At 34.1% G+C, this 110,887-nt stretch overlaps 12 protein-coding genes and 1 long non-coding RNA gene across 19 annotated transcripts; 7 read left to right on the forward strand and 6 right to left on the reverse strand.

The window, feature by feature from the left end:
* Positions 1-15,959: 15,959 nt before the first annotated feature.
* On the forward strand, positions 15,960-17,406 carry LOC122290220 (probable F-box protein At4g22030). The gene has a single exon (XM_043097808.1). It carries the CDS (start codon positions 16,016-16,018, stop codon positions 17,288-17,290), a length of 1,275 nt encoding a protein of 424 aa, XP_042953742.1. The 5' UTR covers positions 15,960-16,015; the 3' UTR covers positions 17,291-17,406.
* A 3,367-nt stretch (positions 17,407-20,773) lies between these two features.
* LOC122290010 (mitogen-activated protein kinase kinase kinase 18) lies at positions 20,774-22,915 on the reverse strand. The gene has a single exon (XM_043097516.1). The coding sequence runs from the start codon at positions 22,712-22,714 to the stop codon at positions 21,302-21,304; it is 1,413 nt and encodes a 470-aa protein (XP_042953450.1). The 5' UTR covers positions 22,715-22,915; the 3' UTR covers positions 20,774-21,301.
* Positions 22,916-25,339: 2,424 nt separating this feature from the next.
* On the reverse strand, positions 25,340-30,336 carry LOC122289207 (splicing factor, suppressor of white-apricot homolog). The gene is made up of 4 exons (XM_043096186.1): positions 29,919-30,336; positions 28,567-28,724; positions 27,298-28,086; positions 25,340-26,857 (listed from the first exon to the last, which is right to left on the reverse strand). Exons 1-4 carry the CDS (start codon positions 30,175-30,177, stop codon positions 25,430-25,432), a joined length of 2,634 nt encoding a protein of 877 aa, XP_042952120.1. The 5' UTR covers positions 30,178-30,336; the 3' UTR covers positions 25,340-25,429.
* Positions 30,337-33,329: 2,993 nt separating this feature from the next.
* Positions 33,330-34,110, forward strand: LOC122289118 (stigma-specific STIG1-like protein 1). The gene has a single exon (XM_043096061.1). The coding sequence runs from the start codon at positions 33,401-33,403 to the stop codon at positions 33,878-33,880; it is 480 nt and encodes a 159-aa protein (XP_042951995.1). The 5' UTR covers positions 33,330-33,400; the 3' UTR covers positions 33,881-34,110.
* Positions 34,111-35,189: 1,079 nt separating this feature from the next.
* LOC122290260 (lignin-forming anionic peroxidase-like) lies at positions 35,190-36,866 on the reverse strand. The gene is made up of 4 exons (XM_043097879.1): positions 36,539-36,866; positions 36,252-36,443; positions 35,858-36,023; positions 35,190-35,756 (listed from the first exon to the last, which is right to left on the reverse strand). Exons 1-4 carry the CDS (start codon positions 36,755-36,757, stop codon positions 35,362-35,364), a joined length of 972 nt encoding a protein of 323 aa, XP_042953813.1. The 5' UTR covers positions 36,758-36,866; the 3' UTR covers positions 35,190-35,361.
* Positions 36,867-55,708: 18,842 nt separating this feature from the next.
* LOC122289462 (CCR4-NOT transcription complex subunit 9-like) lies at positions 55,709-63,840 on the forward strand. 3 transcript variants are annotated; one of them, XM_043096461.1, is made up of 9 exons: positions 55,709-56,019; positions 59,001-59,069; positions 60,210-60,299; positions 60,661-60,703; positions 61,230-61,336; positions 62,287-62,382; positions 62,779-62,969; positions 63,101-63,170; positions 63,557-63,840. In XM_043096461.1, the coding sequence occupies exons 1-9, from the start codon at positions 55,840-55,842 to the stop codon at positions 63,665-63,667; spliced, it is 957 nt and encodes a 318-aa protein (XP_042952395.1). In that variant the 5' UTR covers positions 55,709-55,839; the 3' UTR covers positions 63,668-63,840. The 3 variants fall into 3 exon arrangements, with proteins under 3 accessions (XP_042952395.1, XP_042952394.1, XP_042952393.1); XM_043096460.1 differs by having other exon boundaries at positions 55,715-56,019; positions 58,998-59,069; XM_043096459.1 differs by lacking the exon at positions 59,001-59,069 and adding an exon at positions 58,883-58,954 and having other exon boundaries at positions 55,721-56,019.
* Positions 63,841-64,505: 665 nt separating this feature from the next.
* Positions 64,506-69,377, forward strand: LOC122289461 (ribonuclease 3-like protein 2). Of its 4 annotated transcripts, none has more exons than XM_043096455.1 (4): positions 64,506-64,970; positions 65,682-65,834; positions 65,966-66,342; positions 66,626-66,940. In XM_043096455.1, the coding sequence occupies exons 1-4, from the start codon at positions 64,659-64,661 to the stop codon at positions 66,732-66,734; spliced, it is 951 nt and encodes a 316-aa protein (XP_042952389.1). In that variant the 5' UTR covers positions 64,506-64,658; the 3' UTR covers positions 66,735-66,940. The 4 variants fall into 4 exon arrangements, with proteins under 4 accessions (XP_042952389.1, XP_042952391.1, XP_042952390.1 ...); XM_043096457.1 differs by lacking the exon at positions 66,626-66,940 and adding an exon at positions 67,913-67,963 and having other exon boundaries at positions 64,507-64,970; XM_043096456.1 differs by lacking the exon at positions 66,626-66,940 and adding an exon at positions 67,910-67,957 and having other exon boundaries at positions 64,507-64,970.
* A 43-nt stretch (positions 69,378-69,420) lies between these two features.
* LOC122289463 (uncharacterized membrane protein YuiD-like) lies at positions 69,421-72,218 on the reverse strand. 2 transcript variants are annotated; one of them, XM_043096463.1, is made up of 5 exons: positions 71,783-72,216; positions 71,368-71,524; positions 70,829-70,879; positions 70,489-70,581; positions 69,421-69,831 (listed from the first exon to the last, which is right to left on the reverse strand). In XM_043096463.1, exons 1-5 carry the CDS (start codon positions 71,995-71,997, stop codon positions 69,772-69,774), a joined length of 576 nt encoding a protein of 191 aa, XP_042952397.1. In that variant the 5' UTR covers positions 71,998-72,216; the 3' UTR covers positions 69,421-69,771. The 2 variants fall into 2 exon arrangements, with proteins under 2 accessions (XP_042952397.1, XP_042952396.1); XM_043096462.1 differs by having other exon boundaries at positions 69,421-70,581; positions 71,783-72,218.
* Positions 72,219-83,292: 11,074 nt separating this feature from the next.
* Positions 83,293-86,310, forward strand: LOC122289824 (GDP-L-galactose phosphorylase 1). The gene is made up of 7 exons (XM_043097142.1): positions 83,293-83,987; positions 84,180-84,301; positions 84,430-84,489; positions 84,615-84,857; positions 84,954-85,139; positions 85,300-85,548; positions 85,679-86,310. The coding sequence occupies exons 1-7, from the start codon at positions 83,867-83,869 to the stop codon at positions 86,036-86,038; spliced, it is 1,341 nt and encodes a 446-aa protein (XP_042953076.1). The 5' UTR covers positions 83,293-83,866; the 3' UTR covers positions 86,039-86,310.
* A 5,002-nt stretch (positions 86,311-91,312) lies between these two features.
* Positions 91,313-92,883, forward strand: LOC122289554. Its single transcript, XM_043096675.1, has 2 exons — positions 91,313-91,461; positions 92,362-92,883. The coding sequence occupies exon 2, from the start codon at positions 92,373-92,375 to the stop codon at positions 92,580-92,582; it is 210 nt and encodes a 69-aa protein (XP_042952609.1). The 5' UTR covers positions 91,313-91,461; positions 92,362-92,372; the 3' UTR covers positions 92,583-92,883.
* A 381-nt stretch (positions 92,884-93,264) lies between these two features.
* Positions 93,265-97,097, reverse strand: LOC122289552 (adenylyltransferase and sulfurtransferase MOCS3). The gene is made up of 7 exons (XM_043096673.1): positions 96,422-97,097; positions 96,156-96,234; positions 95,883-95,921; positions 95,544-95,652; positions 95,018-95,136; positions 94,150-94,266; positions 93,265-93,887 (listed from the first exon to the last, which is right to left on the reverse strand). Exons 1-7 carry the CDS (start codon positions 96,970-96,972, stop codon positions 93,495-93,497), a joined length of 1,407 nt encoding a protein of 468 aa, XP_042952607.1. The 5' UTR covers positions 96,973-97,097; the 3' UTR covers positions 93,265-93,494.
* Positions 97,098-98,008: 911 nt separating this feature from the next.
* On the reverse strand, positions 98,009-101,416 carry LOC122289553 (small ubiquitin-related modifier 1-like). Its single transcript, XM_043096674.1, has 3 exons — positions 101,159-101,416; positions 98,368-98,517; positions 98,009-98,240 (listed from the first exon to the last, which is right to left on the reverse strand). Exons 1-3 carry the CDS (start codon positions 101,237-101,239, stop codon positions 98,175-98,177), a joined length of 297 nt encoding a protein of 98 aa, XP_042952608.1. The 5' UTR covers positions 101,240-101,416; the 3' UTR covers positions 98,009-98,174.
* A 2,159-nt stretch (positions 101,417-103,575) lies between these two features.
* On the forward strand, positions 103,576-105,761 carry LOC122289108. The gene is made up of 2 exons (XR_006236114.1): positions 103,576-104,185; positions 105,435-105,761. It is a non-coding gene; the product is annotated as an uncharacterized LOC122289108 (long non-coding RNA).
* The last annotated feature ends 5,126 nt before the right edge of the window (positions 105,762-110,887 follow it).

The following is a 110,887-nucleotide window of genomic DNA, read 5'->3' on the forward strand; positions in this document are numbered from 1 at the left end:
TCCAAGTCTTGATCAAAGTTTATTGAGTGTTGGTCAAATGATACAAAATGGATACTCTTTACTATTTGAGAAAGAAGCACGTACCATTTGTGATCTAAAACATCATAAGCAGGTTGTGGCAGAAATTAAAATGGGAAATTGTATGAATTTTCCCATACAATGGCAATATCAAAAAGCTTTGGTTGCTAAGCTTGATGATACAACTCTTTGGCATCGAATGTTTGGTCACTATAACCCTAATGCCTCGAGAGTTTTGAATCAAAAAAATATGATCAGTAATTTGCCTCTACTGGATTCTAATATGTCTGTATGTGAGGGTTGCATGTTAGGGAAGCAACATAGACAACCTTTTCCTAAAGGTGAAGCATGGAGAGCTAAAAAGGTATTGGAACTCGTTCACACTGATGTGTGTGGTCCAATGAGAATTCCTTCTCATAATCAAAATAGGTACTTTATACTGTTTATTGATGATTTCTCAAGAATGACATGGGTTTACTTCTTTAAAGAAAAGTATGAAGTTTTTGGTATCTTTAAGAAGTCCAAACTTTTGGTTGAAAACCAAAGTGACAGCAAGATAAAGACATTGAGAAGTGATAGAGGAACAAAATTCAACTCAAAGAAGTTTGATGAGTTTTGTGAAGAAGAAGGGCTTGAACATTAGCTTACAATTGCCTATACTCCTCAGCAAAAGGAAGTTTCAGAAAGAAAGAATAGGATTGTGATGGAAATGGCAAGATCCATGATGCTTGAGAAGGGACTTCCAAAAAGATTTTGGGCAGAGGCTGTCAACACATCAGACTATTTGCTCAATAGATGTCCAACAAAAGCTGTGCCAAATCAAACTCCAATAGAAGCTTGGAGTGGTCAAAAACCTACTGCAAGTCACTTAAAGATTTTTGGGTGTATGTGTTATATACATGTACCACCACATAAGAGGCATAAGCTAGAAGAGAAATCTGAAAAATGAGTCTTTCTAGATTACAGTTCTCAGTCCAAGGGATATAGAATCTATAATTTGGATTCAAAGCAACTTGTAACTAGTCGAGATGTTGAATTTAATGAAGATGCAAGCTGGAATTGGGATGAAGAAAAGATAAATATTAAATCTATTTCTATACCATAAGTGTTCGAAACAATGTCATTGAATTCTGAAGATCAGAATGGAAGAAGAGAAGCAATAGAAGATGAAGAAAATGTCAATCCAATGGTATCACCAAGAGCTGAACCAATATCTCCTTCAACTGCAATGTCCTCACCTGAATCCCCATCAAGAAGGTTAAGACCTTTGGCTGAAATTTATGAATCATGCAACTTTGTTTCAGTTGAGCCTCGAAGTTTTGATGAAGCTATGAAAGACAAAGTATGGATTGATGTAATGGAGGAAGGGATTAGAATGATTGAAAAGAATAAAACATGGGAGTTGGTAAACTGTCCTGACAAAAAAGACATTATTGGGGTTAAGTGGATCTACAAAATGAAGCTTAACTCTGATGGTTCTTTAAAAAAATGCAAGGCAAGACTTGTGGCTAAAGGCTATTCACAGCAGCCTGGTATTGACTATAATGAGACCTTTGCACCAGTTGCAAGGTTGGACACCATTCGAACCATTTGTGCACTTGCAGCTCAAAACAGTTGGAAGATTTTTTAACTTGATGTCAAATCAGCCTTCTTGAATGGAGTTTTAGAAGAAGAAATATATGTTGATAAGCCAGAGGGCTTCATAAAAGAAGAAGGCAAAGTGCTTCGATTAAAGAAAGCTCTATATGGGTTTAAACAAGTTCCAAGGGCTTGGTATAGCAGAATTGACAGTTATTTCAATGAAAAATAATTCAGTAAAAGTAAGAGGGAGCCTACACTCTATGTCAAAGTAAAGAAATGGAGGTATTTTGCTTGTCTCTCTATATGTTGATGATTTAATTTTTACTAGAAACAATATAGAGATGAGGAAGAATTCAAAAGAGATATGATGAGTACTTTTGAGATGAGTGATTTGGGACTTATGCACTATTTTCTTGGAATGAAAGTTTATAAAAAAGGTTGAATTTTTATTTCACAGAAAAAGTATTATGAAGATATGTTGAAAAAGTTTCAAATGTTTGGATGCAAACCTGTGGCTACACCTCTTATTGCTAATGAGAAACTCAAAAAGGAAGATGGAGCAAAGAAGGTTAATGCATGCACTTATAGAAGTCTAATTGGTAGTTTGTTGTATCTAACTGCTACTCGACTAGATTTGATGTTTGTTTCTAGTTTGTTGTCCAGGTTTATGCAAAGTCCAAGTCAAATTCATCTTGGAGCAGCTAAGAGGGTTATCAGATATGTGCAAGGAACCATGGACTTTGGAATTTGGTACAAGCCATGCTCACAGCCTAAGTTAACAGGTTTTACAGATAGTGATTGGGCAGGATCACTTGATAACATGAGAAGTACCCCATGCTTTTGTTTCAAATTGGGAACAGGAGTTTTTTCATGGGGTTCAAAGAAGCAACCAACAGTTGCTCAATCAATAGCTGAAGCTGAGTATGTGGCTGATGCAGGGGCTGTTAGTCAAGCTATTTGGCTAAGGAAAATTATGGAAGACATGGGTGAGAAACAACCAGGACCAATTGATGTATTTTGTGACAACAAGTCAACCATAAATATGATTAAGAATCCTGTTTATCATAGTAGAACAAAACACATTTCAATCAAGTATTATTTTTTGAGGGAAGCTGAAGCAAATGGTGAAGTTAATCTGAAATAATGTACCAGTGAAGAACAGATGGCTGATATATTTACTAAAGCACTTCCCAGAGTCAAGTTTCAATTTCTTCGAATGATGCTTGGTGTTTCTGAAAAATACATCGAGGAGGAGTATTAAAGTTGATGTAATTTCCATTATTACTGCTATGCATGTTTTGTTTAGTGCTTTACTATATTTAGCTTGTTATATTTAATTAACATGTATTGGGACTCATATTGCCATTTAATGCTTTATGTGTATTTGTGTGATTAAATAGTATGTAACCAAGAAGTATAATGTACAAGGAATTCACAGAATCAATCTTATAGATTAGAGGATTGAATTTTTCCTTCATTTTTTCTATTTTTTTGCTCTTCATCTTTATTTTAACTCCAACAACCCCGGTCCCCCAAACTCACCTTTCGAATGTTTCCATTAATCAACAGTCAACAGTCAACGCACATGAGGTGTGGACTGTAGAAATGAAAGAAAAGGAAAGATATGGACTGTGGAGACTCAAAAGCAAGCGCGTTACTACGGGAAATCGTTGTTGCAATGCATGCGATTTGTCGTTTGGTTCGCTCGCGAGAGGTACGTACGTAGAAGTTACTTCAGTCGCTCTCGAGTACTAATGCTTTTTTTGTTCACTACCGTAGATCAGCTACCTTTCAAAATAGATTCATTTCTACAGTATCGTAGTAGAGGCATGAATTAAGGTAATTATCTACGGCCAACTTTTATTAATCTACCAATTATATCAAGTGAAAAAATACACTCAAATGCAAAAAATAAAAATAAAAAAAATGTCAAAATTATATTATTTTTGCACCCAAATTTTGATATGATCGCTCTTGGGGCGAAGACAAATATTTGGAGCTAAGCAATCTGCCGATCGAAGCTGTGAAATTAGAAACTAAAGAATTTTAATCATGATTTGATATTTTTCAATTTTTTGAGTATTTATTTATTTAGATCGGAGAAGCAATATATAATAAATCATTATATATATATATATATATATATTTATAAAACGTGAATGGTATTCAGGTTTGGGGCCTCTGATATAAAATTTTTATCTGATCTCATCCCATCTTATTCACAAACATAATTCAAATACAATATTTTCAAATTAATCATTATAATTTTTTCAAACTTTAAAATAAAAAATAAAAAATAATTCTAACATTTTCAAGCCCCCAAACAAAAATAGTATTAGAAAACTATATTATTACAATATTTTAACTTTATAGTATTTTTTATTCAATTTTTTCTCATTCCTTTTTCAAAATTTAAAAAATACTCAATTCAAACTATCTCATCACTATTATTTACAAATTATCTTACTACTATTTACAAAATTTTCATTTCATCTCACTCCACAAACCTAACCAAACAATCCCTAGGGATTGTTTTCCTGCACGTAGTACATAACTCTAATTCCCAAACTGTGTTGAGTAATATTGGTTTAAACTTATGACTGATATACAGCTTAAAATACCTATAAATATTTGGATATAGCAGCTGCATATACTGCAGAATATTCAACTACAGTATATACATTATTAGCATAATTGTAATGCTAATAATGGTCATATAGGGGGCAGTTGTATGGAAATTTTGCAACTTAATAATATTGGACAACCATTCATGAAAAAATATAGGTAGATGATACACAAAAACAATCTGTGTATAATGGGGAGAATATATAAATGATGCAGGCTTTCATAATGTATATGGGAAACAAGAATATTTGTTTATGTAGATTCTGACACATGTCATGAAATATGCATGCAGTATATATAATACCTATTGACAGTAGAAAGCCTATCTATTTCATTCTCAGGAAACAACAGAAATCCAGCATTTTTGGAGCAACAGGCCTTTGAGCTCATGTAGACTTGATGACAAATTGAAACGCAGATCAGATTAATGCTTTCTAATCTGTGTATATGTCCTTCATCCCATCCTTCAAAGAGTAATTAAATTGCCAGTAGATATAATTCCCTCATGTACTTGGAATATCAGTTGTAATGAAAACTGTAGGTTTCATCGAATTGAATTCTTAATGTGATGAATACACATTAAGGTTTCAGGTTGACGTCACATTTGGTACTGTAATTCAGTTGGGAGATTGCATGCGTTCTTTTGTGTCTCTATGGATGTTTGCATTTCTTGTATATCTTGGGAATGTGCTTAGATATAGTATATTGACAGGTTATTATGGAATTCAATGATAAGTGTATCATTTGTATGTGTTTCTTTGCAAGAAATTGACAAATACTTGGATTCTGAATGGGGTAACAGGAGCATTGTGAATGGGGTTTTCATAATAAGTGATGGTTATTATGAACTGTAAAATTTATATATTCAATATGGCAAACAGGTTATTCCCATATTCCCATTTCGTCTAGAAAAGTAGGTTATTAAATACTCGGTTTTGCCACTACTTTCAAGGGATGGCAAAAAAGGATCTGTACTATGTTTTTCCCACTAGGAAAATTGATGTGAAAAGATTTATTTGTACAACAGACCAGATGGATAATAAACAATAGCCACGAGTTTTTACTGGGGTGGAAATGCCTTGGTTCCCAGAAGAAACCTTTTCCCACCACCACAGTGTATGGATGTAGCATTTTCCCGACTACTTGGTTAAATGGAATGGACTTATTTCCAATAAATCGAAGTCGCGGGCAATAATATTTTGCCAAAACAAAATAGAATGGGTATTAATATATTGCCACCAGAAATAGTTGTCTAAAACAAATATTTGTCATTACAGCATCCAATGGGGAAAAATTATTTGCCATATTATATCCCACGTTGGTATACATAGCACATACCCTTTTCCGACTACTCGAGCTGACACTAAACATCTATTACCAATCAAACCATGTGGTGGAAAAAGGTGGAATTTCACAAGCACAACCCGAGTTGTGCCATAATAGGCACCACGAAATTGGTCGGAATTATGTAATTGTAACCAGAAGATATAATCACATATACCTTTTTGCCACCATATTTTCCATGAACAGTCTCGTGGGAAACATACTTATCCCGACCTAGTATAAGTGTGGCAAAATAATTTAACATACCACAGTTAAAGAAATCCAAATAGCGTTTGCCACCACACCATACTAATTTTCCCACGAACTCATTTCGTGGTAAATATTAATCTATTTCCACGAAATTTTTTATCCGTGACAAAATAATATTCCCCACTTATTATATGCCACCAACCTCCCACGAATGTAATTTAGTGGCATAAATGTTATTGCGACTTAATGGTAGCCTTTTCCGACAACTCTCAACCATGGCAAAAAGCTGCTTTTCTTGTAGTGCCTTGATGATCATATGAAGAAGCTTACATATATACCTACAGAGTAATTTACATGTACAGTCATTTTTCAACTTTTTATACAAAATCTTGTTTTAAAATGAGAGTATTTATATAAAATGATGTTATTTTTATAAATTATTTTATAAAAATACCCTTCATTTAAAATATAATACTTGTACAAAAAAAAAAAAAACTGTATATGTATCATTTTTCATACATATAATACATTGCAGTCAGCTTACGTACGTACTTCACATGGAGAATTGTTTGAACTTAAAATGGCTCTTCGGCTTGGGAGGAGCTTGTCAGAGTTCAGAGACCTCGCAAGTAGCTCTACTGCTTCATCTAATTTGTCTAGTACTACTTCACAGGACGAAGAAGAATTTGCAAGCAAACTCTTCTGAGTTTTGATGTCTAATTAATTATTAGTCTTTATTTTTTGAGTAATAGTCGTGTAGTACTTAATTTGTCGCATACATGATTTTCAAAGGAAAGTAGTAGATCATCGAGAAAGTCTACCGCGATTATTCGTATCGAAATATTTTATTTTAGTAGTTGCATTTATTTTATTTTTTTAATATTGTATTTATTTTTTATATTTTTTTAAATACACAAAAAAAATACTTTTATAAAAAAAATAAAAAAATTTGCTTAATTAATTTAACACATATATTCAAAAGTGCAACTATCATTTTTCTTTGTTTTATCTGTATTGACCGGCTTTAGATGTGAAGACCTTAAAATAGGCACTAATATATTCATGTTCGTCCAAGTCAATAATTATAATTTGAAGGGATCAAGTCAATATTATGAAAAGGAGACTTCATACTAGCTCAATGACACAATACGTAGACATGCACCGTGTGTAAACAAATATATATACATATAGCCGGTAGAGCTATTAATTAAATACAACTACTTGATTTGTGTATGTGGAAGATCAATGCTTTTGTGATAGGGAAGAAATGCTATTAATTTAACAAAACAGATCACTTTTCTGTAATCATAAATTTTAAGAATTTCTTATTTATTTATTGCATATTATATATATATATAAATCAATAAACTTATTCAAAATGACATATATGTAACTACGCGTCTCCTCTTATTAATAATTAATCAATAGACGAGGATTGGAGATAACTCCTCCTTCAAATTTTTTAGCTTTTTCACGGAACATTGGATTACTTGATATGTAGATAGCGGCTTGATTATCACAGCATGCCCTCATGGGGCCAGACATAATGAAGCTCATACAAGCTGAAGATGAACCCGATGAAGTGCGCCTTAAGTGTAACATCAGGGAAATTTCTTGGTTATTTGGTGAAGAGACAAGGAATGAATGTAGTACAGCTTTGCACACATCATCTTTGATGATTCCCCTTCAAAAGTGGGCGTTATCGGATCGGGCAATCCTATATGTAAAAGGGAAGGAAGCTTGATAGGACACAAAGTGATTAATACGGCGACAAGTACAATATCTCTTTTCTTTCCTCAAGGCAAGGCAATAGGTAAAGAAAAATGATAGGGTGTCAAGTCTCTTATTATTTGTTTTCTACTCTTTTTGTATTTAATTTTTTTTTAAATTTTTTATTTTACTTGATGATTAATAAAGTGAATATTTTTAATAAAATTATATTTTTTTAAATTTTTTTCTTAATAAATAAAGATGTTATAAAAATACTTAAAAATAATAATAAGAAAATAAAAAACTTTAAATCATTTACAATGGTAAATGGGTAATGAATAAATGATATTTACAGTCATAATTATGCAAGCGTCGTGTATTCTTTTTGAAAAAAATGAATTAATACGAAATTTACATGAAAAATAAAACTAATTTTTTAATCGTAAACTCTTATTTTTATCAAAATGATTACATGAGATTTATATATTTTATAACTGTATATAACATTACTCATTAATAATAATCCTAGTAAATAGAGAGGAGAAACAACATGTGAAGGAATAGAGGAAATACCTGAATCCAAAGAGCCTTTGATGGATTGTTGATTTGACAAATTGTACCTTCTTTCTCTGCTTCACATACCTCTTATCGTTAAACAATCAAATAAATATAAAATTAAATTAAATGAACGGAGTTGATCAAGTTGAGACGGAATACTCCGAGTTTCAATAAAATTAGACTTTTATATATTTATGAGTTATATTATATATATAATTATTTTTACGTATTTTATTAATATAATTAATTAAAATATTTATTTTATATTAAAAAAATTGACGTAATCAATTATATTAATAAAATGTATAAAAAAATATATAAAAATAATTACAGATATATTTTTCAATAATTATATAAAGAGAAAACCTGCATGAATAGATAGAATTTTTATAAGCGAGGATAATCAATAAAATTATAGTATTGATTTCTTTAAAAATAAAAAAAGAATAGATATAATTTCATGAGTTTGTTGAAGAGATGTATCTATCTGCTCAAAATTTCTACTTCAAACTCATGAGTTGAATAGTGAGATGAGACGAACTAGTTTTAGATGAAAGTTGAAAGTCAAATAAAATATTATTAGAATATTTCTTTAAATATTATTATTATTTTAGAATTTAAAAAAATTAAATTGAAATTTAAAAAGTTGAATTATTTATTATATTTTGTATAGAAATTTGTAAATATTATAATGATGAGATGAGATTGATTGAGATGGTTTTGTTATCTAAACTTAGCCAAGTCGTATTTGCATGGATCAAGAAGGTCATGATCACAATAAGACATTAATTATTGAGTAATGATATGTGTAGTTATGAGTGTGCAAGTGTTACTAGGCCTGCACAATAGTCTGACCCGCCCATATTTTGGTCTGACCCGATCCGAACCGCAGAGGAAGTCCAACAAATGCGGATCGACTCAACCCAAAATTTACGGGTCGGGTCGAACCCCTTCTTCACTCTGCTTTCGATACCTTCATTTGCAGAGTTCCAAAACCCAATCTCTTGTGTCTGTTCCCACAGCCACATCCTCTTTTTCCACCAAAATCCCTTACCCACTTTGTATTATGTGTGACGCCCCCAAATTCTGTTTGGAATCGGACGGACATTTGAAGTGTCGAGACATGCAACACAAGGTTACCTGCCCCCGTTCATGACATATAAGATGCAATATTCCTAACATGCATCTAACAATATGCAATATTAGCAGCGGATAAATTTTTTCTTTAGCAATACTATGCACTAAATTAAAAATATCCTAAATACTTAAAACATACTTCATACATAAAAACCTATTGAACAACTAAGATCATAACACTAGTCCAAAATAGTTATGATCCAAAAGTACTGGAGATGCAACTCCATCGTACAAGTAGTAATTTAACTACTATATTAACATTAACGACGCACCGTCGTTCAGTCAACTGTGTCTAGTTGATCAGCTTCTGATTCTCCTTCAGGTCCTGTAACAAGATCTACCATTCGGGGAGAATGGTAGTTGGGACTACCAAAGTGAGATTTGATTACAAATCTCAGTAAGTTAACAAAAAACTTCCACACAAACTAATGATGCATGCATGACAGTAAAAGCATAAATGCATAATCAAATTCATAAGTAATTAAAACATAACTTGGCGTACAACGTAGCATAATTTACATAACTTAAATTGAAACATGAACTGAACTTGACTTGACATGAACTTGATCTGAAACCTGACTTAATATGAAAAATACATACTCCACAGTTGTTGTGGCCCCATGTATTCTACGTGTAAATACATACTCCACAGTTGTTGTGGCCTCATGTATTCTACACAAACTTGACTTAACATGAAAAATACATACTCCACAGTTGTTGTGGCCCCATGTATTCTACGTGTAAATACATACTCCACAGTTGTTGTGGCCCCATGTATTCTACACAAACTTGACTTAACATGAAAAATACATACTCCACAGTTGTTGTGGCCCCATGTATTCTACACAAACTTGACTTAACATGAAAAATACATACTCCACAGTTGTTGTGGCCCCATGTATTCTACGTGTAAATACATATTCCACAGTTGTTGTGGCCCCATGTATTCTACGGAAACTTATTCTTTAACTGCTTAAATACATACTCCACAGTTGTTGTGGCTCCATGTATTCTACGTGTCACAATTGCTGTGTCTCATGTAGTGTATGCGTCACAATTGCTGTGACCCCATATATAAGTAATCAAGATGAAACGTGACTGGAATACGAAATGACTGAAGCCCTGACGTAATATAACGTGACTTGAATATAACTTGAAATACATGACCAACTTGAGATAGAAATATTTCGTAACATTGCATAACATATAATAGACAATATATTTAACATGACATACTTGCAACAGTGAATATTACATGACTTGACATACATGTAATAGATGGCATACTTAGCATGACGTACTTGTAAGGTACAGTAATACATGACAGAATATATTATGTAACAGATAAAAATTGACGACAGAATAAATTCTGTATAATAGACAATTACGTGATAACTTGGCATGGCATGACATATATGATAACACACATACATACACTGTAGTTCCTTTACTTAGCACACATACACAGTATACTGCTAGTAAGTTAAAAACTAACTTACCTCGATCTCCGCGTTTCTTATAAAATTTCAAGTGCGACCACGAGGAACTGTAATTAGTGATTCTAAAAGTTAGAACTAAATCACTAATAATTTGAAATATGAAAAATACTAACTTAAAGAGTAAAATTTTCATTTTACTCTCTACATGTGGGAAAATGACCGTTTTACCCATAACTTAAGGATTTTGCATATTAATTCCAAAAGTTTCCAAAATTTACATTCCTCATGTAAATTTTGTCCTAAACTTAAATATCAACTCAGAAAAATTTAAAACAAAACACAACTATAAAGAACACACTATGGCCGAAACATCCATAGGTCATTTTCCTTGATTTTTGTTGCAATTCCTTCCAACTTCAAAACTCATGCTTAAACCAAAATTTTGCAACAAACATCTTCCAATCCTAAGTTCAAAACCATACTTAAAACATCCATTTAGAAAAAGCTAATAATTAACACCAAACTTTTTGTAAAAAAATCCAAACACTTGAATCACAAGTTTTGACCTTAAATCAAAACATCTCCAAGAATTTCAAAAATCAAATCTTACTTCTAACATATTCATAATATCATCCTAACATCAACCATGCTTTAAATCATCAAACTAAAGTCACCAAAATCACAAAATAACATTTGGAGTTTTTGGTTTTACACTTAGTCCAAAAACAGAAACTTTTTCCTCAATTAGTTTTGATAAATCTCTTGATCTATGACTTATAAATATATGATCTTCAAACCAAACCATCACATGGTTTAAAAAGATGTCCTAAAACATATATAAGCTTCTAATTCAAGATCACATGGTTAGAAATTAACCAAAACATAAATTTAGCCAAGAATATCTACACTTTGGCTTATTTGAATATCTCTTTACATAAAATTTCATATCTTTGAAACTAACATCAAATATCTTCAAAATAATAATATAACATGTATATAAGATACTTAGGATCCTCCAATAAAATTATTAAAGTCATTAGAATAGGTTTAGACCACCAAAGAGTTCAACTTTCTCAAAACAGAAACTGTTTTTCTTCTTCCAGTTTCTAAGTTTCTAAATCTAAGAAAATCTTTCATCAAAACCTATAATCATGCAAAAATCCTCAACCAATAGTCACATATACATGTTAATAATACTCCATAAAAATTTCGGATCAATATCTATCCATTAGCTTGGTCAAAAACTCCATACTATAAGATATTCTCTAGTTTATCTCCCAGAATGACCTTTCTATAGTTTATATAATATTTGACTGACCAAATGATCTTAAAATAGGGCAAATAAGATATCCATGTAAACTAGACTAAAAAAGGAACAACTTATATGAAGGAGACTTTATGATAAAACACTTACAAAAGTTTCGAAATGGGCATACAAAAGAACTCCTAAAAGCTGTCCAAGAAAAAGTGTTTGATATTCTTTCAATAAAAAGTGTAAATGAAGATAATTTCGTGGGGAGAGGTGGCTGGGGATACTTATGGATGAGATATGGAAGAGATGAGGCTGGAGTTGAGAGTTGAGTGTAGTTTTCTCCTACCCAAAATATCTATAAAAGATTATCTCATAATATTCTATCCAATAGTATCTACAAAAAATCAACTTAAGATATTTTTATCTAATAATATCTATAAAAATCAACTCAAAATATTTTTACTCAATAATATTCATGAAAATTACCTCAAGATATTTCTTTTTATCCAATAATATCTATAGTTTTGAACAGACGTTTTATCCGAAAATATGAAAAAATGTTATTGCGCCATAAGACTTTAAATAACCCTCCGAGTCTAATGGCACAAACCATAATACATTTTGACACTTCTAACTATCTCCAATAATCAAAAACACACTTCTGATACCATAGTAAATAATAACACTAACTATGTAGTTAGACAAAAACCTATACGATTAATGGATTCGTGAAAACTTATGGGGTTTTCACGAGGTTCCTAAAGTTAATAGAAATTTCACAATTGAATTTCTAGCGGGCTGTTACATTATGGCTTGGTGGTGATAACACTGATAGGAATCGCAGCTCTGCTTCTAGCCATATACAAAATCCTCATCATCAGATGGTGCACGCACAGCTGCAACCAGAGACAATTGCAAGACTGAGCCAACTAGCGGAGATCTCTACAACTGAGATCTGAGAAAACCCAATCAGGTACTTGCTGTGCAGAATTCTCCAAAACCCTAAGAATACCCAATCGAAATCATAGCTTCTCCATCTAAAAAATTCAAGCCTTGAACATTCAGAAATACACAAGAGTGGAATTCAAAAGAAAACTCAAATACACGTATAAAATAAGGAAAAAGGAAAAAAAAAATCTTGATCTTGCAGTGAGATTTACGGTGTCTGAGGTGCATTTGTCTGCCCCCGAAATCTCTCTACTCGGCCTGCGAATTGCCGCTGCAATTTTCAAAGACGATATTCAAATCAAAGTAAGAGAAGCCGAAGTGAAAAATCAAAGATTTTTCAGATTTTGAGTCGGGTTCAAATTTCGTCCGACATTAGTCAGATTGGAGGGTTGTTGAAACCGCTGTGTACCCAACCCGATTTTAACGGGTTTGACCCAACCGGGTTGTGTGGCCCAGTGGGTATTTTGCACAGGCCTAAGTGCTACATAATTATTTTAAAAAAATAAATAAATACGAGACATATATAAAAAGAAAATTAAAATTTTAATAATAAATTTTATTTTTTCTAAAATAATTATACAATATTTATATATTTTACAATAACTGTAATTAATATCATTTTTAATTATATTGGTTTTCATATGGAACCAAAGCTCAACATGCATCATGGCTGAGAAGTGAGAACACAAGCGGGGCCACCAGCCATAGTAGTGGCTGATCAGGACCACCAAACTCATCTTTCCAATGTTTGCATTAAGGAAAGTGATAAACTTACTTTTTATTAAGAACTTGTATACAACGTCAACAGTCAACAGTCAACGCACCGTACATGGGGGTGTGGGCCGCAAAAATTAAAGAAAAGGAAAGATATGGACTGTGGAGACTCAAAAGCAAGCGCGTTAAGGCTACGGGAAATTGTTGTTGGCAACTTGGCATGGCATGCGATTTGTCGTTTGGTCCGCTCGCGAGAGGTACGTACGTAGACGTTACTTCAGTCGCTCTTACAAATGCTCTTTTTGTACACTACCGTGCGTACGTACTACTAGATCAGCTACCTTTCAAAATCGATCAATTTCTACAGTATCGTAATAGACACATGAATTAAGGTAATTATCTACGACCAACTTTTATTAATTTACCAATTATATCAAGTGAAAAAATACACTCAAATGCAAAAAATAAAAAAATGTCAAAATTATATTATTTTTGCATCCAAATTTTGATATGATCTTGCGGCGAAGACAAATATTTGGAGCTAAGCAATCTGCCGATCGAAGCTGTGAAATTAGAAAATAAAGAATTTTAATCCTGATTTGATATTTTTCAATTTTTTTAATATTTTGTTTTATTTATTTAGATCGGAGAAGCAATATATAATAAATCATTATATATATATATATAACGTGAATGGTATTCAAGTTTGGGGTCTCTCACACAAAATTTTTATCTGATCTGAACCCATCTTATTTCCAAATATAATTCAAATATAAAATTTTTAAACTAATCATTACAACTTTTTCAAACTTTAAAATAAAAAATAATTCTAACATTTTCAAACCTCCAAACAAATTAAATAGTATTATAAAACTATATCATTACAATATTTTAAGTTTATAGTATTTTTATTCAATTTTTTCTCATTCATTTTCCAAAATTAAAAAAAATACTCAATTCAAACTTTCTCATCATTATTATTCACAAATTATCTTATTACTATTTATAAATTCTCATTTAATCTCACTCTACAAACCTACCCAAACAATCCCTTTATGATCATATGAAGAATCTTACATATATACATACAGAGTAATGATACATGTACAGTCTTTTTTACAACTTTTTATACAAAATCTTGTTTTAAAATGAAAGTATTTATATAAAGTGATGTATAAAAATATCATTCATTTCAAATATAGTACTTGTACAAAAAAAAAAATATTGTATATGCATCATTTTTCATACATATAATACATGCAATCAGCTTAAGTACGACGTGAGAGAATCATTCATACGTACAAATTTCATTGTCAACGCCACCGGCCGTTGAAATTTACAGTTTGTAATGTAGTATTCCACTGTCTTGCATGTTAATAAAATAAAATTCCTTTATAAAATAGTAACGTGAAGAAGACCTCAGATCAAGCGGTAAACCCTAAGAACATGTTCAAGCCCACGACAAGTACAAGATTAATTAATGGAGTATTCTCACTATAACTCACGATAAATTAAATCTCGATCGATTCAATTCTCGATATAATTAATTGCATGCATGTTTGGAGAACTCTGTTTTATCTCTAAAACCCTCGTTACGTATACCACGCATGACTAATATTGGTATATAGGACAATGTTATTTGTGAAATTATTCTTATTCTAAAAGTTAATAGAAAAATATAGATTTAATATTTATTTCTATTATATTTTTAATACTCTTTGATACAATAAGTAAGTCCAATATGTGAAATATTTAATTACATCAAGTAGAGTGTAGAGCCAAGCTGATTCGAACTCAGAATATCTGTTTTAATACTATGTGAAATTACCATATAAAATTACCATTTATCTTAAAAATTTAAAGTGTTAAAAAAATATAGATTTAATTAATATTTATATTACATTCTTAACATTGTTGTTAGGTTAGCTACAAATTTTAAATAGACAAATTTCGTATAAATTTTTTTATATTTTTTTACGGAAGAATGCTATGCAAAAATTATTTATTAGGAATCGTAACAATAGAATATTCAAACCTAAGTTACGTATAAATAATAAGATACAGTTTGAATAATGAGTTGAAATGAAAGTTAAATAAAATATTATTAGAATATTATATTTTAATATTATTATTTTTTTAAGATATGAAAAATATGAATTATTTATTATATTTTATTTAAAAATTTCATAAAATTATATTGATTAAATGAAAGTAAAGGGTTTTATATACAAATGGGCCTAAAAACGACACTTTACAAGTCAAAAGTAAGAATAATGTTTGTTAAAATAGAGACAGGTCGGAGGATTGATCCAACGTACCTATGGTATTATTAACCCTCTGTAGACGTCAAAGAAGACCCGGTACCGGCCACTTCATTTCAGATTTCCTTCTCTCTCCTATATATATCTTAATTAGAGTTCACCCATTTCACTGCAAGGCTTGTTAATCCTAACCAGGCAATCAGGAGTCTAAGTTTCTGTACATATAATAGCAAGTGTTCATGGCTTTTACTCGTCTTCAAGCTGCTTCTTTTTGTTCTTCTTCTTCTTCATCTTCCTTCAGAAAAATCAAACCCACTCTAAATGCTTCAAAACTCCAGTCATCTGGTCATCTTTCTTTTCCTAGGGTCATTTTTGATGAGTTGAATCGACGAAATGGGCTGCAAACCTTTAAGCCAACTTCGACTCATACAGAAATGAACCCTAATATTGGAAGCAATATAAGAAATTGCGAAGCAATTTCCAGCTCAAAGGCAATGCAAGAGCTCTACACGATCATGGGAATTGTAGCAGATAGAGCAGAAATGCACAAGAATATAGGAGCTCAGAGAGATAACTGGAACCGTCTTCTGCTAAATTCTGTCAACGGAATGACACTCACGGGAGCGACAATGGCTGGACTCGCCGCTGTCAGGGGAGTTGGAGCACCGATTTTGGCTCTAAAGCTCTCTGCCAGCGTTCTCTTTCTCGCAGCCACTGGTATTCTGCTGGTGATGAATAAAATCCAGCCATCCCAGCTTGCAGAAGAACAAAGAAATGCTTCAAGACTATTTAAGCAGCTTCACGAGGAAATCAAAATTACTCTGGCTCTTCAAAACGTCACTGCCGACCATGTAAAGGATGTGACGGAGAAGGTCTTGGCACTGGATAAGGCATACCCACTCCCCTTGCTCGGGGCAATGCTGGATAAATTTCCAGCAAACGTAGAGCCAGCTGTGTGGTGGCCACATGATTTGAAGTACTCTCAGCCAGAAAGTGGCCGGAGGGTAGAGAGAAATGGGTGGAACGAAAATCTAGAAAAAGAAATGCGGGGAGTTCTGGGGGTTTTGAAGAGAAAAGATGAAGCAGAATATGTGAAGCTAAGTAAAGTAGTACTGAAAGTAAATAAAGTTCTTGCAGTGTGTGGCCCTTTATTTACTGGTTTGGCTGCGGTTGGGTCAGTATTGCCATTCTGTGGCTCGTGGGCAGCAGTGTTTGGAGCTATGGCAACCGTAGTTAACAGTATGGAGCATGGGGGACAAGTGGGGATGGTGTTTGAGATGTATAGGGACTCGGCGGGCTTTTTCAGTTTCATGGAAGAGAGCATAGAATCAAATTTGATGGAAAGAGAGGCTGACAAGAGGGTAAATGGAGAATTGTTTGAACTTAAAATGGCTCTTCTGCTTGGGAGGAGCTTGTCAGAGCTCAGAGACCTCGCAAGTAGCTCTACTGCTTCATCTAATTTGTCTAGTACTACTTCACAGGACGAAGAAGAATTTGCAAGCAAACTCTTCTGAGTTTTGATGTCTAATTAATTTTTAGTCTTTATTTTCTGAGTAATAGTCGTGTAGTACTTAATGTGTGTAGCATACATGATGATTTTCAAAGGAAAATAATATATCATCGAGAAAGTCTACCGATTATTTGTATCGAAATATTTTTTTTAGTAGTCGTGTTTATTTATTTTTAATATTTTTTTTATTTTTTTTATTTTTTTAAATACACAAAAAATACTTTTATAAAAACAACAAAAAAAATTGCTTAATTAATTTAACACTATCACGTGTACATTGTACAAAGTGTCGGTACACTTTGTCGATAGCTGTAGCATCGTCCATTTGCAAAACACGAGTAGGCGGATTATGACCTAAAGATTGATCCGGTGATTCACATGTATCAAAGATATATTTTTTCCAAGCTTGTGAACCGCACGCATGCAGTACTCTCTGACCCGGTTTCGAGTACGATCAACGTACGTAATATTAGTCATTGAAAAAAAATACAGTAATTTATCGGTAATCGTCAAACCCATGCATACTGCATGCATGTTTATATTTGTTTATATTTTATGATAAAAAATGCTTATAATATATTTCATAAAAATAAATTCATAAATTTACGTAATTTACAATATTGAATATCTCATTCTCAATCACATATATACAAATTAGGTCCGACATGATGAGTTGGTCGAGACCCGCGCCAAAGGTTTAGAATTATCAAAATTTCCAAGAAAAACAAGAATCAAACAGAAAAGAAAAGATAAAAAAAAACAAACAAATGTTGTTCATGAATTTGCATGAATTGAAAACTAGTAGATTAAAGAGATCAGGGCGTTAATTGCCGACCAATTTCACACCTCATATTTTTTTAAGAATCATGCCAAAGATAGAATAGTACATGAGAAACAAAAATATATATTATACAAAAAAAAAATACTAAAATTATCGTAATAATAAGATGTTGACGCAAATAAAGGGTGACAAAACTATAGAAAATGATGTACATATGAGAAAAAATCTAATTGCAAACATAACTACGCACTAATATATGCATCAATCTAATGTGATTAATCAAAAAATAGATTTTATTGAAAATAATACTAATTTAAATTTTAAATATGAAAAAATGAGTATTAATACGTAAATTAGTATGCGAGTTTTCTTATACGTAGCAAAACTCTACATATAATAACTTTTACAATTTTTTACACAATTCTATTTTAAATGAGAAATATTATTATAAGATAATGTAATTTTATAAAAATATTCTCAATTTAAAACTCAAGTATAAAAAAATTATACGTGTACCCTACCTCCAAAAATATTACTCACCTATTATAACAAAAAAAATATTACTCACCCCACAAAATACCTCAGAGCTGCTTCTACGCCAAAACGAAACGGTGCGTCGCAGCAATCTTTAGCTTAGGGCCGGGCCTTTGATTCAAAAGTCTCCGAACGTACGCCGAATTTTGGGCCTAAGTTTGATCTCACTATAAGTTGGATTAGCTTTCTAAGATGAGCCCATTCTACCTTTATGACGGCACTTGACAAGTAGGGGTGCTACCCGCACCGTATGGTGCGGGGTAGCCCCCTCCCCGCACCCCGCCCCGCACCATGCGGGGGTGGGATTTTCCTCCCCGCCACCCGCCCCCGCATCCCCGGGGCGGGGTACCCCGCCCCGCTAGGCGGGGTGCGGGGCGGATACCCAATCCGCCCTGTCTTATTTTCACTTAAAATATTAACTATATTTTATTATTTTAAAAAATTATTTCTAGATCTAAAAGTGATAAAAAATATATTTTTAGATCTAAATTGTAAATTTAAATTTTGTAAATATGACTATAATTTAAAAATGATGTAATTTTTAAATTTACTAATGCATATTTTGTGTAAGTTGTAGTGTAGTAATTTTTAAACTATATAGTTTTTAAATTTGCTAATGCATAATTTGTGAACAAGTCTAACAAATTATAATATATATATTTATATATACACAATTTATAAAATATAAATATATATTTATATATATAAACATATATTTATGTTTTTGTATATATAAATATTTATGTTTATATATATATAATATATATATAGGTGAGGGCGGGGCGGGGGGAATGCGGGGCGGGGTTGAGCCCTCCCCGCCCCCCGCCCGCGCTAGGCGGACTAGATGCGGGGCGGGGGCCCCCGCCCCGGCCCATGCGGGGCGGTGTACCCCGCCCCGTCGTGCGGGGGCGGGGCGAACGGGGGCGGGGTGCGGGGCCCCGCTGCCCACCCCTGCTTGACAAGTATAATAAAAATCAGAACTTTTTTTAAATGAAATATTTTAATCATAATTTATAAAAATAAACTCATAAATTAATTTATACTTTAAATTATAAAGATAATTTTATTATAAAATAGATTTAATATATCATATCAAATCATATATCAATTTGTATATATTTTTATAAAAAAAATTTTGTACATGTAACAATTTTCTTATAAAATTATAACGTTGATTTTTGTTTTTAAGTATCAAAACAACTGAAATTTCTTCATAAATTGAAGAGTTTGAAACAGCTACAAACTGCTTAGACCCCTTATTCATTATGGAAAAATCTAATTGTAAACGATTTTACGCATTAACATACATACCTATCTAACGTGATTAATCAAAAAGTTAAATTTTAATAAAAATAATGTCAATTTAAATTTTAAATATAAAGATAATAACGTTAATACACAGTTTGTGGGTAATAAAACTCATTCATTATACATGCATGAACATATCTCTAGAGAAAAATGATGTTTTCATTTTCAGTTTTAGTACAGGGTGTTTTAACTTATGCTAGCTTCTTGCTGGATAGGCCAGGGCAAAGTCAACTCACCAACCCAACTTGATAAAGTCAGTCAACCTCGATCGCTTTCTTACCCACCACATATATATACATAGGTCAATGCTATCATGCCCCTCTACTTTTTTTTCAAGTATTTTGTAACATCTTTAAATATTTAAAAAAATACCCCAATTTACTAGTAATATTTTTCTTAATTATTAAAAATAAATAAAGAAATAAATAAAATACACGAGCCTCAAATTAAAGGGCAAAACTATAGGACAAAGTAGCATTTTTCATATATATATATATATATATAACATAATACTGAGCTCCCACTTGCCTCCCCAAAGTCTTTCTGTTCGCACGGGAAGTTTCTTTAATTGAATGGAGAGAAGTTGATTTGTTAATTAAATTGACTTGGTTCAAAGTCTAGCATTTCAGATTAAATTGACTTGGTTCAAAGTCTTATAATGTTCACTCACACACACAGAGTACTCCTCCCTTCTACGCTCGCCATCGCTTCGGTTGCAAGAGACAAATGATCATTAGACTAGGTTCAGAGTTTTACCATTTAAAAAAAAAAAAAACTAAACAATGAAGAGAGAATTTCTTGTTGGGCAGATGAGATCTATGACACTCTACATGTCAAAAGAATAGATTTATATATGTTGGAAAGATGCTTACAATCTACTCTCCATAAAAGCGATCGAGGGAGAAGACAGCTGGTTTTACATTTTTTTATGTATTAACACCATTCATGCATGCGCCCATTTTCTGGTTCATTTGGCCATTCTGAGTCTTTAGAATTAGTTCAATCCGCTATCGTTAATGGTGGGAATGGTCAATGCCTTCACTGTGAATTAGGAAGCCATGAATTGAAAGTGACTTCTTCTTGATTCCAATACATGATCTGGTCTCGCTTAGTACTGATTATGCTACCAGGGGATAGTGGCAGCCGCACTTTGAGAGGTGATCTCCTGCTGCTGCCAACTTTTATATATGTGACTGTGAGGATACTACGAGAAAATAAAAAATAAAAATAAAAAAGGTGAGAAATTTGTGATTGTGGATCTGGTTAAAAAATTACCCACAAAAGACGGATTCGTGAAAGGGTCAGGAACCCAACATTGACCTCTTAAATTTTCTATCTAAAGTCTCTTCTGCACAGATACATAGGCAAATCGCAAAAGCAGAAATTGACCCGCTAGAGGACTCGCTCAAAGTCAGTCCCTCGCGCCACCAGAGGTCCAGAGGAGAGATTGTAGAACAAGTATATTTGCAGAAACAAGATAAGATTACATTGAATGGGTTTAGGATTTAAATGAGATAATAATTGAGTTGGAAGTATACAAATATTCTCATTTTCAGTTTCGGAATTTGGAATTTTCAATACAATATCATCCTTAACACTCTCGCATCCCGGAACAGAGCCTCTCCGAATACTAATAATACTGATAATAGTACTTATACTGTCAAAAAAACATTCTAATTGAGTACCTAGAACTATGACAAATGCTGTTGCAACTGAATCTTCATTTTCCAAGAACATATCCAATTGGCCTGAAAACTTCTCATTTTCCTCTATGCCGTTGCTTCTCACCGTGACCCAATCTTCATCCCAACTCCAGTTGGGCACACATGAAACTGATGGCACTGTCCCTCCAATCAACCCCTTGATCCTTTCAGCTGGAGAATTGGACGAAGTACCTTCATGGGACCGATTCCTTGGACATTCCAATACTTCTGATGAATCCCAAAAACCATGTTCCAATACACTACTCGGAGATACCGCAGTGAACTGCTTAGCTTCCATAGTATGAGGATCGATTTCTGTAAGAAATGGATGCCCAAGAAGCTCCTTGGCTGTCCATCGCTCCCTTGGATCTCTCCTCAAACACTTGGTCAAAAAGTCCTTAGCATTCTCTGAACAAAACCTCGGAAGCTCCGGCACATCATCAGAAAACCCAATCCTGTAGAGAGCTGACACAGGGTCATTCATCTCCGGCCAAGGGGTACTACCAGTAGCCATTTCAATGATCGTGCATCCAAGAGCCCATATGTCAGCCGGAAAACCCTGCTCTTCACCTCGCGCCACTTCTGGGGCCATGAACATTGGTGTACCGCAAATTGGTGAGATGGCAGGATCTCCATTGCCAGCAACGTTTCCGACCAATTTAGCGCAGCCCAAGTCAGCAATTTTGGAAGCGTCTTTGCCTATCAGGATGTTCTGGCTCTTTATATCACAATGTACCAACCCGAATGCATGAAGATATTCCAAGCCTTCCAAAATCTGCGTAGTGTACGCTCTGATCAAAGCCTCGTCTAGCCGGCCGCCTTGGTGCCTTTGAATTGCATCGAAAAGCGTGCCACCAGGTACGTACTCCATGCAAAGATTGTACACAGGCTTGTTACCTTCGTATGAAATATCAAAGCCCTTGTACTTAACTATGTGAGGACAACTTAGCTGAGAGAGAAAACGCTGTTCTCTCTGCAAGAACGTGGAGCGAGAGAGCTCGGTGGACTTTACCGCAAAGACCTCACCCGACTGGACGACAGTAGCCAGCGATACGGTGGCGGTGGAGCCGCACCCTATGATTGGCCCTCTAATCCACTCCATGTAAAGAGAGCACAAATGGATATTAGAGAGAGAGAGAGAGAGAGAGAGAGAGAGAGAGAGAGAGAGGGATGCAGAAATATGGGTTTTGTAAGTGGCGGCCGGTTCGGTGGGGTTTATGCAAATGGGAAGGCTATGGTTCAAATTTATAGTGAATTTTGTCTCTTCGGCTTTGGTATGAACACAAAATTAAAAAATTTTAAAAAAAGAAAAAGAAAAGCTTTCTTGTAGACTTCGGTAGTTGGCCAATGTAAATTATGTAACTGCAACTTTTATTTTTCCAGTTTCTTTATTTCGAAGAGAAGGTTCTGTGAAGGAGAGTGGGAGAGTATACCACGTGGCAAAAGGAGGAGGGAGATGACAGACAGTCTTTGCCGTCTTCGAATAAAGCCATCCCACATGGTTACACGTGAGAATGTGCAAAGATTGCGCTGTTTGGTGGGATATTACCAAGAATATTAATCATATTAAGTGATTTTGCGGCGACGGAAGCCAATGCTAAGTACAACTGGCGGCTTTTCAACTTGGGCAGTAATCCGGATGATGGGCGGAATTTATATTAATAAATTAATTTAATTTGTGAGTGTTTAAAATTTTTATTCTGATATCACGATTATTTATTTTTAAAAAAATATAAATTTTATTATTTAGATTTCCATTTAACAAGCTTCACTTTAACATTCATCTCAGGTATAGTGGGAAGTTTGTTTTTCACTTTCATAACATGTATGTGTTGAAAGGTCGAACCCAGATGGAAATTCCAAGTGAAATGTGTATGCAACCTTCAACTACAAACATAGACTCTACATTATAATCTCCTCGTTATTACCTGATGATAATGTTTAATTTGTGAGTCAAACTCTAAATAAAGTCAATTTTATAATAATGAGAAACCAAGAAAACATGGCACAGAACTTTTCAATGTCCAATTGGTGGAAAATTGGTTTGTAGAATTTAGGGGTAACCGCGTAGGTTGACGGAAGTAATCTATATGAAAGATCCACGAGCTGCCTGTTTTGCCTCTTCATGGAAGTAATTAAAGCAAAAGCTAAGCACAAAGAGTTAAGACCATGAACAGAAGTAAAGGATTCTGAATATGATCATTACAAAGTCTACAGAAAAGTCAGCTTTGCATGCATTAGATCAATGCGCGCACGGCGGTTGCGTCCAAGCGAATACTAAATGTGAAAAGCCAGGCTTTATGCCCTTTCACACTCGCAATAATTATTTTATAAATTTATGTAAAGCACTGCGATATTATAACGCAATCGGGGGGACGCTGTAAAAATTGATGGCTGTTGAGTAACTTCCACCTGATTAATGTCGGCGAACGTGTCAGTTAATTTGGCTGTGCCCGACACCAGCTCTTACAGCTATACGTACCATACTGGACAAAAAGCGAACAGCTGGCCAAGCAGAAAATGTTAAACTGCTCGGCTACGGCGTAGTACTGGCCGGTCTCATAATGCATTCAAGAGGGCAGAGAGGAGGACAACCCTATGATCCTTGGCTTCTCCATCTTCGTCACACTCTCGATGCAAATGTACTGCTCATTCACAATGCACATATACAGACACGCATATCAAACAAAAAACCTCAAGCTGTTATTTATCATCATGAGAAAGATGCTCGAGACTCGGGAGGACAAATGTCTTATTAATACACGACCATCATAAGCCTTTTTGCATTTATATTAGAGTTACATGAGTTTTGAGTTTCACATGGTTTCTATTGTTTATTTATGGTTGCGTGACCTTTCAACTCGTGCAAAACGATTCCTTGGTAGAATCACATTAAATTGCAGGTTTCGACTTGCCCACATTTAACTCTTCGATAAATGTTCATTAATTTACACAACCAATTTAATTACTTTCAAAACTAACTTCCTACGGATTATTATCAGAAACTAATTCTACCATTCAATGTTTTGCCAGTTTCTCGTCCTTGCTGAGCTTTTCATCATTGTGCTCAATATATATACTTTTGTCAGATGCTCTTCAATTTCATCAGCCACGCCACCGACAATTACATTCAAATCTAACTTCCCGGAATTAAAGGAATAAATTCCCCATTCATCATCCCACGACCCCATCTCACCATGCACCCGTGTCGTTGGGCGAGACAGCGTGCGAACTCACTCACACCGGTGTCGACGCGTGGACCTCACAAACCGATAGTAAAATAAGCAAACGCGGCAGAGAAAAGGGAAAGAGAGTTAGATCAGACGGGAGAGACTTAGGAGAATACGAGGTATACTAGCTTATCCCTCTCCTACGGCAGATGTCACCGCAAGAGCACACCCCATTTCAGAAGAAATTCAATGTCGTCCGAAGAATTCGCTTGAAAAATTGGCCAACCATATTTTGGTAGGATGTTAAAGATGAGATTTAAAGGGAAAAAATGAGATGTAGGTGGATCAAATTCAGTTTTCTGACAAGAATCTTAAATCCGCCAGCTAGCTGCCGCTTATCTTATAAAAGCTGGTTTTAATCTTCTTCTACAGCCCATACATTCAATTCGCTATCTCTTGGCTGTCAAAATTCTCTTGCCTTGGCCAAAAATTTAGAGCCTAGGCCAGACCCTTGAAGCAAAGGATTCAAAGTCTGGATCCCAGTTATGGCACAGACATTTACGAATAGTATCGAATTAATACTAACTTCATCAAAACTGTTACAATTACTGGATAAAGAAAAGGAAAAATAAAATGCATGCTGCTAATTACAAGGTCGCCATTAACATGGCTCGGATTTTGGCTCTAAGCTCATCAGGAACTTCTGTGGTTTCCGAGGGCCGAGATGGGGCCCTTTCGTCTTGATATGATTTTGACGCTTCAACAGAAGCTTCCCGGCTCGCACCCTTACCCTGACTGGCTTGTGATTGATCTGATTTTGTAAGGATCTCCCCTTCTTCCAAGTCCACTTCTTCGGGTTGGGATTTTCTATACCTGACAGATCTGCTTCGATGTTCACGCTCATCATCAGAACTAGAGCTATGATGCTTACGCCGATGTCGAGAATGTCTACGCTCATTATCAGAGGAACTAGCATGTTTACGATGATGTTTAGAAGGTCGAAGCTCATCTTCAGAGGGAGCATCGTGCTTATGCTGATAATTAGAGCGCCAATGCTTGTCATCTAAAGAGTCATCATAGTTATGCACATGTCGAGAATCAGTGTCCTCAGAAGAGGAATGTCTCTTCCTGTGCTTATGCCTGTCCCTGTTATGGTGTGAAGACCGTTGAGATCGGTGCTTCTTCCTAGAGTGCTTGTGAGCCCTTTTATATTCCTCTTCTCTTTCTTCTTTTTCCTCCTCTTCTTCTTGTTCATGTCTTTTAGATCTGGAACGGTAACTTCGCTTCAACCGCCGTTCATTATATTCATCAACAGAACTTTTCTTATCAGACTTCTCAGTCTTATCTGAAGTATCAACATCCATTGGAACCGAACTGCCTTCTCTTTCTTTGCCCAAAAGATTTTCAAAGTCAGTACCTGATCCAGAAATTCCAGAAGCAGGTGGTTCTGCTGAGAAGCCACGCAATGCTTCTGTTTTCATGGGTGCAGCTCCAGTCTTTATCATGGCTGCAAACATCTTTGCACGCTTCAATCTCTCGGCCTTCAGCTTTTGCTCTTTTGTCAAGCATGCTTCAGAGGAGTCAGCCTCACTTGCAGCCGCAATAGCAGCTGTCTCTGCAATGGCCTTGGCAACAGGGGCAGAAACATTAGGATCTCCCATTTGACCGGGCTTTGAAATGGAATTTTGATGTTGAGATGATTGGAGACTCCCAAAGCTTGAAGTAAGCCCACCTTCAATGCTAGGGCCTCGACCGCTACCATTTAGTGATGTCCTAGGGAAAAATTCTAAACCAGCATTCTTAATACCCCTTGTAGCAGCCTGAAGAATTGCTGCAGTAGCAGCTGCATCAATTTGTGGCTCAGTGGCTTTGGAAGGCGGATCCTGCCCATCCTTCTTGGACTTTCCAATTACCATCTTAAACTTCTCTTTCTTGTCATAATTATATGGTATATCAAGACTAGCAGATCCTCCAGAGAGAGTATCACCTTCTTTTGAAGAAGCAGTTTTCTTGTCCACCCCATGCCCCACTGAATCATGCTTCTCAGCAACAGAGGCCTTGCCGGGTAGCTTAGACTGAAAACAAAGGACCGAAAAAAGATATTAGTGAGCAAAGAAGATCAGACGAATGTACTTGAGTGTTTCTGACTTGATATCTTTTTATTTTCTTGAATTTCAAATAGTTGACTACAATAGCAATGTTCAAAGAGAACCCCACAGAATATGGTCAGCGCTGATCGTGCCCACAAGTCAATATACTGTGACGAGTGCAATAAAACTCAACAAGATTGGCAACAGTAGCATTACAACAAACCTCAAAACTTACTTACAAACCAAGCTTTGGCGCTAAATAGAGGAAGTAACATATTTATCAACCATCTGTTGTAACACATCATGCTTGAACCGTTCCTTTTCTATGGTGTTGCAAAAGGAAAATCCACAAACTTATACTTCGCAATATAAATCTCATGTTAACAGCCTAAACCCATTACAGCCCAAGGAACAGAGAAACGCACCTCTTTAGCTTTCTTAAGGACTTCTAAATAGTAAGCATGGTATTGATTAGATGGCAGAAGGAACGGAAATCTTCCATGTTTTTTATCCTGTTCAACCAGCACAGCTTCAAATTCTTTACCATTTCTTAGGATGAACTCAACTATCTTGTCAACAACTCTCTTTAAATCAGATAGAGGCTCTATAATAGGAGCCTCAACCTTGGATGTTCTTGGCAAAGACGTCTGTGACTTGTCCCCAGCAATCGAAAGTGCATTCAAGGCATCACCTTCATTTTTATTCCCACTAGTATTTCCAACTGTACTGATGAAACGATTTCGCTTTATGATAGGTGCTTTTTCTTTCATAATAGAAAATGAACTCTTGGCAACCACCTCATCTTTCCCCGCTGCATTTACATGAGGTTCTGCCTGTTCCGACCCATTACAAACATTTGCAGTACCAACACAAACAGCTTCCTCAGATTCAGGAACATCCTCAGTTGTACCATCCTCATCCTCTCCAGACCCGTATACAGAACCAAGAATAGATAAAGCACCACCAGAATGATCGGGCCCAGCACCAGCAATGTTCTTTTCTTCTAGAGATTTGCTACCACTATCAGGCTCGAAAAGTTCTTGGTGATCTACGAGAAACCGAAAGTAGGCATGGAGATGATGATCAGGCATCAAAAACCCAAATGTTGGGTTGTCCCCCTGTTTGACCCTCAAAACAATTTCTGACTGACCACCATGTTTGCTAACAAACACAGCAGTTCTTGCAATAATCTGATGTAACTTCTCTGTTGGTGGCTGGAAAAACAAACAAAACAAATACAAGGCTTCTTTCTCAATATAGTGAATTTTTCAACTGTGTAGTGTACAGAAACATAGAATTATACTAAACAACCCCAATATTAACTCATCAAGTCTCACATATACATAGATAACATAAAGAGCAACAAACAGAAGTCTAGGAAGATATGTCTCATCCAACTTGCTTTCTGTTTGAAGACATGTCTCATCGAACTTGCTGCCAAGCAGTAAAGAGCCCTGCATGGCCCATTTGTCATGACATCAAAAGGAAAAAAAGTTGCCCGGATGGCAACCTTGTGTCACAACTCTGTCCCTGCTCCGAGTATCTGAAACTTAGACATGATAAGCCTTAGCATAACACATGCATCTTAGAGGATTATCATTTGGCCACAGTGGTTAAGATCAAAAAAGTGATTCTATCCAGATTATATTAGGAAAGGCAAAAAGGTGAACAGAACATACAAGGCAGATACTTACTAAGTTTTGAAGTAAGCTCTCTGGTACTTGGAAGGGTGGACGAAAACCAGAATCAGCATCGTTGTTATTTTCCTCTATGGATTCATTACTCTTCCCATAGGAAAAGGCAACAGCACGATAGCCACCAGCATCCACTGGTTTGGGACCCTCTTGCAAATCTGGAAACAGAAGAAAATATATTTAAAATCAAACATTAACACGAAATTTTACCCAAGGGAGTCTCAGAAAATACATCTAGGAGAAAAGGCATTAGCATTGACAAGAAACTAAAGAGAGGAGAGAATATTCTTACTTGTCTCTCTGAGATATGAAACTGTGGCAAATTATACCATCCTGCAAATCGGGAAATTTTTTGCAAAAAGCATAATGTGGGTACAAACAAGACACTAGCCCCCACCACCCAGCACAATTGCAGTAGAAAATAGAGAACACTAAATGAATGCTTCCCCTCTGAAAGATACTCACACTTTGCAGAAACATCCTATTTATCCAAGCACATAATATCAAAGGGGGCACTGGCCAGTAACCCAAAGAATGTGTATTACCTAAAAATTAAGTTCTAAAGCTTGGTGCATGAGTACACCCATGAGGCACCAATAAATAAAACTACTTGGTTGGCCTTGTCCTCTCCGAACTTCAGTATGACAAGTTAACAACATCAAAATGGTCGACAACAACCAAACAATAACTAAACAGGGCACCCCAGATTTTGATTTAAAGCCAAAAAGACGATCTGGTTAACCACGCACCACATAAAGAAACAACGTAATTAGTTCGAATTTGATAAACCGCCACCTCACGTGGACATTCAGATTTTTCTCCTCCGTTAAATCATTAATATAAATTAAAATCATATTTCTGACTATCGACACGAACAAAAACCAAAGAGTTAAAAAATAAAACTTTTGAATCAGTTTGATCAAACGAAGCCTAAAAGAGGTTCTGGACTAAGCTTAACATTATGAATAAAAACGAATACAAATGGTAAATCTAAGCTTACTGTAACATGTATAGACTTGACAGAGCTGAGCCCAAATTCCCCCCTCCCCCCCTTCTAAAAACAAAACAGTGGCGTGAATCACAGTATCCAACAATCCTATTTCCTTCAACTTCTTCCATTCTCTCAATCCCAAAACATTCGAATGGAAATCTTACTTGAACGTGAAATGCAATTTGAAAAGAACAAAAAATAACATTTTCGCAAAATCTTGCTTCTTTCCTGCTGAGCCGATTTTCACAACAAACAGACGGAAAACTTCCAACAATTCAAAAAAAAATGAGGAGAGGAAGTTCCTCTAATTTTAAGCAAGAGTAATTAATCAGAACTTGTGATGATGACGATGATGATATACCTAGTTCTTGTTCATCGTCGCCCGGTGGCGGCAAATCAAGATACCGCTCGTGATCGATCTCCGAGCCGAGGGAGGCATCTTCCGTATATTGGCGGCGGGGCTTACGTGGCGGCGGAGGACTGGGGAGGAGGTGGCGAACGTCATAGCGGTCGATAGACAGTCCATTCCACTCGACAAGCGCATCGCTGGAGTTGGTAAAGGCGGCAGTGGCGTCGTCGTCGAAGAGCAGCGCGTGGCGCCCCACCACCTCAAGATCCATCCGCGCTGGACTTTCCGATTGTATCAGCGATTACGTAGCGGATGCAGAGAGATGGTCAGAAGAAGCCCTACGTTTTCTGTGAATTGGGAAATTCTACGGGGTTGGGTTTCGTTAAAAAAAATGAATTTTAGTATATAAAAATCTGTTAAATGGTAGAGCTGCTTTAAGTTTATGAAACGGATTTACCCTTATTTATGTTGTTGTTAATTTCGCCCAACAGTTAGGCCTGTGCAGAAGACGTGATGGGCTGGGCCCGCCCGATTGATCCGATCCAACTCACCTAATATATTCGGATTGAAATTAGATGCTGGTTGGACATCATCCAACCCACTGTCGGCCTGCAACCCGTTTTTGATAAAACACAATTTAGTAATAAATCGTTAAAAATTCTTATTTACAACAAAAATTATAATTTTTTACTAAAATAAGTTTTTTTATCATCGCAATAATCATTTTTATTACAAATAACTTGTCTTTTATTTCTGATTTCTTTATATATAAATGTTAAGTTTTATATTTGTACCATATTTAGCCTCCAAAGAATTTGGACTCCACCATCATCATCATCAGTTCAAGATTGTAAAATGATGTGTGTCACAATGTTTTTTTAACAACGTACAAAAACATTGCTATGGTCGAAAGGCATGGTGGGTTTGGCTTACAAATATTATGAAAAACAAAGCGAGCACGTATGATCTACCTCTAACAAAAGAGAGAACATATAACTAACGGTAATTCTTAAAGAATGAAGATGAGCAATAACACGGTCATGATCTCGAGATGATCTACCATTTGATGAATAGCATATCCGTACAAGAAAATTGTTTATTAATTTGTTGTTAGTTATTTTTTATTAAAATGATTATTTTTTATCAAAATTAATGAGTTTATTCTTATTATAAATAATCATTTTCGTTGTAAATAACTTATCATAAATATATATTTTTTTGGTAGTGTATAGATTTGCGATGCTTGGGCATTAATAAAGTCACGTGTATTCTTATTCTCTAAGGAAAATAATGGAGAGAATTAAAAAAATATATTACAAGAAAATTGAATTTTTATGATTAATTTATTATAATCAAAACACTATTTGTAATCAATTTAACTGAAAATAATAATTTCACTATAATTAATTGATTGTAAATAAGTAATTTTTTTTTGTAGCAAGGGAAGAAAAATTAAACCTTGATTATGATATCATGTCATGCCTAGGGTATATATATCAAAAGGCCGAGGATATTGAAAGGCGCGAGGAAGAATACATGATACAATCGTGTGGGACATGTTTTCGATGATCTCTAGATCATCTTGAAAATTAAATCATATACATTGAGGCCAGTAATTAATTTAATGAAGATCTCAGATCCCCATATAGTACTGGTCAACATGAGGAAGAGTAGTTGCGTGGCAATTGTGTGGGATTTCTCTAGCTTTCGTGAAAATCAAAGTAACTTTTGAGGTATTCATGATGAGGTCATGATGATTAATGCCTCACATCTACATATTAATTGCTCGTTGGTCTCCAAGATTGAAGATTCATGGCCTCGTAAATAGGGAAATTCTATGCATGAGTCATTATTTATGTCATTATTTATGGCCTCGTAAATAGAGAAATTCTATGCATGAGTCATTATTTATGTCATTATTTATGTTAATTGCACATCATATATTTATAAATTTTTATAAAATATAAGAATATTTTTCATAAAATATAAGGATATTTTTCATAAAATATATAGATATTTTTTATAAAATATGTAGTGTACAATAATAAATAATAGTTACTTTTAATATTTTCTCTGATCAATATTCCTCCCACCCTATACTGAAATTGTACTCCATTAATTTCTTTGTTTTTTTAACAATTTCCCATTAGAGTTTTCCACTATTATTATATACTACTAGAAAAAGATTACATGCAATAAAATAATTATTTTTACTGCAAATTACTGATCACATATAAACATTTTTTTTTTAAATCTAAACAATATTATATAATTTTATTTAGATTTAAAATCGATCAATATAATGCTATTTAGTTAAGCCTTAATGTGTAAACCATACATATTTCTCGAGATCGTACACGCAAATAATTTAGAAGGTGGGCTGCATGAAAAGATTGACCACTCATATATCATAGCTTATATACACACATATAAATTATGAGAAAATATTTACAGTTTTAAAATATGCAAGTCTCGTATAATTTTTTTGAAAAAAATTATTAAATATGAGACCACATAAAAATATTATTTTTATAATGGTGGACCTTACTTTTTATTAAAATAAGTATGCGAGCTTCCGAATCTTAAAATTGTATTTAACATTACTCATAAATTATATATATATACATAAATATAAATATTGGAAATTAATTGGGACTCTTTCATTCTAAGGCCTCGATGTATATAGGCCGAACACGTGTAATTCAATAAACATGATCGAAGTGATCGACCTAAAAAAAACAATAAACGTGTAGTGTAAAAACTTCCAAGCATGCTAGTTTGCTTGCATGATGACTTGGTTAGAATAATAAATAATGTCATGAGATCGATTGAACATAGCAACATATATAGGCGCTACCTTTGAGCTTAAGATTTATTTAACAAATTAGGTACATGTCACGTTTAAGTCAGACCATCGATGTTAGGGGTGTCATGTTTGCTTATAATTTGCAGTTCCTATATATGTACTGGCCAACCTCTTTGCTTCCCCTGACAGCATGCATGCATGATGCATGCTTATATTTCTTCAGGTCGTAAAGCTGAGTTTTCCCATTACATGAGGAGCACCCTGCCATGATCAGCGCCAAAGGTCAACAATATATAGCAAAAGGTCATAATCATCCTTTGACTTTCGCTTATGTAGAGAGTATATTCGAAGGATAGGATAGAACTTTCAATATGGAAAGGGCGGCCCTGTAAATAAAAAAAGTTAGCAGGAGTGCACAGATTATAAATTAAGTTTCGTAAGAACTAAACCCTAAAACTCGAACACTCTTAATTTGCAGCACGTCCCAAAAACTTCCCCCCATGCATCTTTTACCACCTTGTCCGGGTCAACCCCTTCCTTCAGTCCTAATATATAAACTCCAACTCTTCCACCCCATTTGCTACCAACAAGCTAGCTCTCTCTCAAAAGTAACCAAGCCTAGACCACCTTCTCAAGCCCCAACCTAGCTCTCTCTCTCTCTCTCTCTCTCTCTCTCTGAAACAAAGCCATGGGGGCTGTGAAGGTCATCGTGATCATCGCCATAACCATGGCTTTGTCCATTGCTCTGGCCATGAAAAGCATTGGCGAAGTGGAGGAAAAGATGCCTTTTCCACACACTGAGACTTCTTACGATTATCCGAAAGAGCTGCCCATTAAGGAAAAGAAAGTACTGCAGCTGCCTTCAAAAAGGGTGATCAGTCGCTTCCTTGCTGAGAGGAACCGAAATGCAGCCGACCACTGCAACAAGGACGAGGAAATATGTTATGTCAAAGAAGGCACAAACTACACCTGCTGCAACAACAAGTGCGTGGACTTGTCCACTGACAAAGACAACTGCGGTGCATGCAAGAAAAAGTGCAAGTATACCCACGAGTGTTGCAGAGGGGAGTGCGTGGACGTGGCTTACGACAAGAGGCACTGTGGTTCCTGCAATCGCCCTTGCAAAACAGGCGAATATTGCTTTTACGGACTGTGCAATTATGCGTAATTATAATTAGGTACGGTCCAAGTAATATTGGTAATTGTGAGGTTTGTGAATTTTATTCACAATTAAAACATTAATAAAATACCACACATATGTCGGTGGTTCTCAAACAATATTAATTAAATCACGTATAGTCAATATATAATTTTCCAAATTTACAATACTGATCGATCAAGTGTCTTATAAATGATTAATGTACTACTATACATATATACAAAGATACGACGTTTGAAGTTGTAAATGTATCCATGATCATGACTATCGATGGCTTTACACATATTAAAATGTGCAAAGTTATATATATATATATATATATATTTTCAATGTAAGAGATCATAAACATATTTAGGAGTACATCATGTACATGATCGATCTATATTCACTACAAAAAAAGTGAACTTTTGTGATCAAAAAGACTATTTCTTATGAAAACCGTGGAAAATAATCATTTTAGTCATTAAATTTTAGTCACAAAAGTCTACTTCTCTTATAATGATTACAACGAAACGTTACATATATAGCATGCCGTTTTATTAAAGTTATAGTCTTCCTCTATCGAAATAATGGAGCTAGCTATCGTTCTCTGTCGTAATTGCAAATCAATGAATTATGATTTAATTTCAATACAAAAGGCCGGCAATTTATAACATATTGAAATGCAGCTAGTCCAAGCCCTGTGCGAGGCCTGCTTATGAATGGATTATTTGCTTGATAATCAAGCTCGCTGAAGTACTATTAGTATAATCAGAAATGATCGGGGCACGTAGTCGTTGTCAGTTTCGCAAGCAAAAACAAGTACTAGTCTTGGTATTGATTCATTTCCTCGATAAATAAATAAATATATAGTAGCTTCAAGAGAACAAAAGTTAATTTATTGTTATAAAAAAATAAATAAATAAAAAGCAAACAGTCAAGTTCGCTTGAAGCAAAAAAGACCATGCCATTTATATATATAAATATATATATTATTTAATTGTATTTCCCAAAAGTCGCTGGTGAGACCACATGATCATGTGACTAATTAATTGTTCACATGCAAGCATGTAGTTTTGGCCAGAGATTTTTAGTTTGGATTCCCATTGGCTTTAATTTCCACCTTGTTAAATTCTCATTACTTGCCGATTGAGATGTGGTCATGCTGTTCCCAAAAGTTTTTCCTTCTAACGAGTTTGAATTTTTTTTCTTGACATGATGATCACATGCATGCCCGATCTGTATATCATATATGATTTTCATTTATATATAAGAATGATTGATCTGATCAGCAGTACTTGGTTTAATTTTAACCTGAAAAAGATCGATGACATGATGATGATAGCTAGAAATATTAATCATGCGTACATATATATAAGTAGGATGTAATGAGTATGATGAAACTCATATCTTAATTACACCTGCTAACATTAGATCGACTCCATACAAAAACAAAAAATAAATAAAGTACACGTACGAACTATTAGATATTGGCTGATATTCATGACAACTTAGTAGTTGACAACATTGCAACGTTTTCTTATTTGTCCTTTAAAACCTGTGATGGGATCGATTTCTCCCATCCTCACCATGGCAGCAGCAAAATCAGCTTTGAAAGTTGAAGGCTTCTTGCTATATTCCCAAACAATGCTGTCTGTTGATCCTCCACTAAATAGTATTTGATCTGATTCAAGAAGACCCTTCTTCTTAATGAGATTCTTGAAGTAGTTATTATCAAAAGCATTGGGTGTCACCAAATCAAGTGGTGCTAAATTCTGGCTGCTATCTTCATCAAGTGAGCACTTGCGCTTTCTAGTTCTAGCAAAGTCAGCATCAATATCACTTGTGTTGTTATGAATCCTTTGACTAAAAGTCACACATCTTGCTTGACCAATTGTATGTGATCCTGTATTTCAGAGAAGACGCTTAGCTATATTACACTTAATTATTAATATGACATGATAATTAAGTACTTAATCTACCATCATCAAAGAGTCCAACACAAACCTGAAAGGGCAACCATGTCTCTTTTACTCAAACCTTTGTCATGAAACAATTTAATTAGATCTTCAAGGGGATCTGTAAATTTTGGAAGGTTGCTCTCAGCTATGTTGACGTTGGCTGTGGTAGAGTCTCTTCTTCCAAGTTTTACCGTCCATGTTGGTCCACCGACCTAATTTTGTAGCCAGAAAGTTAATTGTCAATCAGTACATTGATTAATCATATGTTCATTAATTTAAGGCCAGTACCATAAAACAATATCATATTACTATGTAGTGAAATCAAAGGGAGATCATCATGAGTAACCCACTCAAAGAAGAAGAAGACGAACCACATGTGGAGAAAGCTTTTACGGGAAAAAGTGAATACAAATGCAAATGAAACATTTACTAGTACTCACAGCGACAGATGCATCGCGAGCTGCAACTGCAACAATATCTGCACATGAAACAATGCCAGGACAAATGCTCTCCACTTGGGCCTTGACATCATCAATGACTTCATATCCTCTGGTTGAATTGTTATTATTTCTCGCCTTTTTCTCGCTCGAGATCGAGGGTGCATCATCAAGCAAGATTGATGCATCACAACCCTGCAACAATAAAATGACAAATTAATGAAAATGATAACGTTAATTTTAATTATAGCATCTCGATAATTTTAAGGGCTTCGCAAACTTTAAATTACTTGAACAAAACAATCGTGGAAATGGAGTCGAATGAGCGATGCTGCCATCCTTCGCTCACGAGAAATGGCTCTCCTTGTAGCTGCCCGGATCGTACTGAGTGCTTTTGGACATGTGTAGTCGTAAAATTTAGAATATAAATGTGCTTCGGATTGCATGTTTGAGAGAAACAACAATATAGCAAAAATTAAGCAAGTGCAAGTACTACTAGTAAAGGCCATGGTTTGTTTCTTTTAAGACCGAAAACTAATCAACTCGATCTTGTTAGCGATGGAGGAATCGAAGCAGAATTAAAGATTATAGAAATGATATGGCCGGAAATACACTCGATCGAGAATATAATGAGGATGGAGGAGAAGAGCAGGCCTTCTATCGTATATATAGTTCTAATAAATTAAAGAAGATAAGCCGCTTCGTTACAGTCTTTGATCTGAAGTCTACGACCTGTTCTTCATAATCGGTTTCGTATTAATGAAGAGATCATAAAATTCAGAGGAGCGGTACGTACATTCATACAGCCTCCATGCATGAAATGGTCCACGTTGTTTTGTTCAAGACGTACGTACGCGTTTGGGTTTTTAGTATAAAGAATCGATCAAGTCATAATTGAATGGTGGATTCACGGTGTACTGATATCTCAGCTAGTACGCACACATCATGAACTGGTTTTCTTCGCACCCTCTCTCATCATAAATACCGTAATACCAAATCGTCCCTAGTTTTATGGTTGAAGACTTGATCAAGTTTGATCGGCCATGTTGTTTTTTTCGCGGCCACGTGCGACGACAAATCATTAAAACCTGCAGTGATAAATATGAAAAAATCTACACAATTTCATGCTATTAACACAATTTCTACGCACTATATTTTTTTAATTTTGATTATTTTTTTATTAAATATTTAATATATGAATAATAAATAAAAAAATTGAATTAATTTAAAAAAATTAAACTTAAAAAAATATTAAAAATTTGAAAAAAAAAGTTATGTGTGGAGGTTAAAAAGTTCTGTAGCATTGCTTAATAAATATTGATGAATGCATAGAAGCAAAGAGATATGACTTGAATTATTATTCTTTTGTGGATAATGAATGTCCATCAAATATAAGTATAAGTATAAATGAGTTTTTTTTATTTTTAATATTTTTTAAAATATTTTTTAAACATCCTTAATCATTGAGAAAAAAATAAAAAATATATAAATTCACTAATAGTAATTACTTCCTAAACGATTAATAAAAAATAAAATTATAAATAATCATATTTGATTGACATATTTAATGATCATATTATCATTTTCCTTTCTTATTATTATTAACAGATTATGACATGTAGCGCCTTCTTGTATTAAGACAAAGACTAATGCTACATATAGTTGTAGAATGTGCAAACGTCGTACAATCGCTTTGAAAAAGAGTGGGGTCTACGATTAAAAAGTTAGTATTTTCTTCATGTAGATCCCGTATTAATTCATTTTTTCAAATAGACTACGCGGTGTTTGCATAATTATGTCTGCAAATATCATTTCTCTAAGACAAAATAAAAGACTTTTTGGGTCGGTCAACGCATAATTTTGATACACAACACATATAAATTCAAAGAATGTTATTATTACGTGTGGAGAGAGAGAGAGAGAGAGAGAGAGAGAGAGAGAGAGAGAGAGAGAGAGAGAGAGAGAGAGAGAGAGAGAGAGAGAGAGAGAGAGAGAGAGAGAGAGAGAGAGAATGTAGAGTTCAAAATTCAGATTGTAATACGAGTAAAAACAATGGCCCTTCTAGGTACACGAATGGCTTAAAAAACAAAAATGCACCATTCATCGTCGGCGTATCTAGCATTTTTCTAAAAATAATGTACGTTTTAGGATTGCCAAAAGTTATTACATCTTAGCTCGGATTGTAATAAAACATTTAAAAAAAAAAGATTCATCAATAGTTTTAAGGAAGTAATTAAATGGTGAAATATATATAGAGTAATACTATAGTTTTAGGGTATACAAATATCGTATATTCAATTTAAAAAAAGTGAGGTTCATCTTTAAATAATGATTTCATATAGATCTCTAATTTATACATGGAATCTATATGTTTGAACATATATATGAACATCATTTCGCTGACCAATGGTTTTATGTTGTTTAATTTATACATGGAATCTATATGTTTCACTCTGATGAGGAAGAACGATGTAAACTCACGTTTGTTGTAGTTTTGGTCAAAGGTCCAGTGACTTGCGTAAGGAAAAGTCTAAATGAAGGCAAGTTGATGGATAGATTGTGCACCAATTCCATCTGTACTGTTTAATGAAACTGTGTGTCTTTATTTTGGGGGAGTGAATTGAGTTTTGGATGGGAAAAAACGAAAATGACATCAGGTATAGAGCAAAAAGTCATAAATATACACGTGATCTACATATTGGCTGAGCAGGCGACTCAATAAGACTAAAAAGGGAAGAAAATGAAGGTGGCTTAGTGAAAAAAGAGATTTTTGTCATCACGCATCGGAAGAGCCATGACGGTAGAGATAGAGGGAGAGATTCTAGAAGCCCACCTTCTCAACAAGATGCTCCACTAGTAAACCGCATGGGCTTACCCCTATTACTACTGCAACGACTACATCTAATGAATCGGAAGATGAATCAATTGGCAACAAGGTTACCCAAGCTGCAGCAGTGGGTGTGGGTGTAAGGACATGCAAGTTGCATGAAAGAATAGGTGGATGCCACTCTCATTCAGTTTGGAAGGTTTGGCCGAAGCTCTTTTGGCTCGGCAAGGCTACAACCTCTTCCGCTTCTTATGACCATAGCAGAACATACTCGGGTTCCAATAGGATAAGCTATGACTTTGACGAGGTTGTTGCAACTGATGATGACGATCAAAACAAAGCCAACGTCATAATTGAGAACAATGACTTTTGTGAGGAGGATGAAAGACGACAACGCCGACAACACCACCACCAATCATCGAAGCCTTTTTCATCTTCTTAAGGTAGGAGAAGAAGATCTAGCAGACGGGACCAACAACAACACTCGAGCATTCAAGAGAGATGAGAGAGAAGATCCCCATATAGACGATTGTCTGAAACCACCACTCCTGCAAGTATTACGACTAGAGTGCACCTGCTACAGAAAATATTCCTAATGGAAAACTCTTGGTATAAGCGGTTTCAGTGCACCGATGTCCTACGTGGCTGTTTATTTAAACGGTGCGTTGAGAGTAAAAAGGGAGCGGGAATAAATTTTGTTTAGGACTGAAATTTGGTAATGAATTTCACTCGCTTCCCCTCCTCTCTCCATTCTCTTCTCTTCTCCTCCCCATTCCCGTTCTTTGTGAAACACTCCTCCCCTCCCTTCTGATGTCTATCACTAGTCATTATCACCGCAGAGTGCCTCTTCTCAAGTTTACTATATTTGGGTTCCGAACCCTAACCCAAAAGAGGAGTGTTGTTGTTGCTTCTTCTCCGTGATTTATCGTAATTACAGGTTCTCTCTCTCTCTCTCTCTCTCTCTCTCTCTCTCTCTCTCTCTCTCTCTCTCTCTCTCTCTCTCTCTCTCTCTCTCTCTCTCTCTCTCTCTCTCTCTCTCTCTCTCTCTCCATTGCTTCATACTTCTTCTTCTTGGGTAACAAAGTTAATTCTTTGCAGTTAATCCGTTTCGCTGGATAACGGAGTGTGGAATCTGAAGTCTTTGGTCCCAATCTGATTTTTCGTTTGGAATCAACACCTGAAGGTGAGTTTTCGATTTAATTTTTTCTTCTTTTTGAATCTCTATATCGCTAAAGTTTTAATGAAGATTGAGGAACAGTGGAGTATGTATTATTTTTAATCTGTGTTTAATTACGAGAAGCTTGTATTACAGCTCTATGGACTTGAATCTGATTCTTTTCAAAGGGGAATATTTTTCTATTACTAATTATCATGAATTTCCGAGGTTCATATTGGTATCTAAATGCTTGTACGCATAGAAATGAGAAGGATATGTTACTGATTATGAAGTCATATTGACTTGTAAAAATTAACACTTTTTCCTGTCACAAAAGGTATGGAATGGGTGGATTTGGTTGAAAAAGTAAAAAATGGCAGTCTTTTGCTTTGGAATTTACTTGTAGAGAGTGGTATCTATGAGAAAGGATTGGGAGTTCTCGATTCATAAGTAGCATACACTCAGGCTTCATGCTTATTGGCATAACATATATTTTGCTAAGTGGTCTGGTTGTGCAAACTGAGCACTAGATATGCAATCATTGTTGTTAAGCATTGTTCACAGCAATGCACTTCTGTTTAAAATGGAACATGCACTTGCTGAGTCCAATTAATTGGTTTGTTCATATTAGTTTCATTCTCTTCAATTAGGTATTATTAATCACACTTGTGGGGATGTGTGTATGTGAACTTGCATTTGGTGGAATTTCCCTTTTGGGATAGAGAAGTCTACTGACTACATTTAAAAAACCAAGAAAATGTTTATTTTTCTCTTTTTCTTCTTTTTTTTTCCTATTAACATGCAACTTGAAGCTACTAAATGTTTTAGTGGAATTTCCCTTTGTTTTTTCATGTTGGAGCATGTAAGGAAGCCTTACACCATTGTAAAACAAAGAGAAAAATGGACAAAGGAAGAGCACCAGAAGTTTATTGAAGCCTTAAGGCTTTTTGGCAATTGGTGATTTGGGATAGTTTATTCATATTTATTGGACATCCAATCAAAGTGAAGTTTCTCTCATTTTATGCAGCACATATAGGCACCAAAACTGCAGTTCAGATTCAAAGTCATGCTCAAAAATTCTTCTCTAAGGTTTAATGCATATATTCAGGATCTAATTCCTATTATAAAGCATATACAGAATTGTAAAACTACTTCTAGATCAATTAAAATCATATAGAGTTCATTTTTTTGTAGGTTTGTCTAGTTATATCTTTCCTTTGCATTAACCTTTTTTTACTTACTGCTTTCAGGTGGTCCGGGCATCCAGCAGCAGCATTGAAAACTCCATTGAACCAGTTGAGATACCTCCTCCATGGCCAAAGCAGAAACGCTCGCATCCTTATGATTTTAATTCGCTTGATTCTCCTAATGGAATATCATTAACAAATCAAACTGGAAGGTCTCCATTGTCAAATCTATTGGTGGCCAAGGAAGGCACCAAATCAACTTGTAGTTGTGATGACAAAGTTGTGTAATTTGTTGTAATGGACGTAGCCAGTTGTATTTTGATTTAATGGACATAGTCATGTGTATTTTGTTGTAATGGACATAGCCATGTGTATTTTGATTTAATGAACGTGGTCATGTGTATTTTTTTGTAATGGATGTAGACATGACTATTTTGATTTAATGGACGTAGTCATGTGTATTTTCTTCACTTTAATTTAATGGATGTGCAATTGGATCAGATTTGGAAGACAACTTTTTCTCTAATGATCATAGATCACTCATGTTTGAAATAGGTTTTACCTTAAACTTATTTAGGTGGACCTAATTTAACTTTGCTTTCTGTTTCTTGCATTTACTTCCTCAAGGCTTCAACAGGATATAAAGTAAGAGAAATAGACGTGCACAATTCTTTCAATATACTTCAAGATTTTGATGACCACCAAGTTTTCAATATTTTCTAAAAAATCAACTGCTATTTTCCAATTTTTCTGATCAATATCATTCTTAAACGATGCAGTAAAATCAGAGATGCAGTAAAATCATATGTGCAATAAAATAAGAGACACATAAAGACAACCATGCTACTTTGTTCTAGTCAATATCAGTCTTGGGCTGAAATCATAGGCGTTTTCTACTCATTTTATTGCTGAAATTAGAGATGCATTAAAAAGTTCAACACTTAATCTACTCATTTTGCTGAAATCAGAGATGCAGTCATAGTTCAACACTTAATCTACTCATTTTTTTGTTAAAAATCAGAGATGCAGTAAAATTAAATTTAGAAAACAAGCAACACAAAGTATAAATATTATTAGAACAATCAAATGAACTTGATTTAATATTCACTTTACCTGAGTTGTTAGATTGGTTGATGGATTTGCAGTAGGAGGCATTGATGATCCAAGTGGATAGAATGGAATTTGGATTACCTATAGAACAAAACCGGTCATGATAATAAAAAAAAAAAAAATGCAATTTTAAATTTTGATCTAATGAATACCTGGGTTGCCAGATTTGTTGATGGATTTGTTGCTAGATCTTTGATAGGATGTGTTATAGGAGATGCATGTTCCTTCCCTTTCTCCATCTAGAGAATATTTTAGAACATTAAAAATAATCTAAAATCAACCAGAACAAATCATTCATGTAATTCGAAACAAATCCAACTTTATTGACAATCTTAGTGTTGAACCCAAGATTTCAAGTTTTGTGTAATTATATATTTACACATGGATTTTGATGATAACAAATGAATTCAAAGAATAAAGAAGTCTCAAGCTCAAGTTATCTACACAATGGAGTCAAGCACATCAAGGAAACAAGCATGAGCAAGAAGAGAACAAGTTCACATTAAAATTATAGAGTAATGTTGTAAATCTCTTCAAAATTCGAAATTAGGATTAATGCTCAAAATTAATATTTTATCATAAAGCATTAAAATACATTTTCCACATGTGCATGAATATTTTTGAAAATTAAATTTGAAAATTTTGAAAGATGATTGATTGTCATCTTTTGCATATGCATGCCTTGATTAAAGGGTTGAACTTTGAAAATATTAAAGATGATTGATTGTCATCTTTTGCATGTACATGCCTTGATTAAAGGGTTGAACTTTGAAAATATTAAAGATGATTGATTGTCATCTTTCACATGTGCATGTTTTATTTGAATATTTTTCAAAAGTGATTGATGCTTTTTTAGACTTATACAAAAGGTAGATGATTTTGTTTGAAAAATTTGAAAAGTAAATCGTGCTCATTTTGTCATATGCAAAAAGTAAAAGATTAGGTTTGAATTTTTTGAAAAGGAAAATGTGTTCATTTTGTCATATGCCAAAAGTAAAAGATTAGGTTTGATTTTTTTGAAAAAGTGAATGATGTTGTCTTTGACAATTGAAAAAGAATAACCTTTTATTTGAATTTTTTGAAAAAGTGAATGATGTTGTCTTTGACATGTGAATCTTTTTAAATTTGAATATGAAGTCTCATATGCCTATAAATAGATCATTTGAGAGCTTCACATTCACAACACCAAGAGCATACAACATTCATTCAAAACTTTCATTCTCTCTTCTCTAAGCATTGAGCCTTAATCCTTGTTCATTTTGAGAGATATAGTTTGCGCTGTATTGTTCTTATTTCACTCATTGAGGAGTGTTTTCTGATAACCTACCCACTATCAGCTTTTGTATCAGAAAAATGGTGTGTATAACCCTTGTGTGTGTAGAAAGTATTCTACACGGGGAATAGTTGAATCACCACGTGTAAGGTGATTGCAAGTGTAGAGGGTGTTCTACACAGATCCTTTGTAGCGGTGTTGTTCAAAGGTGTAATAGGTTTCTATCTCCACCTGAAGGAGGTTGAATAGTGAATTTGGGAATCCTCAAGGGGTAGCTTGAGGCGAGGACGTAGGCAGTGGGGCTGAACCTCGTTAACATACTGAGTTTGCTTCTCTCTTACCCTTACTCTTTATATTTATTGTTATTTCATATTTTGTTTATATTTTATATTATATATTTGATTTATAATTGTTATTTTTTTTAATACAACTCAATTCATCCTCCCTCTTGTGTTAGTCATCTGGGCAACAATTGGTATCAGAGCTAAGAGCTCTATTATAAGATTAACTATCTTTTGAGTTAAGATCTTATGGCTAACATTGCAGCTTCATTTGGTGAAGGTCAATCTAGCAGTCGGCCTCCACTCTTTTGTGGAGATAATTACTCATTTTGGAAAGTTAGAATGAGAATATTTCTTCAAACTCAAGGTAGAGAAATCTGGAAATGTATTGTAAATGGACCTTATATTCCAACAAAAGTGGTTGATGGAGTAAAGGTCAAAAAGGAAGAAGAAGAGTTTGATCGTGAAGACGATAGACTTTATACTTTAAATTTAACTGCTATGAATTTATTATATAATGCTCTTAATGGAAATGAGTTTAATAGAATAATGAATTGTGCTACGGCAAAGGAAATTTGGGATAACTTGGAAGTAACTTATAAAGGAACTTCGCAAGTAAAGGAATCAAAAATTTATATTCTTACTCATGAATATGAAATGTTTAAGATGAATGATGATGAATCTATTTCTAGTATGCACACTCGTTTTACTAACATTATAAACAGCTTGACAGTTCTTGGCAAAGTTTATTCCAAGGTGGAGATAGTAAGAAAAATTCTCAACTCTTTACCAAAACGTTGGGAATCAAAAGTTACAGCGATTCTTGAAGCTAGAGACCTCGAGAAGCTCGAAGTCAATGAACTCATCGGGTCACTTATCACCCATGAGTACACATTGAAAAGAGGAGAAGAAGAAGGAAAGCCAAAGAAGAGCTTAGCACTTAAAGTTGTTCCTCATGAAAGTGAAAGTGATGAAAATGAGGAAAATGACGATAAAGATGAAGAAGTTGCGATGATAACAAGAAGAATTCAGAGGTTCTTGAAAAAAAATAGAACTCCTCCGAGGAAATCTTTCAAAAAGTTTTCCAAGAAAGATTCAGGTAAAAACGACACTTTAATTTGTTATAAATGCAATAAACCTGGTCATATCAAGCCAGATTGTCCTCTGCTAAAGAAAGATCGAAACAAGGGCAAGAAAGCAATGAAAGCTACATGGGATGATGATTCAAGCAGCTCAGATAGTGAAGCAAGCAATGAAGAATCAGCAAATCTTTGTCTTATGGCTAAAGATGACATTGAGGTAACAAATCTTGATAATATTGAAAATCCTTCATATGAAGAATTGCAAAATGTTTTAGAAGAGATTTATGAGGAATTTGAAAAATTGGATATCAAGTATACTGCTTTGAAAAAGAAAAATTCTTCTTTAACAAACGAAATTGAAATTTTAAGAAAAGAAAGTATCATTTTGAAAGATGAAAATCTTGAATTGAATAAGAAGAAAACCGATTTAGAAAATATTGTTGAAAACTTTACGAATGGAAAAAGAAATTTTGAAAAACTTCTTGGTAGTCAAAGATGTGTTTTTGACAAGGCAGGTTTGGGATATATGCCAAAACAAAAATACAAACCTTATAAAAAACTAATATTCAAAATTCTTTTCATAAAAATAATTTTGTTAAAAAATGATATTATTATAATCATTCAAGTTTTTCATATATGTCACATGCTATTTGTAATTTTTGTAATAGAAATGGTCATAATTATCATACTTGTCCTATTAGAAGAAATCATACAATGACTATTAGGGCTATATGGGTACCTAAAAATCTTGTTTCTTCTAATACTAATAAATAAAGGACCCAAAGAACTTGGGTACCAAGAAAAATCATTTTAATTGTTTTTATAGGTATGCATGAAGTCATCCACAAGCAAAAATAAGTGGTTTTTAGATAGTGGATGTTCAAGACACATGACGGGAGACAAGACTAAGTTCTTTGATCTTAAATCTAAAGAAGAAGGACATGTGACATTTGGAGACAACTCGAAAGGGAAGATCGTGGGAATAGGTAAAATTGGTAACGAATCTTCTCTCATAATTGAAGATGTTCTACTTGTTGAAGGTTTAAAACATAATCTTTTGAATATAAGTCAATTATGTGATAAAAGATTTACAGTTACTTTTAAAATGGATAAATGCATTATTTTAAATGATCATGATTGTAATATTTGTTTTATTACTTTTAGAAACAATAATGTTTATACAATTGATTTTGAAGAAATTACCTCACAAGATGTTATTTGCTTGTCAGCTCAAAATGAAACTAGTTGGTTATGGCATAGAAGATTAGGTCATGCCAACATGGAACTTATTTCCAAACTTTCAAAAAATGATCTTGTGAGAGGTTTACCAAAAACATATTTTCTTAAAGACAAAATTTGTGATGCATGTCAATTTGGTAAACAAACAAAAACTTCTTTTAAAACTAAGAAACATATTTCCACTACTAGACCATTGCAACTGATACACATGGATCTTTTTGGACCAAATAGAGTTGCAAGTCTAGGAGGAAAATATTATGCATTTGTTATTGTTGATGATTTCTCTAGATATACTTGGGTCATCTTTCTTGCTCATAAAGATGAGGCACATAATGTCTTTACCAAGTTATGCAAGAGAATTCAAAATGAAAAGAGTTATACTATTTCAAGTATCCGAAGTGATAGGGGAAAAGAGTTTGTTAATAAAAATATTGAAACATTTTGTGATGAAAACGGTTTTGTACATAATTTTTCTGCTCCTCGAACTCCTCAACAAAATGGGGTAGTAGAGAGGAAAAATAGATCTCTTCAAGAAATGGCAAGAACAATGCTCAATGAGAATAACTTGCCTAGTTATTTTTGGGCCGAAGCGGTAAGTACTGCATGTTATGTTATAAATAGAGTTATGCTAAGGTCTAAGTTAGATAAAACCCCCTATGAGTTTTGGAATGAGAAAAAGCCCAACATTGGTTACTTTCATGTATTTGGATGCAAATGTTTTATTTTGAATGACAGGGATAATTTAAGCAAGTTTGATGCAAAATCTGATGAATGTATCTTTATTGGGTATTCTACTAATAGTAAAGCTTATAGAGTATTCAACAAAAAGACTTTGACTGTACAAGAATCTATGCATGTAGTATTTGATGAATCTAATTCTCCACTCTCCAAGAAATCTATTGATGAAGAAACAGAAGGTATAAATAACACAGAAAGTCTCAATCTCAACAAAGAGAAAACAATAGAGGAAGTTCAACATGGAGCCATCAGGAAAGATCATCAAAATTTAATACAAGATGCAACCAAACAGTGGAAATTTGTGAAAGATCATCCAGTGGAACAAATTTTGGGAGAACCCTCACAAGGTGTAAGTACTCGATCATCTCTTAGAAATATTTGCAATCATACTGCTTTTCTATCTCAAATTGAACCCAAAAATATTGATAACGCACTTCTTGATGAATCTTGGATTATAGCTATGCAAGAAGAGTTGAATCAATTTGAAAGAAATGATGTTTGGACACTTGTTCCTAGACCCAAAAATCATACTATTATTGGAACAAAATGGGTTTTTAGAAATAAGAAAGATGAGTCCGGAGTCATTACTAGAAATAAGGCTCGACTTGTAGCCCAAGGTTTTAATCAAGAAGAATGAATCGATTATGATGAGACATATGCACCTGTCGCAAGATTAGAAGCTATTCGAATACTACTTGCATATGCTTGTTATAAAGATTTCAAACTTTTTCAAATGGATGTTAAAAGTGCTTTCTTAAATGGTTTTATAAATGAAGAGGTATATGTTGAGCAACCTCCAGGTTTTGAAAATCATATTTCCCCAAATCATGTTTTGAAACTCACAAAAGCACTATATGGACTTAAACAAGCTCCTAGAGCTTGGTACGAGAGACTCAGTGGTTTCTTGATTGAAAAAGGTTTTTCAAGAGGAAAAATTGACACAACTCTTTTCATTAAATATGAAAATGATGATATTCTTTTGATTCAGATTTATGTTGATGATATAATATTCGGTGCTACTAATGAAAATATGTGTCAAGCTTTTGCTAAGACTATGCAGGAAGAATTTGAGATGAGCATGATGGGTGAACTTACATTCTTTCTCGGATTGCAAATTAAGCAAGCAAAAAGTGGAACATTCATCAATCAATCAAAATATATTAAGGAATTACTGAAAAAGTTTGGGATGGAAAATGCTAAGGAAATTGGAACACCAATGAGCCCATCAACTAAACTTGATAAAGATGAATCCGGTAAGCCAGTTGACTCGAAGATATATCGAGGTATGATTGGTAGCTTATTATATTTAACAGCTAGTAGACCAGATATTATGTTTAGTGTGTGCTTATGTGCACGCTTTCAATCATCTCCAAAAGAATCACATTTAATTGCAATTAAGCGCATTCTTAGATATCTTAGTGGTACAATTAACCTAGGGTTATGGTACCCTAAGCACACATCTTTCGATCTAATCAGCTACACAGATGCAGATTATGCTGGCTGTAAATAGATCGAAAAGGCACTAGTGGAGCATGCCATTTCTTAGGTCATGCATTAGTTTCCTGGTTCAGTAAAAAACAAAATTCTGTTGCACTATCTACTGCTGAGGCAGAATATGTTGCTGCGGGTAGTTGTTGTGCTCAAGTTCTCTACATGAAGCAACAACTTGAAGATTTTAAACTCAAGTATAATCACATTCCAATCAAATGTGATAATACAAGTGCTATAAATCTTTCAAAGAACCCAATACAACATTCTAGAACTAAGCATATTGAAATAAGATATCATTTTCTTCGAGATCATGTGCAGAAAGGCGATATAGTACTAGAATTCACAAACACACACGATCAGTTAGCAGATATTTTCACAAAGCCTTTACCAGAAGATAGATTATGTATGATCAGAAGAGAAATAGGTATGATGCATGCTATGAATATATCTTAAAAGATAGACTAGAGTCAATAAAAATAGAGATAGATTTTTTAAATACTTTTACATAAACTTGAGATTCTTAGCCTCATGTTTGAGACGCTCATTCTCTTCATACAATATCATGTCATTCTTATCCATGGGAACTGGCAAGCGGAATAAAGAATCTAATAAAGATTTCAACTGTTTATTCTTCTGCCGAATGATTCCTTCCCTTGTATGAGACTCTTGAACAATTCGTTGAAGAACAACAATTTGTTCTTTGAGCCTTTCAACTTCACGATTTTTGGCTTGTAGCCGCTGAGAAAAAGCAACAATAGAGGAAGAGTAGCGAGTCCCAAGACTCACCAAGTCATAAATAGCATCAGAATCTGACTTATTAGTCAAATTATTATTTTCTTGCTGCAACATGGCACCAATGGTAGCTGCAGAAAGGACAGGAGGTTGAGATGCAGAATGCCTCATGGATGGATCTAGAGAAATGTTAGAAGAATGAGCCATTGAGAAGATAATAGAAGGCTTAAAACGAGAATGCTGAAGGAATGCAGATGAGTTATAGAGATGAGATGAAAACTTGATGCGGATTGAATGAACTTCAGGACTGATTTTATAGAGATAGCATAAAGAATAAGACAAACTATTTTCTCTTCAAATCTTATTTAGTCAAAAGAAATACAAGATATGCTGGACACACATTGTCAAAAGTCTTCTTACTAAGCCAGCGAGATTAACAGTAGATTGTCCCTATTTTTCTAGTAAACGATGAACCTCTGCTGTTATCTGCCGATGTTGACCTTGTATCTGAACCCTTTCTCGTTTCAGCTCCTCTATTCGTGGTTGCAGATCATGAGCATACCAATCTGCAAATTTTTTCAACTCTTGGTTTTCTTGCTTTAGCCTTTTATTCTCACTATCCTTATTAGCAAGCTTCTGTCGTAACTCAGATATTTGCATGTTAAGATGATCAATCTCACTCACCCTCGCCATTAACCTTCGAGACAAGATCGTAACAGAGGCAGCAAATTGACTACTGAGCATTCTTGATTCTGCAATAATCTCAGAATCAGCCTTACTAGAAAAACGGTTCACTGCTCCTATCATGGTATTGACGGCCTCAGGAGAGAAGATTGATGATTGATGCGTCAAGGGTTCCTGATTCAAGCCTGGAACATTAGTGGAAGAGAATTGCTCAGCCATTCTATCTTTGTGGAAAAACAGAACTCAGGTCAAGAAGCGATTATTTTTTTGCAGCCGATAGATGAAAATGATCATTTTTTTATAGAAACTCGGAACCTTCAATCCCGTTTGTCAACAACATCAGGCGATTGTTTAAATCTTCAGCCGTATTAAATTCATAGAGTTAGGCCTTGAGGCTTTGCAGCACTTGTCGGGTCACGGACGGCTCCATTTTTTCAACTATCTATAGTGTCTACTAACGCATCGTTTTCTTCAGTCTATTTACTTGTTGCGGATCCTTTTTAATGATGCTAAAAGGGGGAGAAGTGTTAGACTAGAACATTAACATTGTTTGAATTGCTAAACTTTTTATATATACTTGGAATTATATTTATACTTTTGCTTGAAAAACTAATGCACATTCTCAGGGGGAGCTTAAGTATTAATACAGGTTTCGGGTTCTATCAAGTATTTGTCATCATCAAAAAGGGGGAGATTGTTGAACCCGAGATTTCAAGTTTTGTGTAATTATATATTTACACATGGATTTTGATGATAACAAATGAATTCAAAGAATAAAGAAATCTCAAGCTCAAGTTATCTACACAATGGAGTCAAGCACATCAAGGAAACAAGCATGAGCAAGAAGAGAACAAGTTCACATTAAAATTATAGAGTAATGTTGTAAATCTCTTCAAAATTCGAAATTAGGATTAATGCTCAAAATTAATATTTTATCATAAAGCATTAAAATACATTTTCCACATGTGCATGAATATTTTTGAAAATTAAATTTGAAAATTTTGAAAGATGATTGATTGTCATCTTTTGCATATGCATGCCTTGATTAAAGGGTTGAACTTTGAAAATATTAAAGATGATTAATTGTCATCTTTTGCATGTGCATGCCTTGATTAAAGGGTTGAGCTTTGAAAATATTAAAGATGATTGATTGTCATCTTTTACATGTGCATGTTTTATTTGAATATTTTCAAAAGTGATTGATGCTTTTTTAGACTTATACAAAAGGTAGATGATTTTGTTTGAAAAATTTGAAAAGTAAAGTGTGCTCATTTTGTCATATGCAAAAAGTAAAAGATTAGGTTTGAATTTTTTGAAAAGGAAAATGTGTTCATTTTGTCATATGCCAAAAGTAAAAGATTAGGTTTGATTTTTTTGAAAAAGTGAATGATGTTGTCTTTGACAATTGAAAAAGAATAACCTTTTATTTGAATTTTTTGAAAAAGTGAATGATGTTGTCTTTGACATGTGAATCTTTTTAAATTTGAATATGAAGTCTCATATGCCTGTAAATAGATCATTTGAGAGCTTCACATTCACAACACCAAGAGCATACAACATTCATTCAAAACTTTCATTCTCTCTTCTCTAAGCATTGAGCCTTAATCCTTTTTCATTTTGAGAGATATAATTTGCGCTGTATTGTTCTTATTTCACTCATTGAGGAGTGTTTTCTGATAACCTACTCACTATCAGCTTTTGTATAAGAAAAATGGTGTGTATAACCCTTGTGTGTGTAGAAAGTATTCTACACGGGGAATAGTTGAATCACCACGTGTAAGGTGATTGCAAGTGTAAAGGGTGTTCTACAAGGATCCTTTGTAGCGGTGTTGTTCAAAGGTGTAATAGGTTTCTATCTCCACCTGAAGAAGGTTGAATAGTGAATTTGGGAATCCTCAAGGGGTAGCTTGAGGCGAGGACGTAGGCAGTGGGGCTGAACCTCGTTAACATACTGAGTTTGTTTCTCTCTTACCCTTACTCTTTATATTTATTGTTATTTCATATTTTGTTTATATTTTATATTTTATATTTGATTTATAATTGTTATTTTTTTTAATACAACTCAATTCACCCCCCCTCTTGTGTTAGTCATCTGGGCAACACCTAGTTTAAGGGTTGAGATAGGTGGTAAAAAGAAAACAAAATGTGAAATGTGAAAAAAAAAATTGTTATGATCTAATTGTAGTTTGAGCTGCTATTATGCTTGCGTGTGGGTACACAGTTGTGACATTTAAATCAATCTTTGAAGTCATTAAAATGTACACATTAGTAACTGTGGCTTGATCTTTTTTTTCAGCAACTTTTTTTTTTTCTCAGCTACACAATTTGATGCATTGCATGAGAGCAGTCCTATAATATAAATGAACTATATCAAAAAGAGTTGTATTACTTGTCTTGAAGTTCATACAAAGATTTAGCAGAAAATTCCACGCAAATTACCAAAAGAAGAAATCAACAGCACTTGCTTATACGTTCTCATCATACACCAATGGCATGTGAAAGTCATGCCTCTGTCCTAAAACCAACCCCACCTCCTCCGAAACTTAAAAACAAAAAAAGAAAAAAAAATAGAGAGAGAGCCAAAACGCCCCAACTCAACCATTCAATCCCAAATTAACCTGCAATGCAGTTAAACTAAACATGCTAATGCAAAACACCAAAAAGCTTGTTTTCCACAAAACTCTCCCATGGTTAAAATGAAATATGCTATTGCATAACTACATGTTTTGATCCAATTGATAATTATTCCGAACATCTCATTTGCAAATTCTTCAAACTATCTCAATCACATCCTTTGCACACCCTCTGGAAAAGCTCACCACCATCTTAGCAGATAACAGCAGCACATAAAGAAAATTGTACTTCGCTCCATCCAAAATTTAAAATAATAAATTATTTAAATTTAATAATTTATTTAATACTCCAACCGTTTATGTTTCAAGCTAGAGAACTTTATTTATCAGCTTTCTTTATACATCAAATTACGATTTTTACACTTCAATGAATAAAAAAAATTAAAGACTTTGAATCTTTGTTATGATGTTTTTGAACTTATAATAAGCAGTATGTTTACACATGATCAGTTTATAAATAGCATAATTCTCAAACTACACTTGTCTTTATTGTACTTCGCAACACGGGCTTTAAACCATACGTGCATTACACGTAGCTATTGATCTTTTTCCTAGTGGTCTATTTTAGTTCAAATTGTCTTCACACCTGTTAATACTATATAATAACAATGACTCCAACATAGAAAACTGCAATACATCAAATTTTTAACATAAGCAGCCCAAAAACTTAATTGTACAACCATTAAACCAAAGCAATTTGCAATAATGGTTCGTATTAAGCTCAGTAAAAGGTATTCCTATGCTAACTACCTATGAAAAAAAGGTGTGTCTTATGTTAACTAGGTTCTCCCAGTCCAAATAAATAAAAGCATAAAACTTTCTTCACTAGGTGGTTAAAAGCATAAAACTCATAAATATGATTCTTTTTGTTTCCCGCATTTTCCCAACAATCAAACGAATTTGAACTTTTGGCGGATTTAGTTAAAAAAATAAAAAATACAAGGGAGACGTACTTTTTACCGATTGCAAAAGCAACAATAGTGGAGTGATTCTACCTAAAGAAATACTTTTTCTCGGATGCCAATTTCCAATCCTCCCTCTCGAAAACTTGCAAGTATCCCGCGCTTCTCAACTGCTTTTTTGCCTCATCTAAAACACAACGTATTGACAAACGACCTCAACCTCAATCACTCGTACAAAAAAAAAAAACTACTTGAAGTACAACGGAACTAGAGAAAGGCAATGCGAGAGATGACGTATGAGAAGTTTCAATTCTTTTATTCTTTTCAGGAATGATATTTTTACATATAAATATCGTATGTTGGGTGCGAAGCTTACTGAGACTCCTATATACTCTAATATAAAGTTTGAAACTGCCTAGAGAGATTTGTGTAGTGCTTTAGGAAGATATCAATCAGAAGTAGCAACTACAACGAAGACGGTGGTGGCACAGGGGAGACGAACGAGAGAGATAAAAATGGCAGAAATAACAAATCTTCTTCTTCACGTTTTGTTTTATTTCCGTTTCCCTCTCTTTTTAATATATTGTCCCTTTTTAATGAAACTGCCAGGTCAGCATCGGTGCACAATGGTGCGCAGTACGGCTTGCCTGTAGAAGAACTCATTGCTAATAATAGAAAGAAAAAGTCTAGTTGCAAGTATACTTGTGTATTAATATGTGCACTAATTTATTGTGATTGGTCAAAAAGTAGATTTTATTGAAAACAGTGCTAATTTAACTTTTAAGTATGAAAGAATCAGTATTGATACGCAGATTAGTATGCCACTTTGCTTGTATGTAGCAAAACTCTAATGAAAATAGGCTAGAAAAGATGGTCTCGGTCACTATTATTGGTTTATCATTGGTGATGGATAAGAGTAACAACGGTGGAGGAGGAGAATCTGTAAAAGTCACTGCTGTGAAGAGGATTCTATTTAACTTGGTTTAGATTTAGAGATGAAATTAAATAAGATGATTTTAGATATAAAATAAAAATTAAATAAAATATTATTATTATTGTTTTAAAATTTGAAAATATTTAATTGTTTATTATATTTTATATAAAAATTTAAAAAATTTTTAATAATAAGATAAAATTAGTTAATATAAATGAAATCACCCGATCCAAACCAAGCCATGCGAAAATAGGATGCGAAGATGGGAGGGGAGATACGGAGAGATGAAAATACTCCTCTCCTTCTCTCCTTGCACTAGAATGAAAAAAAAAAAAGAAGAGACGAGTGATTCGTATTTTTCTCACTTATTCTCTTCATATCTTTCGTTCTTTCTCATTTATTTTTTCTATATAACAAAGTCGTAACATGGCAGCACACCATGTCACTTCGTATGCCAAAATACTTGTACGTAGAAAAATTGCATGCGAAATGGGCCGAGGCCTATTCCACCTTTTCATTTTTCTAAAAATAGTTATAATTTTTTAAATAAGATTTATCTACCATTTAAAATAATTGATTTTTTAAAAAAATATTACAGTTATCCCGTGCCAATTTTTTTTTTTTTTTGAAAAAATTATCTACTAATATTAATGGACAAGAATATTAATATTACAGTCTAACTTAATACCCACAACATAGGATTTAAAATAGGCTGTTCGGTATATTTTTTGTTACCCGTTTGATTAACAAAGGGGAAAAAACAACATGGAACGTGTTGAGCCCGCATTCTTGTACTAACTGAAACGATAAAGAGACGTCCGTATATATAGCAATATTCTTTAAAATTTAAACTGAAACATTATAGAGTTGAACAGTGAGATAATTTTTGATGATTTGAATTTATTTATAAATAATAATATTTTGTAAATTCTTTTAAGATATATTTAAATATAAATAAATTAATATATATGTTTAAATATATACAATGAATTAAGATGAATTTTAATTTTTTATAAAAATTCAAAAATAAATTAATTTGATATAAATTAAATTGGATGATACAGGCAACGTAAACAGACGACCTTCTACAAATAGAGTCCTGAAGTGTTCATGTCTCGATTTGTGTACACGGAGTCCGTGTAGAAATACTTCTCGAGTTCTAAACAGGCGACAAGACAGCGCGTGTCGCACAACCAAACAACTGTCATATAATCCGGAGTCCTACGCGCATGCAAAGCAGGTGGCTCTCTACCCATTCCTGAGTCCGTCTCTCTCAATACTGAGTGAAAGGAAGCGTGAGAAAGTAAAGATTGCCGAAGTCGATGTCGAACCTGCCCCAATCGCTCTCCATGAACGCGCCCTTCGGAGGTCCGAGCGTGTCGGTCCCAAGCGCTCCCGGAGCTCCGGCAAACAAGGACCGGAAAATGGCCTCGGCCGAGCACTTGGTCCTCGACCTCAGCAACCCTGAACTCCGAGAGAACGCTCTTCTCGAACTCTCTAAGGTACCATATTTGCCACGAGTCGGCTTTATCATTTCTTTTCTTGGAGAATATTTTATTTAACAAGTCTTATTGGATGAATATTTTCTCCATTTCTGATATATAGCTCGACAATTATAGGATTTATTTTCATTCTGTGTTGGATGTGTGGAATGATGTGTTTTAAGTTTTCTTAGTCGCCCCAATTCCGATTACGTTCTGTTAATAATCGGAGATTGATGTTATTACTTATTAGCCTTTGTTTAACTGGTGTTTCGTCGCCGGGTAAACCGAGGAAAAAAAAGTTTTTTTTTTTTTTATTTATTTGATCCCGATCGAGAAGCTGGAGGTTGGATTCGATGATGTGTTATAAGTTGCCCATTTGAGATGCAACTACCTTTTTGGACGGTTCCTCATATTTTTGTATGTGTTTAGAACAAAATCCCGACTAATCTTTGGGTAATTTAAGGAAAATTCCTCTTGTTCAATGGCCTTTAGAAATTGTTTAATACCCCCAAGGGATTGAAATTTAGACCTCGAGGGAGCGTACCACCAAGACTAAAGCTTTTGTCACTTGAGTGAGCCCTAGGGGTTGGAGAGTATCCCAATTTTATTGATAAAACTTCACATATGAAGGAGAAATATATTTTTCAAGAGGGAGCTGGGGGTTACAACCAAATCCCAAAACTAAGCTCTTATGGAAACTATATGGAAGCCATTATTGTTAAAATACAATCAGTTGAGATATATAAGGAAAGATTAAAAGGAAATGTAATGATTAATGCCAAAGGCCAAGGATACCTGCTCGATCTAAACCAAAGATACCAACAATATGTTTTGGAAGCTGAAGAAGTTGAGAGGCTTATTGTGTTGCCGAGTGCTCCACAAGAGGCAAGACTATTTGCAAGGGCATTACCCTCCCTTTAAACATGACTGATTCTAAAAGGAAAGATGGAAATAATCTTTTTGATGAGTTAATTTGCAACTAAATACACAAAAGGGAACTTGTGTCTAGAGGGATGAAGAATGTCTTTAAAGAAAATTAAATTTAATGGCACCTATTTGTAAGAACTTCATTTAACAATTGACGAAGGACCAAGCATTACTTTCTTGCCAAATGCACCACATCAAATGCAAGGGGACCATCCACCAAACCTCTAAATTGCTATGACGATAAGGGAACTTCACCAAGCAGCCATCAAGTCCACCACCTGCTGGAACATGATCCCACCTAATAGTTTTCCTTACTCTACCGTCCTGACAAAGAACTCTACCCTCGAGGCGCCTTATTCTTCCATGGGAAAGGAGGGTCAAAGCATGTGGTAGAAAGACTTGACCTTAAAGATATGGCTTTTGGAAGAGATCTGACAGATATTATCAGTTCCACCTCTTCTCAATCTGAAAGAGTACAAACAATCAAAGAACAAAGAGATTGTCCCCACCTCCCAAACATGCTGTACTCTAATAGATGTGCATTCTGTTGAGGTCTATTCTCACAGATTTGAAAAACATCGTGATACTGACTCCTCCTTACTTTCAGACTGCCTTTCTTTATTGCTTGATTGTGATGATGTTTTTCAGAGTAAACATATGGCTGAAATTTGAGAGTTTTGTGAAGAAGGTGAAACAGTGGTGGTTTTCCTGTGATTTCCAAGGTACCCCTAAGTTTTGTCCAAGCTAGATTTGTGGAAATGGAATGAGGAGGTATTTGGCCATGCTGGGAAACAAACCAACTCCTTATGGATTAACTATGAAGGCTTGACGTTCTTGAAGAAGAAAGAACCTCAAGTGAGATTGAGAGGATGAGCATTTCTAAGGTCATTAAAAAGTTGGAGAGTATCATTGTCTTTGAGAAGGTGAGTCGGATACAGAAATCAAGGACTCTTTGGCTAAAAGAGGGTGACAAAAGTATAAAATGTTTCCATCAGGTAGCTAATTCAGACCATAGAAACAACATAGTTGGCTAGTTAATAATGTACCGGTTTCCTCAAACAAGACAGACATTACTTTCATTACCTACGCGCTGCTTGTAAAGTTGCATGTATTCAGATGGATGCAAATTTTTTCTAGACTTTCATGTAAGCAGTTTTGAATTTGATCCACAAACTCAAATTTTTGGCGTTATAGATGATACCTGAGAGACATGTAGCCAAGAGTGAGACCTTGTGAGCATGTTAGCAAGCAGGATCTCAATCAGCAACTTTGGAATTATATGATTGAGGATTTTCTCTAACTTTGATGCAGTCTAGTTACCAACATGCCTTTAATATTAGTTACCAATTTAGCTGTAATAATCTCTTGTACTCGATGAAGAATTAACGTGTTACATAATCTGAATATGATATAATTTATTTTCTTTCAAACGCCATCTTGCAGATCATCTTTGTCGTTTAACTTAGGCATTAATTCTCTTCTCTCCAATTGGGAAGAAGAATAAAGAATGTCATAATAATAATAATAATAATAATAATAATAATAAAAAGAATGTCATAATCGCTTTGGAAGCTTAAAATTAATCTCCTTAAATCTGAATATGCCTCGAACATAAGTAATTTTCCATAACCATTGGGGTAAATTTACCTAATTGTATGAAACCATATTGCGATGCCTATCAACAGTGAGATCCCTATATACTTGCCTTTATGAGATAAAATGCTTATATTCTTATTGAAAAAATTCTTTTTTTTGGTTTGTCTTTTCTTTTTCTCGATATCTCAAATGAATCGTATATATAGATAATGAACTACTTGGTGATGGGTATAAACTTGTGCACTGGTTTAGTTGAAATCTTTGTGTGAAATATGCCTTTGTTCTTTGCTTTGAATGGATGTGATTTAGATGTTGACTGCAATCATAAACTTGTGTCTGCCTTGGTTTCATTTTTTAGAACAAGGAATTATTTCAAGATTTGGCTCCTTCCCTGTGGAATTCTTTTGGTACTATTGCTGCACTTATACAGGTATGCCTAATAAATTCATTTTTGTTTCTTTTTTCTATTTTAGAAGAGAGAAATATTTCAAGATTTGGCTCCATTGTTGTGGAATTCTTTTGGTACTATTGCTGCACTTTTACAGGTATGCCCTTTATTTTTTATATGTCAGGTATGCTCGTTATGAATTATTTAATTTTGTGGTTCTTTTGTCTCCTTCTGTAAGCATAAATTTGTTTAGCTTAGCACCTTATGTACTTAGACTTATAAAAGAAATTCCTTGTAGTTTCAACCTTGGTTGCGAGGACAATTTGCCTGTCATTAATCATCGTACATATGAATTTTTTTTTTTTTTTTTTTAAAAAGGAGAGCCCATAACTATACAGGATATATACAAAAGGTTAAGCTAATGAATACATGCAGAATTCTGTACTTGTTAACACCCTTTTTGCTTATTAAGAAAATCTGGCCTGCAGAATCCAGCTAGCTTATGAAATCTAAAAAAGAAGTAAGCCGGATGCATCCGCGCCTACGATGGTCATAAACATAAAGAGTAAGCCTACCCATCAACAATAAGTAAAGACTAAGCCTAATATTGAGAAGCTGCTCAACACCATTAGAAGTCTTGTGTCTCTCCCTCCAAATATTCCACAATATGCATGGAGGAGGAGCATTCCAAATCAATCTGTTGCCATGCCTTACCAACAAACACATCAATGATCTTTGGAGGTATCAACCGCAGAACTTAATGTAAAAAGAAGATGAGAGAGACCATAAATCTTGTGTATATCAATCAGAAGTCTTGTTTCTCCTCTCCCTCCAAATATTCCACAATATGCATGGATGAGTGGCATTCCAAATCAATCTGTTGCTGTGCCTTACCAACAAACCCTAAAACAAAAACATCAATGATCTTTGGATGTATCTCAATCAGTTGGGAGGAAAGTGATGCTGGATGAGTAAACAAAAAGTATCTATGTTATTTATCTTAATGGCCCTTTGTATTTCTAGTTGATAAATGGCCAATCTGTCTTGTGACTTTGGTGGTGGTTGTGAATATTGATACAGAGGGTTTAAACAGTTCTGTATGTCGTTGCACATGAAGGTTTTTTCATTTCACTTTCGATTTTTATGCTTAATAATAAGTCTTCACAAACACGACTTTTTTCTCATGTAACTATGTGTATTGCCTTTGGTTTTTAGAAGTTAAAATCTCCAAAAATTGGATGTACTTCGGTTTGTGATTCACCAATGGGATTTGATATTGAACCTTTCTTACTTTCAGGAGATAGTTTCAATATACCCCGTTTTATCACCACCAAATCTAACTCCTGCACAATCAAATCGAGTTTGTAATGCTCTTGCCCTTCTTCAGGTAGAATGCTTTTTCCCTTTGTATTTGAGTTTTATACTTGTCTTTAAGTTTGGTCTTAAAATGACTTATCAAAAAAAATTTGGACTTAAATGGCTTCACTATCTTTGAAAAAGGTGAGTTTCGAGTTAGGTTGTTCAGTAGAGTTGATGAAGCACCTTCGCTTGTTTAAATATGTTAGCTTACTTAATTCTTTTGGTCCTCACCTTGAATAAATTGAGAAGAATTTGTCAATTAGTGCTTAGCAGCAGTAACATTTGTGTTATACTTTTAGAGGACAAGTGAAGGCTGTGTCAACTACTTTTTATTCTTGAATCTTTTGTTTGTAGGTCATGCTGATGCTTTGCTTCTTTTTTCCTAACAGTGTGTAGCCTCTCATCCAGACACAAGGATGTTGTTCCTCAATGGTAATGTTATTGGTATCTTCATACTTATCAAAAAAAAAAAAATGTTATTGGTATCTTCACTATGTGAAGACTTTCTTAACTGCTTCGATCTTGTATAATATTCATGATGGAATTGTGTAACCATTGAGAGAACAAGCTTAACCGCGGATGTAGCCCACAAATCTGAGCAGCAATCCCAGCTCTTTCTGATGTAGCTGATAAATGAGATCGATTATTTTGAATAAGAGCTCTATATATAAGTGGTTTCTGTAGTTATTGGTGGTTTTTTTGGTTCGATGACATCTTTTGAAGTTTTGGTCTCTTATGTTACTTGTCAGTACCAACCTTGAACATCTTGTGCATTGACCATTTTGCTTCTGGTAATGGACACCATCATTACTCAAAAAATATTTGTAAAAGAAATAGTGAAACTTATGAACTCTCCTTTATAATGAAGATCATCTTCTGGCACCCTTCTAAGAGCTCATAAAAAATAATATGTTCAGGTTTCAATAAATGGATTCTTACCAACCTTTTTCATTTGCAGCTCATATACCATTATATCTGTACCCCTTCCTTAATACAACAAGCAAGTCAAGGCCGTTTGAGTACTTGAGGCTGACTAGTTTGGGTGTCATTGGTGCCTTGGTAAAGGTATTTCGTCCTTTCTGACGATTATATTTTGCGAACTCATTGACATTCTTTTTGTTTTTTTAACTTCCAATGATGGTGATAATTTGCTTTTTCAGTTTCATTATGTTCAAAAACATAAATTCTGTAAACTATCAGAACATCTATTATAAAGCTAGCACACCTAAGGCATAACGCAACATGTGTTCTCAGGAGAGGAACATTAAGGGGATGCTTGGGGAATGAGATGAAATGAAAATTTTGTGAATAATAGTAAGATAGTTTGTGAATAGTAGTGAGATAGTTTGAGTGAAGTATTTATTGGGTTTTGAAAAATGAGAGAGAAAAAGTTGAATAAAAGAAATTGTAAAGTTAAAATATTGTTAGAATATATTTTTTCATATTATTTTTGTTTGGATATTTGAAAAAATTGAATTGTTTTTTGTTTGAAAGTGTTTATCTTTGAATGATGTTTCGGAAGGAAATGAGAGGAGACGAGATGAGATGGGATGAGATAGAAATTGTTTCCAAACATCCCCCAAGTTAGATTATCAATTCTAGAGAGATGCAATGTTTGGAACCCTCCATGCACTGACTAAAGAATAGATGTATAAGGGTGACTCACCTTTTTCTAAGATCAATGTAGTTGTATGTAAACATTTAGTAATAGCTTGATGAAATATTTTGAACTCTGTAAATAAAATAATTAAAAAAAGATAACTTTATATAAGAGATTACATACTTGCAGTTCTGTACTCACTCCCACCTGTGTGTGCCTCTCTCTCTCTCTCTCTCTCTCTCTCTCGGCGCACACACACACACCCCTACTCACCCACTCACATGGACCAGGATAAAATTTAAGTATCACGGTAAGTAGCATTAATTTCTTTACTATTTGCTCATAAACCTTGTCACTCTTGACTACCATGTCTTGAAAGAGCTTTTTTTTTTTTTTTTTTTTTTCCTATTTCCAGGTTGATGATACAGAAGTTATTAGCTTCCTTCTCTCAACAGAAATAATTCCATTGTGCCTACGCACTATGGAAATGGGTAGTGAATTGTCAAAAACAGTTGAGTATCCTGATTTCGTTGCCCTCAATTCACTACTTGGACATTGATGTCACTTGAGCATGAAACGGATTTTGAGAGTTTGAGTGCTGCATCTCATTTGTTCCTACTTGATAGTCTCAACGTACTAAAAAGTTAACCCTTAAAAAATGTGTTGATCTTTTTACATTTCTACAATGTCCACGTCTCTGATGGATGTCGTTGCCAAGCTGCATGGGAAGCAAAAGATTATGAGTAACATGAATAAATTATGTGATGAAACATCTGCAAATGCCGAAATGGAGGCACATTTCTTGCGCATTTGCCACCCTATTTTTAACCAAGCAATCCTTGTCCTGACTACCCAGTATCATATTTTAAGGTTCTCACGTATCTGATAAAAAGTCTTATGATGGTAGGTTGCCACATTTATAGTTCAGAAAATTCTGTTGGATGATGTGGGCTTGGATTATATTTGTACCACCGCAGAACGGTTTTTTGCAGTAGGTCGAGTTTTGGGGAACATGGTTGCAGCCCTTGCTGAGCAACCCTCATCCCGTCTGTTGAAGCATATCATTCGATGCTATCTTCGATTGTCAGATAATCCAAGGTTGGTCAAGCAGATTGCACAGTTCCTGTTCTCATTTACCGCTGCCGCATCCTTTTCCTCTGTTCTCATGTCCCTGGACATTTTTCTTGATTATGTTTCTAATGAATGTGTTCATTGATTTTATGTTGCAGGGCTTGTGATGCATTAAGAAGTTGCCTTCCCGACATGCTAAGAGATGCTACATTCAGTGGTTGCCTTCGGGTAAGTATTTTTTTCTACTCTCATTGGTTACATAGCCGATGTTCATTCTGTAATCTCGATGCTGTTAAAGTTGTCTCCACTCTTTGGCCTTTTTATAATTTCCAATTGAGCTTTATTGTTATAGATGATTTGTGAACCTGAATACGAGTATAATGTTCTTAATGGACACGGTAACACACAGCCTTTTCGATGAGGGAATGATGTCTGTTGCTTGGAATGGTGAATGTCTACTGTTTTATGTTAAGGGTGTTTTTGCATTCAGAAGAGCTATAGAAAGTGAAAATATTACTAGAATTGCAGTCGCCAAAGTTTTTTGACAAAAGCAATCCCAAGGGTGTATTTGTGTGGCTGGCTTCGATTTTCATGGTCTTTATTTCTGCTTCCAGGAAGATCCCACAACAAGGAGGTGGCTACAACAGTTGCTTCACAATGTCGGAGTAAATCGGGTTCCGGCACTTCAAGCCGGGGGAGGATTTGATCATATGATGGTGAACTAAATCAAAATTAGACTTTTAATCTGTTTACTTTTTTCTTCTGCCTTAGATTGGAAAAGTTGCTTCTTTTAGCAGCAATTAGAAAAGTCTTGCTTCTTGTATGTAATTTCTTGAACTTGGGATGCAACACGCAAAAAGAGCCAAGTTGGTCGTCTGAGGAGTAGTCTTTAAGCCAATTACGGATTTTTCACGTAGCCTAAAGTTTGTTTAGGACTAAAACGTTTTTTGACGATATATTTTCTGAGGGTTTACGCGTTGGGGTGGAGCCACAGAAGTAAGATTTTACTTGCCGACGTGTTAGTTGAATTTTTAAGTAATTTTTTCTGTCCAATTGTAAGTGCAACTCTTATAATATAATTTTTATTTAAAAATTTAAAATATTAAAATTTTTAATTAAATTTTACGTAAAAATTTAAAAAAATTATAATAATTATATGATATGATATGGTTTTATTTTGTAACCAAATCAGGTCTAAGACTTCAAAGACCTCAAACAAATCATGGTTAGCATGTTCACCCAACTCAAATGGATCAAAAATTTATTTTTGACCTGACTTAAAAATTATTGCTAGGCGCTTAAGTATAAAATATATATATATATATATATATATATATATATGTATGTATATATATATATATATATATATTTTTAAATATCGAGCCTGATCGGCTTATGTGGGCTAGGGTTTAACTCGATTTTCATATCAAATTTTTATTTTCAGAAATTCGAAAAATAAATTTCACGAAATTTTCTGAAACATTTTTGGGCAGATGCAGCCATCTTTGATTTCAATGAATATCTAAAAATCTTATTTAATACAAGCATATTTAAATGAATTTCATCTTTAAAGAATTAAAACTCAATGAAATAAAACCATTCCTTAGTACTGGAGTACTGCCGCCCCCTTCCCCCCCGGGGTTCTCCCCAGTCTCCCTTTTCGCACGCCATTGATCCCCGCCTCATTATCCCGAGTTGCGCCCCGCCTCGGCCGACATGGAGGCGTCTGTCGGAGCTGTAGAGCATATCATTTCCTACAGCTTCACGGACAAAACGCTTCTTGAAGAAGCCCTGACCCACTCCTCCTACACCGACTTCCGTTCCTACCAGCGACTCGAATTCGTCGGCGACGCTGCCCTCGGCCTCGCTTTCACCAATTACGTCTTCCTCGCCTACCCTCAGCTCGATCCCGGTCAGCTCTCCCTCCTACGAGCCTCCAATATCAGCACCGAGAAACTTGCTCGCGTTGCCGTCCGACACCGCCTCTACCGCTACCTTAGGCACAAATCCGCCGCTATTGATGATAAGGTACTTGTTAATTTTTGGTCTTATTATTTGGATAGCGTTGTCAAAGCACAGACTTTTATGACTACCGCAGCGGCTGCTACTGTAAACAGTGCGTATGATGCTTCAAGTATATATAAGTTTACTGATTTGAAAACCCATTCTGTGCTTTCTCTGTGTGTGTGTGTGTGTGTGTTCGGTTTGATTGTTTGCGCTACTGCTACAGCGTATACGGCAGCGGTATTTATTGATTTAGGATTTTATACACGGCTTAGTTTTGGGGCAGGGACCAATTTATTTTGGCATATCTCTACCACTATATGCCCGTATGCCTTTTCTTTCTTTTCTGTTTTTTTAGACGGGCATATAGTAATCCGAGTCAGTTGGAAAGCAAGGAACCGCATTCTTCTCTCTTGCTGTTCCTTTCTTAGATAGCTTCATATATTCCTTCCATTTTTTTTTTATAACTCGGATTTTGTACTTCTGTATTAAATTTGACAACGTATTGTTAGTTTAGGAATATGCATTGATTGCTTCAATTTCACTAAGAAAAGAGATGAAGGCACTTTTTGAATTAGAAAGTGTGAATGATACCTTAACTGTTCATTAATTATTGGTTTGCTATTTATCGAATATTCTGGACTGTTTTTGGATAGTTTTTTTAGAATTGAAGTAATAAGAAAAAATATTGGTGCTTAATTTTTCTGCGCAATTGGTTTTGTTTTATTTTTCCAGGTTAAAGAGTTTGTTGATGCAGTCAGTAAGGAAGATGATACGGCTATATATGGTGGTTCTGTAAAAGCCCCTAAGATTCTTGCTGACATTGTAGAGTCTGTGGCGGCAGCTATATACATTGACATCAATTTTGACCTGCAAAGATTATGGGTGGTGTGTATTTAACCGATTGTTCTCCTGAAATGATCTCTGTCCTTCTGTTTTCTTGTTTAGGGCCACTTCTTGCAAGTATTCCTGTCTGCATAATCTGCATAATCGAAGGTGTTGGTTGTTGTATTGTGTAGATTTTTAGGGGTCTCTTGGAGCCTATTATTACTCTTGAAGAATTGCAGCAACAACCCCAACCTGTTACAATGCTGTTTGAGCTGTGTCAGAAGCAAGGGAAGAGAGTTGATATCAAGCATTGGAGAAAGGGGGCAAAGAATATTGCTAGTGTATATGTCAATGGGGTGTTTGTTGCTTCGGGTTCGTCCGAGCAGAAGGAAATGTCAAGGCTTGATGCTGCAAAGCAAGCTTTGCATAAGTTATCACAGTCCATGCCCATTAACATTGGGCCACCTCAATTTTCGGTTGAGCTTAATGGATCATTTGAGATCGAAGGTGCGAAACAAAAGTTGCATGAGCTATGCATCATGAAAAAGTGGCCGAAGCCTATTTACAGGTAGAGATACTTTGTGATACCCCGTTTTTACGTGTATTTTCACTGAAGGAGTTGTTTTTAATTTAATTAATATATTAGCTCTTTTATTTTAAATTATTGTATTTTAATTGGTTTTATTTTATTTGATGTGGTGTTTAATTTATTTTAGTCGTTTTATGTTTTTAAAATCGTTTTCGGCAGATCAGTTTTTGATTTCCGGAAATAAGGATTGAAACTCATTTCTTGTCTTTTCTCTTTTTCTTTTTTCTTCTTCTTTTTCTCCTCTCCCCGACGCACGCAGCAGCCTTCTTCCTTTCCTTCCCGTCGCCGACCCGTTGACCCGCCCAGACCGCCGCCATCCGGCCTGCGTGGCCAACACCACCCCTACCAAAAAATTCCCCTCTAGCCAGTGATCACTCCCACCAAATATCACCACTATTCGAGCCGCCGATCACCACCTAGAGCACATTTAAGCTGCACGGCTTTTTGCCGTTTCCGGTGCCGTCGCTCCACCTCCGGCCACCATCTCTTCACAACTTCTTCCCCTACCTCTTGTCGACCTAACCCACCCAATTCCGGCTCCGATCCGTTGCCGGAGTAGCTCCCACGAGCTCAACTCCGTTCAACCCCTTTTGGCGCTTCCACCGCCGTTTCCATTGCCACCCACAGCCAAAGCTCACTTCCTTTAGCTTCATAAACACCCTAGACCATTCTCTACCAATTTCGTGTCTTGGTTTGTCCCCGTTCGAAAGTGGATAATTTATTACCCACGGCCACAGTATAAAATACACTGTTACGTTACTTTTCCTCTGCCGTTTGCAACGCCGCGAGCTTTCGAAAAATACCGTATAGCGCTGTAAGTATTTTTCAAACTCTATTTTAGATTTAAATCTATTTTTGCTCTTACAATAAATTGTTGGATTGGTTGGTTGATTCTGGACTGAGTCCAAGGAGTTCGGGGGTCGGATGGATTGAGGATGGAGTTGTTTGGTTGATGTTGATATTTGTTTGAGATATTTGTGCCTTGATATTTGCATTGTATAGTGCACGCATGTTTATGTTTAAAAAAAGGAAAACTGGGTTTTCGTGTAGTTGCATGCATGTACGTATTTGTAAAATAAAAACTGGCCTTGTAAGCAAGAAATGATTTATGGTATATGTGAACGGTTGGATTGACTGGTTTGAGTCAGAGGCACGCGGCTTAGGGATGGTGGTAAACAGAGACGGTGGTAGAATCCCGCCTGTGATTCCCACCTACAGTGCACGCGGCGTAGGGATGGTGGTAAGCAGGGACGGTGGTAGAATCCCGCCTAGGGACGGTGGTGAGTAAGGATGGTGGTAGAATTCCGCCTGCGATTCCCACCTACAGTGCTCTGATGGTTTGGTTTTTGGGCCATTATCGAGGATAATGGCGAGGTTATGTTTAAAGGATATGTTCTGGGCCAAAATGAGATTTTGGCGTACGTGGAAAAATGTGGTTTACGGTTCATGTGCATTTGCATTCTCTCATGCATGTTGTTTGAGTTTAATATATTTTTATCTAGTGGCGTTTGGATCTTACTTACCTGCGGCGCCATTTTTGGTACAGTAGATTTTGATGCAGAAATCAAGGAGGAGGAGGGGGCTGAGCCCGAGGAGGCGGCTCCGCCGGAGTTTTGAGTTGGAGTTTATGCCTTGTTGTTGGATTTGAAACTTTATTTATATTTTGTAATATTTTATTATGTATTTTTTGAACATTTTTGTATTAAACTAAAAAAAAATTCTGGTACTTAGTTATGAGACTTTTGCTATCCGCTGCGTGTTTTTTTTTGCACATTTGTTGCTTTTACACACACTTGGCACTTGGCGATAGGGTGGTGACCCGTGTTGTCATCATCCGGACGTCTCGATTTTCCCGTGTCCATACGTGGGATTTGGGGACGTCACATACTTTATTGTGAGATGTAGAATCAGAATATATATATATATATATATATATATAGATATTACCACCATAACCATCATCATTTTATCTAATTTGTATTATGATTAACTTCTTCGATCTGGTGCCCATGATATTATTTATTTTTCCTCTTTTCTTACAGAATGTAGTTTTCTTATTATTACATTGACTGTGTGCCCTGAATTATTTAATGATAGACCAATTACTTTCATAAGTTGAAACATATATTAAGATATAGAAAATTCTATACATCATATTACCATCCATCTTTTATCCCACTATGTAATATATAGCACAATGGTGATAACTGTGTCACATCTTACATGGTTACATAGTGGGATGAAAGAGGGATGGTAATGTGATGTATAGTATTTATTACTCATAAGGTATATGTATCCGATGTGTCAATGATGAAGACATGGCATAGTCTTGTGAAGAACCAGAATTGAGAATACTGGTTTTATAATGACTGGAAGCATCTATAGTGCTCTGTCTTGCAGGTCAAGTTCACATCAGCTCGTTGATTTTGTGTTTGTGAATACGTGTAGACTCGAATCTTCATCATGTTGTATATTTCTTTCAATGAATGAGCTCCATCTTTTTATTTTCTCCATGCCTGTTCTCCCAAAACCACCTACCTTGGATATTCTAAGAATTCCATATTTTCAGATTCCCACTTTCCTTTTTATCTTCGTAGAGACTGCATTTTAAAATGTTCTTTTGCTATAACTTGCAGAATTGAGAAGGACGGGGGTCCACCACATGAGAGGAAATTTGTATGCTCTGTTCAAGTAGCAACCATAGGAGGTACTTTCTTTATGGTGGGAGATGAAAAGTCAAGAGTAAAGGAAGCAGATAGTTCCGCAGCTTCATATTTAATTCGTGCCTTACATGAATCGAATTACCTATGATTCTGCTTCTCAGTTTAGAATAATTATGAGATAAAAGCTGTCACATTTTGAAGGCTTTGGAGCTTTGAGATACGGGGATTTAAGTATTTAGCTCCATTTTCTATACATGGTACATTATATTTAAAGTGAAATGTTTTCATACACTAGGTTCAGTGGCTGTTCATGACTTGGATTGAATACAAAAATGAGTATCTCTGTCAAAATTCCGGCAGTAAACCATTAGAAGCACTACATCAACACCAATGATGGTCCTGTAGAGTCGCAGACCGGTTGGGTGTGCGTCATATGCATAAAACATTCAAAAAAATATAATACAAATTAATAAAAATACATTTAAAAGGTCAGAACCTGAAAGAGGAAAATTTGTTTAGAATTTAATTTAGTTTCCCCTTGTGGACTCGAATCAAAAACTGCTTAGAACTTGAGTCCAACAGTAGCTAAGCCGTTTGAAGACTGGTTTACAAGTAGATTTACTCTGGTCTGAAACTTGTCTTTTTCAATTCCAATTTTCCATGCAGGAAAACTTGCAATGACATCAAAAATTTTTCACTGTCCACTGTTAAGGCCTAAGCATTCCCATTCATTATATCATGCCCACTAAATGGAACTTTTCATGAGGAATGCGACCATACAACCCAACATCGCACCTGCAACGACCTGCAGTAATACCAACATAACAGTATTCATCTATAGTTATATTACAAGTACTACTGCTACAGGATTTTCAAGCATGCAGGTCAAGAAAAATCCTTCCAGTGTATCAATGAGATAGGGATGATTTACTCTATGTTGCATGTTTCAAAACTTGAGTTGAGAGAATCACGTGGAGCATAGAGCCTAGAGGATCAACTATTAGGAGAATTAACCTCAAAAAAGGCAGATTGATAGTGAGAAAATTTAATAGGTTCTCCTTGAAAGAAAATTTGTTCCAATCGTACCATCAATGCTTTTCTCATTTGAGTTCAGGAAATCAAACGGGTAAGATCCCCATGCCATGAAAATCATACCACCCAACAAGAGTCTTATTTTTGTTTCTTCTTTCCACCATGAAATACCCAGCAAGGAACAATGTCTAAGAAGAACAAAGATTCAACCTCTTTCTGTTACTGCCTAGGAAGCGTGATGAGTGTTAGCATATCGACCATCATGCCAATGCCGCATTGTAACAATTAGACAAACACGACAGCCTTTTACTTCCCTTTTTTTAAACGAATCAATTTGATTCACGCTAATAATATACTACAATGTAGTTGACATGAGGACCATACCAATAACTTCATCTGCACAAATGTAAACCAAACAAGACCAACAAACCTGAAACGGAGTATGACCGAGTGAATCTCGTAGAGGTCTAACATTAGAGACCGGGTGTTCCGGAGGTAGTTCGCACACAATTTGATTTAGTAACTGCAATTAACAATATATCAAGTAAAATTAGTATACTTCCGTCATAGGAACTATGAAAATGCCATTCAGGGTCGTAATCAACAGAAGATACAGGACATGTAGATCTCATGATAACAATGACAGATGACTGAAAAATGCAATGGTCTCTTACAGAAGTACACTAAAAACCCCCATTACTCTTGGTATCGCAATAGAGATTTTATGCAAGCAACAAAGAGCTAAGACTGCCAGAAATAAATGATCTTACTTCAGCTTGGCGACCAGCGTGAAGTCTTACTCCAGAAGCATCATACATTACCTGGAATGACCATCAATATCAATCCAGAGTCCAGACATCCCAAACGCAGATAAGTTTATGGACATTGATGATACTAATAAACATGAAAACTACAACAACCAATGGTTCGTACAAATGCTAAAATGGGCAAATTAACCACACATTCCTGTCCAAGGAGTTCACACGATAGCAAATGCATGGACTCCCCAAGCCTGACAATGAACGCAGTCCTAAAAATCAATCCTTTCTTCTAATTACTCCATTATTCCATAAAACAAAGCAAAACAAAACTTAAAACAACGCAAGGCCCTAACAGAAATTCCTAATCGCACAAGAAACATCACATCAGCTTCCTTTTCTTACTGTAAGTTTTCATATACAGAGGCGAAGATTAAAGCAGAAGATTTTTTTTTTTTTTTATATAGATAATTAAAGCAGAAGATATAAGCAAGCATGCCTATGCCTAACACGAAAAAAGAATGAACAAGACCTGGTTAACAAGTACATACAACACATGCCAAGACCACTGCAATAGCAAATGCTGGTCCTCCAGTTCCTTCTTGCAAGCCAATGGCAACCGCTAGAGCTGACACGGTTGCTGAATGTGATGAGGGCATTCCACCTGATCCAAGCATCCTTCTTGAATCCCATCTCTTCTCCTTGAACCTGCACGTCTAGCAGCATAGTATACGTTTGAGGCATTAAACAAAAACTTGAACATAATACATGAGCTTCAGAAGAGAATCAAATTTCAGTCAAGCACAACTTTCACTAAAAATTCTTTGATATCTCGCAAAATGGAGAATGCCAAATTATGCCCACTGACAATACAATAAAAAAAATTAAAATTGAGTGTTTTTTTCTTTTTTGTTCCCATTTACTTTTTGAGGACCCAAACAAGAGGGAAAGAACGAGGGGCATTACCAGGTGGTGAAGAGCTTGAGAAACTGGGCGAGAGCGAAAGCGAGGAAAGCGGAGAGGAGAGGGAGGTTGGAGGGGATGATGGACGGCTCAGATGATGCAGATCGGAAGCTCGACGACGCGTCACCAGCCGTCATCACTTCGTCCATGTCAGAGAGAGATAGAAACAGATGTGGTAATTGAGTTAGATTGGAGAGATCCACCTTTCGGAAAAGCATAGCAAGAAAAGATCATACAAAACACGAACAAAGTTGGCTAGAATTTAGATCCTCGTTCTTGGTGGCCAACACGATCTATCTCATCTCTCCGATTTCGGCCAAAAAAAACAAACAAACAAATAAATAAAAAACCAGAGATCCTGAACCGTTGGGCAAACGGTAGGTCGCATGACTCGCATTCTTGTTGGGTAGTTTCGAATGTTAATGCAAGCAGGTAGCACGTCCGTCTCGATTCTCGAAGTATTACTGCTGAATAGCAGCGGACGTGGTGTGCACCAATAGGAGAGCGCCACATCAAGCTCCTAAGTCAGAAGGATAAATAACTGAAAAATAATTTTTTTTAACACGTCTTAAAATATAACTACAAAATATATAAATTATGTGAGTATCATTATTCTGAATAATAACATGCGCGCGTTCAAGAAACGTTTGCATTCATAAAATGGATGGGAATTCAATTCACGATGCACACAGCATTTACATGTAGAGCGTTAAGTGATTACCAACTACTTGACTTAAAATATATTTATTATATATTCAAAAAAATGTACTCTGATACCCTTGTTATATACGTAATTATCTTTTAGTATATAAGGATAAATTAAACAACAAGTTTATATTAAGGAAGTATAAACATTAAGATAAAAATTTCATGTTATATTAATTTTATAATATGTGTAATATATATCGCATAAAAATTTAAAATAATATATATAATGTTTCATATAATAATTCGGTTTGGTCCAATTTAGTTTTCAAATCTTTAAAATGATTACTGAACTAGTTTTTAATCTGTATTAGTTTATAGGAACCAAAACAACTGAATTAGTTTGGATCAATTAGCTTTTCAATTTTTTCTTACACCCATAGTAGATATTGCTAAATTGATATTATATATTTAATATTATATTATAATACTATTCATATTTTGGATTATTTAATAATCACTCCTCATCTTACATAAAAAAATATTATGATACTGAGAGTTAAACGCTTCATCAATTGTTATACAAAACAATCTTAGACCTTTTAGATCAATAATTGAGCCTTTTAGACTTTTGTATTAAAAGCTCAATTATTGATCTAAAAATCTTATAACTATTAATACTAATTTGGTCAAGCCTTTAACCCTCATGATTATAACATTCTACCATGCTTCAACATCCACAACGGCCTACTCTATCGATGCTAATCTAGTGGTAGTCCTTTCTATTTTGGTGACTTTACTCATCTATCAGTATTCAATAATTTAACATCATGCTCATACATAATACTAAGACATTTTAATTTAACCTAAAATTCTCTCATCTGTGACCTGAACTTGTGACATGTCTCTAATATCATGGTTTGTAAATATCCAACCATTTATCTAAAATGTTATGATCTGGATGGTAAAATTAAGATAACAATTCGTGCACTTATCATTTGAAGAACTTAGTGTTTTTTTAGCATTTCATAATACTTTAAAAGTGAAACCACAAAGAATTTAAGAAGAAAACATTATTTTGAATGGTGATGGCCTCAGCTTAATGGATTGATAGGGAGGGATTTATGCATTACCTGTAGAATATGAGATCCCATTGAGGAAGGCTTTTGCCATGAACATGGATGGGAGACACCCACTTCCGTGGTGGTTTTCCGTAGGACTGTTCATCCGGGTTCCAGTCCGAGAATCTGGGTATACCCGGCCCAGAACCCGGATGTCAAATCCGGGCCGAAAATCCGGACCGCCTTAATTCGGATCAGACCCGGTCTGAAACCTGGATGGATCCGGATTTTTCAAAACCCGTATTCCGGGTTGAACCCGGTTTTTTTTTTTTTTTTTTTTTTTTTCCAGAAACCTCAAACATTTGGTTGGTTAAATTTTTCTCTAATAAAAAAATTTCGAAAACATATTTTGTTTTTTACCTAAAAGTCTATATTTCAAGAAATTATGTTGAAAAGCTTTATCGCATTGAACATTGTTCAGTTTTTACCAAAAAAGGAAATATATCCATATTACATGCAACATACAATGCAAACTACATATTAGATTATTTAGTATTTATACATCACATTATATTAACAAACACAAAATTACAATATATGAATTACAAAACACAACTTTGAAAAATCTTCTAGACCTCCTCCTTCTGAACCTCCTTCCTCTTTGATGATGCTCAAAATCTTCTCGAATGCACCTTCAAAGACCACAATTTTTTTAATCTCCTAAAATCACAAAACCATATTACTTAGCAAGGAAAATAAAAAACATATATATATTTTGGAAGTGCAAATTTTCTGGCAATGTTTGTTAGCATGCAAATTAAATGAGCACATTAATTTATTTTCTTTTCTATCAAATAAATTGGAAACATATATGAACACATATATACATTCAGTGAATATATTACCTGACGTCTTCTATTTGAGCTGGGAGATGCAACCTACAGTCTCAGGTCCTGGTAGTCCTAATGCTTCCATTCAGATTAAGTACAGAAAAATAAATAAAAAACCTAGTGCTTCCATGCTTTCTAATTCATAACATATTCATGTCAATGGCAGAGATGATAAGGGATGTGGAGAGATTTTGTCTAAAGAAAATGGGAACACTCGAAGTTAACACAACATTGCAGAGAGAAAAAGAACCAAAAGGGTCAGTTGATCGTTCAAGTCCCATATTTTCTTTTGGCTTGGTTGTTCTGTTCAATTGTGTGTAGTAGTCCCCGTTTCATGAGATTAGTTGTTTGTGTTTGAATTGAAAGATGAGGGAAAGAGAAATAGGTAAGAAAATCAATGCCCTAACTTTTGGTGGTGGTGCTCAGAATCTCAAAGAAAACCATTACACTTTGTTACATTTCCTAATGGATATTTCATGCAGCTAACTGAGTTATATGTACAGGTAAATAGGCCTAAAGCCTTGAAACGAACTCTAATATGACTAACTCAAATGCAAATGTTGGAAATACATAACAGAAACTAAACTTGTTTATACAAGACAGTAATCGGTAATCCCAAGGGTACATTACAGGCAGGTAGTAATAGTCATGGCTTCCATGATTTGAGTACCAGTTTAGCCTGGTAGACTCTGTTCACAATGCAAGCCTATTAAGGCATTATATATATAGCAAGCCTATTACGAGAAATCTCAGAAACCATATAAACATGACATATTTTTCATCTGATTAAACCCTGAATTCGTTTAGTGTATCTACATCACATGAATTAGATAAATAATCAGTTTATCAAAATGATACATGGCGCCTAAAAATAGTTTATATGCTGCCAGAAAAAATCATTTAACTAATTCAAATATCAACCAAAAAACATCAGGATCGAAGAAAAATCAACTCGGGTTTGTTGTGGAGTATGCTATCTTTGAGCAGGGCAGCAAAAGGCAAAAACTTTAAAACGAACTTAAAAAAAAAAAAAAACCTTCTTGGATTCGATACCCACGGCTCTAGCATTTTGCAACTAAACAAATCTAAACATGTACATAGCAACAAACCCAATCTTCTAGTGCTTAGAAAAATGTTTTTTTTTCCTTTGTTCAACTAAACAGATCTAACCCATAAAAATACTACTCAAACCTTCAAAAAATTCCCACCGAAACAAACCAAAAATCAACAAAAAGAGAAGAAAGAAAGCATACCCATACCGTTCGGCATCGCAGATAGCAGAGAGAGAGATGAGAGACAGATTTCGGTAGGGGCTAGGGCATAGCAGAGAGAGAGAGAGAGAGAGAGAGAGAGAGAGAGAGAGAGAGAGAGAGAGAGAGAGAGAGAGAGAGAGAGAAGGTCAATCGGGGGAAAGGAGGCGTAGGGCATCGCCCCATCGCAGAGCAGAGAGGGGAGATTGACTGTCTGAGAGTGAACCCGGGGGGTTGGGGAGGGGGGGGGGGAGCGGCTAGGGCATCCAGAGAGAGAGCGCAGAGCAGAGAGAGGAGATCGACTGTCTGAGAGTGAACCCGAGGGGTTTGTTTTTTGGGGGGCGGGGGTGGAGCGGCTAGGGCATCCACAAACATTTCATTTTTATACTAAACCCGGGTACCGGTTTTAAATCCGGTATCCGGATTTTAAAACCGCATCCGGGCCGGATAGATCCGGATTTAAAGATGCGGGTACCGACCCGGAATTATTCCGGGCCGGAACCCTTAACCGGAATCCGGTTTGTCCGGATTTCGGATTGGACCGGATAAAACCCGGCCCATATGAACAGCCCTAGTTTTCCGGAGAGACATAGTTAGTAATCTTTAAGCGAGATGATGTGGAAAATAATCCTCAATGGAAAATATGTCACTCTCTCGATGAGTGTGGTTATTGAAAAAGGATATTGATTATCTTTTCTTTTTTTTTAACTTAATTGTTAAAGAATTATTTTAAAATAAGCTGATAATTTTCTTTTAAATATTTAAATGAATTTAAAAAATATTACAAAAAAAAAAAAGAAATAAAAAAAAAATTACATTCCTCAATACAAAAATTCGGTAGTGCACTCGGTAGGCCTACCACCACCCATTCGACATTCTCAACAGCCCATCAAAGGGAATCTTCCCATAATCATGATGTCAGGGATATCCTTCAAATGATGATATATTTATTATTCTTTATTATTTTAATAAATTTAAGTTTTTTATTTTTTTAAAATACTTTTAATTAGTAAAAAAATTAAAAAATATATAATTTCACTAATAATTACTTACTTAATTATTACATAAAAAATTTAAAAATAAAAAGAAAAGTAAAAAGATGCCAAAGAAGAGTAAGACTATGATTATTAATTCTTCGACATGTGAGAGATCTCCCTTCCATCGCGACCGGTGGATAGGTCACTCTCTCTCTCTTACACTTTCTCGACTTAAATAGTTTGGATCGAGACTGTATGGCTTTTGGTATAATCAAAGGGCAGGATGGTGGTGGAGGCCAGTCAGTGGCCTGATTAGTCTCCTATACTTGTCTTTTGAGCCCAAAATCAGTATTCACCATCACGACCTTTTTTCTGATATGTAGGCCCAAGCTGGCCCATTGTTAACGTCCTTTAACATCACATCAGGATCTGTGAAAGTTATAAAAATTGAAAACAAAACAAAAAACAGAAACTGCAGAGAAAAAGGTTGAGATAACATCCATTTTGTGTGTAAATAGGCTGTGATAATATTTACATTTCCATGGGGGGAAAAAGAAGCGTGAATATGTGTGCGTGTGACAAAAGAAAAGATTTTTGGATGATTGCGGCCCGGGGGAAGGAAAGTTCCAAAGATCCTTTCACATGTTCACATGAAGAATCCGCACCAGGCCAAGGCCAACCTGTGAACTCCCACCCATGTGATTCTGTAACTACGAAGAGACAGTTTGTCCTTCCTTCCTATTAAGGCCCCCTTGTTTTCTTTCCAAGCAATCGAGCAATGGGTAGAAGCAAAAAAAACTAATAATTCGTATAAGATTGAAAATTTGAAATATAGATAAGCTTCTGCTTTTTTAAGGTAGGATACACTTATAAATGATTACTAAAAATAATTTTAAAATTATTTAATGTGACTTATATTTTGTAAGATTATAAAATTATTTTATATAATAAATAGAATTTGTATTTTATTTTAAATGAACCTCGTTATAAAAAAAAAAGTATAAAAGTAATTAATATATGCACACTTATTTATTTTACATTTGTACTTAACAATACATAAAACTACATGAAACTGGGGTGTTGGCCGTGAGGTGGTGGAGTCGGAAGACCAAGAGACATCAATGAGATGTATGAATAGCATTAAATATATGAGTAATTTTACATATAATTATAAAGTGTATAAACGTTACGTAATTGTTTTGAAAAAAAATAAAATCTATTATTAAAAATTAATTTTTTTATGTAAATCTCATATTTTATTCATTTTTTTTAAAATAATTATGTGACAATTACGTAACTTACAATTACAAATATATTTTCTCTAAATATATAACGTAGATACTCTTAACTTGAGATTGAAAGTCCTTGAAAAATATTAGACAAACTAAAAAAGAAACAGAACACACAAATCATATAAGAAAAGAAAAATTCTATTTATAAGCCTATACATCACACACCAATCATTTTTTCAAATTTTTTAATTTTTTTGTTTTATAAAATGTTTGGTATATGAATAATAAATAGTAAATTTGAATTAGTTTAACAAAAATAAAAAAATTTTAAAAGATAAAAAAAATGAGATATGTGATGTGTTAGACTTATGAGTAGTAAAACTCATAAGAAAATCGGTAGACAGCCAACGGTAAGACATAAAGTAGTTGCAATATAGAGAGTTTACTGTTGGGAATCTATCTCAACGAATTACGAAACATAAGACGCCCTGTCACTGCTTAATGCTTCCTCTCAATACTTTCATCTCTCTTCTTTTATTTTTTATTTTTTAATTTTGGATAACGAAATTAAAATTTAACCAAGCCACTTAACAGAGTTTATTAATTAAATCTTAAATAGTAAGATGAGATAAGATGATGTATAAATAGTAATAAAATGATTTGAATTAATATATTTTATATAATTTTAAAAAATAAAATAAATAAATAAAATTGGTAGGTGGGTCGGACTGTAGCTTCAGACTCCCACATCACCCAGATACTCTCCAAGCTCCCATGATTAAGGCTTTTAAAAAAAAAAAAAAAAAAAAAAAAAAATCGGGGAAATACTTTTAAAGTGGTCGGAAGTTTCCTCTGTCGTTTACTATCGTTTGCATGTTCAGTTGGTTTTTCATCTCTATATGATAATTGATTAGATTTTGTAATTTAGCCTCTAGGAAATGGTTATTGTTTCTGGTTCTTGCAAATATCAAGCATATCATGGGCTTTAATATTTTGTTTTTTTTTTTTTTTTAATTTTTGTTTAATTTTATTATTTTTAAATTAATTGAATATTTAGACTCATTGTCTAAATAAAAAAAATTTAAAAAATATAGTTCAATAATTTTTTTTTACCCCAAAAGCTAATGAGTTAAGATAAATATTGATTAATTAACGAATAAATGCGACTCATCTGACCTAACCGCTGCTGAATGACATTAGTATGTCCTATCTTCGTCGCATTAAATGGAGTTTTCTCTCATTTAATTTTTTTGAAAAATATAATATAAAGTTTCTATATATGTCATAACCTCAGCCCCTTTTTATCATTATTGTTAATAGTTATCGCTATTTTCCATCGATCCAATTAAATTTATAAGGAGATATTATAAAAATAAATTTATAAATTAATATAATTAAATATAAAACATTAAATTTATATTATAATAAAATATTAATAGTAAGCATGCTACCACTGCAAACACCCCAACATATACCTCATACAAGTTTACAACTAACCATTATTGTCCATCAAAGGTTGGAATTTGAATTAAAATGATTAACATTATTTCTTCTTATCGATTTAAATCTTATTAAATTTAAATAATTATATTACTTTTAAAATAGAATTTCTAAAATGGTTATTAAAAAATTTGTAAGAAGATTGTCATCTGTCTTTAAAAATAACCAGCAAGATAGTTTTCATTATTTCTCTTTTTTTTTTTCAAAGAAGACAGTCAGAGTGGTTAGGGTGATGGGAGAGAAAAATAGTAAATCCATGAGACAAAAGGTATCAATCTAGAAATATAGGCACATGTCAGCCACATGTAGAGTGGTCCCCATGAGGACCATTATTTTGATTTTAATATCACGTAGAAGGATCCCTCCACAGATTCGGGAATCTTGGCACCTTTTCAACACAGCTTGCTTCCCACTTTCCCATGTCCCATATTTTTATCTTTATTTTTATTTTATTAAATAAAATATGGCATATTCTTTATTATTAAATAATAATATATATAATAATAATAAATATACCACGTCTTATTTAATAGAATGAAATTATAATGTATAGAATTTTCTCCCACCACCTCGTTTGTATTTAGAAGATGAAATAAGTTGAAATTAAAATTAAATGTTGAATAAATTATTATTAAAATATATTATTTTTATATTAAAATTTGAAAAAATTAAATTTTTTATTTTATTTTATATGATAATTAAGAAAAGTTATAATGATTAAATGAAATGAGATGAAATTTTTTATGAAAATGAACGAATAAATAAAGGAAAATAAAAATTTTACTCATCATCTATACCATACATTATGTATAATTTTTTCTTTTTTTTTTTATAATTTTTTCTTATTAAATATGTAATATATGAATTATAAGTAAAAGAACTCAATTAATTTTTAAAAAACTAAAAAGATGCATTTGCACTTATCAGTACAATACGAGGGCATCATTCTTGGTCCTCCTAACATTGTCCTTAAATAAAAACAAAAATAACTAATAAAGTCTCACAATTTAAATAAATAAAAATGTTACTGCAATAAAGAGATTCTATAAAATATATTTATAAATTGACATAATTTTTCTTTAGATTTACTTTACAATTTAACTTACATTATGCTATATGTGAGTTTATTTTTGTGTGATATATTTATAATTAATGTATTTATCTTTTAAAAATAATTAATAAAAATTTAATTGTTAATTTCTTTATAATTAAAATTAAGATATATTTTTTAAATTAGGTCAAATTTTATTTATTTTGGATAAATTGAATTTTCCGTCTATAACTAATATCATTAGCTAACTTATTTTGACTTGCTGCTACTTTGAACTATAAATATTAAAAAAGGTCGAGTTTACAGCCCACGTGTTGATGCCAAGGGCTATAAACAAAACGGATAAAAAAAATGCGATAGAGGACTGGAGGAGTAGGGAGTGAGGTGGGTCCCCACGCGGGCATTTGTTTTTCAGTTCACACATGGACGGACGATCGGATCTGGAACGATAAAGTGAAAATTGAATGTCACGATCGGTGTTGTGGATCGGACATTACAGGCCAAGCGACACACCCATGGCTGGGACAGCGTGGACTTGGCCAAAGCCTCACCCTGCGAGATGTCTTTGCGACGTAATTTCCAGACGTCGACTTCTGCGTCGCCTCGTCTTTCACAATGCCGCCACAAACTGCTCAATTTTTGTGTATAAATAATGCTATTTCAAAACTTTTATAATTTATATTATTTATAAAATTTAAAATTTAAAATTTATTTTTAAATTAAATTATACCACAACCTCACGTCGCCCCAGGACACCACAAACTGCTCAACTTTTGTGTACCAGCCTGCTCTAATATTTCTCATTCTTTTATTATTGCTTTACCATATATCATCTATAATATTTTAATTTTTAATTTTTAATTTTTATTAAATAAAAAATAAATTAAATATAATATATAATATATAGAATGATAAGTAACCAAAACCCGTAATTATATATTCTAATATGCAATTATGAATGGAAAGAGCCAAAAAGAGAACTGCTCGTATTTTAAAAAATGGAAATAAATAAATGAAAGAAGTTAGCTTCCCAATTATTTATAATTGATCACCATTAGTGGAGACAACTAGGCAGATCAGAGGTTCCATTCATTGTACCTCGTGATAATATTTTGTTGATACTTGACTATTATAAAAAAGGATAATTAGGTAAGATTAAATATATAATTAAATATTCTATAGCGTCAAATAAAGTTACAGCGAGAAATCGTCACGTTTGGTAGAGAAAAATTATTATTAATGCTATATATAGTTACTATGTAGGTATAATTTATTTTTTTTTTTAAAAAGAGTAGATCTATAAATCTCCTATTTATTGATTTTTTTAGAGAAATTTTACTGTATTTATATATTTCTTAATTGTAAATATCATTGAAATAAAAAAACGGGTTCAAAAATATAATTATAAATATTATAATAGAAAAATGACCTATATAAGTATAAATTCAGCACATTTATTTAATAAAAAATGAGTAAATAAATTTACACGAACAAACTCATTGGTAATGGGGACGACACGTCCATACCTAGGCTCTCTAATAATGATTTTTTATTTATTTATTTTCAACATCCTCTAATAATCACGTTTAAATTACAATAATTAGACTAAATTTTAGAGTTTGAAATATATTGCAATAATATTTTGATGTAAGGGAGAAATGTCGCAGATATAAAAATATATTTATAAATTAATATAATTTTATGGAAAAAGTTAGGGATGCTATAGCTTAATTTTTTTTATTTTTTATTTTTTATTTAGTGATTAAAAAATATTATTTAATAATATTGTGACTTTTTTTCAAAATATTTAAAAGTGTTAAACAAATAATATGAAAAGAAATTTTTTATCTAGCGGGAGTCGTAAGTGTAAACCCACCTTAATTTTATATAATATATTAGATATATTTTATAAAAAAATCATTTTATAATATAATATATAATATTAAATTATTTTAATATATAAATTTATTTTTATAAAATCTACGGTAACATTTAATGTCTAATAATTGTTTGAGGTTTCGTCCGAGACACGACAGCCATACGATGAGGATGGAGGAAAACAAAATAGTGATCAAGATGAAGAGACAAGCTGCCATTGACCCAAATTCGAAAAAGCAAAGCCGAAAAAAAAAATATATATATATATATATAAATCACAGAAGATAATTCGATTAACAAAAAAAATAATAATAAATAAAAAGAATAAAGTAAAGGAAAAAAAAAAATTTAAAAAAAAAAGAAATAAGAAAAAAAGTCATAGTCAATTGCCCATTCGTACGGCAGAGTGGGCCATTTTTCGTTCCGAAAAACACCAATGGGGCGTAGGTGCCGGTTTCCACGCAGGTGGGCCTCTCTCTCTCTCTCTCAATAATTGTGTACGCGTAACAGGGTAGTACCAAACTTCATAAAGAAGTTTAAATAAATGAATTTATAAATAAAAAATACTATCTATTCTTATGATTTTATTTCCATAAAAATACATACTAAAATGTCAATTATTAAAATAGTAAAAATTTATAATAAAAATGCAGATAAAATTTTAATAAATTTATAACATCTCAATAATGGGTATATAATTATTTAAATTCTATTACGTTCAAATAAATTTACATATTAATTTACGTATTAATATTAATTTATTCATATTTAAAATTTAAATTAATATTATTTTTAATAAAATTTATTTTTTTAACTAATAATATTAAATTATTTTATATATTAATACGTAATTATATTTATAATTAATTTTTTTTAATTTTTTTTGTAATTATATTTTCATAAAATATAATTATATTTTGGCACCAAACCAAGACCACACATGAACCCAGAGTTCGCAACCACCACCTCTCTTATCTCTATTCTCTATCCCTTCCCATCTGTCTCTATATAAATACAATCCTTCCTTTCTCCGACTTTCATCTCCAAATCAAACACAAACGCTGCTTTTCCTCTCGAGCTTCTCCCTTCCCTTCTACTGTTGCTATCATATTCACAACAAATCAGTGAAGAAAGCCCTTCTTGTGGTACCGTTTGAGAAGATTACTGACGGAAAAAAGAAACAGTGATTTAGACTATAAGTGGGGGGGGGGGGTAAAACCCAGGTTCGACGCGTTGTAGACATCACGGCTATACCCGGAGTTTCTCGGCCTCTACTTCATGTCCGGGCTGTACGACGCAAGGGTTGTGTAATTGAGAGCAACCCTTCGCCGCACGGCGGGCGTGGTGCTTTGCCTTCCGAAGGCGGGAGCCCTTCTGACCTCCTCTTCCTCGCTGGTGGTGGTTTTTCTTCCTCTTCGTCGTACTTATTAATGATATATTAGTTTTAGGTCTACTTTACATTTCCAAGCTAGCCCAGTTATTAAGAGCGATTGGATCTCGCTTAGGCAGAAGTTTATTGTTGTTAGTGTTGGGTGTCTCTGGTTATTGATTAATTTTTCTGAGAGAGTGAGATAGAGAGAAAAAAAAGGAGAGATTTAGCAAGATGTTGAGGATCAAGAGGGTACCGACCATTGTTTCGAATTACCAGAAAGAGGAGGGGGAAGAGGTTGCTCGCCTCGGAGGGGGCTGCGGCCGCAATTGCCTCAACAAGTGTTGCATTCAAGGTATTGGTTAAAATGCTTTGCAGGTGGAATTTTGGTTGTGTTTTTCCATTGCTTGTTACCTAAGCTGATCGTAATTTGTGAAATAAATGCCTGTGTATGTGCCATGTGAGTTGGGGTTTGTTTTGTGCGATTTATATTAGGTATGGGGATTTGATTTTAACTTGGTTCTTTTTATTTTTGTTATTTTTATAGGTGCAAAGCTCCCTTTATATGCTTTTAAGAGGGAGAACAAGATTGTCGGTGACAGGTGTTTAGCCGGAGATGAGAGCAGAGAGCCTCCCGTGGACTTTCTGGAATCGCTGCTCCTTGGGGAGGTTAGTTTATTTAAAGCAGCTGAGAAACAATGACTAAACCATTTTTTCCCAATTTATTACTGTCGCGTTAAGTAGGCCTGAATGAAAATCCAAGTGCGAGTTAAAGTTTGTTTCCAATTTCCTTGTAGTGGGAGGATCGCATGCAGAGAGGGTTCTTTCGCTATGATGTCACTGCCTGTGAAACCAAGGTGCACATCTCGGTTTCTTTTTTTTGGTCCATATCTTGTTGGTATGCTATTAGGATCGAGCAGAGGTGTATTTATTTAGTAGGGACATGAGGTTTATCCAATTTCTGGTTATATCTTGGTCGTAGGTGATTCCGGGTGACTATGGTTTTATCGCCCAGCTGAACGAGGGCCGCCATCTTAAGAAGAGGCCAACTGAGTTCCGTGTTGATAAGGTCCTCCAGACTTTTGATGGGAACAAATTCAACTTCACTAAAGTTGGGCAAGAAGAGGTCCTTTTCCAGTTTGAAGCCAGTGAAGATGGTGAAGTCCGGTTCTTCCCAAGTGCGCCTGTTGATGTTGAGAATTCTCCAAGTGTTGTTGCCATCAACGTATGGATGCTTTCCTATTGTTTAACCTTTTGTTGTTTGAGAGTTTCACATGCAAGGATTTAATAAGATGAGTTGCTGCGTGTTGCATGCTAACAGGTGAGTCCAATTGAGTATGGACATGTGCTTCTGATCCCTCGTGTTCTCGAGTGCTTGCCGCAAAGGATTGACCGTGACAGCTTCTGCCTTGCCCTTTACATGGCGGTAGAAGCTGGGAATCCATACTTTAGGTTGGGTTACAACAGCTTGGGTGCATTTGCCACCATCAACCACCTTCACTTCCAGGTTTTTACATATAAATCTTGCTTACTACACGAGATTAGATAAATATTTGATTATTATTTCCTTGACAATTAGAAGTCTTTTTGCATAAAATTTTATATAAAAAAAAAAGAACAATATCAATTTGTAGTGGAATTGCAAATTAATTAATTTCGTGGGACAGGCTTACTACTTGGCTGTGCCCTTTCCTATTGAGAAGGCTCCCACCAAGAAGATAGCCACTTTGGATGGTGGGGTGATGATCTCCAAGCTGTTAAATTATCCTGTGAGAGGTCTGGTCTTTGAAGGTGGAAATACCGTGGAGGAGTTGTCAAACACCATTTCAGATGCCTGCATATGCCTTCAAGATAACAACATACCTTACAATGTCCTTATTGCTGATTGTGGGAGGCGAATCTTCCTCTTCCCACAGGTAAATTTTGTTGTTGTGTACATTCAATCGTCAAGTGGCAAGATTCTATAAGAGAAATACTAGGTTCTTTGCTATGACACCTGTAGTTATCTTCAGTTGCCCTCATTAGTTTGTCTTATTTGATGTTCAGTGTTATGCTGAGAAACAAGCTCTTGGGGAAGTAAATGCAGAGCTTCTGGACACCCAAGTAAACCCGGCTGTGTGGGAGATTAGTGGGCACATGGTTTTGAAGAGGAAGAAGGACTATGAAGAGGCATCTGAGGAAAATGCTTGGAGGCTCCTTGCTGAGGTCTCCCTCTCTGAAGCTAGGTTCGAAGAAGTGAATGCTCTTATTTTTGAAACCATTGCTTGCATTGACAATGGGAAAGGAGATGCTACTCACAGCTCACTTGAGGAGGGGGATGTCAAAACTGAGGAAGTGGATGCCATCACTAGTGGCTCCCAGCCCGCTACGGTGTCTGGGACACAAGAATGCATCGTTCTCCAGTGAGAATTTTGCCCTGACCACCTGATCAGCGGCGCTTTGGTCCAGTCAGTTATTTCAGTTTGCTGTGTGTTTTATGCATCCGTTGTTAATGGATGCTAGCAGTTGTTGAAATAAGTAAACAGGGTTTACATGTGGCACCGCTTGTGTGTATGCTATCCGCTCCTCATTGGCTCTGTAATATTGTAAGATGTTGTCTCGTGTGTTATGTATAAATGCTACTTAATTGTTTGCTGAACTCAGCTCGTGAATGTTGAATTCGTAAGAATTTGGTCCTAGCAGTTTATTGCTGTTCTTGGTTTTCCTGTTTGCTAGTCGAGGGGAGAAAAGCTGAAAATTCCCAGGCTTAATTTAGTACGTTCTGTTGTTAAGTCGGGGCAGTTCATATAACAGGTAATGAAATGGCATGGAGAGGGATGGTTTAGTTCGGGTGGATGTATGCTTCATTTGAAGATCTGGACTTCAACAGGCGAGCTTTGACATTCTAGAAAGTAGAATGAAGTAGCCTTCTTATGTTCTTGTTCTCTCTCACTGCCTTCATATTTACCAGCATCAAAAACAAAAACACACTCATTCCTAGGGGTGAGCATCGGCCGGTCCGGACCGGCAAAACCGACCGGACCGGTACTGTTTGGACCGGACTGGACCAGACTGAATTGGGACCGGTTCGGTCCGGTCCACTTTTTAAGAGACCGAAAGGATTCGGTCCAGTCCCGGTCCGAGGGGTTTTCACCCCGGACCGGACCGAATAGAAAAAAAAATTTTATTTATATATATTATTTATATAATAGTTGTATATAATTAATTGTATAATTATATATGGTATAAAAAAATATTAATAGTCTAATATAGACTATAGTTATACTAATATAGTGAATTATACTAAATCACTATAACTAATACTTCAACAATAGCTATAGTGATCTATACTAATAGTCTACTATTAATACTAATATACTATTATATAATTTATATAGTTATACTAATAACTATAATTAATACTATGTATAGCTATATAGTATATTTATCACTTTAATTAATATAATTTAAATATCACTATACTAATCATAATAAGTTAATAACTAAATCGGAAATATAACTATATATATTTAGTATGAATGTATTATTATATTATTTAATATATAACTATAATATATAGTACTAGTATATATTAATATATTATAAGAGTTATAGTATAAATATAATATATAAATTATAATATACTAAATCACCATAATAGTAACTAATACTAATATATAATTATACTAATAGTCTACTATTATATAATTATACTAATCACTATAATTAAAACTAATATATAGCTATACAATATACTTATATAGTTGTACTAATACTATTAGTCTATTATATACTCAAACTCAATTCTAATATGGGTTATATAGTTATAACTAATACTAATATTTATATTAATACTAATGATGTAGAATATAGTTATACTAACTAATTGATTCAACATAACTAATATTACTAATATAATATAGCCAAATTGAATTATTAATAGTCTAATACTAATACAATAATATAGTTATACTAATCATAAATTCATAATAACTAAATCATTATAAGTCTATAACTATATATATTTAGTATCAATGTATTACTATATTCTTTAATGTATAACTATTAACTATAATATATAGTACTAGTATAACCGATCAAAAATATATATATATAATACTAGTATATATATTAATCTATTAACATATTACAAAAGTTATAGAATAAATTATAATATATCATATATTTGTAAATTTATAATAGTATTAGTATAGTTAGCTTAATATATAATATATTAGTATTAAATTACTATAACTACATAGAGTATTAGTAATAAGAGTATTACTATTATTTAATATAGTATTACATATAGTATTACTATCATTACATATAATTATTAGTTATAGTATTAGTACTAATATAGTTATTAATACTAGTATAGTTATTAGTACTAATAGACTAATAGTATTAGTTAGTAGTATTACATATAGTTACATATCACTATTACTATTATTACATATAGTTATTAGTTATAGTATAGTTATTATTACATATATTTATTAGTTATAATATTATTACTAATAGTCTAATAATATTAGCATATTACTAATATATATATAATAGTATACTATATGTATATATATTAAATATATTACAATATAATTACATAAGTATTAAAAAAAATGTCATTAGATAAAAAAAAAAAAAAGTCAACATTGGACCGACCGGACCGGACCGGTCCTGATGGAGTTCGGTCCGGTCCAGGGTGGGAAAACCCTGGACCGAATAGGTCCGGTCCGGTCCACAAAACCTCTCCGGACCGGACCGAACTCACCCCTACTCATTCCTCCCCCTTCCTCTCTTCCCTCTATCTGCTCCAGTCTATCCTCTCTACTCTTCACCTTGTTTCTCCTCCATATCATTTTCTCCATTCTCTTTGTTTTCTCCTCTTCTAAATTTTAAATATTTCCATTTTATGAATAGCAGAGTATAAGAGGCAAATAGTGTTGAGTAACCAACGATGACAGACAAAATAATAGCGAACAGTCACACAGTATAAAATTAACATAATTCGGCAATGTGTCTACATTTATAGAGTTGTAGAAGATTTTATTATGTTGAAAAATCACAAAATATACTTTGGAGCCAAAATCTCATTATTCAAAACTCTTAAAACTCTCATTAAATATATCTTTTATAGTGTCACATGATACAAGAATTCTAATTTTTAATTTTCTACATTATTTATTCAAGCAATGTGTCGAGTACGTATTGAGCAAACTCTCTACCCGTCACTTTTTCTTATCACAAACAGCCCCAAAAATTTTCCCATAGATTGTTGCCCCTACCCCTAGATCCCCATACCCAACAATTAGTGCCTATAAGACATTGGGTCGAATGATCGATTCGGACCGACACACCAATAAAACCAGATTTCACAAACCTAACAAGTAATGCCTATAGGCCATCATACCGGAATGAACAAGCACCCAGAGGCTTACCTTCCGTCTTATATTGTAGCCAGGACATAAACTCAATCCAGTCCCATTGAGTTTACTACTATACTGTAGCCAGGACATCCACCCAATCCTATTGAATTTACTAAGGTCCTTAAGGATACACTGTTTGTTTCGTGATGATTTTAGGTACATTTCACCCTAGGAAAAGTAAACTTCAATCAAAACTAGTTTAAATTTATAATGACATTTATGCCGTACATACATGATACTTAGAGCATTGGTAATGGCTTATATATTCATATTTACATAATATCTCTCTAAATTGATATACGTTGAATTATGTATATTCAAAATTTTGAATAGTTATGAATAGTATTTCTTCAAGTTTGAATAAACACCATTCACTCTTCAAATATTATTTTACTGTTTTTTCTTTTTCTTACTTATTAAAATCAACTTTGTGAAATTTGTATTAAAATGACTTTGATATATGAAATTTGTGTTAAGTTGATAATATAAAATGTTTTTTAGTATATATTAATATTTATTGATAAAATTGGTCATTTTGATACATGAAATTAGTAATATTTAAATATATGTAATTGATATTTTTGAATACATTGTGTTAATTGTAAAATATATAAAAATAATAATTTTAAGAAAAAAAAAAATAAGAATATTTTATTATTATTTGATTCATTTTTTTTATATACAAAATCAATATTTAAAAAATGATGCATTTAAAGAAACCATTATCTAGCTCTTACACATCAACGAAATTTCCAAGCACATAAGAAACGTGGAAGCTTTTGACTGCAATTATAATTTGTCACACGTTTCACTTGATGAAAAATAAACTTCAATCAAAACTAGTTTACATTTATATTGACGTGTATGCAATGCAGACATGACACTAACACATCAACGAAATTTCCAACCACCTGGGAAACGTGGAATCTTTTGATTCTTTTCCGACTGAGCCGACAATATTGTCTTTACAAAAAGTTCTTCCAGCTCATAATAGATGATCAATTAATACATAAACACGTGATCTGATCTCGATTAAAAGATAAAAGGACACATCTTAAACACGTGTTCTGTTTATGAGACTGGTAACTCATCTTCGCAGAGAGACAAGGATGGTTACCAGAAATAAATACCAGTAAAGCTAAAAGCCATAAGAGCATTTTTATTAGATTATTTAAATGTAAATATATAATTTACATAATATGATAAGATTTTATATTTGATTATTTCATTTAAAATTTATTTTTATATTAGATTATCTATTTATTTATTAAAATAATAATAAATTATTATAAATTTAATAATTTTTTTTCAATTTTCAATTTTTTTGTATTAATTTATTTTTCTAAATTAAGAGTTTATATGGAAATACATTATAATTTTTTATTAAATAATATGGAGAAATAATACAAGAGGAAAAATAAGAATAGAGAAGGAGAATAAAAGGAGAGTGAACAAATATATTATTTTTTATTGATTTGGATGTTAAATAGTAACAACCAAATTTGATTATAAACTTTAATTTTACTATAAATAAAAGTAAAAAATTTGAAATTAGATGATTCAATATAGAGTATTTTTAAGTTTTATTAACTAAATTTTTCATTAAATTTACATTTATATAATCCAATGAGGATGTTATTAAGGATTTCTTTATTGGTGTACCTTGAACTCATGAAGAAATCAACTGTTTGGGCTTTCTATATGAGTTTTTCACCTGTGGGAGGTGAACGCATCAGGATCCTATTAAATTTTATTTTATTTTATTTATAAATAAAAATATTTACAGTCGTGAGTGTGTAAGTATTTAAAAATAAATAAATAAATACAATACCCACATGAAAGAAAATTAATTTTTTAATAATAAATTTTACTCTTTTTTAAAATGGCTACACATCAATTGCATAACTCACGACTGTATGTAGCATTAATCATTTTTTATATGAGTTTATTCTTCTCTAATTTTAATATTTTTAACTAAAAAAATAGAAGAAAAATACATAAAAATGGGTTTTATACATTTATCGAGTATGCAATGTTGTCCGAAAAATTCATTTAAGTCAAGAAACTCAATGTTAATCAGTTTGACATTAAAATTAATTTCTCAACTCAACGCTTGGATTGCATAAGCACTCGTGAAGATGTAAAAAGAAAACTCAGAGATAATATTAATTATCTGCTCTTCATATTGTTTTTTAAAAAATGCATTCGAGATAGAAAAATAGAAATGGGCCAACATTTGGACCACTAAAAAGCTTAGAAGCAGCCTGAGGTGGGCCAGCATTTGGACCACTAAAAGCCCAAACGTAGCCTAAGGTCCGATGCTCACCATTACTACTACACGCAGTTTTCTCCATCGAACGACAATCAGTGTACGTACGTCTCCATCTTCGTTGAGCGTTTCGCCTCCATCACCGATTCACTGTAAGTGTCTCTTCCGTTCATTCACCCCCTTAACTTTTGATTGCTATATTCCCGTTTCGTTCATTCTTCTATCTCATTACACACTGAAATACGTATGTCTGTTTCTACACCTCTCTGTTTTTTTCACAGTAACTGATACAAAAATTTTTATGGGGTTGTTGGATTTCCTTTTTCCTTGACACTTTTTCTGTTCTACTTGGTTCTGAATTTTACGGGGGATAAGCTTGTTCCTTTCCTTCCTCAAATGCTTTCTGAGATCAACAAAGAAATGAAGTGTTTAATGTTGGATTCATTCAGAAAATTGATTTCTGGTTTATAGCCTGAAATGGTTGCTTAGCAATCGTTTCGGTCAGATTTCTTTTTTTCTTGAATGAACCTTCATTTGATATGAGCCGAACGCATTTTCTACCTGACTGGCATATATGTAGACAACCACCCCCAAGCCATCCGGTTGTTCGATAAAATGCCGGGCTATGCAGCTTACCTTCATATGACTGTCCTCTCCAATGCCCACCAGCTCGTATTTAAAGTTATAAAATCATTGTTTCAAATCCTCGTTTAATTCACTACAATAAAGCTCTCATGTAAACGATATTCAAGCATCGCCTTTAATTTTCGCAGCCCTTTTTTCACAATTGTAAAGTGGCCTACGAACTATATTTAAAATAATAATAATTAAAAAAAAACAGTTAAGCAGCTGTCATCGGTATAATTATAATTGTTTTGTTCCCTGAATTGCGTAATCTTTCCATTCACAACTGAGCATTGCATTCAGTTTATTTTTGTTTTGACAAGTATACGGGGGGAGAACTATCCGTTATGAACGGTAGGCCCCCCTTATAATGGCGCTTTAACTGTGACTCTCCCATAGCATCAAGTTTACTTCTCCTTGAATTGCAGGTTAGCGAGAAATGAAGAAAGGAATGCATCCTCAGTTGCAATGGATATCCTATGTAACACAGAGCGGTAGATTGATGCACGTTATGATGACCAAAATACACCATGTTGGTAAAGTCTACCACTTTAGGGCAAAACGCCAAATGGCCGAAAGTATTGGGCAGGTTGCCAAATTTAAGCGCCGTTATGAAGAAAAGGGGAATGCTGAAGACAATGAAAATTGATTTTCTTTTTGGGATGCAGCAGTATTATTCTAGTTATATTTATCGTGTAGTAGTCATTGGAATAAACATGAATTTGATGGACACTCTGGAGCACATACGAGTTGATATGTCGTGGGTAGTTGGAAGTGATTTCGAGTAACTCTTTGTTTTTCAGAGTTTGAACCCTCCTCCAGTTTAAGATATTATTAAGCCTGATGGCCGTTGTTTACTCCTGCTTGAACAATTTGTGATCGCTCAAACTGCGAGGTTGGATTTGGATTGAATGACTTGCGAAATCTGAATGAGTTAAGGTTTTACTTTACTGAGGTTTTGAGAAAATTGCTTGCATTTCTATTTTAGGGATACAAAAGTCAGGAAGCAAAATAGAGATAGGAGCATGAGAGATGGGCTCGCCACACTTCTAGATTAAATCCATATATATGCTTCAAGAACCAATGGGATGTAAGCCCGAACAGTTAAAACATTTCCTCTGTATGACCCTCGTAGACTGTCTGCAGCAGCACCAATGTGAGTGTTTTTTTTTTTCTGCATCTGCTTTTCCGGCAAAAGGAAAATGGAAAAGGAAAGGGAGAAATTCGTTGAGATTCTCTCACTTGCGGGTTTTCTTGAATGGCTCTGAACTGAAAATGAATCGGCTAAAATGCCATCCAAAAATTGCCTTCACGCACAGACAACACAGAAGGAGAGAAACACCAGTACAAGATTTCCCTTGCCGCCAAAATGACTACTTAGTAAAAACTACAGGCATTCCAAGCTTATTGTTATGCAAAACTGATAGCAATAAATACATAGAAACCTTGGCCAATAATGTTTTTTTTTTTTTTTTAAAAAAAAAAAGAAAGTGTAGAAGCAAAACCTGAAGACCAAGTTTACACTAATGACAGTTCACACGTCATACCGCAGACATGCCAACTAATAGGTCGGGAAGTTGGGATCCACGTCTTGGGCCCAGGACTCCAGACCCCCGAGAATGTCCCTTGCTGAAGTGAAGCCCGTCTTGTGCAGATACTGAACAGCCCTCTGAGAATCATTACCCCTTCTACAAATTACATATAACTGGGCACGCGAACCAGAACCGACACCCTTGCGCTCTTCCTCTTCCTTTAGAGCCGAAGAAATTTCATGCAACCTAGCCTCCAAACTAGGAAGTGGAATGTTTAGGGAGTTGGGAAGAGAAACAATCTTGAAATGATGTGCTGGTCGGACATCCACCAAAACATGTGCATCCCCGTTGACAACCCTATCATGATACTCTTTACTGCTGATTCTAGAATCTGCCTGGAGCAAGTTTAACTTCAAAGGTGACTGCATCAAGTTTTAAATAGCATTTTTGTAAGTCATATCAGAAAGAGGTTTTTTTTTTTTTTTGCCGCTGGGGGGGGGGGGGGGGGGGGGGGGGGATCCTGCCCTCTGCAGCCGCACAGACACAGTGAAGTGTGAAGTATGCCGAATTTAATCCAATTACATTCAGCGGAACATCCACTTCTTGGGAAATGATAAACTTTAATGGAACAAAGCTCAATAAATTCAAACTAAACAGAAGACAGGAGATAGAAAGTTTAACTACCGGAGACAGTGGAGACTGAGTAAACTTCTCATAATCAAACTCTTGAAACTCCTGCTGAGTGAATGTTGCATTTTCTCCACAAGCTTTGCACTGCAATGACCTTCCTCTAATCTTCACCTGTAATGTAATTCAAATATGAGTATACAAATATAGTTTTTTGATCAGTACAAATATATAAAACAACAGAGCTAAAAATAGAGACAAAATGAGAGAACATGAACTGAGCCCGCTTAAAAGTGGAAACCTAAATCAACTCCCATCACATCGAAGCAACTCTGGCTTTAGTCATGGCTAATCTAGAAAAATAACGTCTTCTTAACATCATAGATCATGTTGACAAAAACCAGATGATGATATCATGGAGGCAATCTTTTGTCAAGGTTAAAAATGCCTGCCTCTACTAGTGTCTAACATAAACAATTGAGGCAATAAAGAATATCAAGGGCAATACAAAATGAAAAGGAAAAAACTCCACTTTCTTAGCAAGTCAATTTCAGATTGCCTAATGAGAACTCTGTCCAGGCTGTAAGATTTTCAATGATTCTTATCCTTTGCAATCTTATTTTCCTTTTTATAGGATGAAATCAGTAAAGAAGCAAGATCCAACAATTTTCTATTAATTTCCAGAAATTTGAATTCACTTATAGGTGAATGCTTTTTGTATCTGAAGCCCTCTCCAAACAAATGCTCACAACTGTAGCCCATCTTCTATGGACTGAACAAACCACAGTGATGCCCTTTTGGGGCTTCAGTTTTATCTCACATAACCTTCCTGTTACAGGAGAGTTAAATTTATATCTGACAACTTAGCAAGGAGGAATGTCAATAGCTGGAACAAACTTTCAAAGGTATAGAACATAAAACATACAATACGAATCCGTGCTGCTAGGGCATCAAATAGAAGCATCCGTCCCGCGAGTGGTTCGCCAACCACACTTGCAATTTTAATAGCCTCAAGAGCTTGGAGACAGCCAATGATACCGGGAACTGAAAATAGATAATGATTAAAAAAAATATGGCATTAGAATTAAGCATCAAACAAAAGAGCAGAGAGACCACTAATGTTCCAAGATTTTCCTTATATTCAAAAGTGGCACATTACAGCACATTCCAAGCTTACATTGTTTATTTGTCATTTTCCTATTATCCTATTTTCAAATCTTTACCCATTTTCGTCCTGGTTATAGTGATTCCTTATGTGAACTAATAAAGCTAACGATATTTTCAATCCTCACCAACATCCAAGAAATTTTACAGTGCAACTCTCGGAATTTTCACACTGAATAGGAAATATATAATTCTGATACAAGCTTGGATTTTGACATTAATGTAGATAGATTGCATGCTAGTAATGTAAAATTCCCTCCCTAGAATACAACAAGCCGTCAACTCACCTACTCCTAGAACACCACTGTCGGCACATCTTTGACATGCTGTTGTAGGAGGTGGAGTTGGGAATAGGCATCGATAGCATGGACCGCCATTGTAATTGTAAACTGTGAGCTATACAATGAATTTGATCATCTAGTTATGCTTGGAATTTTTTTCTTTGATAAGTAAGAGGTAAATTTTATTCATACGAATGAAATAGGCACAGTCTCTGTACAAAAGATATGCTTGGAATTTAAGCAGCGTTATTCATGCCAAAACTTAAATGTACAGTACAACCAAGTATTAAACTTTGTTTGCTTTTAGGGGAAAAAACGTATGACTTTTGTTGCTGCATGGCATACCTGCCCTTCCAATCCCAGAGCAGCACCAGATACAAGAGGCTGCATACACACCAAAGCAATTAATACTCGAAAGGAGAAAGAATAAGTTCACAAGTCTAACTCTCCTACCAATACAAGCATGACTCTCAATAGGAATACGTGTAAAACCATAACAGCGTACCATTCTTACACACACGAAGCGCCATCGAGCCTTACGGAAAATCAAATATATATATTTTTTATAAGTATTACGGGAAATCAAATATAAGTACGGTAGTAAGCTAAATAGATTACCTTTCCTAATACCACACAGCAATCACTTATCATGTATCGGCTGGGAGCATTGTCTGTTGCATCCACTATTACATCGTATCTTTGAAAATGTCGTCAGTCACGGAAACTAAACAATTTCAAAGAGGGATTGAATAAGTAAAGAATAAAGCGAAACCGATATATACGTAGACACGATCATTTATATATGTAAAAATATATTGCCGTTAGCATTGATATTTGTATCCATTTCATTTGCATTCACCTAATTCATCAATAAAAAAGGATACTTGCTGAAAATTCCCAACGCATTGGACGTGCGTAATGCTTCGTGGTGTTCCACAATTTGAACGGTAGAGTTGACGGAGCGACAAGCGGCGGCAGCGGATTTGACTTTTGGCTGGCCGATGAAAGCTTCGGTGTGGATAATCTGCCGGTGCATATTATTGAGCTCGACGACGTCGTGATCCACAATGCCCAAGCGGCCAACGCCACATGCGGCGAGGTATAGAAGGGCCGGAGATCCCAAGCCTCCGGCTCCGACCACCAGAACCGAAGACTTTAGGAGGTTTGACTGTGCTTGGACCCCGAAGGACGGGAGCAAGAGGTGCCGGCTGTACCGGTGGATCATCTCCGGGGTAAGGTAGTGAGCATGATGACCGTTGAGGTGGGAATTATCGATGGTCGAGATCGAATGGTGGGAGCCGTTGGGGACGGAGTCGTTTAGGAGGTTTATTTGGTGGAGCTGGGATTCAAGAGCTGAGATTCGGCGGTCTATATCTGATTTTGAAGCTCTGAGAGATTGGAGCTCGTGGAGGATCCTAGAGGCATCGGATTCCATTGGCGGCTACTGGGAGTCCTGAGAACCGACTAGGATCGAAGCGACGGTAACGCGAAAAATCGCAAAAACCCTAACCAGGGGGTTTGGGAGCTTGGGGTTTGGAGTGGTAGCCGCCACCTCAGCGTTGGACTGACTATATATAACGGTACATATGTCACAATATTTTATAATAATATTTTAAAATGAGATTATTTTTATATACTATATTTTTATTGAATATATTTATTATTATTAGTGTGATAAAAATAAGATGACGGTATAAAATTTTCCATATTTTTAATTTTAGAGCAGAAGTTTGGTGCAGGATCAAGGTTGTTTAGTTGGTTTGATTAATTTTTTTAATATATAATTAATTAATTATATCAATAAAGTGTACAAAAAATTGTAAATAAAAAATTTTCCGTTTAAAAGGTTCTGTTACTTTCACGTCCGTCTAGCCTGCTAGTCAGGCCTAGTGAAAGGGGTCTCTAACAGGAGAAAGCTTCTTCCCCTTATCTTTCATTTTACTACTTACGACCATCCTGGCCAAGCCCTTAGCACTTTAACAACATATGTACGCAAGTCCATCAAGGTTAGTACCTACGCTTCATTTTCCTGGTAATTCTTTGGTCGGAATCCCTGAATATAGTAGTTCCAACAAGGCTAATATGTCATTTAAGATGTTAGAAAGAGAGAACCAACCAGTTAGGTAAGCACAAGCACTAACACACTACGCGGTGACCTTTCCCGGTGTTGCTTCATATTGGAATTATCATATTCTCAAAGCGTGTCATCTGTCATGGCCTGAAGTCCACAGAGTTAAAGCTAAGCACGAAAGGAAAACCGTATCAAGCCTTTGACAGTTGAAGAGTTTAAAAAGATGGCTGAAGAAAAGCTCCGGTCCAAGCTTTGGGCGTCTGTCAAGTGCAACTCCGAGGAGCGTGAAAAGGGGAGACGAAGCACCATGGAGATAACTGATCCGATTTAGTTCGGGTTATGCATTTCAGCTTTCATATATCAAGTTCTACCCGAGCAATATAAAGAAGTAAATAATAAATACTGAAACAACACTCTTTTGAAATTAACAAGACAGCCCATTGTAATTCAGAGAAAGGCCGGTTCGTCAGTAGATAACTGATGATTACATTTCCAAACAGCGTCTTCTAGATATGCTAAATCTATTTATATTTCTCTCCTACTGGAGAAACAGCCTAACAAACCCTTTAGGCAACAGCACCTCCTGTTTGGTGCAGCATGGCATCTATCTCATCTCCATCCTCCATTTCCAGCTGCAGGAAAAAGAATTAAAAAAAAAAAAACGTGGTAAGTTTAAAACTAGTGGCTCGAGCAAAGGCACCCACATACAACACCCAATAGCATGCCCACCGGCGCAGAGAGAGAGAGAGAGAGAGAAACCTCGTCTGGAGTTTGTTCTGCTCGGAGGCGACGGCCATCAAATAAGAATGCAATTGAGTTGAACTCCACTGACTGGCGATCACAATAAGCATTCATAAGCTTCTTCAGTTGAGTGCTCCTCTTAATCCTGAAAAATACTTCATTCCCATCCTACAAAATAAAAAATATAACACGAACGAAATTAACGTGTAGAACATAACATATTCACATACCTCCATGCTTTACTCCTAAACCATAGGTGCATCAATATATAAACAAAAAAACTGCATTAAACATTGGGCTGTTGTAAAGATAAGAGGGTGCAATCCCTCTTAAAGTGCATTATTTTTTAACCCCTGCACATTCCTTAAACTTATCACCTAGACATGATAAGCTGTCAAGATGCAGATGCAAGCCTATCCCAAGTACATAAATAGTTTAATATACATTGCCTACATCCATTAAAAAGGCTTCTGGTGCTTATCCCCAGTACATTGAAGAGCAAAGCTGTCAAGATGCAGATGCAAGCCTATCCAGTACTACTCAACATGGTATTGCCAAATTTAACATTAACATGTAATCGATAATTTTCCATCATGTTAACATAAAAATCTTACAATTGTCCAAGACCTGCTTCCACCAACTGTCCTCTATAAAGTAATCAGCATGTACTTTGATTACTGCCCTTTTTCATAATATTAAAGTGTATTTTATGCCCTGAGCACAAAAGCTATGATAGACCAAACGAAAACGAAGCCTCCATGATTTGCTTGAGAAAAATCTTTCTCGACTAGAAAAATTTGTTCTTGCTTTCCCCCAGCACTTCTACATCGACATTTTGAACCCCCAAGTACAGATGCAAGATGATAAGCTGTCAAGATGCAGATGCAAGCCTATCCCAAGTACATAAATAGTTTAATATATATTGCCTAAATCCATAAAAAAAGGCTTCTGGTGCTTATACCCAGTACATTGAAGAGCAAAGCTGTCAAGATGCAGATGCAAGCCTATCCAGTACTACTCAACATGGTATTGCCGAATTTAACATTAACATGTAATCGATAATTTTCCATCATGTTATGATAAAGATCTTACAATTTTCCAGGACCTGCTTCCACCAACTGTCCTCTATAAAGTAATCAGCATGTACTTTGATTACTACACTTTTTCATATTATTAAAGTATATTTTATGCCCTGAGCACAGCACAAAAAATATGATAGACCAAACGAAAAGTAAGCCTCCATGATTTGCTTGACAAAAATCTTTATTGACTGGAAAAATTTGTTCTTGCTTTCCCCCAGCACTTCCACATTGACATTTTGAACCCCCCCCCCCCCCCCCCCCCCCCCCCCCCCCCCCCCAAAAAAAAAAAAAATTCATAAAGTATGCTAGCAATAAATGAAGTGTGGCCTTACCACAAGTCAATCATGAAGTGGAAAGTCCAATGGATAAGTATGACTCACTTAGGAGCAAGCACATAGGTGTTGTCTCATTCTCTTTTCTTTATTTAGGTAAGTATCTGATTCTCGTATAACAACACACAAATATTATTTCAGAGATCCAAGTAAGATAAATCTGCTGTGACAGGAATGAGCTTCCAGGACACCAAATACACACATTGCAATTTGTAATAGAATCTTATAAGATTGTCTTCCAGCATCAAGAATATGATTTATTGGCATTCGTGTCTGTCAATATTAATGACGTGGGAACACACGATTTAATGTGATTTTTCTTCAAATTATCAACATTACTACTGATCAGGACTACCAAGGATTGTAATAGTTCAAATCAAAACGATGGAAATGATAGAATTCCATTTTGTAAAGGAAAGCACTTTAGCAATAAAGGAATTACACAAAAGTAAACACACAAACTGATGTGGCTTGATATAGTACGTCAGTCTGTAAAGTTACTTTTATTATAAAGTAAATCTAATGGATTTCATGAAGTCACATCAGTTTATAAATTTATTTTGTGTAATCTCTTTGTATATTTAACAGTTCTCGTGCGGGTAAACAAAGGTCATAAAGGGGGTATATAGCAATATCCTCACAAGATATAATTACGTCACAAGATATAATTATGTGAAAATTGATAAAGAAAGGTGACGGATGCCCAAACTTATTCTGGAATGAATATCCAATAGAGCGATTAGAAACAGATGGATCTCTAAGAAACACCACAAACAATGCGACAGGAAAGAGGTGATAAAATCCATATAAGGAACTATAACACAAGCAGGAAAAAAAAAAAAAAAAAACATATATGTAGGTAAATTATAAAAACAAATGTGAATGTAACAGAAGATCAGCAATATATTGAAAATAAATACCAACACTAACTTTGTTACATATTACTCATTGACCAAAAAAATGACAAAACCATTCACAAAAACCATACAAAATGAGTTAAATCTGCGAAATCAAACCCATAAAGCTAAAAGCCCGTCTTACTATATTCGCAAGAATCTGCTTTTGGTAAACTAAACAGCAGATATTCATGGCCAACATAGCATTTACAAACAGAACAAAAATCACAAAATCAGCTCTAAAAAAGCATAAATTACTGTCTTTTTAAAATTTTAAAAATAATAACATAATTATTTTTAAAAAAACGTATAAAATTTCTCCCTTTTTCCCTTACAAATAAAAATGATTGATATCAAAATTTGTAAACAAAACGAGGTATCATATGGATCTAAAAACTCATAAATTAAGAAAAGAAAACAAAGCCCTAGTAATGTTTTTTCTATCGTAAACGCAATTGAATAACGGATAGATTAAAAGAGATATAGAATCACGAGAGACCTGTCCCTTGACTTTGAGATTGATGTGCGCCGACTGATCGGTGGGCTTCTTGTCCTCCTCCTGGTTCGTGACACCAGACATTTTTCGGTTTCGGTATCCGACTTCTCGATCTGAAACCCGACTTGAATTGAAAGGTCCACCACCTCCAAGTCTCCAACTCCAAGGGCTTCTCAGTTCTTTCTCCCTGGCTGGCTAACGAGTCGCCGACCCTACTTTTCTTACTTAAAAGAACAAAAAATAAAAAAAAAAACAAAGAGTGTCTACATGGGGTATTTGGGAGATGAAATCGAACGGACTCAACGTCACTAATTTTAAACATCGCCACTTAAAAGCGGGCGCTTTCGAAACGTCGTCAGATTTAACGTGTTGGGATATAACAACTTTTAAAAAGAATCATCGAGAATATTGAACATTATGGCATAGAATAATAATTGGTGCCTATTCAACAATATGGACAGTTCCGTGGTCTATTTTTTAAAGGTTAATATTATATATGATGTAATATATTTATTATTATTTGATAATAAAAAATTATTTAATAATAATAAATATATCATGTCTTACTTAATAAAATGTAAATAAGACGATAATATAATGTATAGAATATTCTTTTTTGAGGCATAAAATAAATTAAAAAATCTGAACCGCTCAACTTCTCATTTGGTTAATTAATAGAACTTGGTTACCATGCAGCCCAACGGTAATGCTGGTCTTGTCGCTCAAACATATTTTTTTCATATATTTAAATATTTTTAAAAAATAAAAAAAATACTTCAAAATATTTAAAATTACTCCTTTAATTATTGAGTAAAATAAAATTACCAGCGGTCAACTAAATCGATCAAGCCAGGCAGCATAGAGGCTTTTCCTTGATTAATATGAACCTGAATATACTAATCAACTCCCGTACACGTTTTCAAAAAAAAAAAAAACTCCCGTACACGATTTTGTCACGCGATAGACCAAAATTATCAACCTTTGTTTGTATTTTTTGTTTTCAAAAAGGATCATTAAATATTAAAACTTTAACGATTTACCCTTTGATGATTTCGCTAATTGTTGACCATTAAGAAAGTGTTAATTAATTTATAGATGAAGTTAGATGAGCTATTAATGTAGTACTTGGGTTGTACTATTTCAGTAAGCCGATCAGTTTGAATGCTTAAAACTCTCATATTCCCTTAAATTATAAACGAAAAAATTATACAAATTTTGTAGGATGTGGTCACACACACACAACACAAATCTTTAGGTTCGGTTTGACTGTTTAGATTTTTTATCTTAAACATAAAATTCTCATCTCATCATTATAACTTTCTTAAATCTTTATAAAAAAATATTAAACAATTTAACTTTTTTTTAACTTTTTCAAATTTTAATAAAATAATAATATTAAAATATAATATTTTAATATTTAATTTTAAAATTTAAAATTCTCATTTAAAAAATCTCAGTGATCAAACAGAATCTTACAGTGTTCGCATCAAAATTACCAGTACAGCTAGCAAGCCAACCTTCAGATTTGTGGGTCAGCTGCGGTGGGGGCCAACCCACGACGTGGTCAAGGACACTTGGATTGCTTTCTTACTAGTTAAGGGAGTTGGGGAATTCATCACTTTTTTAAATTTTTTTAAAAATATAAAAAAATCTTTACAATTATTTAGGCTCAAATTACTCTTAATAAAAAATTCTATACACTATATTATTATTATATATATATTTTATTAAATAAGATATGACATATTTATTATTATTAAATAATTTTTTATTACATAATTCTTTATTATTAAATAGTGATAAATACGACATATCATATATAGTAAAATGTAAGTGAGATAGTGATATGATGTATAGCACTACTCTTAATAAGTTTTTTGTTTCTTTAATTTCTCTTTTAGGTATTTTTTAAACATTCTTAATTATTAAAAAATAAAATAAAATTTCACTGATAATTACTTTTTTAGTTATTAAAAAAATTTAAATAATAAAAATATATGAATGAACATATTTGATATAAATACTATCATTTTCCTTCTTATATATATCCGGACCCAACGTGACTTCTGCACTTTTAGATGCAAATATGAGTCCCAATCCGATTTATCGACTCTAAACCAGGCAGGCAATTGCATTATATGGTGTAAAGGGTTCTCAAAATTTCAGATGCACCAAATTGTTACTTTTTTTTTTTTTTTAATGAATCATGGTTTTGCTGGATATCAATGCAAGCCTTCCAATAAAGGTACGAATTACAACCAGAACATATATTCCCATTGAATGTAAAGTACTTGTTTGGTTAATTAATATGTAGGCGTCAATGAGGCATGTACGTTACTTCCATCACCCGAAAACTCCTTCCCGTTCTCAGACGAACCCGGCCGGCTGAGAAAAGAAAGAAAGAAACATGCATGGTAGTTAATCCTTCCTAATCTATGTTAAAACTAAGAGAATTCAAATGCACAGCAGGTGTTTGTGAAAAAGTCTTACAGAATATTTTGCTCTTGAATAATCTCATTTCGTTCACAATATTTCCTCGCTCACATTTCCAATGTATTCCAGTACAATATATAGACTTTTACATCACAGAATTGTCAGAGAACAACCATAAAGCTTTCAGAAATGCTACTCCCACTGCTCAATCCTGCCGCTTGACATGGAAAGCCCACGTGGCCTGATATTTAAATAATAAAAACACAAAATTTGAAAACAATCTTCTTCTCTCCTCTCATCGATTTTTCTTCCTCTCTCCCAAACCCATCGTATGAATCAATTTTTCTTCAAATCCCATCGTCTGCAACCCAAACTCATCGAGTTTTCTTCTAATCCCAGCAAGCCAAACCCATTTACGTTTTTGTTGGAATCCCATCGTCCGTGACTCCGCAAGCCATCCCAGTTCCTTCTAAGAATCCACATCGTCTTCCTCGACATTGTAGAAGAAGCCTTCCCATCATTCTCTCCTCCACATCATTATCCTTATACACAGAAAATGCTCATAGATGGAGTCGCCCGCTACTGAGCCTCATAGAGGTGATTTTTTAAAATATTTTACCCTTTTATATTTTTGGAGTTGTCATTTCTTAATGTCTTTCTGCTGGGTTTATTTTTTTGAGTTCTATGAATAATATGCATGAACATTTGCATATTATTCAAGCTAGTTGTTGCTAAGAAGAGAATGCATGAACATTTGCCATCTTTAGGCTTCTATTTGCATTATGAGCACACACTCTTTGATGAAATGTCTCTGTTTTGCACATTGTAATTTTGGGGTTGGCCTTTGAGAGTGTTTGTGCCAATTCGTGTTTGAGAGGGTTTGGCATTTTTGTTCAAGAATACCAATCAATCGGGCCGATTCTTTAAAGGCATTTATTGATTTATTCATCGCAATTAGTGGTTTGAATTTGTTGTATTACTATATAGAGTTACTGTTGGATTTCGGCCATGCCAATTCCCGTGTACTATACTCTTCTTGCTTGCTATAAAACTTGTACGATTGTCTGGCTTAAGTATTTATTTGTAATCAAGGTTTTGGTTGGTTGATATTGGAGGAATAGGTTGTATTGCTCCCGTAAAAGTGCCAGGGGTTTAATATTTTTCTGAGATAATCTGCAAAAAATGAAACCAGGGGTTAATTCCTACATTACTATTTTTTTTTTATATCTATGATATTGAAAATTTTGATCTTGCTATCCATGCTAATTTAAGGCATTCATTTGCCTCTCTTGTGGAGATTAAGGCTTACAGTTGAAGTACTATCATATGCATTGTTTGATTAATAATTTGCTGCTTCCAGTTTAGAAAATATCTTATCTTTGTAATTGAATTGAATTATTCCCTTTTAGACAGGTTTTGCAACTGATTATTCCCTTTTAGACACGGTTTTGCAACTGATTATATGTGATGTCAACCATCTGGCTCTTATGAAATCGAGTTTATTTTGCAATTACCATGTCGGAGCATTCAGTTTTATATTTATCATTTATCCTTCTCATTAGTTTGACACAATATTGGTGGTGTGGTGGAGCTAATACAATCCCAACGTAAGTTTATGCTTGTGATTCCTTTTTACCTTACTCTATACTATTCTTAATTACATTCCAATCGCGTACTAATTTAATTGGTCATTATTGCTTTTTGGCATGGATCTATACAATTATTTCGGGTTCCAATCCTGTACTGAATAAATTAATCATGAGTAAACTTCCTTATTGGCATTAAGTTTTTGTTGGGCATCTATATATAGAATCCCGAGTTTTTCATCATTTGCTTTTCTTTTCAGTGAATTGTTCACTTCTAAAGCCCATATTGGTCGTCATTTTCAATTTGGGATCAGCTTATGCTACTTCTGGTATAAATAATTTCTTTTGGTTGCTACTGGAATCTGAGGTGAAAGCTGCCAATCTATACAGATCACGCGCTTGTAAATTGTCAGGAATTCATATTTCTATAAAGCAAACTGTTTTCATTTGTTACTCGTTTTTAGAATAAACCATGGAGCATTGGAGCATTTATATGCGGTAAGCACAGATGTTGTTTGGATATATGATGACTTGTATAATTTAAAATATTTTATCACTTTTTAATTTTTAACTTCAGTTTAATTTTATTTATTTTTGTTGATTTTAGACTTTGTTATTGTCATTAAATTTTATTTCAAATTTAAAGGAAATGAAAATCTAAATTTTAGATGTCTATTGTCTTTTTATTTAAATGAAGATTTATCCGAATATAAAAGTTGGTCATCAATATTATTTTGGGGATAAAGATCAAGATGAATTTTTAGAGAAAAATAGAAGTAGATTTTTAAATAAAATTAAAGAATAGCAGATTTTTTTTTAAAAGAGAGAAGAATGGAAGTAGTTGATAAGGTAGAATTTCGAAGTAGAGAGAGAGAGAGAGAGAGAGAGAGAGAGAGGAGATTTTGAAGTAGATATTCGGTGATATGGAATAACAGATAATTTTGAAAAAAATCATTCGACGTTAATTTTTTTTTTCTAGTGTTCATTTTCTTTCATTCTTTTCAAAAAAATTGTGGTAAATTTATTTATGTTAAATTTAACTTTTAAGATGAATTAATTTTTTTTATTATAGGAAAATGATATAATCTAATTTTAAATTATGCTTATTTATCTATGCTAATTTAAAGTAATTATATTTGATATTTGTCTGATTTATCTTGAGTTTATTGCTTCTAATTGAATGTTATTAATTAAATAATTTTGATTATGTGATTTGCTATCGAAATAGGAAAGTATAGGATAGATTTTAGATATTTCTGCATAGGTTAATATAAAGATCGAGAGATTTATATAAATCTATGTAGTATTAAAATTATTGGTCTTAATGTTTTATTACTTTTTAATTTGCATACTCTTGTATAAAATGATGAACAAGAATATTTCTAATTGATTATCGAAACAAGCTTTTAGATAAGTTGGAGATTTGCTAACAAACAGAGATAATTAAATTAAATTAATTAGATGAGTAAGGTATAGTGAATGATTGGGTGAAATCAATTTCCTCGAAGTTTTCTTTCTTATTAATTTGATCTTCGAACAACAATTTTCTTTTCCTTTAAATATTTTATTTGAATTGATTTTATTTCAAATTGCAATTACAATTTTAGTGACTTTTTTTAAATAAAGTCGAGATTAATATAATTTCGATATTTGTCAAAAATAAGTTATTAATCATTGAGGATGATACTCTTATTATCACTTTACTATAAAATAACGATACTATGCACTTATAGTTTTATACCGATTAATATCGGAGCACACTTTAAATGCCAACCCCAATTTATGACAAGATTCGATATTGCTTAATAGAAATCTGTCATCCAGTAGTATGTATGGATGGTAGTATCTTTTTTCCCTTTCTAAGTTTTCCTTGTTCGTTTTGTTAATTGATCAGGTGTTGGTTAAATGAGGTGGTTTTATGTTTTGGTTGTATGCATGTTTTCCTTAACGTTAAAAAATCCCAAAAATGCATGGATGGTATAATTGGAGCTTGTGCATGCTAAAAACAAAGTCAAGTGGGATTGAGATGGAGAGGGCAGGAGTAGAGACAGCCCAATATAAACTGGTTTGTCTTCATCGAAGTAGACATATTTCCTGGTAAAATGCATGTAGGAGCCTTCATCGAAGTAGACATATTTCCTAGTCAAATGCATGTTGGAGCCAGTGGAGGTTTGTTCTAAAGTGGAAAAACAAATTAAATGAGTAAAAAAGGCCTTATACACGGGATGGATGTAACAGCTCGCTAGAAATTCAATTGTGAAATTTCTATTAACTTTAAAAACCTTGTAAAAATTTCATAAGTTTTCACGAATCCATTAATCGTATAGGTTTTTGTTTAACTACAAAGTTAGTGTTATTATTTACTATGGTATCAGAAGTGTGTTTTTGATTATTGGAGATAGTTAGAAGTGTCAAAATGTATTATGGTTTGTGCCATTAGACTCGGAGGGTTATTTAAAGTCTTATGGCGCAATAACATTTTTTCATATTTTCGGACAAAACGTCTATTCAAAACTGTAGATATTATTGGATAAAAAGAAATATCTTGAGGTAATTTTCATGAATATTATTGGGTAAAAATATTTTGAGTTGATTTTTATAAATATTATTAGATAAAAATATCTTAAGTTGATTTTTTGTAGATACTATTGGATAGAATACTATGAGATAATCTTTTATAAATATTTTGGGTAGGAGAAAACTACACTCAACTCTCAACTCCAGCCTCATCTCTTCCATATCTCATCCATAAGTATCTCCAGCCACCTCTCCCCACGAAATTATCTTCATTTACACTTTCCATTGAAAGAATATCAAACACTTTCTCGGACAGCTTTTAGGAGGTATTTTGCACACCCATTTCGAAACTTTTGTAAGTGTTTTATCATAAAGTCTCCTTCATATAAGTTGTTCCTTTTTTAGTCTAGTTTACATGGATATCTTATTTGCCCCATTTGAAGATCATTTGGTCAGTCAAATATTATGTAAACTATAGAAAGGTCATTCTGGGAGATAAATTGGAGAATATATTATAGTTTGGAGTTTTTGACCAAGCTAATAGATAGATATTGGTCCGAAATTTTTATGGAGTATTGTTAACATGTATATGTGACTATTGGTTGAGGATTTTTGCATGATTAAAGGTTTTGATGAAAGATTTTCTTAGATTTAGAAACTTAGAAACTAGAAGAAGAAAAACAGTTTCTGTTTTGAGAAAGTTTAACTCTTTGGTGGTCTAAACCTATTCTAATGACTTTAATAATTTTATTGGAGGATCCTAAGTATCTTATATACATGTTATATTATTATTTTGAAAATATTTGATGTTAGTTTCAAAGATATGAAATTTTATCCAAAGAGATATTCAAATAAGCCAAAGTGTGGATATTCTTGGCTAAATTTATGTTTTGGTTAATTTCTAACCATGTGATCTTGAATCAGAAACTTATATATGTTTTAGGACATCTTTTTAAACCATGTGATGGTTTGGTTTGAAGATCATATATTTATAAGTCATAGATCAAGAGATTTATCAAAACTAGTTGAGGAAAAAGTTTTTGTTTTTGGACTAAGTGTAAAACCAAAAACTCCAAATGTTATTTTGTGATTTTGGTGACTTTGGTTTGATGATTTAAAGCATGGTTGATGTTAGGATGATATTATGAATATGTTAGAAGTAAGATTTGATTTTTGAAACTCTTGGAGATGTTTTGATTTAAGGTCAAAACTTGTGATTCAAGTGCTTGGATCTTTTTACAAAAAAGTTTTGTGTTGATTATTAGCTTTTTCTAAATGGATGTTTTAAGTATGGTTTTGAACTTAGGATTGGAAGATATTTGTTGCAAAATTTTGGTTTAAGCATGAGTTTTAAAGTTGGAAGGAATTGCAACAAAAATAAAGGGAAATGGCCTATGGATGTTTCGACCATAGTGTGTTCTTCATAGTTGTGTTTTGTTTTAAATTTTTCTGAATTGATATTTAAGTTTAGGACAAAATTTACATGAGGAATGTAAATTTTGGAAACTTTGGGAGTTAGTATGCAAAATCTTTAAGTTATGGGTAAAACGGTCATTTTCCTACATGTAGAGAGTAAAAAGAAAATTTTACTCTTTAAATTAGTATTTTCCATATTTCAAATTATTAGTGATTTAGTTCTAACTTTTAGAATCACTAATTACAGTTCCTCGTGATCGCACTTGAAGTTTTATAAGAAACGCGGAGATCGAGGTAAGTAAGCTTTTAACTTACTAGCAGTCTACTGTGTATGTGTGCTAAGTAAATGAACTACAGTGTATGTATGTGTGTTATCATATATGTCATGCCATGCCAAGTTATCACGTAATTGTCTATTATACAGAATTTATTCTGTCATCAATTTTTATCTGTTACATAATATATTCTGTTATGTATTACTGTACATTACAAGTACGTCATGCTAAGTATGTCATCTATTACATGTATGTCAAGTCATGTAATATTCACTGTTGCAAGTATGTCATGTTAAATATGTTGTCTATTATATGTTATGTCATGTTACGAAATGTTTCTATCTCAAGTTGGTCATGTATTTCAAGTTATGTTCAAGTCACGTTATGTTACGTCAGGACTTCAGTCCTTTCGTATTCCAGTCACGTTTCATCTTGATTACTTATGTATGGGGTCACAGCAATTGTGACGCATACACTACGTGAGATACAGCAATTGTGACACGTAGAATACATGAGACCACAACAACTGTGGAGTATGTATTTAAGCAGTTAAAAAATAAGTTTCCGTATAATACATAGGGCCACAACAACTGTGAAGTATGTATTTTTCATGTTAAGTCAAGTTTGTGTAGAATACATGGGGCCACAACAATTGTGGAGTATGTATTTTTCATGTTAAGTCAAGTTTGTGTAAAATATATGGGGCCACAACAACTGTGGAGTATGTATTTACACGTAGAATACATGGGGCCACAACAACTGTGGAGTATGTATTTTTCATGTTAAGTCAAGTTTCAGAACAAGTTCATGATAAGTCAAGTTTCAGATCAAGTTCATGTCAAGTTAAGTTCAGTTCATGTTTCAATTTAAGTTATGTCAATTATGCTATGTTGTACGCCAAGTTATGCTTTAATTACTTATGAATTTGATTATGCATTTATGCTTTTACTGTCATGCATGCATCATTAGCTTGTGTGGAAGTTTTTTGTTAACTTACTGAGATTTGTAATCAAATCCCATTTTGGTAGTCCCAACTATCATTCCCCCCGAATGGTAGATCAAATCTCACTTTGGTAGTCCCAACTATCATTCCCCCCGAATGGTAGATCTTGTTACAGGACCTGAAGGAGAATCAGGAGCTGATCAACTAGACACAGTTGACTAAGCGACGGTGCGACGTCAATGTTAATACAGTAGTTAACGTAAATTACTACTTGTACAATGGAGTTGCATCTTTAGTACTTTTTGGATCATAACCATTTTGGACTAGTGTTGTGATCTATTCAATGAGTCTTTATGTATGAAATATGTTTTAAGCATTTGGGATATTTTCAATTTGGTGCATAATATTGCTAAAGAAAAAAAAAATTATCCGCTGCGAATATTGCATAATGTTAGATGCATGTTAGGAACATTGCATCTTATATATCATGAACGGGGGCATGTAACCTTGTGTTGCATGTCTCGACGCTTCAAATGTCCGTCCGATCCCAAACGAAATTTGG

This window comes from Carya illinoinensis, chromosome 12 (assembly GCF_018687715.1).
Source record: "Carya illinoinensis cultivar Pawnee chromosome 12, C.illinoinensisPawnee_v1, whole genome shotgun sequence".
NCBI classification, from domain to species: domain Eukaryota; kingdom Viridiplantae; phylum Streptophyta; class Magnoliopsida; order Fagales; family Juglandaceae; genus Carya; species Carya illinoinensis.

Excerpts from the sequence above, each read along its gene's own strand:
- LOC122289552 (XM_043096673.1), bottom strand. The coding sequence starts at position 96,972 with ATGGAATCCGATGCCTCTAGGATCCTCCACGAGCTCCAATCTCTCAGA. Across the intron at positions 95,653-95,882 it reads CTCTGGGATTGGAAGGGCAG|CTCACAGTTTACAATTACAA; the intron begins GTATGCCATGCA and ends TTCATTGTATAG. Across the intron at positions 95,137-95,543 it reads CAGTGGTGTTCTAGGAGTAG|TTCCCGGTATCATTGGCTGT; the intron begins GTGAGTTGACGG and ends ATCTATTTTCAG.
- LOC122289824 (XM_043097142.1), top strand. The coding sequence starts at position 83,867 with ATGTTGAGGATCAAGAGGGTACCGACCATTGTTTCGAATTACCAGAAA. Across the intron at positions 83,988-84,179 it reads CAACAAGTGTTGCATTCAAG|GTGCAAAGCTCCCTTTATAT; the intron begins GTATTGGTTAAA and ends TTATTTTTATAG. Across the intron at positions 84,858-84,953 it reads CAAGTGTTGTTGCCATCAAC|GTGAGTCCAATTGAGTATGG; the intron begins GTATGGATGCTT and ends GCATGCTAACAG.
- LOC122289461 (XM_043096454.1), top strand. The coding sequence starts at position 64,659 with ATGGAGGCGTCTGTCGGAGCTGTAGAGCATATCATTTCCTACAGCTTC. Across the intron at positions 65,835-65,965 it reads ACCTGCAAAGATTATGGGTG|ATTTTTAGGGGTCTCTTGGA; the intron begins GTGTGTATTTAA and ends TGTATTGTGTAG. Across the intron at positions 66,343-68,999 it reads TGGCCGAAGCCTATTTACAG|AATTGAGAAGGACGGGGGTC; the intron begins GTAGAGATACTT and ends TATAACTTGCAG.
- LOC122290260 (XM_043097879.1), bottom strand. The coding sequence starts at position 36,757 with ATGGCCTTTACTAGTAGTACTTGCACTTGCTTAATTTTTGCTATATTG. Across the intron at positions 36,444-36,538 it reads TCCACGATTGTTTTGTTCAA|GGTTGTGATGCATCAATCTT; the intron begins GTAATTTAAAGT and ends TTATTGTTGCAG. Across the intron at positions 35,757-35,857 it reads AGACATGGTTGCCCTTTCAG|GATCACATACAATTGGTCAA; the intron begins GTTTGTGTTGGA and ends TCTGAAATACAG.
- LOC122289462 (XM_043096460.1), top strand. The coding sequence starts at position 55,840 with ATGTCGAACCTGCCCCAATCGCTCTCCATGAACGCGCCCTTCGGAGGT. Across the intron at positions 59,070-60,209 it reads CTATTGCTGCACTTTTACAG|GAGATAGTTTCAATATACCC; the intron begins GTATGCCCTTTA and ends TCTTACTTTCAG. Across the intron at positions 63,171-63,556 it reads CATTCAGTGGTTGCCTTCGG|GAAGATCCCACAACAAGGAG; the intron begins GTAAGTATTTTT and ends TTCTGCTTCCAG.
- LOC122289553 (XM_043096674.1), bottom strand. The coding sequence starts at position 101,239 with ATGTCTGGTGTCACGAACCAGGAGGAGGACAAGAAGCCCACCGATCAG. Across the intron at positions 98,518-101,158 it reads ATCTCAAAGTCAAGGGACAG|GATGGGAATGAAGTATTTTT; the intron begins GTCTCTCGTGAT and ends TTTATTTTGTAG. Across the intron at positions 98,241-98,367 it reads CAGAACAAACTCCAGACGAG|CTGGAAATGGAGGATGGAGA; the intron begins GTTTCTCTCTCT and ends TTTTTCCTGCAG.
- LOC122289554 (XM_043096675.1), top strand. The coding sequence starts at position 92,373 with ATGAAGAAAGGAATGCATCCTCAGTTGCAATGGATATCCTATGTAACA.
- LOC122290010 (XM_043097516.1), bottom strand. The coding sequence starts at position 22,714 with ATGGAGTGGATTAGAGGGCCAATCATAGGGTGCGGCTCCACCGCCACC.
- LOC122290220 (XM_043097808.1), top strand. The coding sequence starts at position 16,016 with ATGGCTTTTACTCGTCTTCAAGCTGCTTCTTTTTGTTCTTCTTCTTCT.
- LOC122289463 (XM_043096462.1), bottom strand. The coding sequence starts at position 71,997 with ATGCTTTTCCGAAAGGTGGATCTCTCCAATCTAACTCAATTACCACAT. Across the intron at positions 71,525-71,782 it reads CTCAAGCTCTTCACCACCTG|GTTCAAGGAGAAGAGATGGG; the intron begins GTAATGCCCCTC and ends CTAGACGTGCAG. Across the intron at positions 70,880-71,367 it reads CAGTGGTCTTGGCATGTGTT|GTAATGTATGATGCTTCTGG; the intron begins GTATGTACTTGT and ends TGGTCATTCCAG.
- LOC122289118 (XM_043096061.1), top strand. The coding sequence starts at position 33,401 with ATGGGGGCTGTGAAGGTCATCGTGATCATCGCCATAACCATGGCTTTG.
- LOC122289207 (XM_043096186.1), bottom strand. The coding sequence starts at position 30,177 with ATGGATCTTGAGGTGGTGGGGCGCCACGCGCTGCTCTTCGACGACGAC. Across the intron at positions 28,725-29,918 it reads CGACGATGAACAAGAACTAG|ATTTGCAAGAGGGTCCCAAA; the intron begins GTATATCATCAT and ends TTCTGTTTCCAG. Across the intron at positions 28,087-28,566 it reads AGAGCTTACTTCAAAACTTA|CCACCAACAGAGAAGTTACA; the intron begins GTAAGTATCTGC and ends TTGTTTTTCCAG.